The sequence below is a fragment of the Rhopalosiphum padi genome, chromosome 2 (assembly GCF_020882245.1).
Source record: "Rhopalosiphum padi isolate XX-2018 chromosome 2, ASM2088224v1, whole genome shotgun sequence".
Lineage (NCBI taxonomy): Eukaryota > Metazoa > Arthropoda > Insecta > Hemiptera > Aphididae > Rhopalosiphum > Rhopalosiphum padi.
Window position 1 is genome coordinate 58,009,310 of NC_083598.1, and position 114,929 is coordinate 58,124,238.

At 28.1% G+C, this 114,929-nt stretch overlaps 3 protein-coding genes across 6 annotated transcripts; all 3 read left to right on the plus strand.

Annotated features, from left to right (window-relative positions):
* The first annotated feature begins 965 nt into the window (after positions 1–965).
* On the plus strand, positions 966–6,656 carry LOC132922537 (TATA box-binding protein-associated factor RNA polymerase I subunit B). The gene is made up of 10 exons (XM_060986105.1): positions 966–1,220; positions 1,606–1,910; positions 2,580–2,742; positions 2,800–2,915; positions 2,977–3,204; positions 3,400–3,620; positions 3,699–3,882; positions 4,168–4,355; positions 4,661–4,892; positions 5,774–6,656. Exons 1-10 carry the CDS (start codon positions 1,128–1,130, stop codon positions 6,261–6,263), a joined length of 2,220 nt encoding a protein of 739 aa, XP_060842088.1. The 5' UTR covers positions 966–1,127; the 3' UTR covers positions 6,264–6,656.
* A 3,157-nt stretch (positions 6,657–9,813) lies between these two features.
* LOC132920878 (biorientation of chromosomes in cell division protein 1-like 1) lies at positions 9,814–19,581 on the plus strand. 3 transcript variants are annotated; one of them, XM_060983600.1, is made up of 8 exons: positions 9,814–9,998; positions 10,280–10,451; positions 10,823–10,950; positions 11,588–11,739; positions 14,464–14,538; positions 14,645–17,632; positions 17,708–17,819; positions 18,460–19,581. In XM_060983600.1, the coding sequence occupies exons 2-7, from the start codon at positions 10,329–10,331 to the stop codon at positions 17,761–17,763; spliced, it is 3,522 nt and encodes a 1,173-aa protein (XP_060839583.1). In that variant the 5' UTR covers positions 9,814–9,998; positions 10,280–10,328; the 3' UTR covers positions 17,764–17,819; positions 18,460–19,581. The 3 variants fall into 3 exon arrangements, with proteins under 3 accessions (XP_060839583.1, XP_060839585.1, XP_060839584.1); XM_060983602.1 differs by having other exon boundaries at positions 14,657–17,632; XM_060983601.1 differs by having other exon boundaries at positions 9,815–9,994.
* Positions 19,582–49,120: 29,539 nt separating this feature from the next.
* Positions 49,121–114,502, plus strand: LOC132922336 (LIM domain transcription factor LMO4.2-like). 2 transcript variants are annotated; one of them, XM_060985807.1, is made up of 6 exons: positions 49,121–49,280; positions 97,493–97,627; positions 97,799–97,936; positions 97,990–98,124; positions 112,792–112,939; positions 113,499–114,502. In XM_060985807.1, the coding sequence occupies exons 2-6, from the start codon at positions 97,500–97,502 to the stop codon at positions 113,709–113,711; spliced, it is 762 nt and encodes a 253-aa protein (XP_060841790.1). In that variant the 5' UTR covers positions 49,121–49,280; positions 97,493–97,499; the 3' UTR covers positions 113,712–114,502. The 2 variants fall into 2 exon arrangements, with proteins under 2 accessions (XP_060841790.1, XP_060841791.1); XM_060985808.1 differs by having other exon boundaries at positions 49,122–49,280; positions 97,999–98,124.
* Positions 114,503–114,929: the final 427 nt, after the last annotated feature.

Below are 114,929 nucleotides of genomic sequence, written 5' to 3' on the forward strand. Positions count from 1 at the left end.
AGAAACGTACTTCAGTGTGAAAAAGAAGTAATTTGTAAGAACTTCCCATTCTCTTAACATAACTTTTCAAACAAGCGTGATTGCAATGGCATTGTCTTAATGAAGTTGACAATTTTTACAGTAGTGTTCAAAACGTTTTTCAAGTTATCCATTATAATATGTTATTTTTATTCTAAAATTTCCCTGTGAATTTTTTAGTGAGCTCATGATGTATTTTCAGACCAACTTCAAGTATTCGAATCACAACTCTACGATTTTTACTGCACATAGATCTAGCACCATCTATGCATAACCCACATATCGGTACATATCACCCACTCAAGACCTTTTCTACTGGAATTAGAATCGAGGGTCTAAAAAAATTTCCTCGCTAGTTCCACATTTAAATGTTATAGTTATCATTTAATTTGTTTTTTTTTATTTTTATTTAGGATTTTTAATTTGAACAATCAATGATTATATTTTTATCACTAAAATTAGTCTCCTATTGAACTATTTGTTGGGAAACAGACAGTTGCTGTTTTATCAGCATGGTATAAACCCGATATTCGATATTCTACATAGCCAAGTTTTCAAATATTTCTGATTTCTCCCTTAGCATTTCGTTTAATAAAGTATCTACTTACCTACATCTATTTTAAAAATAAATATCAGTGCTGATTTTATTAAATGAAAATATTTAATAAATGTAATAAAACGTCATTAGAACTTTATGTCTTGATTTTTTAAATTATAGTTAGGAATTGTATTTATCCTTTACGCTTTTAATTTTGTTTTTAAGTCTAGAGACCACGATTAAAGAGGACAGGTACCTACTTAATATTATCTACAACTGCGATTCCTATTTAACACAGTAATATATAATATATATGTATATATTGTATATGATTGTTATCAACAAACCCGCCTTTTTTAAATATGATAATTGATAAATGATAATGTACCATGAGGGCTATAGAGATATGAAATGTATAGTCAATATTTTTGTTATTTTGTTGTAACTGTTATAAGTTATTACTTGTCTTAATAATCTGAATTAAGAATGATAAAATACCGAAATAATGGAAGACAAATTTTCAAGTATTTTTTTAGAATTGTTTATTTTTAATAAGTAGGTCCTAGGCAAAATGCAAACAAATGAATGTTTTGTTTGTGGCTATAACAATTTCACCGTTACTGATGGTGCATTTGTGTGCAATGAGTGTGGAATACAATCTCAAGTAAGCATGCATAATTTAATGATTTTTATTTTAAGGAAAATTAAATTATTTTATTGAATAATATAAAAGTAACAGTTTATTTAAAATGATTATTAATATTTAAAATTAAAATTATTATCTTTGTTGACATAAATCTAAATCATTGTTTTCTGTGTTTAAAATTGGGTTTATTAAATCTGTTAGGTAGAGATACCTACTTGAATTATATTTATATTTAATTATATTTTAAAACTCTAATCAAAAATGTATGTTCAATCAAAAACAGTAGGTATATAATTACACTTATTTTTCATTAAATATGTTCTTACAAAGATAATGAAATCATTTTTTTTTTTTATTGTAATATGTTATTTTAAATTACTTTATTTTCTTTTTAATTTTGCAGACTATTAGAGAAGAACACGTAGACTATCATGAAAATGTTAATCTTAACTATGAAGATCCAGCAAATATAGATCATGAAATAACTACAGGATCTCAACTAGAAAAAGCAAAAAAACTGTTATCTTGGGAATGTTATAATTTTATTCTTTTGGGACTTACAAATGAGATTATCGAACTTGGAGCTAAACCTAGCTTAAAAATTATAGTGTTACAATTATGGGTTCAATATTTGCAATGCATCGAAGTTGCATTTACGTCAAAGAAATTTAAGAAACTTCCAAAATTAAATACATCAATAATTGATATGTAAGATAAAATAATTTTGATAAAAAATGTTGTAACTATTTGAATTCTATAAATATTATTGTAACATCAAGAGTCTATTAATATTCAGATTACAACCATTATAGTATAAAATGCAGCAATAGGCTAGGTCATAATTAGAGCAGGGCAAGAGATGCCAGGGCGCAAATTTCAATAATACTTTTGCAATAATTTTGTCATGTAATATTTAAAAAATTTAAATTTATTTTAACAACCTACTACAGTAAAGTTTTTCCCTATTTTTATTATATAAAAGTTAAGGCTGTTGGAGCATACAATTTGAAATATCGGCAATTCATTATAAATGAAATATCGATATATTATATCTAGGTAATATTCTCATAAAATAGGTTGGTATATGTATGTGTTTATTGTTTATCTTTATAGCATAATTTTACATAAATATAATAATGTAATGGCCTGTCAAATGAAAATTTCCCATTTGTGAGGGGAGGGGGGTGCAAATGCATTGATTCGCCAGAGGTGCCACCAAACTTCAAAACGACCCTGGCAATATAATGTAAGTTTATTGATAGACAATTGGTTACAAAAAATCTTAAAATTACTATATCAGTTAACATCAGTTTATAAGTGGTAATTATCTGAATATTATTAAAATAATCATATAACAAATATTAAAAATATTTTCAGTGACTGTGAAATTTTATATGGAGTTGAAAATCTCAAAAAAAAAATTCTAAATGCAAAAATTGGAATAGCAAAAGAGAATAAAAAAAGGAGATGTTCCAATAAAAGAAAATCACTGACATCTAGTATTAATTCTAGTACAACAGATATTAATAAACGAAATAGAGTAAATTATTAATTAAATATTAATTATTATGACCTAATTTGAAAAATTGAATTACAGTTTAGCCGGAAATTAAAAAAATTAGACCACTCTACAAGAGATTCAAATAACGACTCTGTAGGATTATCAGATGATATTAGTTTATTGCAAAGAAGTAATAAGTCAAGGAAAGTCAAGTAAGATATAGTATTATTATTTATAATATTGATGTACATTTGTTTAAAAATATTATTTCAGAATTAAATTGACAAAAAATATAAAAAAATCTCTAACTTCAATGCCATCAAAGACTAAAGATCTTACTAATGAAGAATCATTAAAGCTTTTTAAAGCTGGCAGAAAACATTGGAATAGTTTAAAGAAAAAAGAAAAAAAAAATGTTTTATCTATTAAAAAGCTAATATCTATATTACAATTAGCTCTTATGATCAACGATGATGATATCTACCTATCTGACATACTTAGGTAAACTAATTTATATTATAAAACTTAGAAATTATAAAAAGTGTAGCAGGTTGCAAACTAAATACAGTAAAACCTCGATAAGACAGAATCGCTTGGGACCATGCAATTTTTCCGTGTTAACAGTTTTTCCTTTTTACCGAAGTTCCATCTTATCGAGGTTTTACTGTATTTTAATTTTAATTTTATTGTTTTTAGATGGATTCATGAAGGACATTTGCATGTAAATCGTGTTAACTTATTTTTACCAGAAAATTCAAAGCACGGTATTAACTTAAGTAGAATGGTACCTTGTTCATCAAGGAATTTTATAAATGAAGAATTCCATATGCTATTGAAGCATTTTAAAGCTGATAAACTACCTAATATTGATTTAAAAAAATTACTGTTGCGTTTTTGTGATGAACTTCAACTCCCAAGTGATTATTAATTTTTTAGAAATTATTTTTTTATCTATTATTTTTTATTATTGTATGTATATTTTTTTTAAAAATTAGATGATTTTACACATTTTGTTTGCAAACTTGTATCAATATCTCCTCCGAATGTTAAATGTAATCAAAAATTACCAGACATAGAAGTTAAAATAATGGCTTACATACTTTTTGCTGCCAAATTTTTATTTTGTCTTGATGGTAATGCAGAAAATTTATCCTCAGACTTTGCTGAAAAAATTAACCAGTATGTTATTTATTTATTTTTAAAACCAAAGCTCTTTGATTCAGGACCTATATACTTGTATTTTCTGATATACCGTTAAAAATTAATAAAATTAATGTTATATATTAAGCTTCTTCAAATTCCAATCAAAAAAATAAAATAAAATTTTAATTGATAAAAAAAATGTGTTACAATATAAAAGACTTAAATGTATCAACAGATTTAAAATAAAATATTGTTACATCCATCATTTAAATACCTAAAGATTATTTACATGCAAATATTTATTATGTTGTTATCTTTTAGATCAAATATAATTGACAAAAAATTGTTCAGCTGGAATGATTATGTGCAATACATAGAATTTAGAAATTGTATTGTATCTAAGTATAACTATGTTCTACATGAAAAATTGTATAAAAGCAATATACGCAACACTCAATTATTTATAAACGATTGGAATATTATGAAACCAACTTTACCTATATTAGAAGGTAATAGTTATGATTCATGTTCACTAAGTCAGTAGTTCTCAAACTGTATATGTGGAGCTGTAGGGTTCCGCTAAAGTAATTTAAGACTCCGTGGATACTTCAAATTCAATATTTTTAATTGCATATATTAATGTTTATCATGAATTATTATAATTTTTTAGGTTTTTTTTTTTTTTGGTTTAAAATAAACATTCATTTTTTTGACAACTTAGTTGCTCTATGAACAAAAAGAAATTTTTGAAAACCACTGACTTAAATATTATATCATTTAAATATATTTTTAATTAATTTTTATTATTGAATAGGAAACAAAATATGTAAAAGTTTTAGAGAAAACACTGAATGTTTACTTCAATCATTACCTGATTTTGGAAGAAAAGAAAATTATAGAGAAATTCCTGCCTCAACTAAACCATTGTCTTCAACTATAAAATGGATAGTTGAATATCATTCAATAGAATTAAGTAATGAAGCAAAAAGAATTCTAGAGAAAAATTTTACTCAAACTGATATTTTATATCTAACTAATGAAAAAAGGTATATATATATATATTATAAAATACCACATCAATTAAATAGTATAATAATATGCTATGAACTAGACATAAAATTGTAAAATGCTTAATTTTTTATGCTTGTCTAGAAATTAAAATACTTAAAATGTTCAATTATCATTTTTTGATAAAATATACTAATGCTAAATTACATAAACAATCACTAAACATTTAATGAATCAATAGTGAACTAATGGTCTCTTAAACATTAATTAGTAATTTATCCATATAAATTCATTAAAAGTATATATAATTCACACAAATATTATCAATGGTAAAATTTTCATACTTATATAAGTGGCATCATCTTAAATAAATAATAAATATATTCTACATGTTTTGAAATTCTACAAAATGGATATGTCTAGTTACGAGAAGAGGCAATTCAGACGCAGTGGCTAAAGTAATTAATGAAAGGAAATAAAAGGATAGGAAGGTCAAAAACAATGGGGTTAGATAGAATAGAGAATGATATAAAAATAGTTAATAGTTTATGTATATAAAGCAGAGGTGGAGGCAGGGTACTATATTTAGGACAATGGTGACCAACTCCAAAGAAGTAGATAGAGGAGATATATTCTTCCCTACCAAAAAAGAAAGTGCCCCTGATTATAGCCTAATAATGATTTTAAATTTCTGCAAAAAAGTTTGGAACCAAACAATAAAAAAACTCAAATGACACCCCTGAATAAATGTACACTTTCTTAATTTTTTTGATTTTGAGCATATTAAATTATCTTATAAGACAATTATATTTTTTAAATATCAAAATCATTATTTTAAAACTTGATGGGTAGAATTTATTTTAACCTACATTTCACATTTATAATAATTGTAATAAGTTATTAATTTTATTTATTACAGGATCTATGATTTAGCTGATGAGTGTAATATACCTATAGAAGTCAACTTCAGTAATCCATTACATTATACAAAACAAAAAGGTAGAGATTCCGATACTGTAGGAACTCTTCCATATGCTTCTCAAATTAATGTCTACTTAATAAATCAAGATGTATTTAAAAATAAACAGAATGAAACTACAAATAGTTCATATGAAGAAAAACCAAATACAATATTTTTAGGAACTGGTTCAAATTATTGGTTCATCTATATTAATAAAAATTTTTTAAATAAAGCAAACATTTCTAAAATAAATACAGTATTTAAAAAAAAATTACCTCACTCATTTTTATGGTTTATGCATCAGTGTTGTAGGATTTTAGATTGTCATATGTCTGATTTATATTTGCAACTTATGGATTTGGAGACAAAATTATCTACATTTATTCAATCAAATGAAACATCTAATCAAACAGAATGTGAAGAAATGATTTCCAATATTACTTTATAGATGTAGTTTGATAAGCTAAACAAATTATAAAGTAATTATATTCATCAATATTATTTCTAACTCAATGTTTTGTGAATAAAAATATGTTTACATAGTGATTTCTATTTAATTTTAATACCTAATTGATATAATAAAAACACAGTTTTAATTAATAGTAAAAAAAATTTGTTTCTTCTGTAAAGTTCCTAGTTAAGCTATTTGTTATACATATAATTAACACATTTAAACATCTATTAACAATATTAACATTTAATATACAATATATTTGTCTTAAAATAATATTTTATAGTAATATTATCAATTTAATTCTTTAAGCTGTAAGAATGATTATTTTTATTGAAAATAATTTAACAAATGTGTAAAATATGATAATATAATATATACTATATTGTAGTTATTCTTTTTTTTTTTTCACTTGGCATTTTTAAAAAAAAATTGCTAATATTTAATAAATATATATACTGCTAGGCCACATACACACTATGTATATTGATTTTTTTTTTATAATATTGTATAATTGTAAAAAATGTACTTACCTACAATGCAATTTAAAATATTGAGTCTAATCTACTGATTATGTATAATAAATAAAGATTACAGATTTTAAATTTTTCTTCTTACCTACTGGCAGGGATGGGCAAGATACTCAAAAATCAGTATCGCAATACTAGATACTTGGATTTGGAGTATCGAGATACTAGATACTCGATACTTACATTTTAAATATTTAGATACTTGATACTCGATACATTTGAAAAAATTAGTCATAGTGTTTGACGCATAGGATTTTTTTTAAATTTTATTTATACACAAATAGGTAGGTTGTGAATCTAGACAAATGCATTTAACTTTAAAATTCCAAAAATTAGTATAAATATATTATAATAAGTCAATCATTAAATTAAATAAATAATAATAAAAATAAATTATAGATATTATATCATATTCTTATTTCCTTTTAAAAATAATAATTTTTCAAAATTAATGTCTGATAATTTATTCCTGGTAGAATTATGAATAAATCCTTATAACTTAATATGAAATATGGGTAATAGGTTGAAAAATAATTTCGTACAAGTTGTACTGCAATTAAATTATGGTTTCATAAATTTAAATTTGCCGTGCATTTTACACATATTAGTATAGTATTAATGTATTACCTATACCTACTAAAACATAGTCAAACAGTCACGGTTGGTATATAGGTAGGCGAGTAAAAATAATCCTAAAAAATTAATTTTTCAACGTATCGCATTAAAGTATCGAGTATTTTTCGATAAAATTATTTTATGAAATACTCGATACATTGACTAAAAATGTATCGCGATACAAGATACTCAATACTTCATGTAATTGTATCGAGATACAAGATATAAGATACTGCCCAACCGTGCCTACAGGCTATAATAATGGTAAACAATTTTAAATAATAATTACTCGATTATGTAATTACATCACAATTATGTCATTATATTATTAAGCTCAAACAATTATTATCTAAGATCTAATAATATCTTATTATATTTTTTGAGTAAGACTGTCAAAGACCTCTATCTTAGTCTATCTTAGTCCGTGCTATAGTTAGTAAGTTTCTTTATAGTTATATTGTTATATAGTTATTACTTATTAGTTTATTACTGTAGAGCTAGGAGTCGGAAGTTGATGCATTTTGCATTTTTTTTGGAACTTTTTAGACGATGCTCTCCTGGCCATTATATTAGCATAATAGCATGAACAACTAATTTTTATTTTGCATTTTTCGGTGTTTATTACTTTTTAAGTCATTTTCCCACATTTTTACTGATTTTATATTAGTTCACTTTTAAGTTGTTTCTTATGATTGCCATTATGCCGATAACTTACTTAAAACTTTGAAATTACCACGGACTTAGATTAGTACCTATCCGATTTTATCTCACCGATTATAGTCGTCGTTATCGTTTTGTAGTGAATATTATTGTACCTAAATTTTATTATTTTTTCGTAATATTTTCGAGATGCCGAAATTTAAAACGTCGGTTAGTGCTTGTTTAATTTCTATATTTGTAATTTTTTAATTTAATTTTTTGTCATTTTTATGTAATATTTTGACTAATTTGTAAGCTTTGATAAATGTATATATAATTGTATAGTAAAATAGAGTACAATTTAAAAAAAAATTAATTTTTATTAATTTAAAACAAATATTTGTAATTTTTTTAGGTCTTTTTTAAGGACATTTGTTGTCATTTTTATGTCATATTTGCATTTTTTTTAATGTTTTAAGGTCATCAATTTCCGAGCCCTATTTATTAGGTATACCTATTACTGCTGTATAGGCATGCCACTGACGAATCGCGGACGAAAAGCCCGGGGACGGCGGGGACAAAAAGTCCGGATTCATTTTTTATAGACTTATAGTCGGACAAAAAGTCCGAAAATACAAAATATTTTATATACATAATTAATATTTATTTAAAAAATTTAAAAATGCTCTACACATATTATTATATTTTCGTATAACTAACAAAAATATAACGGAAATCCACTAGGTACCTATAATAGTAGTATAGTTAGGTACCTATAATAATAACAAATTTATATTTTTTTATTATAATTATGATTACTAGTTTTTTTTTTAGTTCTGTTTGTAGATTGACGTGTTTATAAATAAAATAAAATTCATTGTTTGTTATAATGTATTTAGTTACAACTAAATGTTGATATTGTTGTTATAATATGTTGTATTAAATTATATAATTATAAATGAAAATAAGAAAATAGAAATAAATATAATAATACAGTATGTATAATATATACTGTCTATACATAAACATTTTTAAATTTTTAAGTTTTTAAAATAAATATTAATTATATAAAATATTTTGTATTTTCGGATTTTTTGTCCTACCATAAAAACTGAATCCGGACTTTTACCAATATATATAAAGTTTTTATTATAAGGTATACATATTCCGATAAATATTCCAAATATAAATTTATGAATGTCAAGTAATCGGGACGATATAACAAATCAATGGCATAAGCCTTATTACAGTAACGAACCGTCAAAGACCCTATTACGATCAGCGTATCATCAAAAATTCAAAAACTGCAAACCATAATTAATAAATCGAATCATAGTATCAAGTATATTAAATCTATTCTGTAGTAGAATCATCGAGGTTAATACATTTTATATACTATAACATAATAGTTAGTACCTTGACGGATATAAATGTATTATTATTATTATTCAGTCTTATAACAGAATTAACAGATATAAAATAAATATTAAACTGAAATTATTATCTCTATCTGTACTGTGTGTTTATTTTTGTACTCGACACCGCTCTATCACAGAAAATATTATGCACAATAAATCATAATATAATATTATTTAATTACTATAACATTTATTACAATAATTATAACACAATGATTATGTTTTATTGAGATGATAAAGAATAGGTATTATACTTTACGGATAAAAAGTACAATATTTTATCTCGACGGCGATAGTTATCTTTCCATGATAATATTTACCTATGAGTTATCTTACCAACATTTGTTCAATATCATAATATATAATAGAAAAATAATAATTATTAGTCTTAGACTGTGTTATGTGTACTATTTTAAATTTTAATATTTATTATTATTTTCATTAATAAATCACACAATCATTTACTTTTAAGAAATGTTTCAAATTAGTGGTAGCCGGTAGGACGTAGAATGTCCATCAACTTAGTGTATGTATGTTCGTGTTTTTGTGTTCAAAAAAATTATTATAGTTATAATATTATTTTAGTAATTAAGTTCTGTTAACTGAATGTTTTATAAAATTTCTTTTTCTTTAGTTACTATGTTTACATAGTGACGTTAAACGGTTTTTGACTCGTATTCATATGTTATTCCTACGTGCTGGATACCTGTAAAAATATAGGAATCTATGAATCTTAAACTAATTTAAATAATTCATGAGTAATATTTTATCTTGTATTTGTTTTTTACCTTAATTTGTTCAATGATTATAGTGTTAGTTGAACATCAATAAAACAACGTTCATAAGTTTATGGTTCTACGATGGAGCAGAAAAATGATATGTTAGGTGTCGAAGATATTGTGTTTATGCTACTTGAAACATTGAAGTCTAATGGCACATTCGATGAAATCCGTAGGCATTGTGTTACTGATATTGATGCTAAGGTATAATATATAAACAATTAAAATATTTTATATTCGCTTTTTAACTTAGAATTTATTACCTTACTATACTACTACTATAATTTATTAATATCGTAAAAACTATTTTTCTAATTATTTTTAAATTATAAAATAGTATAATTATTAATTAAGATAAAGTATACTTATATATTGATATTAGAATCACATAAATCCACTTGAGTACATTGTATTTTAATAAAATTAAACATTTGATTTGCTTTTATTTTTGAAATGTCTAATGGTTTATTACAATTGTCCTATTTTGTATACTTATATGGTTTATTAACTATTTTTTATTTTATAAAATGATTGTATGGCATTGATAATTATCTGTTCTTTGTTTGTTCATATAGCCGACTTACCAAAATTGGAAACAGCGAATAGAATCAAATGTCAACAAATTTTTAAGCAAAGTAAAATATACTCCCGAATTAAATAAAAACACTGTTCGAGAACGACTTCGAAAACATTTACTTGATGGGTATGTATTTATAATTTGAAACTGATATTTTTCACTTGCCAGTTGTCTCTGAAACAAATCTTTTTATTAATTATTTTAAAAATTTAAGTTTTTAAATTGATTATTAGTCTTGAAATGTTAAAAATGAAAAAACCATTCTCTTTTTAAATCAAAGTTACAATAAATAAAATCATTAAAATAGTCTTATCAGGTCTTCATTAGTTAATCGTTTGCTTTGCATAATTAGCAGTAGCATATGACTGTGAGAAATTTTAAAAGCACATAAAATTAACAAGTGTATACCCTACCTCTCACTCCTTTTTGTAAAATATTGTCTTGCTGTGTTCAACAATTATACTTATAAAACAATTATTTAATAGCAAAATATATATCAAATACATATTGTCTAAGTGATTAATTGTTCAAATAAATCAGCATATCACTTATTGTTCACAAAATCAAATTATTATAGTGTTTAAATAAGCTTTCATGTAGCCCTAGTAATTTACAGCCATTCCCCTAAAGAGCACAATAGAATTTGGTAATTAGTCTGAGCGCCACATTAATGTTATATATTTACATATTTACGTATTCTTCATTAATTTAAATTCCTATCAAAGAAACAATATATCTATTATAAATAAATATGTAATTTTAGACGTGAGACTCAAGATATTGAAGAAGGAGCTGATAGAATACTTACTCAAGTACTTGCGCCTCGTACACTAAGTATTTTTGAACCTAAAATAGCAATTGCTGTTGATGAATACTTGGGAATCAAAAATGAGGCGCCTCCAATTGAAATTAATGGTATGTTTATCATTATATTTTATAATTTTTATATTAAATATAATTTATGGCTTAGTATGTAGACAATAGACATGTCATTCAAAAGACATATTGTCTTTCAGACATAACCTTAAATTTAGCCATGACAAAATATATAAATATTATCACAAATAATATAGTATGATTAAATACATCTTCTCCACACTCAATCATTAGCTAATGTCTTAATACTTTTAATAAATTGAATTTTTTCCCTGTGGAATAAAAATAAAATAATGTCAATCAATAAAAATTGAAGAACTACGACATACCTATATCAAGTTGTGGTATCTATTTACTGTTTAATAATGGACAATACTTTATACATGCTCATATACAAAAGTAGTATTATGATTGTAATGGCAACTTGATGATGACGTGCTATAAATTATAATATACTTTTTTAACTTATTTTGTAACAATTTAAAAATTACTGAATGTGTTGAAGACGACCGGGTTTCTTATTAACATTTAACTTTAACTCTAGCTAATAATTTATTATGTTATAAATTCTAAGATGATGTCATACCCATACTATATATTGTATTTATCAGACACTAAATCTTATAAATTTAAGTAGAGCGAAATAAAATTATCTATTCTATATACCCACTCTATATCATTATTTTATAAAGTACTGTATTCTAAAATAAATAAACTTTTATACACACCATAAGACTTAAATACATATTATTATATTATATTTTTTATACTTTATGAAATTTTCATACCCTACAATATATGTGACTCTAGTCTAAGCAAAGACTTATGTCACAGATATATGGCCGTAAAAAAATTAATAATTTTTTTTATGATTATTATCAGAATGTATAATTATCATAATATGATCTTATAAAGCAATAAAAAAATATTGAAAATATTGATAATGCAAGATCACAATATTTTTTTTTTAAAAGCGTTTGAAGTTTATTTTATACAAAATATACATTTGTTCTAACAATTATATTTATATTAACGGTTTCTATAATGTGTATAATTTTGATTAGGGATTGCTGAATTGAGTTAACTTGTCTTGTTCATGTCAAGTGTAAGAAATATAGTTTATAGTAATTACTAGCTTTATAATATTTACCCTCAATATTTTATAAAAAACAGCCCATCCACCCATATTTTACCTCTAATAAAAAGAAATAAATCAATTGCTCCACTTGGCATATTATGGCGCCAATCGAGTCTGTCTTACAAATGTACAACATAGTGAATTTGCATTCAGTAGAACTAATTTTATGTTATTTGTTTTAATATTATAATGAATTGATCTATTTTATTTATGAAACTTAAAAATAAGAATATAGTCCATGTTTGTACACTGGGTTATTACAATATTTCAATTTTTAAATTGTTATATTTACATGGCTACTCATATAATTTGATTATAAATTAAAATATTAAGAAACCCGACATACAAACATAGATAATATTTTTACTTTTAATTGTTATAATTAGGGTACAGATTTTAAATGTTCTAAAAATAAGAAAAATGCCTTAAAAATATTAGGTCCCGCAAACACCAGTTGAGAAACATTGCATTATACTTTTACCTTCTGTTTCATAATAGCACTGTATTTTGTATAATCAGGTGCTGCTTAATTTTTATCAAATTTTATCAATTCCTATATAGAAATGACTTACAAACATAAGAAGTGTCAAAAAATGCTCTAAAAAGCAAAAAAATCTTAAAAATATAGAAAAATGCAAAATAAAAGTTACATTTTTTTAATTCCTTGATATATAAAATTAACTTTGTGCTTGAAAAGCTATGTTTTCGGACATTCAGAAAAAAATGCAATTTGCATTTAAATCCGTTCCCTAGTTATAATACATCAATTAATTATAATATTAAAGCTAATACCACAAAATTAGTCCTATTAAACATAAATTGTCTATAAGATGGAGACAATATATGTGGGTAAAATATCCTCTTAAAAGTTATTATTAATCATAATAAATGTAATACAGTGAAACCTCCTTTAATGGACACCTCTAAATAACGACGGATACCTCTTAATAGTGGACATTTTTTGGTTAACAGGGATATTTTTACTACTTTTCTATAGGAAAACCTCTAAATAATGGACACTTTTATGGCATTTTAACATTTGGTTTTAATAATTTTTATTGCAATTTTCTGGGATTAGAAAATGCACTAACATACAAAACGACTTTGCATCAAAATACGAAACAATCTAAATTCTAAATATATGCTAGTTTTAATTTTTATACTATCATTTTTTTTTATCTTTTTACCTTTTTAGTTTTAAAAATACATAAAAATAATTAAAATAAAAATAAATTAAATTTATTACCTATGTACCTATATATAGATAACTTTAAATAAATAAATAATTTTTTTAGATATAATTTCAATTTTTTATTTCTCTAATATTATATTTTCCTTCTAAATACCGCACATCTCCAAATAGCAGACAAAATTTCAGCAACTGAGTGTGTCAGGTATTTAGAGGTTTCACTGTATTATTTTATTTTTATTTTTTATTATTTTAATTCTTTAACATTAAGATTTAAAAAATCTAATTTAATTATTTTAGTTTTAATAATTACATAACAAACAGTTATAAATTAAATACTATTTTGGTTTTCAAGCATTATTTTTAACAATAATAAATTGTTATAATAAAATTAAAGAAATAATACAACTATATTAATTAAATGTATTGTTTTTAGGTTTAAAAGAATCTAGTATGAATTCAATAAATGTATCTAACATTGAAAATAGTAATGTTTTCAATCCCAAAATAGGCAAGTTAATTATATATTACCATTACCTATTAATTCTACTGTTATTAAATTCATTTTTACTAATATATGTAGTTATAATTATAATAAAATTCATAACTTTATTTAGATTTTATCCCAGGTGCTGATAACATACCTTGTGATAAAACACAAAAAGATGACAGAAAGGACTTAAGATCAGACAAAAAAGAAAAATCTTCTAGTCTTTGTAAAGAGCCTAAATCATTGAATGGTAATCGAACTGATGATGAAAATGATACCGGTGGATCTTTAAAACAAAAAAGTAGTCAACACAAGAATAAAACTTCTTTATCTGAAAAGTCTAAGTCTTCATCTACTAATCATAAAAGTAATAAAAAAGATAATAGTTGTAAAGAAGTTGTAGATAAATCTAAAGATATAGTTGATAAGTCTAAAGATATAGTTGACAAATCTAAAGATGTCATTAATAAACCTAATGATATTGTTAATAAGCCTAAAGATATTATAGACAAATCTAAAGAGGTAGTTAATAAATCTAAAGATGTTAGTAAGCTTAAAGATATTGTTGAGAAATCTAAAGATGTTAGTAAGCCTAAAGATATTGTTGATAAAACTAAAGATGTTAGTAAGCCTAAAGATATTGTTGACAAATCTAAAGATATTATTAATAAGTCCAAAGATGTTAATGACAAATCTAAAGATATTGTTTGTAAGGCTAAAGACATGGTTGATAAGTCTAAGGACAAATTTTTGTCAAAGAATTCTAATTCTAATAGTTCAAGTCATAAAAGTAACCGAACAGATTCAAAAAGAACTAAACGTTCTCTTGAAGAGAAAAAAAAATCGTCTAGTCTTTGTAAAGAGCCTAAATTATTGAATGGTAACCGAAGTGATGATGAAAGTAATGCAGGAGGATCTTCAAAACAAAAAAGTACTGTACACAAAAATAAAAGTTCTTCATCTGACAAGAGTAAATCATCATCCAGTAATCATAAAAGTAGTAGAAAAGATAATACTAGTACCGATGTTGTTGATAAGTCTAAAGATAAATCTTTGTCAAAGAATTCTACTTGTACTGATGTTGACAAGTCTAAAAACAGATCTTTGTCAAAGAATTCTAATAAAACTGTTGATAAATTTAAAGATAAATCTTTGTCAAAGAATTCTAGTAGTACTGATATTGATAAATCTAAAGACAAGTCTTTGTCAAAGAATTCTAATAAAACTGTTGATAAATTTAAAGACAAATCTTTGTCAAAGAATTCTAGTAGTTCTACCATTAATAAATCTAAAGACAAATCGTCATCAAAGATTTCTTATAGAACTGTGGATAAATCTAAAGACAAATCTTTGTCAAAAAATTCTAGTAGTACTGACATTGATAAGTCTAAAAATAAATCTTTGGTAAAGAATTCTACTTGCTCAAGTCATAAAAGTAACCGTGATGACTCTAAAAGGCTTAAACTTTCTCAACCGGAAAAAAATAAATTACCTATCAATAATGAAAGTGTTGAAGAAAATAAATCCGAAAAACCAGAAGAACCTGAATGGAATGATTTTCGAAGTGCTAATATAACAAATGACGAACAAGATGCAGCAAATGTTTTATTATCAATGAGTGCAATTTCTTATGAAAGTTCTCATAGTGAAATTATAACAGAAAATATAATTTTTATAGAAAATTCTTCTCCTATTTCTGAAACCTTAAAAACACCTAAAATAGAAAATGAATTAGATGTTAAAGAAAATGAATTAGATGTCAAAGAAAATGAATTAGATGTTAAAGAAAATGAATTAGATGTCAAAGAAAATGAATTAGTTATTAAAGAAAATGAATTAGATGTTAAAGAAAATGTTGATCAAAAGACAATTTTACTATCTAGTGATAATGATGATATTAAAGAAAATTCTCAATTAAAATCAAATAATTTAGAAACATCACAATTACTAAATACTGTAAAAAGTGTATCAAGCATTGTTGGCCATTTGTTTGAGAAAGTGTGTTCTGTTGATATTGAAAGGTTACCATGTAAAGATATAAAATTACAATGTAAGTCTGTAAATAATGTTGAAATACCCGAAGAACACCAAAAACCAGCTGAAATAAAAGTAAATGAAAAAGAATTAAAAATATTAAATGTTGAAAACAATTTGGATCCAAGTGAAAATGAAAAAATTAATGAATTTAATTCTAATGATATTTTAAAAGTACCAAAACTAAAATTAAAACTATTACCAAATCAAATTGATTCTTTAAATAAATGTAAGAGAAAAAAACATCATAAAGATAAAGAACATAAAAAATTGAAACTTTCAAAATCATTTGATATTCCTAATGAAGTTAATGTACCTGTTATTGATAATGTATCATCATCAAATATAATGTGTGAAAAATTAGAACAAAAATCTAACAATGATACGGACGTCAAAATTAATGATTCGGCAAGTACCTTATCCAAACAACTATTATATGAGGAAATAGAAAATAATAGTGTAGAAGTATTGGATGATGACAAATCACATTACTCCTTCAAAGGATTTTCTGAAGCAGAAGCTATTCCATGTAAAAACTATGAACTACTAAAAAATGTGATTAAAACCTTACAAGCAAAGATTAATAATCATGATGTAATTAATGATGGATTCAAAGGTTTTACCAGTGCAGAAACTCATCCGTGTAAACATCGAGATAAAGTTTATGCAGAGCTTATCAAGTTGAAAGATAGTAAATCTAGTTCAGACTTTATTGGATTCTCTGAAGAAGATGCTCAAATGAGTATTGGACATAAATATGCTATAAAACAGCTCGAACTTGCCAAAAAACAAAGCAATGTAGATAATAATCAACAAAATGTTACGTGTGGTGGAAATGGAATCCAGAATGGAAAATCTTTTAATGAAGTTATGGCAGCATATTTGTATAAAAGTAACAGTGATAATGTTACAACACCAAAAGAGATCTACAGTAAACCAATTACTGATACTAAAAAAGATTGTCCTACTGTAAATAATAATAATCACAATCATAACAATTGGGTTGTTGAACAAGAAATGAAATATAAACTTTTACCCGTAAAAGTAAAACTTGAAAGATTAATGGAGTATGGATGTAATAGTGAGTATATATACTGTTTAATAGAATTTGTATTATCTAGATTTACTTTTTTCAATTGTAATGTATTTTTTTCAGATGCTAAGCGTGTGTCTGACTTCACAGGTACCCATATAATTAACAATAAAAAATAATATTTATAACAAGAATCATGTCTTCAATTTTTTCTTCAAAAATATTTGAAAATAAGGTACGAAATATCTTTAAAATTATTTATTAATTTTTATAAAACATAAATAACTTAAATTAGTTGAAGAAAATTAAAAATTATATTTCTATAATATTTTCGTGTTCAATATCATAGACCTTTTAAATCATCTATGTAAATATTTCCCATAATCAGAAATATCAGTTTATTTTTCTGAATATGGGTTTTTTCACTTTGAAATCATTCATAGATGATTTAAACGTCACTTTCACTGGATTGTCTTATTTCTCCCTACTATTTAAAATTGTTTATAATTTCTAGATCTATTTTTATATGTCTCTAATCTCGAAACTATTAATTCAAAAGGGTTAATAAATATCTTGGTGGATTTGGTTTTGTCCTACAAACTGTGGTAGTATTGTAAAACCAATGCTTATATAAGAATTAGCTGATCAGTTAAAAAAATTCTGTAAAATGGAAAAAAATTCATTTCAATTCTCTGCAGTAGTTTTTCCATACAACAGTCTTTAAATAGCTCTTTATATAGAACAGGAGCAAACACACGTATGGCTTAAGTTATGAAATAGAACTTCTAGAAATACATGGTCTATAGATAATGGATCAAGTTTAAAAATATTATTTTAATATGTAAATTATTTTCTCTCTTTTTTTTTTTACTTAGGGTCAGAAAGAAGTATACTTATTTAATAGATATGGTCAACAAACAGAACCCTGAACCTATTTAACATATGATTGTGTGATTGTTCCTTACCTTTTTACTACAATCAATAAGAGTAATAAACAATTTGTTGAAAATGTTATAAGTATAAATCTAAATTTTAATGAAATAGTATATTTAATAATTAAATTAAAACATGATGAATATATGAAATATTTTATGCCTTCTCACTCTTTGTTTACTTATTTAATTTGATTTGTTGTACAATTTAATATACTGCAAACATTGTATATCATTACATAATAAAATATTTCTTTAATTTTTGTTAACTTATTTAATAATTTTTTTTTTAAATTTTATTATATTGTAAAAATGTTTAATTGTATTTATTATTATATTGAATTTTACACTATCTGATTACATCTAATTAAATTAAATCATAATAAAATAAAATGATTATTACATCAAATGAAAATTAATTGTGTATACTGTTCTCTTTAATCTTTTTCTTTATGTTAATATTACACTAGATAAATAAGTATATTATGAACAACTTTAATTTTTTTGAATTATTTAATAATTCCTTAATGATAAATTACATTAAATATAAGTCAACAATTAACTATTAAATGCAAATATTCAGTAAATATCAAGTACTTTAAAATAAATATGTACACTGCCTTTTAATAATAGCTATTGTTTTGTAATATAATTGGATTCTCTACAATAATTTTATTGTTCTAATCATTTTGATTATATAATTTATCGTAGTAAATTATGCTAATTAGTAATTTTTACTCATTTTTTTATACTCACCTATGTATATATGTAACATGTAATATATAATATTATGTAAATATTTATAAATTGTCAATTTATTTATTTATTTTGAAATAAAATGTATGGTTAAATGGTGTTTGTACATATTATATAATATGTATTTACTATCGCTTTAATATTTATACATTTTGTTAAATTTGTATCGTTACAATATAGTTTACTTTTTTTTTACTCTTAATATTTTGTTATTTAAGTTAATTTTTTCTTATCATATTATTTATTAAACTATATTGTTATGGAATTAATTTTCTTTTCTCTTTAAAATATAAAATAACAATACCATTATATTGGTTGACTATTTATTATCCATTGACTATTGTTAATACTTAAAGATTTTTGATAATACAAGAACAGATAGATCTCATTCAAAAAACATTAAGAAAATTCTCTATAAGGTCTGAGCTTGAATGTAAAATACAATTATCAATTATTTTTATATTTATTTTGGTGATTGATGTATGTATTTGCTTATAAATACCTAGTTATGATAATATTTTATGTTTATTATTATTACTATCATTTAATAATAATATGATACTCATATGTTTTAACATTGAATATAACAATTAAAACTAAGTAAATATGTATGAGATAAAAATAAATTATATTATACTTATATATTATAATTTCAGTACCTAATATCTAAGTATTTTGCAGGTGAATTGTGAATATATCTAGTCATCTAGAATACCAAAACATTTTTTGCTGATAAACTATAGGTAATTTATTTCATTTTATTTTATTCTGCTTATAAAAATCACATTAGGTAGGTAGGTACTATTAAATATTTAACTATTATAGCTCAAAACTAATTAATTTAGGAGTGTTAAAATTCTGCCGTCTAATGTTGGTAATATATAAAAATGAACGGTGATCAGTAGGTAATCAGTTTTTTATTTAGAACCCGAATCATTTTCTTTTTATTACTCATACTGTTTTTTTTTCGATAATAGGCACCTACTGCTTATTATGAAAAATTTATTTTTATAACAGTAGGTACAGATGTTTTTAGTTTTTTACGGTAATTATTAACATACATTTAAAAAAAATATTATATCATAATTTAATAGGTTTATTTAATAAATATATATTTATGTATAAAACACGATAAATAAATATCCATGATGTATTCAATAATTTAAGGATTTTTAAATTTATATACTTGTGATCAAAAAACACGTGATCACGACATCACATGAATCTTAATTCACCTTAAAATCTCAGAGCTCTAGACCAATGATTCTCAACTGCCGGTCTACGATTAAAATGGTACCGTATTATACCCTAAATGGACTTAATCGCTCTGCGACCGCAAACAGTTTGAGAACCACTGCTCTAGAATTCTAAACTACCTACCTATTTCAATAATATTTGAAATTATCAAGAATTAATGATAAAATTTAAGTTCAAAAATAGGACACCGTCAGTCATTACCTGAAATGTATTATTATTTATTTGTACGAGAAATCATTTTATCGTGGGCGTGTCATATTTCGGTGTTCATTGTGTCACTGTAAAGACGGCGGCCAATCGGAACGTAATTTTAATTTACCAACGAAATTACATTTGTCCAATTCTTCGCTGTGTAGGTACACATGAACACTACCAATTAGCAGGCGTGAACGCAGGAAAAATTTCAGGGGTGGGGAGGGTTGATAAAATGTTCTTAAATATCATACTATTCACTTGTAGGTTAGGTAATTTATTTTTTGTTTCTAATATTTCGAGGGGGGTTTAAACATCTTAACCCCCTTGCGTTCGTACCAATTAGTGATAGACACTATTGAATAGGTATGTTTGTTGGTCCGGTACATTCGAATTATTCGAATAGTTCCTGATGTTACAATAGAAAATTTGAAAATCTATTAATATCTATATTTCGAATTTTTATAACCTAACCAAAATTTTGAAATTTCCAATTTGCTATACCAGACGGCAGACACCGCCCCAAAGTAGAAGCATTTTTACTGTCCCAAAATATGATGACAGAAAAAAACACTCATTGTAAGATCAATACATTTATACTGCTCCTCTTAGAATCTAGATTCTAGAACAATGATAAAATATTTCATAATAGATTAAATTATAAAAAAACAGTAACATAAAAACATCATAATAATTATTATCTACACTCTACAAGCGCGGTTACAGGACTATATTTCCATATGGTAACATTAGATTTATATTTAGGTTTTAACTGCGAATATTATTCCTCATTTCCTCACCTCCTGGCTCCTTCCCATAACATATTTTTTAATAAAATATTTATATGCTTATAGAGTTATAGCCTCTACAAATACCTTAAATATTAGCAGTAGGTAATACATTATATAGTATGTAGCTTAAAATCTTTATATTAATTAATAATTATAATAGGTAGGTAGGTAATAAAAGGTAATAAAGATTTTAAATATAAAAAAATAGAATAATCCTTAGTTTTTAAGTAATTAAGTATAATCATATACTCATTAAAATATATTTAAATTTAACTGTCAAAAAAAGTAATTAGGACTAATTTTTTAAAAAAAATAGTAAAAGCTTAATTTGAAATTGGATTCTTCTGTTTTTCATGTTTAAAAATACTTCAAGGGCAATAACAGTTGAATCTCTTAATAATTTGTCTGCGTTTTCTGTATCAATTGATAATAGTATAAGGATGCTTAATCGTGAAGTTATTTTTCATACCTAGTAGATCTTAAATATGTCTCAACACGGCAACCTATTTATGATGGAAAAACTGCGTTAGGTTAGGTCAAATGATAAAATATCTTATTTTTGTATAAAAATTACATTTCTAAAATAAGTGGTATCAGAAATTTTGGTATGGGCAGCTGCAGCTGCCCTTTATTATTATAATAAATAATTGAAAATATAAATGATTTAAAATAATACAACAAGTCCTTTCTGTTGTAAAAATAAAATAATTAAGCATTCAAACTTAAAATCATAAACATTTAAAATATAGTAGGTATACAAATAAAAACTAAATTAATTTCTAAATTTTTATTTAAAAATATTAAAATATCAATATTTTTTGGACAGGCTTGACGACTTAAAATTTGCCCACCTTTTTTAAAAAAAATGCACAGAAGTGGTGGGAATACATGTATATTTTAATGTAATTTCTGTTAATAAGTGAACTAATACTGAATTATGTTTTTTCCAGAATTGAATTAAATTTTCATTCAGATTCAAGTATATCCATGTATACTGCCTGATTGACGTTACTGCCGTATTCGTGTTGTCGTGTCATAGACTATAGTTGTTATTAATGTTTTTGACCTGATCGTTGCACACGAATTGCATCCCAACATACATTATTATTATCCTTCCATTTTACACAGACTTGGGACTGTCAATAGCTAGCAAATTATGACTATTGGTTAATTAAAAATATTGATTTTTGTCGTTATTATGCAGTTAGAAATAAGTAAAATGAAAATGTGTAAGTTTAAATTATAGAAGTGTGCAATATAATAATTAAAATAAAAAATAATAAATAAGTTATAAATATAAAATTAAAAAATTGTTAAAAATTTAAATGAAAAACCTTATCTTTATTTCTTTTGTATTCTTGACTCAAACCAACCGTTTTAATTTTCCTCCACCAACTTTGACCTAAATGAAACCTGCATCCTTTCATTTAAACTGACGGCCACACGATTAATATGAATTGCTTTTTCAAAACCTGAAAATATTATCTTGAGCGAAAAATTTATATTATTGTGTAGCCGTGGTCGGCATCTTTTTACTGGACTCTCGGGCCACATTCATAAATTAATAAGTTCGCGGGCCAGACAAAAATTAAAATTTTATATTCTTAAATTCTTTACTACGAAAAAAATACTGTCTTAAACTTTAAAATAATAAAATGTATAAAAAAAAATCGTTCTAGAATTTAAAGCAGGCCGTATACATAGCAACCTACTAGATTCTAGTAGGTTTTCGTTTTCTGTATAACTATAGAGTCTGGGATAAATGTATGTGCAGTCGGTAAGTAGTGACTCCGCCTTCTATCACCGCTGGAAAATTAAAACCTGATATTTTACTGCACTGCATATATTTTAATGATTTGTCCATACTCCATACACTATTTTAATTATAGAAACATATTTTAGTTTATAAATTATAGATAAACTATTAAAAATTGTAGATTAACTGTTATAGATTAAAATTAAATTTTAACCTGTTTTTTTATGAACACTTGTTTTTTGGTTAACACCCGTTTTTTGCCAAAACACTTTTTGTCAACACCTGTTTTTTTGTAAACACTATTTTAAATTTTTAAAGAGTATGATTTTTAAGAATTTTAAATGATTTTTTATGGTATTATAAGAAAAATAAAGGATTTTTAAAGAATTTTAACGATTTTTATGGCTTCTTTATGGAAACATAGAGGAAAATTAAGAAAATTATGGATTTTTAAACAGTTCTAACGATTTTTAGGGCTTTCTTATGGTAATATAAAAGAATTTTAGGGATTGGTTATGAAACTATAAAAAATTTAAAGGATTTTTTCGGCTTTATCATGGAAATATAAGGAATATTAAAGATTTTTAAGAAATTTTACTGTTTTATTATAAGGAATTAATCCTTAAAACTCCTCTATATTTTCATAAGAAGCCGTGTAAATCGTTGAAACTCTTTAAAAATCCTCAGAATTTCATATAATTCCTTTAAAAAGCAGTAAAAATCAATAAAATTCGTTAGAATTCTGGGAAATATAGAGGAATTTTAAGGATTTTTTTTACGTTATTAAAGCATTATTATAACGTTAATAAAACCCGTAAAAATCTCCTTTAAAAAGTAGTTAAAATCATTAAAATTCTATATAAATCATTAAAAATCCTTTTTAGTTCCATAGAAAGGCATAAAAATCGTTAGAACTCTTGGAAATATATAGGAACTTTGAGGATTTTTAAGAAATGTTATGTTTTTTTAAAGAAATTTATAGATGTTTACTGCTTTTTTAAAGAATTATATAGAAATTTTGAGGATTATTAAAGAGTATTAACGGTTTTTATAGCTTTTTATGGAAGTAAGCAGGATTTTTAAGGAAATTTCAGGATTATTTAGGATTTATACTGCTTCATCATGGAAATATGAAGGAAATTTATGGATTTTTACGGCTTTTTATGGAAATATAGAGGATTTTTAATGAAATTTCAGGATTATTTAAGATTTTTACTGTTTATCATGGAAATATGGAGGAATTTTAAGGATTTTAAAGCGTTTTTTACGGCTTTTTCAAGGTTTTTTTTGATTTTTGTATTTGTATGCATTGATTATTTAAACGTTATTAAAACATTATTAAAATATTACTAAAACATCATTCCAATATTATTAAAACGTTATCAAAACATTATTATAACATTATTAAAACATTATAATATTGCTATTAAAATATTATTTAAATATTACTAAAACGTTATTAAAATATTATTAATGATGAATTTGAATCCTTTTCAAAATATTTATTGCTTCTTTAAACCAAATTCATATTTATTTAGGGGGGGGGGGGTTAGATGGTTATTTTTGGAATAGTGCTTCGGCCAATCTAAAGTACACTTGATATCGAATTGAAGTCCTTTTTCATAGTTATCCTTGCGTTAATAGATTGTTCTGCATGTTGGATAAAACTTCGTTGAACATGGAAAATTTGTCAAATTTTAAAATCTTCAAACCAAATCCATACGAATTTAGATGGTCATATAATAAATTTGGGAAAGGTGCTTCGGTCTATAACAATTTCTATTATAATATAATATTATTATTAGTTATTACTCTTTAGTTGAGTTTAGTCATTAATCACTATAGTCCATAGCGCATAGCCTGTACTCTATTGTCATATTCGTAACACGAAATTCCAAATTCTGGCAATATATGTGGGTAATTAAAATTAATTTAATTATTTCAGGTCGAAACGTGGAAAGTCCAAACTCCCTAGAAATTATAAATACTAAAAAATAACTATTTCATTGAATATAAATCCCTTGATTACGTACAGCCTATAATTTTTAAGTTAATAGCTTTAATTTAAAGCAAAAATAAATACATTTGATTTTCAAAATGTACCTGTTTTTTTTTATACTAAAAAAAGAAACATTTTTAAATTATAGAAGCAACATTAAGATTGAAACACATTTCAAACACTTTAAATAACTCAAAATGTTGTGTACATTATAAACCTAATACATCTTTTTGATCTAATACAATTTTAATTTTAAATATTGTTTTTTAAAAATATATTTGTTTTTTATCCGAGTATCTTCTATCGAATAAATAGATAATTTTAGTTGACATTATTTATATCTTTATCTAAATAGATTTTTGGTTTATTATCTTTATCTTTATATATACATTTAATTTTTATTATTCAGCAGAGTGAGTTCCTCGATTTTTTACAATAAAAATGTTCTATGATTTTTAACGCATTACAACCTCAACTGAAAAAAAGATACTACTTACTTGTTATGCAAAATATTTGGATTCCTATAATGTACTTATGGTGTATATATATTATCCCATTATTTTAATGCGTTTGCAAGATCCCGTCAATCTGTAAACTTTTAAATCCTTTAATCTTGTGCTTCATAATTGTAACTGAACCTATTAATAAGATGAAGTCTCATCGATGCCATCAACTTGGTAAGAAAAAAAAGTTTCTAGATGTTGTTAAAATCTTATACAACAGCTTTCCAATTTATATTTTTCAACCCGTCAGTGGAGTTTTAATATTCAAACCAAAAACTTCATTAACGGTAATGGCCTATCGAGGTAATTATATATATCGAGGGGGTGGTTATATGGCTCTTAGAACTTAGCTAAAGTCGTTAGCTAAGGTTTTATTGTCGATTGGAAGATTTGAAAGAGGGAAAAAATACGATCAATAAATTTACGTCGGACACATCTTTGATAATATTATGTTTTGATTTAATTTTGTTAACATTTTAAGTATAAAATAAACACGTGTGTGGTAGAATAATTATTAATAAAATACCTGTGAATAAATAAATTGTATTATATTTAAATAGGTTAGTTTTATAATTGATTTATAGTATTTAATATTTATACTTTTGTATGATTATTATAATAAGCGTCATTGGAAGGTATTAAAAATGATCAGCATTTACTTAATATGACGCCGTTAAATAGTTAAAATAATTATAATAGGATCGTTAGTGTAACTATATAGGTACGTTACATCGAAACTATTCACGAAATATAAGCATACACAACTATTATGACTTCGATATTTTATTCAGTTCACACATAAGTATGATATAATAATACTTTTATTAAATTCTTATCAGACAGCGTTTTAGATACCCTAGGCAAATCATGTAAACATTTTTTTGTAACCATAATAAATTGTATTATTAATTATTACATAAATTATGACATTTTTTTAAGTCGCATCGTACAAGAACGATACTCTTTGCCATTTATTTCTGTACAGTTTGTTGTATTAACAATAGTTTTTGAAATATAGTCAACATTCAACAAATTTCAAAGCTACCCTTATTATGACCGAACTTCAACCCTCTTGACTCTTGAGACACTAGAGGATAGAGGTAATAGAATAATCAAGTACATAATATATCTAATAATAAATTAAATAACACGGAAAAATTATTATTTCACATACCATTACACAAAAATAAACGGGATATCCTTTATATATTTATAATATGCTTAATTTTATGTTTGCGCGGAATTTAATTAAAATCATTGCGTGGAAATATACATATTTATATTATTATATATTATATTATAATTTGCAGTTGTACAACAATGCCATTTTCATTCGTAATGAACCACGATACTCACAAACCATAAATAAATACGATATGATTTAGTGAACGCTCATTTTTTTAGTTATTATTATATACCTCTATTGGCTATTTATGTTTAAAAATGAATTTTTAAAAAAAATAGAATATCGATAGGTATTATACTATTATGTCATTATGTGTCTAATCATCCATGGTCTATAATAATGCAATAAAACAATTTTTCTTTTTGTTTATAAACAATTCATAAAATCTTGGTTAAATACAAAATATTATTTATTATAAATTATAATTTGGTACCTATTTCCCAGATAACTTTTAATTTAGTATTTTATGATATTTATTATATGTTATTATTTTTGCAAAAACTTTAAAGACTTTTGCTAAGAAGTTAATTATTTTTAGTTTTTTTTTTTATCATTTTTAAAATAAACGTTACGATACCATCTATAGAATATACTACTATGAAACTACCCCCAAACTATTCGGGACCTGATGTATAACATTATTAACATTTTGATGAACTCTTATTTGGTGTATTCGATGATAATACATTGAAAAAATAGAAAATAAATTAAACGTGTCATATTTTCCGCCAGATGCACTGTAGTACTATTATAGTACAATAACATAATAAAAAAAAATTATTAAATAGTAAATGTTATATTATATTATTAATAAATCAGCTTAAAACGGTACGGTAATATAAATCGTTTCTTTTATCACGTATACCGTTATAGGATTTATGTTATTACATGTACAAGACATTTTTATCAATTTCCTAATAAGAACAATACGTGATACGTTTTACCATCGTGTAATACGGCCATAATAATTGCGTCACTCTTCATCATTATGTTGACGGAAATGAAATTGAACAATACGGGTATCATGATTCGCAACACAACGTGTGTTTATATATGATAAAAACGAAGATTTTGCGTACAGTTAAGAAAAACGTAGACTTTGCCGTATACTGTTAAGAAAACAATGGTTTTACACCGATGGTCTGTGGGTTATATCCGGGTAGCGGCGTCGAAGCCATTCTCTGGAGCGTATAACTATACGCGCGTGGGTGATTAGTCGCGAAATAAACGTCCGACGATTAAGCGAAACTTTTTTTCGACCTCTCGCCGTCATGTATAACTCGCGGGTTTGCGTGGGTAGTAGAGAGGGGGTGTGTGACCGGTCGCCGTCGTCGATGCGAGGAGAGTAGTGGTATAATCTCGAAAACGTGTATGCGCGGGGTGGTCGCGTCCGCTTAACGACCGTATCGCGAGGGATGTGTTTAAGCAGCACGCGGGACGACGAGTGGGTACGGCGAGCGGGTGAGATGCTTCGTAGGGGAAGTAGGTATATAATGACTGGTGACTGTCGGAGAGAAGGGGTATTCGATAAATCTACGGAAACTGCAATGATCCCCTCCACCGAGCCCCATCGCACCCACCGCGAGCGGTGCTAGGGTCCCCGACAAACTGTTCCGGCTGCAGTCTAATTCCGGAACGATGCGGCAGCGGTGGACGTCGGCCTATAATTAGTGGCTAAATATCCACCGCCCCTCGTCGAACTCTTTGCACCGAGGCAAGTCCACGTCGCTCTCCATATATAATTATTGCCGATTAATTACAACACACACACACACACCCGCGCCAAACACATAAACATAACGTGTGTTTATCCTCGCCGCCTAACGACCGTTTAAATTGCGTTGTTTTTAACCCGGCAAGAGCAGCAGCTGCTGCAGCCCACGGTAATATATAGGTGCAGAGGAGTAAGTCATCAATTTCTGACTTAACCCCGGAGGCGGAGCTCGGTGCGTATATTCGCGCGATAATCTGTTAACGCGACTGTTCTTTTTTTTTTTTTTTGATATTTTGAAAATATGAAAGTATAAAAAACGTCAAAACCGCATAAATTATGTATATTATGACACACAGCGGAATTACACATACACTTATTGGTCCCGAGTGGCGTTTATATGATACGCATTAGTTAGTAACTAGTTGCTTTTTTTCAGCGTAATAGACCGCGAAATATTATACGTATGTTGCATGTATATTTTATATACATATACACATGTTACCTGCAATCTGCATACCTACATTAAAAACATTAGTTTCCTTCTAATGAACAATTGTCTATAACTATTATAGCAAAGGTTTGAGCTACAGCAATATTGCAAAAAACATCATACTTTTTTTCGAAACCATTTTCGTAACCTAAATATTATAAACTAGTCGGTATTTTAATCGTTTTACGAATCAAGTGATTGTACTACGATTGCGTTTTACGATTACTGCAGTTTAAAATAAAGAACGTATGGTTATTAAAATAGGCTTTTATTAGACAAAATAATAATTATTTGATTAATAAGCTTAATTCCAAACTCTGGTTATTGTTAGAGATTTGAAGTCATGGCTCAAAGATCATATAAAGTTTGGTGAAAGAATTATCTGGCTATATAAGAGGAATGATAATAATTTTGAACTTGATTATTCGATCTGTAAGACCAATATCATATATTCACGTTATACTGAAATGTATAAAACATTTAGAACTAAAAAACCTAAATAATTGTATACGTACGATATATTATTTATTTTAATGATATGCTAATAGCATATCTGTAAGGGTGTAACAAGAGATCAAAAATTAGCTACGAAAATTCTAGTAAGAATATTTGTGAATATGACGTGTATCCCGTGACAAACGATTTTTAATTTAAACGTATTATATAATATGATATAATGATGTATAAATAAGCAAGTAATCGTATTAACTGTGTGATCCGACCAAAATATGATTTTAGTTGAAGCAGCGACCGAGGCACGAATCCTTTCATACAACAAATTTAAAACTAATCAAATGTACAACGGGTTCATTTATTATTTCTCAAATCAGCAATCACTATTTTCGTAATATTTATACCTGTAACTATAATATATATATCTAAATACTAAATAACGCTGCCGTGTGAAAAGCATGTAAATCTTGATGTTTCAGAGAAAAACTCGCGGTATTAGTTTAAGCATTATAATTTATAATTAGTGTACGACTATAGTGCCTATATTATTATTATATTATCTTATGAATTTATGTAAAGTGTACGGTATAATAGTATTATATGTGACGAGGAATGGATCAGAAAAAAAGTTTATTAATAGCTTATAAATAAATAAATAATAATACCTAAGTTCTTATAACAAAATCAAACTGAAAAAGTCTGATTGAAAAGATATTCGAATAAAATTTAATTGTATCCATATTACACATCAGATATATACATATCAAATAATATAGCTTTGGCTGCATATTAATATGTAACAAGCTAGCTAATACGTTCACATGTATTCAAAAACCTAACACCGGCACACCGCTTTATTATACTATTATACTAGTTATATATCATAGAACACTATAGAAGCGACACTCTCGGGCGGCCAATGTTAATGTGTTTAGAATTCTTAACGGCCTTGAAATGGTGAAATGATACGATATTGAATTTATGATGGCTAATATATTTTTAAGATATTTATTCAATAAATTTGTAAGTAGTTTGTTTTTCGGATATGATTTTATTAATGCATTATTATTTAACATCATTGATAAACAATGTTAATATATACAATGAATATGAATTATTTACCTTCTTTAAGACAATTTAACAAAATATATACATAACAATATCTATACAAAATATACAAACTAGATTATAAGACAATTTAACAACAAAATATATACATAACAATATTTATAAATTACATAAAATTTTCAATTTTCTATTTTTCATGCGAGGTATTTGCAAATTGGTTTTTCTTCTGGTGTATACCTTCTACCTTTTGCTTTGACTGTACATAATCGAGCTTGATTTTTTATAAAACTACACATTGTTGGCTTACCAGCAAATAATGTGTCACATATATTGTTAAAGTCTGTGTACGTCACTGGTCCATCTAATCGGTCTTGTAAATTTGAACTAATGGTTTTGAGATTTGCACATTCTTTTAAAGCTGATTTCAATTGAATTTCAGTGTACTGTAATGTTTTTTTCAGTTTCATTTTTCTTGGTGTGTTTTGAGATAAAACTAGTTCTGTCTGAGTTTCAGAATCTGTAATAAAATATTTTTTGTTGGTTACAATTTTAATTTAAATGTGTAGTTTATAGGTACCTAATACATATTTGTTTAATATAGGAGATGTATATCGTATATGTGATATAAACTACTTGAACAAGGTGTAGAACAACTTGATGAAGGCCTTGATGAAATATCTGATGTTGAACAATTCTTTGAACACTCAGCCACTCAGGTAATGATTCTGGTGTTCTAGGAAATAATTTTACCGGACTTAAAAATGAATCTAAAATCAAAAACTTAATTAAACACATGTTTTGAAAATTGTTATGTTTTAATATTTACTCTTACTGTTTGTAACATCAATATGTTCTAAAGGGTGAGGAGTAGATCATTGTGGTAGATCTACATTCTCACTGTTCATTTCAACAGAAGTGATAATTTTTGGAGCTGCATTTAATTTTAATCGGTTTGTGTTAAATAAATAACAAGCAGGATCAAAATGGTCAGAGTAGATTCTTTTTTGAGAAAGTCTAAATTTATCCTTTAAACCAATATTATGAATCCAAGTATTACAACTATAATTTAAATAAACATTTCAATTAGAAATAAAGCAAAATAATAATATGGTATAATAGTATAAACTAGAGCTAATGGCATGCTCGCATGCTCGTTTTTTTTCTTTGTGTGTTTAAAACAGAATTGGGAAAAATATTATCTAGATAATTATTCGAATAAAAATTTATTAATATTTATTAATATTCTTATATTAATAGTGGTTTTATTTTTTAAGTGAATACAAACATATACAAACATACGTGTACACGGATATCGTGAACACGCGAATGTAATATAATAAAACACGTATGATTAATATACGTCAATTTAATAAATGCTAAATGCTAAAACACGTGAACCTTTATCGGAGTCGTAATCACGTGAATAATTTTAATTGGTATTATTTACAGTAACACGAATAAATTATTCGATAACAAACCCGTTTTTTTAAAACGAAATCGAAACATTTTACGAAAAAAGTACAGTTAATAAAAAATAATAAACAAACGAAACTCACCAATTATTTCTCGATAATAAATTAAATAGATACCTAAATATAATAAATATTTAATTTATTTTTTTTAATAAATTATATAGAATATGAAATATGTAATTATGTAAAAAAAAATATGTAATTCTATTAAACGAATTCCTCTATATTACGATTTTGTTTATCTCTTTCTGTGACTTTGTTATTGTTATATTATGGAAGTTTCGTTGTATTTATTATTTACATCATAATAAATTAATATTAATTTTACAAAAAGAAATAATTGTCAACTAACGATCTTTCTCCTACAAATAAAAATATAGCACTAAGTAATTTAAGGTGTAAATACGTCAATATATAAATTCAAGGAAAATTTTAAGAATTGGGTCTTATAAATCAAACCTTAATATGAAGCACTCAGATTTTCAAAAATCAATCGTAAAAAAGCCAATTAAAAAAAAAAACAGTTAGGTATTTTTACTAAGGGTTCCTCGATTTATAATTACTATATGATAATAGTATTCATTTTAATTCAGTACCTTAGGACACATCTTTAAAAAATAAACGAGCACTGGAGTTAACCTGCATTTGTAACGAATAATGGTTCAACTAATTTAAATATACTTAAAGGTTTTCATCTTTAGGAAAACGATGAAATGTTACTTTGTGTTGACCTTCCTTGAGTTCCTTATTTTTGCAAATAACACAAATGTTCGGCATTTTGTAAAATTACAAAAAACAAGATAAAAAATAATTGCAAAAAACACGTGTAAATAATCAAAAGGCGTAAAAAACAACCGTTCAGACCAGAGTACAAGACATGTGTCATCGAAATCGAATACCGTAGTTCGCAATGTTGACAAAACAAACAATTAAATTTTTTAGTTAACAGTGTGACCCATAAACATAAAAAGACGGGGCGTATTGGTGGCGCTCCTGGCAAAAAATTTTGAGTGCGCCCTCCTAGAAAAAAAATTTCAAGGAAGAGGGGTTATACAAATCTTAGTAAGTGGTAATAGGCACTGACCTTTTTTTTTTAAAAATTGGCGGGCTGATCTCGAGCAATGCATTTCGATGATAAAAGTATTCGTAACATCATGCCTTACCGCCAAGCTAACAACATAATTCTTGTCGCTCCGAAATGAAGAGAATAAAAGTGGAGGGGCGAGTGTCGCTTTTAATATAGTGTTCTATGGTTATATTAGACGCAGTATTAGGTATAATTAGAGAGCCTAGATCTAGATCTAGGCTCTCTAGGTATAATATTATGATATCGTATATGTAATGGTGCAACGAGAAATACGCCATGACCGCGATGATTCAAGAATGTTTTATATTATTAAATAATAAAGTTCTTACTATAAAATCACACGGAATACGAAACCAGAGAATTCTGCCCTAAGTGAATTATGCGTTTGATGTGTTCGAGTAAGATGTAATTTTGTTCACTAGACAATAAATCATATGATATCTATCATACCGAGTGATCCATTTAACGTAAGACATTTAAAAAAAAAAAAACTATTAACGTTTAATTGATACAATTTTTTTTTAACTATTTCAATAATTATTTTATAATGACACCATCATGCATAACATCCTTATTCTAAATCAGAATAGTTTTTGGATTAGGTACATCGAAGTCATAAGAATGCGCACAGGGGAGGCAGGGGGCCTCCCCTGCGAGATTTTCCGCTTCCTCAAGATCTTTTATTATAAACATTAATACTTACCAATTTTTGATAATATTTAAATAATAATTTGTCCAAATGTTCAATATTGATATACTGGTACCTATGCTATTTGAAAATAGTAAATATTAATATCAAAATCCACAATTTGTGTGACGTCACATACGTTAGCAATCCTTATCAAAATTTTATTTTAGATCCAAATAAAACAAAACACTCATAAATATATGAAAAATTAATAGAAATTTTAAAACAGACCCTACCGCTAAACGATGTTTATGACACTTTAATAAAACATATTAGCTATTTTAAAAGTAGTTCAAATTATGTTTTTTTTTTTATGTACTCTTAATTATTTTTTATTATATTTTTTTGATCGTTAAAGATATTATTATTAAAAATGACTTATTGAATACTCTTTTGGTAATTTTATGTTTAACCTAACTCTTAACCGTATAGAACAATACCATGGTTTAATAGAACTCTATACTTGATTTTGTGTGAGGATTTAATTATCGTTGCGTCAAATCAAAGTCTTAGCTGGGAAAAATCGAGGGGGGAGGGGTTTGGAGTCTGGACCTCCTTAGCTAAGGTATTGCCTCCCCTTCCAAAAAGACCTGTGCATGCTTATGATCGATGTATGATAATTTAATTTTTAAAGAGTAGTTTATGAAATATGTAAATATTTACAAAAAATATGGTACAGAGGTATTCTATAAAATTTTGGTCCACTACTTCGCTCATAAAAACTATAAATACTTATAAAGTTATAATTAATAAGCCATTTTTCCGAAATTAAACTTTTATAAATCGAAATGCTTCGAATAATATTCTGATTCCAAATATGAAATTAAAAATATGTACAATGCTAGTCAAAAGAGTAAAGGCTTATAAAGTTATTACGATAATTTTTTTTCCAATAATATTATAAAAAAATATGTAAAAGAAATATTTTAAAAAACTTTAATGTTTTCTGAAATAACAATTGTTTTAAGTTAAATGGATCAGTCTATATACATAGTAATATTATATTGTATGTAAATAACTGCATAATAATATAAACAAGTTAGCCGTGACGTCGGTGCGGCACCGTTTCAAAGACCCATAGCGTATGCTGACCATATAATAGTTATAATAGGTATGCCGAAGTCGTATAATATTATGGTGATGCAGCGTGAAAGGAGACTTAGATCGCGACAATGCACGTGACTGTAATGCTATGACGCGTGTATAAAAGGTCCTGTGAACCGGAGGGGGTATCGGTCTGAATATAACTTGTAATTTTGTTGACGAGGAGTAATAATTACTATATACGCGTAAACGGAAACTTGCGCATTTACTACCTAGCTAGTGAATTATTATATATTATTAAAGAGGTCTCACAGTTTATAATTAACCCGCCGAGGTCAGAACAAAAATTTGACACGACAAAGGACTCAAAAACGGACGGCCGGGAGGGGAGGGGTAGGCGTGTGTAGAAAGGAAAAAAATGAATCAACGACATTTTCCGAGGCCGTTTAAAAGGCCTTTACCAAAGTATAAAATACGTCTGCAGATACCTATACCTATGTAGTATACCCGTTATGCCATCTGCAGTACATACGCATATTATTATATAATGTGTTCCTGTGTATAATAAATGTTACCGTTAAAGTATGAAATCTGTTTTTATTTTATAATTTAATAAGCTCCTTTAGTAAAAATATGTATATTAAAACAAATGGGTATAATATCTATACATTTTAAGTTATTCTATACGATCACCGATTGAGAATATGCATCATTAACTAGTTAAAGAGTAAGTTTAAATTATTATTTTGATATTAAAAAATATTAATTACATTTAAGTTTCAGGTATAATAATATATTTTATACTTGAAATATTTTTACATACATTAAGGACAAAATTGAAATCTAAACAAAAAAGATACTTACACAATTTTCTGGTTTAAATATATAAAAATATAAACAATATAAAAAATGCCTACCAAAATGTCCTTATAATACATTTTGTTTACAATATTTTAAAAATGCAGTCAATCTATTAACTACAAACTACCTATAATTTAAATGTGGAACAATAGAATGCCTATAAAAGATTGACTTTTATGGTATTTTGAATTACACAATAATTCATTCTTAATTAATAAAATATAAATATTATTATGTTATTGTTGACGCGAGATGTTAATACGTTAGTTATGATTAGGGGACGGATTTAAATCCTAAATTTCTGAAAACATTGATTTTCAAACACAAAGTTAATTTAATATATCAAGAAATTATAAAAATATAATTTTTATTTTGCATTTGTTTGTATTTTTATTTAATTTTTAAGACTATTACTTTTTAGAGCATTTTTATGTTCATCAGACATTTTTTGTATAAGAATGGATCATATTTTATAAAAAAAAAGTTAAATTCATTCTAAAAGAAAATAATATAAAATATTATTTATTTTGCCTTGTCGTACTTCTATTTTTATTATTTATTATGTTTTTACCGATCAGACAAATATGACACCTTCGCCACCTATAGGCTATATATACCAATTATACGGTTTGTTAAACGACATTATTGTTGAAACTTAAGTATATACTATAATTGTGTGCAATTAGATAAATATAAGCTATTTATCTAAATCATGATTTCATATTATACTGTTAAGAGAAAAAGATTTACCTTTTTCAATGTTAACAATAATTTTAAGAGCATTTTTAAAAAAAATTCTTTTATGAATACATTAAATTGTATTTTTTCAAGACATTTTTCTTATTTTTTAGAGCATTTAAATCTGTTCCTTAGTTATGATATTGATATTATTTATTTAATTATCGATTGACTAGTTGATATTAAAAACTCGGTACTATTTGGCTAAATGTGTTATTACTATTATTTATTATTATTAAATATTGAACACAATAATCAATTTAATCATAATCGTACTTATTATCGATAACGAAAACGACACCAATCAATATACTATACATAGTAATTAGTATATACTATATCCTAACTATATATAATATATTAAATGCAATATAATACTAAATAATAACGAGGAATTTATAAAATATACATTTAAATTATAAATTATATGGTTTATCGTATTTATTTGGTTAGTGTATAAAGTATTAAGTATCTAGATATTCCAAAAATGTAATTTTGTATCGATTTAAATATGTAATTTTAATATTTTCCAAGACATTAGTGTTTTGTGGAATAATGAGTGTCTTACGTTAAATCCATCACTCCATAAATGTAGGTAAATGCTTTCATACTGCCACTAAGTTTTACGCAAATCCTTTAACAGCGTCCGTCCTATAATCTTTTGTTCGAACTGCTCGCTGCCAATTTCTAATCAACGAACCCTTAGAGAAATATATGGTATACTATGTGGCTATACACCTCTATAATTCCTAATATACTATATATAGTATATAGTATATAGTATAAACTTATAATAAAATATACTTATACATATATGCCACCGGTCCGATAAGTTATTATGTGTTTTCCATACTATACAATTGTAATTTTTGTGATGCAAACTTGTACTTATACTACTTAGTGTTTTAATTTATAAATGTATAACATATGTCACATACTTATGTATTTTTAATAAATCTGAAACCGTCGTTTAAGAAGAATACAAAAATTTTAAACGAGTATAAAATTATTGTAATAACACGGACTTTGTTAGGAATTTTTTGATTAAATGTCTACCATCATGTTTTAATATAAATCATCCTGTTAACTAAGTAAGTATTTTTAAAATAAATTGTTTTCAATATGATATATCCAATTGGTTGTCATAATTTCATAATAAATACTGCGCTCTAAACCTTGGTTTTTGATATGTAAATTGTATTAAATTGAGTATTGGATAAACCATTTTCACAAATATAGTGAAACATTAAATTAATATTATACAATCGGACAATTTATTCATAATAACATTTTAAAGGAATTTTAAATTAAATAGTATATTATACAATAAATTTCTATGTTTGAACATAAACAATAGTTTAAGGTATTGAAATGTATGCATTTAATATAAATATATATTACTGTATGTATATAGTATATACACAAAAACCGTTTATTTTACGCATTACATAATTTAGCAATGTATTTTTGTTTTAATTAATATCCACGAATAAGATTATTCATTTTTAATTTTATTGCAATAATTAGTATGTCAGGTATTTTTATTAAATTTTATGTGAAACGATTCAAAATATTTTGGTGCATCCGATGATATTGTAAGTACTATAAAGGGTACAAATTTAATATGAGTAGAAGGACTCAAATAATACACATTCCAATCATTTATATGTTTTGTGTTAATTCGAGATGTAATTCAAGCAAATTAATTAACTTTAAATAAATATGTAACAAAATTCGTAAAATAATATTATAATCAAATAAGAATACTTATTATTTTTTTTACCATTTATCCCGCATTAATACTAATACTATAAAAATATTAAATACTCATTAAATATTTCAATCTCTCCAACTTCTACTCTGTAGTGTGAGATTAATACAATATTTCATGGTACAAAAAAAAATTAAACACATGTATATACGAATATAATCGTATAATAATATCAATGTAGTTTTTTTTATTAGACGGTGAACCAGAAAACATATTTACGATAAGTGTGTAACTAATAGCTAAATAGCCTACTCAGGACTAAGCGTTATCATGTTTTTTTCTGAAATGTAAATGTTCTTCTTAATTACATATAAAGAAAAGTGTCAGTATTTTTTTTCACTAATGATCCACTAAAGTATTAATTTGATTCGCCTGATTTTCAGAAAATGTATTGTAGTGCATTTTTTACTGCACCAAAAGTTGATAATAAACATACCAAAAAATCACATTTCGTTTTAAAGTGAATACGTGCATTGTTACGTATATTGTTCTTTTCAGAATTTGATATACACAACACACTTGTAAAATCAATAGGAATATTTTTTGCTTCTTTATGAATCTATAATGCAAAATATTATTTTCTAGTAGACTCTGGTTGTTGATAAAAGAATAATTTTCAAAGAACGATACACCAGGTTTATATGATGTTGTTATATAATTATGATATAGGTATACTTGAACTATGCACCTGAGCACTGAAATTACGCCATAAACCGTCACTGCACTTTTATAATCTGACAGTTCTCTTCGTCTTATGGTACCTAATTTTAGCGAGTGTGGCGTTGTAGTTTTCAGGTGATAAACGTTTTTGTCCTATTACGCTCGACATGATGATCGTGAAAAATGTAAAGGAAAAACAAAAAAAAATCTTTCATCCGGCTTACCACCAATTTCGGGTATGACAAAAAGTTTAAATTAATCGTAATTTATACGATCGTTCCGGATCAACATGCAGCGAAAGCCGAAAGATGCCGTTGTAGTGGGCTTTATAATCCGAAAGAATGACAGCCTCATGTAAACACATTATATACCGTTATACGAGCAGAGGGAAAAACTTCCGCAAACTCTTCATATACTCTTACGTATTGGTCCTTCATGATTCGAGTGTACACTTTTCGGTTGAGAGTTTGCACCGTTCTTGTTACTGTCAACGCAATTTGAATATATTAACAATATAGGACGAGGCACATAAGTAGCAAAAATAACAACTTAACCGAGGAAATTTAAAAACTGTTCCATTTGTGAAAAACATATATTTAAAAACTAATATAAAATTAAAAAAAAAAACACTATCTGATACTTATACAATATAATATGATAACACACGGCGTTATACCGGTTTGGGCATTTTATATATTTTAAATATAGGTACAGCAAAGAAACTTTGTTAAGAAATTTTCAAAATTATTATTTGTTCTGTGGGTTAAACTATGTTTTGGCACTATTACCATGTTACTGATAAAAACATTTTTAGCCTTATATTTTATATACTTCGTTTTTATAAACTATACCTAATACCATAAATTTAGAAATCAACCATTGTTATGAAAAATTAATAAATTAAATTAAATATTCATATAATCATATAGATTGATGAGTTGATTCATAAAAGGTGGGTAACTTAATTTATTATAAATTTATAACATTTCAATGACTGTGTTATACGCGTACATGTAGAAAAGTTGCATATACAACGCGCCGTCGTTAAAAAATTGTATCTTTTAAGTATTATTTATTTATTTATTTATTTTTACCTTATAGTAGGTATGTATGTTATTATGTTTTTGTTTACATTTAGATAATGAACAATTTCCTAGAAAATGTTGCAGGATTAATAATTTTGTTATAAAAATGTATGTAAAGGAGAATGGTTAGAATACATATTATTTATTTTAATTAAATCTTTATATTAATTTAAACTATGCATTGTAATTTGTAACATAATATGTTAAGTCATTGACATAATATATATGCCTATGTGTTAAGCTATTATTATGTAAACGGATTTGTTATTTTGCTTTAAGGGGGCGTATTTTTTCTATTTTATACTTTTTGATACATATTTGAATTTATCAATATTTTTCCATCGACGTTTTTATTTCATTCAATGTACATAAAAAATTGTTGAATTAAAATTAAATTAAAATTTTTTATCATATTATGGTTGTTGACCGGTGCAATTTTGTGCATTTTTCCTAGAAGCACTTGAATGTTTCCAATCAGATTGATTTTCCGTTTATTAATTTTATTTATAGATAGATTACTGCATAAAATATTATAGATAGTCGTTACTTGGCTGTTGTTAAGTTGTGAGTTATGGTAAAATAAAATAATTACAATAATCAAAAAAAAAAAAAATATTTATTTTAATTTTGAGTGTTAATGTGTATGTTTGGTGACTTTTTAGAACTACAAATTTTCAAGTTGTTATAAATATTATTCGTTTCAATAGTAAAACTAGACAGCATTAATTATAAAAATATAATATGATATTTTATACAAGGTGTTGTTATAAATTAAAAAAATATTTATTTTAAAAAGGTATGACGTATGGTCTCTACCTAAAAGTTTACATATTTACAGTAGTTACATAATATATAAGTATATGGTTATTTCATAGTTTTGTGTGACAAATATTGAAATATTTAATATTTTTTATAAATTACACTGTAACTTATAATAATTTAACACTTAAAATTATTTTGAACACAAAAAAAAAATTGAAATCTTTTATAACCATTTAAATATTAAAAATTATTTGAAAGTATTTGCAAAGTTTACGTTATAGATATTATTAAAAAAATTGTTTCTAAATTCAAATTCATGTAAAAATCTGAATAAAATATTTTTTGTAATTTTTAAATACAAATATCACAATCGTAATAATATGTTTATAGTGTTATTTATTTTATAATAATGTAGGTATAATGTATAAAGACGATTAAAAATAGTTTGTGATTTTTTTTTATCCTGTGTAAAGATAAAACTATGTAAAATAACAGTAACATTATATATACAGTCGAACCTATATTTACAAAACTGTATATACCTAACGAAATATTTTACGGAACCATGAAATTTTCATTCGAAAACATGTTTCTTTTTAACCAATTCATTTTGTGTTACTTTTCTTCAGAAAATATAAAAACTATTATTATTAGATGGGAATAACATAGGAAATGAAGAAGATGATATAGATTATAGATGAACCTCTTGATTTCTCTTATTCAAAAACAAATGAATTTATGGCTGCGTTTGAGATTATTCGTTGTGAATTTCAGTAAATAAAAATGTTCCCGATGACATATTTAAATCGCTATAAAGATGTGCAATCATTTTTATGGTCAGTGTGGTACCAAAGTAGTACAACAGAATATCATAAATTTCTTCAACTAAGAATAAAAAACTGTTATTAAGTATGTGTATAAGTAAACATGCTGTCATTTTTGTATTTTTTTTATTTTAGTTAATTCATTATTACTTATTATACATACATATTATTAAATACATACATACATATTTGCATACATTTCGTACAGTAAAAATTAGTTTTTAATTAAAGAAAATCATTATTTCTTTTTAACAAAATTTCTGTTCACACATTTTTTTCAAAGAATTATCAAGTTCGTTAAATATAAGTTCAACTGTAATTAATATATTATATTGATGAAAATAATAAAAATCGTCAAAAACAATTATTTTACAACGTTGCTTTCATTATAATCGTTAATGCATTAAATGGCATACGTACAGACAGAGTGATCTGAATTGTGGAGTTTTCCTGCAGTTTAACCTGCAGAAATATAACTTAAGTAAACGGTTATTTCACTGTTTCACCTCATATAGTATATTGATTATTAGAATATTTTATCATTTTATTAACCTCTAATAGCCTTCAATATACTTCGTTGGGTACATATTAGTTTGTATATCGTGTAACCTTTGTACGTTTGTAGAAGATATATGCTATTTTTTTGTATAGTGAATACTAATATTAGTAAATTCTATATATTATATAATATACTAGAATCAGTTAAATCGATAACTACACATACTAAATTCCGTAAAGTTATGTAGTGTACTATAATAGCGGTGATGTTATACATTTATTTTCAAATCGATTAAGCATTATATATCCATTACACAACCATAATAACTGTATAAACAATAACGTAGCTAACGTAAATATATATATAAGTGTAATATTTTTTCTAACGACTCACATATCTAAAAAAATGTATTTTATTGTTTTTAATTGCAATTATATTTGCGTTATAATTACTTATATTTGTTTTTTTTTTAAAAAGATTTCTATGATACAATAGATAACTGTCGTGGGTTCAGGCAATGCGCCGAGGCATAAAATTTATGAATCGAAAGCCTTTGAATGTATACAAAAAATATATATAATATAAAACATACAAATATTTAGCTAAGATATTTTAGATATAGACAGTTTAATTCAAAAATGATACATAATAGTACCCAATATCTTGTCCTAATGATCCTAAGATCTTGTCATAATCATACAAATTTGTTTTTATTAAATAAAGGTAATATTGTAATAATGTTTATGTAGACGCGTATATCCGCACATGTGTACGGCGGTTTTATACGTTGTCTAATTGAAGATAATACGTGCAGACCAGGTACGGCACGACAAAACAACCACGATATAATATTTTAATAATAATGGACTGTATTACGTATGCACATTGCACATATATAAAATAATAATAATAATACAATAATAGTCCTTACCGGGTCGACCCACTCTAATGTAATATAATATATTAATGTTTAATATTAAGTCATATTTGGTGATTTAATAACATAATAAATATATACATAACAAAAAATATAGAATTAAGCATGACCTGATCAGCGACAGAAAAGTACACCCGAAAACGTATCAAAACCGGATCACCGTTGAGCCATATTGTCATACCATGAGCTATATTATAATAATGTAAGTTTTAACGCGATAATTTACACCAGGCGTGTAATAATATAATAACCAAACCGGCGAATAAGAATATCGAACCAAATAATATAAAATATTCGCCGAACCGCGTTGACGTACTATATAATGATAATTGTATGGTACACACCGAGTGTACTGTGTAAAAAATACGAACAGCGAATAATAATATTAATGTACTATGTACACCGCGTACAACACGAATAATAATAATAATTAAATAGCGTCGGAACGACAACAACGACGGCGACGCATCGATGCCACTGATGATCGGTCCTGTGCGCTGTCATCGTATTGCTCAGGCGGCCGGTGGTAGCACCATCAAATCATCGATGTCATTGATACCAAACAGTTTAATTATGACGTTTTAGAAAAATACAAGATGGATGTTTCAAATTTAAACAACTCCTAATAATTTCTGTTGCATTATTATTAAATATTTAAATATTATGCTATATGTATTATATATAGGTACTTATTGTACGAAAGTATAAAAGAAAACCGGATGCATAATTATTATAATAACATTTAATTTTCAGCGTAAATGTAAGTGTTTAACTGTATAAAAAAAAAGTGGAATACATAAAAGTATAGTTAAAAAAAGTGTATCAGAGTACCTAGTAGATGGGGGGAGGTAAATGTTGAATGCTACACACAACATAAAATGCAAATCTATAATGGTCTCGAATTGCTGCGGTATCTAATATAGCGCGGGCGTATGATAATAATAAACGAGACGGCGCGCGTGTGTAGGGGAGTTTTGCCGAGTCCGGAACCAGAAGTATAATAATTAACAATTAAAAAATTAGCACCGACTTAGCGCTATTTTCGCGTAGTTGATTAATGGGAACGCGTGTCACCGTGTATAATTACACGCGAGCGCGCGTATTTATGTTATAAACGAAGAGCCGCGTTATTATTACGCGTCGTTAACGCATACCTACACCCACGTACACACTCAAGTACACATATATACGTAAAAACTTATTCGAGATGCGATGATTATTCAGTAGTTCAAAGGTGTGCGCGCAACTCTCCTCCTCGGCAATCCTTGTGAATATAACAATAATAATTGTAATAATTAGTATTATAATAACGATGACGATGATATTCACCGTCGTAATTTCCGTCGAGCGAGTTTGGCTCTCGCACATCCCTCATCGCGGCCGCCCGACTTTATGGCCCAAGTTTGACCGGCTGGCGCACCAAAGTGTCCGCGAACGGCAATTAATTCGATGAATAACGACCGGCTCGTACGTTATAATATCGTATATATGCGTACCGCAGCGGCCCGCCATCCGTTACATCCGGTACGCGACGATAATAATATACAGTATACACCAGCCCCACCTACCCCCCTCCCCCTTCCGCGTGCTTACTGTGACTGGTCTGTGCGTTTTCACGACGAGAGTTCGGATTTGTTGGAAAACTTGACGTAAAATCCGTTGTTAAAAATTAAATGCTTGAAATCTGATGGTAACCTCGTGTGGTGCAGTCGACTCGAGGAAATCGGCGCGAGCACTCTCCAGGCAATAATTGTATATATACTATCAATATTTTACGGTTTAAATGTATGTAAAGATTATGTCAAAGTGACTTACAAGAGGTCCCATTATTAATGATGTTTTTATCTATTATTGGTTGTTGCGTTTATTCCCAAACCATTTAGAAATCGGAAAAAAAAACATATTTGCTCACTGATTCGTCAAGTATAAGTCCGAAATGATTTTCTGTAGTAAATAGAAAATTGTAAATAAAAATATTGACTATAATTGTTTGAAATATCAATAATTACTTTCTAAGATATTTATTAACTTTAAAAAAAATTGATATTTTGCAAAAATATTGTTTCAAACTCTATAGGTTATAGATATTTGTAATGGATCATTTTATTTCAAATCATATTAATTTGCAATTAAAACGGTTCTTCGATATGTCCAAGAATACAATATATTATTAATGTTAAGTATATAATTCTGATTTGAAATATACCTACTGATCGATTTATTGTTGAAAATATAATAACTGCGTAGATACAAAAATTATGTAAAATGTATTAAAAATTAATATAAATGCCGATCCAAAAATATATAACGTAACTCGAGTTATTACAGTAGCCAAGCCTGCAAAAATAAAAAATAATTTTTAAAATTAAGTATACCTACCTAATTAATATATTATAATTTATATGGTAATATAAATTTGTGTAAGTGCATAGTATATATAATAGTAGTACCTATAGATAACTAATGTAGTACATGATAATCTTCAATAATATTTTTTTTTTTTGTAAGCGAATGTATAATATTGTAATTATATATGTATAAGAGTATAAAGTAAAAGAAAACCTATTGTATTATTCGTATTTTTACCGTAACATAGATTTTATACACCTGTCAGAAAATTTAGCTAAAAAAAGGTTTATTCTAAGAAAGTATAATATGCGTGATACCACTAATTATTGATTAATTTTTATTTATAGTAAAATATTGTATACAATTATGACAGACGACTTAGTATTGAATAACAAAAATGGTGAGTTTTACAAAATATTTTTAAATCAAAAACTTCTAATAATATTATTGTATGTTGTCATTAAACAAATATATTGAATCGGTTATACATTATAAATGGCTCGAAGAATTCATTATAAATTAGGCCAATTCGACGAATGTATTATAATAACTGCAGGTACCTATTTCATTATGATGTCGATGTAATAATATATTGGATAGGTACGTATAAGATGTTTCATTTATTATAATATCATATATTATTTATTTACTATTTAGTAATTAAATATGAATAGGTTTAAATTTTAAAATAATTAGAAGTAAATAAAGATCCGTTGATGTTTTTTGATATCAATTAAATAACCATTAGAAAGAAAATAAAAAAAGAAGTGAAAAATAGGAAATTGTTTGTTTAAAAAAATATAAAATATACTAGGTATTGATTCAAAAAAATAATGATTGTTCTATCGACGTTAGACGAATTAAATTTAAAAAAATGCAACATTTTTCGCTAGTAAAAAACAATAATTTACAGTAGAAACGCGTTATATTTTGGTTGAGACATTTTCATTGGAATGATTTAATGAGGTCATGAGGACCGTATAATATAGTACACCCAAGTTACATATCGAAAAAAATATGCCCAAATATTCTGCATAATACCTGCTATTATTATATCTTAAAAGGGACTATTTGATTTGAATACCGTCGACGCCATTGCTTTTAAAATATTCATATTTATTATAAAGATCTATTTATTTTGTTTAATATTATATCAATTATAATAAATTCTTTACAGATCTGAGATTAAAAGGAAGATTATATACTTTCATTTTATAATAATTTATAGTTAATAAAATATTTTCTTTATTATATTTAGTAACTATTTTTTATCTTTCTCATACTACAGTTTAATAAAAAAAAAACAGTGTAAGAATATTCGTTTTGATTGTTAGAAAAATTAAATTTACAAATTCTATATTTTAACATCTTTAATTAACGTTTTTTAATATTTTTTTATACACAAAATAAATAACATTAGGTTTTACCAATAAAATTTTATATTTATAATAGTATATATTATAAGTTCTATAGCCCTATTTCACCCAGAAAACTATATAATAAAACTAAAAAATATAAAATACGCCATTACTGTAGCAGATGTATCTCAGTCTTTAGTGTACATTCATGGACAAATCGTTATGAATGTAGCTCGAGCTCGCTTTGTAAACAAATTCGACCGAGATGAGAGACTGCCTGTGGCGGAGTAGAACTTGGTATTATTTCAATCGTAGTTAAAACTACTTTCTGTACATTCATGATGTATCTAAGAACAATCTTTTAAATTATTGTCAAATTGTATCGAGTAGTTTTTAAGTATAATATAAACAGAAATATACATTCAATTATAAATATATTTATAGATTATTATATAAAAGACTCTTTTATCTCTGTAACCAATTACTTTCACATATGACACAATTATAATATAATCCAGAAATATTCGATTTTGGTAATCCAAAACAAAATTCTTGTGTGGCCGTATATAGGTCACCTCAACCTATATAAATTAAAAAAAGAAAAAACTAAGTTATAAACATTCTTCGAGTTTCAAGGAATATGTATGCAAAATTTGATGCCAATCAGTTCAGTAGTTTTCGAGATTACTGAGTATTAAAAAACGAACAATCATTTTTTATGTATAAAAACTAATTGCAGTATTATTGAGCGATGTCAGGAGATAAATTTAATAAAACTAAAATAAACAATCCATTTTCCATTCATATTAATAAGCAATTTGTTTTCTTTACGTGTAATCAGTTGTAAGTAGAAATAAATGAATATGTAGTTATGATGATTTTAATAATTTACTGACTGGTAAGCCACTCATAAATAAGTGGTTTAATTTATTATATAAGTCAACTAAACCTTTCTTGAATCGATAAAATCGGTCGAGTATTTTTTAATTTTATAATCTTTAGCTATAGATTTTATCTTTCATACATTATAGGATTTATAACTATTACCATCGTTTTCTATTTTAAATTCTAATATTCTTATGACCCATCTGAGATCCCAAATATTATGTGTACACATTTTGGTTTCAATTAGTCAAAAACTGTGAATTAATTTATGAGTCAGTTAGATAAATTAACTTGATTGATAATATCTGAAACTTATCGTTTCCGTTTTGTTTCAGTTGAAATATTCTCAATTAGTTTTGTCAAAATCGATTCAGGGTGTTTTTAATATATAAACCTCAACCACACGCTTTGCCTCGTAAATACATTAGCTGATATTCTATTTTAAATTTATACAAATTAACTTTATTAGCCCAAATACAACACAATACAGCAACAACGAAGCTATAGGCACTTCTCGAGTTTTAAAGGAATCTATTGATATAACTTTTATTGAAAACAGTTCAGTAGTTTTCGTGTCTATAGAGGACAATGAAAAAACATTCATTTTTAAATATTATATATATACAGATAGATTATAAATATTATACTATTATCTGGCCTCCGCGGTACTCACATGCTATTTGGTCAAATTATTTTAGTAAATTGCATACAAATCAGCTGAGGTTGTATTTTTTTCACACAATGCGTACGCAGTCAAAACTCACAATGAACTGTATCCCAAGATATAAGTAAAAGAATAGAAATAGCTGTTATACAGAAGAAATTGTAATGGGAAAAATTCGTCGAAAAAAAAATGTCAAGAACTGGTCATTTGTAAAGCACAATAATAATAGACTATCGAATGGTATAGAAACGTAATACGCAATGGTCGCCGAAACGAAAAATAATAATAATACAAAAAGATTTAGCGATATAATGGACGTCTTATAAGTATTATAAATTATTATGAAGTTCGTCATAAAATAACACAAATAAGTCAGTGAATGAAAAAAAAAAAAGCTGTAGGCGGTTAGGCGAGCGCGTGTGAGTATACGCCTGTGCGTGCGTGTGTAGTGGGGAGTGCGCGCATCCCCCACGACTGGCGTTGGGGGGGATTGTGAACAGGCTGGGTGGGGGTGGAAGTAAGCTAATGGGGAGTTTGGGCGGAAGAAAAGGAGGCGCCCCGTAACTCGGGTACTGGGTGAAAACTCGCCCACGGGAACCGCCGGATGTGGGTCACCCGGCGCTAGACGGTCCGCGGCGCCGCGGTGCACGTGGGCCAGCCGGGCGGAGCGTGAGCGTGTCAAGGCGCCCGCGCTCGCCGTCTCGGGGTTACGCCCATCGTGTGGGCCTCGACAAAAGTGCGCGACGACGGCGCGTCGGTCCGGCGACCGTAGTAACCGCCGGCACGCTGTTTGGACGGCACGCGGCCTGCACCTTCACGACACACAGCTGACGGCCAAAATCGCGCGTTCGGAGAGCCATAGACTCGCAAGACTATAATACAAATATTATACTATTAACACTATAACAAAACCAGGTGAGCTTTACTTATTTCTATAAATTATTATTGGTTTTTATAAATTGTGTGGCAATTTTTGAAGTCTCGATTTTTAGATGTCTGACCACCATACGAGTACGAGCATGTTATGGGCGTACTGTACCGATTCCTTTTTGCAACGTAAATTACGCGTGTGTTTTATTCTATTGGTATATACAAATTACGCTATGAATAACCAAAATCTAACATTCTTGAGTTTCAAACATACACGATCATCATTTTTATGATTAGTTAACCAATAATTTATTATTACAATATTTAATTATTTATTAAATATACTTATTATTTTACTTGAAAAAAATATTTTATTAAATATAATTTAATACCTAACCTATATTTTTTAATAAATAAATTCTTTACAATTTCTCTGCATCAAAATTCTATGCATTGTTGAAATTAGGTACAGTACTGAGTAATTACATTTAGTCGACGGATAGTTTTGAGCATCGTTATCAAAATAGTAGTATAAAACTTTGTATTCTCAGTACTAGAGTTGGTGGTATTTTTAGTATATTCAAATACCGGTTTAATTCAAACTTCTTATTTTATTTTTGCACTAGCCACTATAGGTATGTTTGAAATGTGAATTATGAATAATCTTTGAAATTGGATGCAGTTTCATGACGTTTATTTATAATATTCTTTAATCCGTTTGTTTTTTATCTTTTGTCTTTGAATAACCGATATTATTAAACTTTTATTGTTATAAATTGTAAATTTATATTTTGTGCCATTAATTCAACAAATTTATTATAACTGATTTAGAATTGTTAGTATTGTATGGTTCTCGTGTTGTTTTATGACAATGGAAAGTATTATGTTAGTGGCTACAATGTTTATGGTTTAATGGTAAAAATTAAATTATCAAAAACTTATAAAACTATATACGTGATTTTTTTTTAATTTGCCTTAATTCATTTCTACATAGATATATTGTATAGCGTATACATTAATTTCGTTTTTAAAAGTAAGATGTGTTACTAAAATCAGAAAAATGTATGCTTATTTTTTCATCAAATCCAAAAAAATTAGTATTCTGTATAAAATAACCGATTTTTAAATATCGAGTACATCAAAACCAATAGTAGAACTAACAACAATTTTACCTTAAAATCGGTCTTTGAAAATATTGTACAATCCGTAGACGCACTATGTTGTTTTACTCTGAAATATTCAAACAGCAATTTTAAAATAAAATATAATATATTATTTTATAAAAATTAAAAATAGTAGAAACAGATAAAAAAATGTATAATACATTTAATGGTTTTAATAATATTAAAAACTACAGTTTGCTGTACACGCCTTAAAACTGTATATTAAACTTTATTTTGCATACTACAAAAGTGATAACATTTAGTTACAAAGTTAAGACATAAATATGTTCATTTATAATCTATAAGTGCCTATTCAATTAATACTAATGGATGATAGTAGTTCAAATCAAGTCAAAATATTACTTTGTCTGTTAAAAATTAAGAAAATATCGTATTGAAATAAAATTCTTCATAGTGGTTTTGTTTCTGATATACTCCGCTAACATAACCATGATGTTTACTTTTCAATAATGTCCTAGGCAAAACTAAAATCAAACGTTAGTTTTTAAATAACCTAACTTAAGTATTAATGTATTACCCAGGATTCTCACTATGTTAATCTAGTCCGCAAAATTCTTAACAAACTGTTATCGCTATGATAAGAATGTATAAAATGGTGTTATTATTATAATTACACAGATCATTGCATTTTTAAAAAATGTTAGACATCGGTTTTATTGTTTCGAGAACGCTAATATAATTATATCATACAGATAATTCAATTTAAATTAATTTATAGGATACACTCATTAAAAACAAGTTGAATAACATTTTGAATTTTCAACAATTATTATTTTAAACATACATATATTATCAGAAAATCAAACAAGAAACGATTTTTTTCTAGATTGTCTTGGCTTTTGTAGAAAATTGTATAATACAACAATAAACTAAATTAAATAATGAATAATGATTGATATTTATCTAAAGCTATGAATTGTATTACCTGACTTAACACAGAAATAAAAAATAATTATAATATACGGCATTCAATAGATCTTGATTTTAGTGATCTAGCTTTGTAGGCAAAATTGAGGTAGTTAATTCACTTGCATCAGATTAGATTTAATGCTTGATGAATTTTTGAGTTTCTGGTGTACCCTCTCAATAACTAACAATTTTAAAATACGGTTCTTATTGTTATTATCGATAATAGGTACATAATGTACATATATTAAATTATGTAATCAACATAAAAAAAAATGTTTGTTCAGCATCAAATATTGGACGTGATTTAAATTCTATCTAAACCTTTCTGGTATCGCTAAAAACAAACAGAAATTTTAGTCGAAAACGGTGAAATAGCTTTTTGGTCTATAAAACACAACTCACACATTGCCTTTTTTATACAAAAATATGACAATAACAATTATAATTCTAAATAATCTGATGATTCTTGAATAGACTATCAATTTTAAATAAAAGTTAACTAGGTAGCTAAATACATATCATTGTTTTTAGTAGAAATTTCACTATTTAGCATTCATATAAAATGTATGCAATGTTTGGTCTCTGAGGGTTTCTGTATTAAAAATAAATACTTAGATAATTTTTAAAAATTTATTTATGGGTTTTTGTGATTTCATCTATGAATGTTAACTTTAAACGTTAACATTTTTTAATTAGTAAGTTAAATATTTCAAATATTTTAAATTTTGATTTTTGAATACCAAAACAATTTTTTTCTAAAGCTTAACACTCAATACACATCGACACTATAGGCTATGGTAATATATAATATATAAAAGTGTTTACGTTCTCTACTTAATTATCCTATAGATTGCCATATTATTTAGAATAAAGTTTAATATAAATTAAAAATATTACTAATAAGCAACAATAAAACATATTTATACGAATCATGCCTGCCGATTTGGAGTTTTTTTTCTTGATTGTCTAAGACACCGCACTTTTACTTTTATATGGTTTAATCTGCATATGGTACAATAATGTTACAACTATAGTTGTCGGTAAAGGTGTTTGCCTGTTAGGAAAAAGAATAACCAATGTCAACAAATTACAGTCACGTTAAAATCGGTTAGGATGAAAAAAACAGCACTGTACAAAATTAATATGCGTATTTAAACGGTTTGTGAATGCGAAGTAGAAACAGCATTTCCAAATACTTTTCAACGTTTGCTGTAATAATAAATATGCTCTGCTTTTTTCTTTTAAAAACAAATTCCTTCACTTTTGCGTAAAAATAATTGTGAGGGTTAATAACACACGACAGAAATACGCTCGATATCCACGTGACCGATTGTCGGTCTCAATAGGTCGGTCAAAAAATATCCTTTTATCCTTTTATATACCTATATATATATTAAAGCTAAATATAATGATCCCATTTCGTCTCTTAACTTCGCAAACCGTAAAATCCGGAAAAAGGAAGTATAAATCCCATGTTGTTTTATGTGAACGTCATTTTCCCGTGATTAGTATTATCCTTACAGGGTTTAGTCGTAATATTTTTAAGAACGCCTCATAAATCAAGATTAATTGTTCTAAACAGTTTAATGCGTTGTTCAATATTCTGGGAATGTTTACTACATTTCTGAACTATCGTGATGCTTGTTTACGACGTGAAAATGTTCACGACTACAATTATTGAAAGATTGCATTAAAATGTTATGGCAGTTTATTGAATGACTTTTAGTTGGATAGGATACTATATAATAATTAAAAAGATAGTCTCAAGACAGTTTGTTTCGGAATTAAATCGCTAGTTATTTTTGACAATTACTATTTATATTAATGATGTGATTATATTAATGGCGCACAGCGTTGATACAGCTGTAAAAAAATAGGCCATTTGAAAAAAAAATAAAAAAAAAAAAATAAAAAAGCTTTTTTTTTTTTTTTTTTTTTTTTTTTATTTTTACAAAAAAAAAAAAACAAAAACTAAAAAAAAAAAAAAAAAAAAAAAAAAAAAGCCTTACTATTCTCTATCAAAAAAAAAAAAAAAAAAAAAAAAAAAAAAAAAAAAAAAAAAAAAAAAAAAAAAAAAAACGTGTAAAAAAAAAGGTAGATATGTTTAGAAAATTTAATGACATTTAAAAAAAAATTATGGATTGTAATTTCCAACACAAAGTCGTGTATTTGGAATGTTTTTATAAAATTGGAAACTATTACTTCACTTTACAGCTTATTATTTATAAACAAATTGTTTTTGACAGGTTGACATATTTTATTTACTAACAAATAAAATAAATATTATAATATTTAAATTTAACATAATACTATTATGATTTTTAACTGTTGAACTGATTGGACAAACCTATATTTTTTTTACGTACAAAATTAAACTATAATATATAGTTATTTGCAAATATTTGCAATTTTTATACTTGAACAGCATTATAGACCGGTAAATTGTTTTGTAATTTTTTTTACCACATAATCAATAATTTATATATAATCGGTATATATTTTATTTAATTTTCTTTAGAACTAAATTAAATCAAACACGCATAAAATGTATATTAATATTTACATTATGTTTTAAAAAACATTTTCATTTTTCAAAAGCATTATTCCCTATAATGTAAATGACATAGGCAAACTAATATATTTAAATAAACAGAAAGAAAGTCTCCAATTAAGAATTTAAAAATATCAATGAGTAGAAAGAATCGAATAGGAAATAACAGTAAAAAATAAAAATATATGCAGTTTGCAATGTATAATATTATATTAATTAATCAAAGTGTTTCATACGAACCTTATTATATGGGAGACCACTTAAATATATTTACAGAAAATACCGATCCTCTCCCCTTAGATACGTTTTCAAAGATTTCTTTCTTTTTTTCTTAGTTAATTTATAAAAAAAAATGTACATTACTTTATAGTCTCTTATCATCGTTACACCAGCATACGATATTATACACACTATATAATATTTAATGGATTTATAGTCTATCATTAAAATATTTTTACATTTAAAATGTTTAATTTGTATTTCTATATGGCTTATTATAGGTCTAGACTTTAGAACCCTACCCGATTTTCTTATTCATAGATTCGCCCTAGCATAGTGTGTATTAAAAATACGACTACGTAGCGCAAAGTCAAAAATATTCTTTTATGCCCTCTATTCAAATAATTCGATCGCATGTCTCCCGTGGGATTAGTATATGCAGTGATAACGAAGACGCATAAGTCCAATACTCGACTGTTATTATATACATATATATTACGGTGGTGTACATATATGTATATAGCGTGTTCCGGAGTCTTAATGAAGGCGCTTTAATTGCTGATTTTTATCGGCGGGACAATCGCATAAACGGGCAAACGCCAACCCTTTCGCGTTTAATAAAACGCATCGCGGGCCAAAGGGAAGAACGGGTGAAAATGAAAAAAAAAACAAAATAAAGTCAACCCTTTTACCCGTACAACAACTACGACTGTATCGGTCGCGATGGTCTGTACCTACACAAACGCACGCACATATACATTGCTGCAGCGACGTTATTGCACTGCTGTGTAAATAATATACATATAGAAACACCACATAACGCAGGCATTTCCAGACCATTTAACATGCGCGATATTCTAATTTTCACACGATACCGCCATTGTGGTTACAATTGTGCGGTAACAACAGTTAAAAACCGAGCAGCTGACAAAAGGCACCGCGGCACTTTCGGCGCAACGATTCCCCCGTCCATCACGCGACTAACACATCGTATTTATTATATACATACCTAATCGTATAATAACATTTTTTTTTTTTTTTATTTAAGTAATCTACAATCTATACAGTTTTATACAATGAGTAGGTTGGATAAGTGACAATAAATAATAAATAACAACGAATCTTAAGATTAGGGAAGTTACCCAGTGATAACACTCAGCCAATATAATATGATATTACGACAGATATGACACTTTTGTACAGATAATAAGTATTTGTGCATTTACTACAATAGTGCAGTTGCATCGTGAACTAAGAAATATCTTCAAAATATAAAATATTACAAAGAACTATTTTCAATTTTTAAATATACAATGATGCATTTACTGGTTTACGATAAGAGTATAACAGTGAAAAAATATTTAAACCAGGGGTTGTCAGCTCCGCCTTATCTTCATCCTTAATTGTTCAATACATATTTTTATTATAAGTGCGACCCGTGAGATTTTTAAAAAACAAAATAATACGTGCCTCGCTATTTGATTTAGACGTAATAATACACGTAGGTACATGCATTTCTGATTCGTGGTTCTGACCAATGGAATGGCGAAGAATGTTCTTTTGGAGCGTGGCGTGAAGTTCCACCACCCTTGAAGGATAAAATAATCTCAGTCGTTGCAGCAGCGCTTATATTCGAATAGTTATGAGGTACTATATATCATCACAGACAACAATATAATTACATATTTTGAGGAGTGAGGATCATCTAAAACATGCACTGCCATACGTAGTGTTCTTAACAATGTAATTTTGAAACCTCACGGTAATATTATGGTAATAAACTGATACCTAATTTTTTAAATAAAGATCCATTCGTTTAATTCGCTTGTCTTTACATCATTATTTATATAACATAAAGTTCGAATATTTGCAGATGACCTAAAAAAAATACTAGTAAACATATATATTTTATGTTAAATAAATAACATTTTTATAAAATTAAAATATTAGTTAAATATTTAGTTATTTTTAAGATTGATACTTAAATGTACATTGTATGACTATAGGAGATTGGTGTAAAAATTATGGTCTAAAATAAATTCATAACATAAGCACTGAAATCAATGATATGTTTACCGGATCTTCCCTTCTACGCCACTTTGACCAACTAAAATGGCTCTGTCTAATTAAAAGGTCTACAGTTTTATTAAATTCTAATCATTTTGGATTCAATAACGTCATATCTTACCGTCCATTATAATATTATATATATTGTTATGCAAACGAAATGGATATATATCAAAATACTCGCAGGTAATGGTATGTATTATCGTAATAATATGAGTACCTAACCGGTAAATTAATGTCGATATTTACGGGCAGTGCATAAGTACCTATACCGAGTAATGTAAAGCATTGTTATAACATATTACTGGTACGGCTGTGTCGATATAATCGCCCGGGCCGTCGGCGAAATAAAAACAATAATGCACATAAACATTATAATATTAAATACATTCCTACCATTTTCGAGTATCAAAAATCGAGCGCATAACCGAACGGACGGGTGCGAGGATTATGGATTATTAATACTCCAATATACAATATAATATATACATTAAACACGCTGATAATGACTTGAAAACGTGACCCCTTCGACGCCAGCTCTCGAATACATCATAATAATAATAATATTTCAGGTACTACGGCAAGAGATTTAACAATGAAATGATAATAATAATATTTGATGCTGCAGGATTATACCGTATTTTGTGTTGCTTTTTCGTCCCACTCGGCCGACAACAGCTGCCAATATAATATATAATATATATAATACGCACCTACACCACTACCGTCTACCGCCATTCGTATAAAAACTAGAATTATTGTGAGTATATATATATATATATATATATACACACACGATCGTGTACATCAATTCTCGATATAAACCCGAGCGTATCCGATATAAATGACCCACAGCTAGCACCCCTACGGTAATAAAGTATACGTATATTAATATGAAAACGAACAGCGCGCGCGTGTGAATGTATAATATCATATGATTTCTACTATTTTAATATTATATGGTTCGATGTGCGTAATGTTATTATCATCAGTGGCGCATGATATGACGTATATACAATATGTTATGGAGTGTCGAAAAATGATTTTTAAATACATAATTCACCTTTGTTTGTATTATATATTATATTTAATATTAAGTAGTAGAACGTACACGAATTTCACAGGATGTAACTGAAAACCAATATTGTATAATGTCTTATTTGTTCATCGTCATATTACATAATAATAGTTATTCTCCATTCTTGCTGTAGTTGAAATGGTTCATATTTGGTCGAATTGATTCCAATTTGAAAAAATTATTTTATTAAGGTGATTTGGATTGGTTTCTATTTAAATTTGTGATGAAGTTCCTGTTTTCAGCAATAAAATTACCAATTTCTCAAGAACGCTCATTTACCTTCCTATTTTTCACATATTTAGGACTGTCAACTTTAAAGTAATAATAATAATTAATTAACTGAATTTAAAGTTTATAAGGTTGTTGAAGTGATAATTTGAAACAAACTTTTTCCAAATATTTTAATTGTGCGAGTGTCTCAAATTAACGTAGTCCGTCATATAGTTAACAATTGTTATATTTTATTTATTATATTTATTTTTAATATTAGTTTGGTAACAGTACTTAACAAAAATAGGAACCAATTAAGCTCACCTAACCTTTTTAAATGAGAAACAATTCGGCCAGTGGTTTAGATTGTAGAAACCAAGAAATCAATTCAGTACAAGCCTTAATTCTAATTTACTAACCTCTTCAACTAACAAACCTAATAATATCACATGATACATACGCCGTGAGGTAGCCACTGAACATTTTTATTATCACGTAATGTATTTTAGTAGTTTTTCTGCTCACATACGTCAAAGGGCACATTTTTTATCGGAACGATATATGAAATATAATTTAGTTTCAAAAACATGACCACGAAAAATATGAGATTAAAGCACGTTTGATTCATTGGCTTTGATTCATACTCCATATACGCGTTTCTTCCATGTGTCGACACCCGCCGTTTAATGTTTTCGTGCGCGATTCATTTGTATAGACTGCTCCCTTGGCGAAGAAACCATACTCGACGTCGTTTCAATTGTGGTATTTTATTATTTTTGGTAGGGCTGGATTAAAAGGGACGAAAAATAGCATATAACCTATATGGCCAAAAGTAAAAAAATTCACACGAATACGTTAAAAAGTTGTATAAACATTCTAATATTATTTTATAAGGTCTGATAGGACACTACTGTATACATCTTTAGTACAGAGATCTTCTATTCACAGCTCGCCTTGTCTTTGTTTGCAGTCCGTGGACACATTTTCAGTAAAGTATATATTTTTAATACGTTTTTAATTTTTAATAAATACTAAATGTTTTTAGTAGGAATGTGACCCGTGACATTTTTTAAAAATAATAGGTGGCCCGCAGTCTAAAAAGGCTAAAGACCACTGCTTTAGTATGAAACGCTTGTAGTTCTGATAATCTTAATATTGGACTCTATTCATCGTCATACTCACATACACATCATAATCATATAATCATAATGTTATGTGTATTTACAATCTACACAAAATAAAACGGAAATGTTCCTATATGATGTCTTCGCGGAATCTGAATATAGTCTGAATGTCGTGTTATCTACTATAAATTGGCAGTGACCAAATGTATAAGAACCCCCTATGATATAATATAATTTCCACCGGTCTTTGACGCGAAATTTGAATGACTCTGTAAAATAATATGTTTAACGGGGACTGGTGAGTGTAACACATCTGAAACGCGTAGTTAGGGTGCAGACTGCAACGGCACCCCAGACGAGTCGTATAAATCATTACTCACAATATGGAAATCGGACGGCCGCGTGCTTTCGAATGATATCATGTTTTGTAATAATAATATTATATTTACTGACGGCGTCGGTGGGTTATATTATATTAACCAGAGGATCGTCCGTTTTGTGCATGTACAGTGTACACTGTACAGTATTCTATTCGACGAGGGACCATATTATTATGTTATAATTTATATAGTACTATGTCTATGTATAGTTGACCGCAACTCACGTGTGTAAATTGTAAGTTACTAGTCGACCGATTATATTTTACTTTATGTCATACCGGTGTTTTTTTCTCAGGAGCCTATCTAAGACTGCGCTCAAAAAACCTACAGGACAAAAATAATTTGCGTACATATTAATCTAATACTTATTTTTATTACCTATTACAATTTATAACTATTCGACTCTAATTCGACTATGGGTCGAATCATTGTTGTAGAGCCGAGCCCATTATGAAGTTATGTGAATATAACAGGAACTCGCGTGAAAATAATATAGTCTCCGTCAAAATCACGAAAATCGAGGAGACGCTATATTATATATATATATATATATGTTATTATTATTATTGTTATTATATACGACGTATATATGAAGTGACATAGTATGTATGTGAGAGGGTGGAGGAGAATCTATATACTGGCATAATACGTGTCCGGTATGTGACCCTGTTGTATACATATACATATTACAATATACGAGCAAGGGCGACTGACTCGCGGGGCAGTCACAGGTGCTGTAAACTACGGCAACGCGGCGTACATTATTATTACTATCGTGACGCTTCCAACACCACCCCTCCACCGTGGGTAGTTATTCATTATATATTGTTTGTCGATAGATATTGTAATTCAAATCTCGTACCGTGGAGGTGGGGTCGGTGAAGAGATCGTATATTATATTGCAGTATAATACGCGTTACTGCTATGCGTCTTGTCACAGAGCGCTATATAAATATACGCATCGATTGTATATACATATATATTTTGGTAAGTTGGCCGTCGGGTGGTGGCGTTACAGGGGGAGGGGGCTGACATTTGTAGAACACGCGTGTGACCATTATAATAATACACTATCTACGTGTTTTTATATATTATATTGTACTGCGTCCGATGCACATACACAATATAAAAACGCTGAATGAAAAACGACGCATATCATCGCGCGTATATATATATATTTTATAATATACGATGCGATGTTCTAGTCTCTCCCCAATATTCAGCTCCATGTCGTAGGGCGAATATCGTCTTGACACGTCTGCGGCAGTGCTTCAGCTGTATTATATCGTTGTTATTATTTTATGCACGGCCGGCCGTGAGTATTGTTATTGCTATCAATATATATTTATATAGGTATATAGGTATAAAATACACGAATTACAAAAAGAATACATATTATATGCAGTTAGGTATAATAATAATATTTTTACACATATGTTACACGCATCGTATTATGTGCATCAATATAAAAAAATTTACTGCAGGAAACGAAATCGAATAGCATTACATTTACATAATATTATGTAGATTTTATACAAACGTAATTCTTAGTTATTATGTGTACATGTTATACAACACACATAACAAGTATGATTCGATAATTTTAGGGCTTTAAATTTTTATTATAAATGTGAAAAATCATATCAAATATATTATAATTAGTATTATTTTGATGATTAAATATTATGTGACAATTCCTGAAAAAAAAAACAATAATGCATCAAAAGTAAATTAAAGGAAGCTTTATCTCTCTGTTTACAGTGTGCATGCTCTCTTTTGCAGCTATCATTATTTTTTTTTATATAATTTTCAATTTTCCAGTTAAACAACGAGAGAAAGGGTGAAATACTGAAATTGAACTTATCTGCATATTATATTATATTTTAATTTAAAAATGAATACAAAAAAATGAAAGGAAAAAATGCATTTTTATTCAACCTATACAAATTCTATCCCGATAAAACCGTAGTTACACAGCAGCCGTGGGGTGGACGAGAAGTAGGACGGGGTACCGGGTTGTATCTAATTTGAAAATGAAAACGTAGCGCATAATCCTTGGTGACCGATACGGGCGAGTTTAATTTGTATTTAGGCTCTCGATGGAGGGTGTTAATAGAGAGGTCGTTATCTGTTGTACGGTCCTTTTCCTCCCTTCTTGTGTCCTGCAGCCCTATCCATCCGTATACCGCTCCTCTCCATCCCAGTTTGTTGACAATGCCACGGACTTCTCGCTGTAACCGTTAGATAACGCAGGGAATGTAAAAGCCAGACTGCGCTAATTACGCAGCCTCCCCCGCCCGGCCACTGTATCCAGGCTCCGGACCGTATCCCAATATCCTCGGCCGTTTAGTGGCGGTGATGGTAGTCCTTCTCCTCTCCCCCTTTCTTACGCCAATGCTTCGAGATCCGATTACAATATATTATTATTATGCGTACGATTATATAATATGTATAATATTATTAGTTATCATATATATATATACGCGCTATATTGGGCACCACCGCATTTTCCCCATTTCTCCTAAAACTATTATTAAATCGCTTCGCTAACTGTAAGAAGTTTAGATTGGACCAAAGATTGTGTATAAGAACGTGTTTATGACATTAAAGACTGTGAGTGTGTCGAGATATGATTTTATATTATATTATTCATGCGCGCGTATTTCATTTACAATCAACGGGTGTACATACTACATAGAAATACTAATAAAATTGCGTATAATATGAACGTGTCAGTACGTGTATGCTATTATTGTAAAACCTGCTAAAAAGTTATTATTACTATATTGTACAAGTAAATTCGCCTGCTTCCGTACAAATATTTTATATTAATATTGAAGTCCGCTTTTTAAAGACCTTTTTTCTCGTACGCCACATTGAAACTGTTTAAATGTATAATAAATGTATTATTTGTTTTCACAATAATTTCATGTTAAATGAAAATCTTATAAATAAATAAGCTTTTAAGGAGTATTATATCTACTGTTATTGAATATTATCTCTGTAATTTGAAATAATAAAATAATTTACTTGTGAGGATTCTAATATAAATCATGTTATATCATTTAAATATTGGAATATTTTAAATATTCAAAATAATACATAATTTGAAGAGAAAATATATTTAAATATTTCAGTATATATTAACAAAATTAGTTAACAGCTAAGCCAAGTATAATATAAATATGTTATAGGTAATAGATTCTATATAATTTAATTTGTGCACAAAGGCGGCTTGCTATAAGAATACTAAGAGCGACTGCTCCTGCTCCGAAAATGGGGAAAAAAGTTGTTTTAAGTTAAACAGGTTTAATCATAATTCATAACAGAAGATTGATCATTTAAGTAAAAATTAAGTGTATCTATATCATAAACTGTAAAAGTTAATAAAAAATTTAACTTAAGAAGAACCTAAAAATATTACATTGGTCCTAGTGAATTTAGTTGTGGGTGGGTTGTTTTGAAACTTGCTCCTTGAATTTTGAAGACTCAACCGCCACTGTTTGTATAAACAATTTTCTTTTACTTAAACATGTATTACAGACTGCTTAATTTAGTAATGTTTCTCATTCTTCAATGACTTTTTTTACTCTAAAATTTTTTTTGATTCAATTATATTTTAAAAATTCTGTACCGGTTATTATATTGTTGTAAATCTTGGTCATTTATTAAAGGAATGCATATTTAACTAACATTCGCAATATGATTATGCTCGTACATTTATTTCGAAAAATTAATTCACCTATAAATCTTCGAAATATAATAATGCGTTGGTCCAACAAGTTTGGAATTCTAATGAATGTGATGTATAATATACGTAGTTAAGTCTAAGGAATAGCGGACGAGAAAGTGTGCGGGTCATGCCCAGGGAATTATAAAATTTAGTTTATCGGCAAGTTTGCGGCCGTCAGGTTCGAATTCCCACAAAGTGAAGGACCCTCCTCGTCTTATGGTATTATTATAGAGGACATTGAACGAGGCACTTCAATTAAGGACGTCGTATCGCACCCTCTTGAACTTACCTAGGGCTAGGGCGTTCGTGATGAGTGGAGGGCGGGCGGGTATGTGCATTGACTAAATACTGTCTTGGGAAGCTCAGTGAGAGTAGTGTGAAGTTTTCGTCGGGTTTAGGGATTATTCAAAGTACAGAGTCGTGTCTGGCCATCCAACTTCTTGGCAAGTTTTATCTCCCCCCAACCCCCTTACACCGAATACTCCTTACCACTATAATATAAGAAGATTTTCTTATAACTTGTGTATATACGCACCGTTATTAACATCAAATAAATAATTAAAACATTACATTTGAAAATATGATAGCAAAAATAAATCACAATAGATAAATAATGTATGTATATTATGTAAAATCTTAGAAGTATTATAAATACAGTAAAATCCCGTTACAACGAATTCCAGGGGACCGTATTTTTTTTCGTTATATCGGAAATTTCGTTGTAACGAAAATTCGAATAAGCTCTTTATAAGCACGCTGCTTATCGGCACGGGATTTCTATGACTTTCGTTATAACGGGATTTTTCGTTGTATTGGTATTCGTTGTAACGGGAATTTACTGTATTACTTTCCGCACGTGTTTATAACACTACCTACTAACCTACTTATATATTTACACTATATAGGTACCACACGCGTCATGTTAACAGATATTATTACAATTATTTTAAAGTTTATTTGAAAATTAAAACTATACAATTAATACAATATTTGAAATAATAATAATTTTGTAATAGTGTATTATCTACCGTAGTTTTGTTTTAAAATATTGTTTGGTCAACAATGGTCATTGCGTATTAAATTTATTGTGTTTTATAATGTTATTTTAACATTTTTGAGCGTTTATGTAGTACATCCAAATGTTGCATAATTACACAATATAACTTATAGTTATTTCTATATTAAAAAAATAGTGAGCCTAAGAGTTTAAAACTTTTGATTTAAAATATTGTTTTATGAATAATTGATGAAAACGTACCTATGTCAACTTTAATCAACATTTTCCATCAAAATGTTTGGTCCTATATTATATGTAACTTACAAAATAATAATTATTATTGCTGAACTTTTTTTTTTTTACTAAAGGTATGAAAAAACCCTGGAGTTTTATTTAAATAAAAAAATGAAATATTTTAAGCTAACTATCTAGAAAATGTTTTCACTTTAAACCATTTACTGTCGGAACATGCCAATGTTTTCCCCCCGTAGCCGACGGTTGTTTGCCAGGTCGTGAATCCACATGAGATGCGAGCATTAAAGGGACGCCAGGGGTTTTGCCCAAGGATGAGTAATTAAGCTGAGCGTTTAGCGGATGAGGGTAGGGGTATGAGAGGATACACACGTATTCCATGTATCAGAAAGGGTTATGGGATATAAGCGTAGACGTGAGGGAGAGAGCAAGAGAAAAAAAATGTGAAAAAAAAATAACACACATATATAACAATATTAAAAGCTTCAATTACACATTATGGGAAAAAAACATTTGGGTTGGATTCCTCGCCGTGACTTGAATATGAATCTTTTCATGGTTGATTTATTCCGGCGAGGTGCAATGTCATTCAAGATATAGTTTTATGTAAATCCCGGTTAAACGGGAAAAAATAAAATAATACCGAAACTGAATAATACCCACCCATTTTATTTTTGCATCCCCGGTAACATTTTTTTTTTTTTTTTAACTACCGATTGTTGTTTAAAGTGTAGGGTTTAGTTTTAGGGCACGCAACTGGCCGTTCTCAGTTTTTGGGGTTTTAATATCAACGAAACCTCGTGGATTATAATATAGAAGTATATTTTTTTTTTACTTTTTGAACGCGTAAAGGTTATTCTTGCAGGCCAAACCGTATTGTTCATATGTGCTTTGTTATATTCCTTCCATTCAATAATAAATGTTTTTTTTAATATTTTTATTTTATTACTCGAAAAAATAAGTTACAAAACACCATAACTACTATAATATTATTATTTGAACCGACGATAAAATGTTTTACAGTGACACGCGCCCATTACGTACCTATATTATAAATTATAATACTGCAGACACGTATTAAATTATTTTTAATACATAAAGTTTATGAAGAATGTGATAAATTAAAAAAAAAAAAAAATAGAAAATATTGTTTAATAGTATTACACATTATTGTATCATTTGTTTTATTATTTTTTATTGAAAGTATTTTATTTTTACAGTTTAGACTGTAATTTTTGGATTTGTTTAATTTCTAAATCTCGCCGACTGTAATACATGCACCGTAAAAAAAAATCGTTTTTTTTTCATTCGTTTGGTGGATGTTTAATAGTCATTAATTCGGTTGTTTTTATTCGTACACCGACGACCGTCCTGCGATAAATTATGTTATATTCGTCATTGTATTACTCACGTAACGTGCGCGTTTGGCGTCGAACTACCCTACCACTTCACCCATTATATAACAACTAAATATGAACAATCTCGTGTTTGCCGCCTCCCCGAGATAATCAGAACGCCAAAATCTTTATTTACGGAAGTTTGAAAACCCGCTCGTACACAATTGCAGTCGAATTACGCGGTTTGTTTTCACACACATACACACACACACACATACATTTATATATTCTCAGTCGCATCCTAAGTCCCCGAGCATTCATCACAAGCAGCCGCGCCGCGACCGCGATAATCGTTTCTATGAATAAATTAAAACGTACCGTCACCATGTATTATTGTACCGCAGGATAAGTGTTGGTGGTATAAGGATGACGGGAACGCTTCTGTGGGGATGATGACACGATGGGGATGGCAAACCGAGATAGACATTCTGACATTCTGTTTATATACACCCAATCGTTTTCTATATACGCACGGTTTCTTGGGTAATATAGAAAACTACCCTCAGCCTCTACGGTGGCAGCAGATCATGTATTATTAATGGGTGTTGGCGCTACAAGGTGCAGTGTGTGGGAGGAAAAACGGACAAGAGTGGCGGTGGAGTATAAGTCACCGTCGCCACAGACCCGTGGATTACACGCATAAATATATATATATGTATACATGCGTAGTTTTGCGCGAGTCCAACTATATACCGTTTTTATGAAAAATGCATTCGACCCCTGCTAGAAATGATATAATATAAATAAACGTATTATTTACGGAACCCCATAACCGACGGAAGAAAAAAACGTGATAAACAGGATAATATAGAAAAATCACAGGAATATAAATGGGGATTAGCCCGGAAGGGGCGAGTTCTTAACATTTTTTATGGTACCTAAACAACTTTTTTCTCCGAATCATATATAGTATATACATATCATTTTTCTCGTTATAGAATAAAATAATAAATTCAATATTTTTTTATAGAATTTATTATCAACGATATAATACCCTTTGGATATAATCAATTAAAACAATAAACTAAAATCAGCTATTTATTATTAAACTTTTAAATATTTAAAATATTATATTTTTTGAATAAATTTAAGAAAAATTTACTTCAGTTTAATACGTTCATTATAATGAACTTCATATAGTTTTAATATAATATTATCAAGTAAATAAGTTTTTTTTGTTTATCATCCAATTACTATTCTAATCATTATACAATTAGTGCGAATGAAAAATAAGTATGGAATTGAAATTTGCTAGTCAAAAATAGTCAGTCTCAAATATTTTTATTTAAACTTTTTTTTTGTTGATAATTTTGACTACTGACATAATTTTTACTAAAAGCTTTCATTTTCTAATTCGAAAAAGACGCAAGTCTGATTATATTTTTATAAAACAGTCAATAGTCAACAATTATTAATTTAACACATCATAACCTATAGTATTATATAGATAAACATTATATACGGTACAAGAGATATTATTGTAGAACGAAAAGAAAACGCCGTGATTTACATCGCATCCGGTTTCCGGTTCGGCCGGACGCGCGAGTCCGTGACTTTTATGTGTACTTCTACCAGGGGTATATCGCCACCTGAATCGCGTGGGCTCGTAAATCAGCGGTTGGAACAAAGCTCGATTATTGTCACTGGAGAAATCCCCGGACAACCAGGAAGGGTCATGCAAATTTGGCAATAGTAACCAACTGCACAGCACTTCCGCGTGCACAGATAACGTGTTCACATTCGCGGATACCGCTATAAACCCATGAAAATTAATACATTTAAACTCGCAGTGAGGGTGAGACGGGCTATCATAAAAAAAATACACAAAACAAAAACAAAATACCCCATTTGGTCAGTCAGGCAACCACAAATCTTGGCGTGTCTATCTAAACAAGTTATCTTGGTCATATATTTTCTTAGGGTCTGACAAAAAGACGTCCGGTAAAATCGAATTATTTATGATTTATTCACGTTTACTGGACCTTGGTGTTGTAAAAATAAAAAGGGGGAAATAGTGATTTTATTCCAAAAATTCGATAATAAAAATATCGGTCGTAGTAAGGTTCTAAAAAAATCTTTGACAATGTAACTAATCGTTACACCACGCGAACCTAGACTAAATTATTAAATTACAAATAACCGTGTATAAAATAATTAAAAAAGTCTTACTTATATTTAGTTTTCTATTGACCATCAAGCTTGACGTTGAGAGTTACTCAAATATCATAGTCATAATATAATATTAAAAAATTGTTTTGAAAACACTGAATACCTTTGCAACAAAATTAATGTTTAATAATTAATAGTAAAAATGATTGTAAAAAGGAGGTATTTTAGTATTTTATTTCATCTACATTTATGTAAAACTTCTAATGTAGTGAAATATGACGAAAATATTATTCAATATTAAATTAATTCATATAATATAATTACGTAATTCAATGTTATCTATACAGCCTTACATAAATACCTAGGTCCAAAAATACTTGATATGCTACTAGAAATATAAAATTATATTTATATACCTTAAAAATAAATCTTTAAATTGGTTATTAAAAAACAAAGTATAAACATTTAACAAAGTATAGGTAATAGGTATATAAACATTATTTGTACAAAATAAATAGTTTAATTTATTAACTATATTAGTGGTTTTTATGTTTAACGATATTATACATTATTCAACTATAGGTCCCTATTACAATTTCATATTTTGTGTACATTTTATTGACGCGCATTATATGTTATGCTTGATACAAATTAAATACTTAAATATTTTACTTATTTGACAAACCTTATAAAATGTCTAATGGGGCCCATTATTTTTTTGAAAAAATAAAAAATAAAATAATGATATACTGGTTATACTAAATAATATAGAGCAAGTTGTAGCTCTTGATTAACTCATCGGAGTTAATCAGACGTACGTAATTTAGACTTGACGGTATATTATTATATATAACATTATAATAACTCAATATTATCCTACACAAAACAATGTATGGCCGTCGACAGACAGAGCTGCCTAAGCCGAATATGTCACAAAAACCACGACCGCCTGCGAGACGAAGACGTTATTCGACTCAATACCGCAGCCGACACGTGGTTTTCCGCTCACGAACTCACTATTTAATATATATATATTATATACATATATAGTAATATATTATTATAATACTTAATTCAAACCGATTCATCGGGTGCCTGAGTGCAATAATTTAATTTTCCCGTACGATATCGGTCGGTTTACTCTCTCGCACACACGCGTTTATATCATATATGTATTATTATGTTACATTACGTATATGCTCATACAGTGCGTCACGTAGGTACTTGTGTGGTGTATGTGTGTGAGTGTATGTTTGTGTACGTTATTGTAGATTTTAGATTTGAACGATGGTGGCGCGCGGTGTGTTGCGGCGTGTCCCAGGCTAAATATAACATTAATTAAACGAATTTACGCAATAATTCAAGTGCGACTGACAGTTCACTAATAGTGCCGGGGACTCGATATATATGCGCGCGTAATGTATATATAATATATGTGTATATATACGACACATATATATATATTACTCTGGGACAACGACGACGACGCCATCGGCTGCGTTTTCTCTCTCCTCTGAACACCTAAAATTCACCCCCCACCCAGCACCATCGCAACCCCTGCATCCTCGAGTCAAAACTTACTGGGACAAAAATATACGTATATACATATATATGTTCTTATTACTTATACTTATACGCGTATACTGTATATAATATACTTCGTACACAATATCCCTCGCTTGTACACACCGTTTCTACCGTCGCGGCGTGTATATATAATTAATAATGTAAAGGTTTCTCCGTTCGATGGGGTTCGTGCTTGGAGTAATGTGTGTTGTATATGTCTTGGGTCGACAGACGGACGAACGAAAAGGGAACGGGCTTCTCTAATTAACCGATAGGAGATTAAAAGTATAAACTCCAAGACTAAATCGTACGGTATTTTTCTGCTAGTCACAGCTACGCGGTGGATATTCAGTACTACGTATAATATATAACCAACAGAGACATTCAAACTCGATAAAAATATTAAGTTTTTAGTCTTTGGTTTACGTATTAATATGCATTTGGTAGTATACAAATGTACTTTGAATAAATATAATGATTAGTTGTTTTTATAAACAATATATAAAATAATGTAAATATAGATGTTTGTGTTTACGCGTGTTTATGTGAATGTGTGTGTGTGTGTGTGTGTGTGTGTGTGTGTGTGTGTGTGTGTGTGTGTGTGTGTGTGTGTATGTGTATTTGTCGAATTTGCATTAACACTATAGTATTTAAATAAACAAAAACGGGGATTTTTTTGTATATAAAAACTATATTTAAATTGTATTTTTTATTATTATTTTGCAGGTGAGTGCTTCCAATTTTATGAATATGACTGTCAGTCTTAAACTGTGAGTACCTTATATAATATTATCCGTAATCTGATGTTGATTTATCTTCCTTGATAGCGGATATCAACTTTAGAGTGCTTTCTCATAAACTGATTCATAAACACACTCCCTTTATCATACCTCTCTTTACCGCACTAACTATCTATATAATTCTCTTCTACACTATTTAATGCGTTTGGCCAACGAGGACTAAGGTCCTCGAATCAGAACTTTGACTACGCAGCATTTTATTTTAAAATAAATACGTTAACCATATAAACTTGCAATTTAAGATAATTAAATTTTTATTATTGTTTTTGATTTTACATCGTATATGAATAGAATAAAATAAGTTTATATTATTATAAATTCATTAGACCTATAAAATTCGATGTATACGATACAACTCTAAATATTTAGATAGGACTGTATCTATAATAATAATTATTAAATTTTCTCGATGAATCATACTTTTTCAAATATTTATGAAAAATATTGTTCAGTGTTTCATAAGAAAATGGCAAATAAAATATGTTGATAATATTACACGCAGTTAACAGATATATAAATATAAAAACTAAAACATGTATTTCTTATAGAATACGCGAGTTATCTAACCTACATGTTTTTTTTTATCTGAAGGTAGATTTACTTCTATCGTTTAGTACCTATGTAAAATTGGAAGTGGTGGTGGTGGTTGATGGAAATCGATAACGGTGGTTTTATCCTCCTGGGGAGTATTCAGTTATTCGCAGTAAACGACGGACACACATACACATAGAGATTCCGTATCATTTATACGCGTTATTTACAGGGTCAAACAAACGTACCGTAAACAAGAGGTTTCCGGCGTGTAAAACTATAGGGAGACAGAAAAGATTTATATAAATGTATGTACATATACACACGTGGAATAAAAAGGGGATAAGGTGTACATCGATTGTAGTCTAAAAGTCTCTCACTCGACGTTTGGTTCATTTGCGTTCACTATGGTCCAAACGTCCGGTCTATGCAGCCGTTCGGAAACAACTATAATTTTTCACTTTAAGCTCAACCCCCTCTATTTAGAAAAAAAATCGCGATAATGTATGTCTACATATATACATATAGCGCTCTGTCGTTATCTCTTGACACTTTTGGTATGTCTGTTATCGCTAACCCTTCGAATTACGATCATTTTTTTTGTTTAAGTTCTATTTTCCACTGGGAATTTTATTCTACCCATTGGTCAACCCGAATCAATCTCCTGTCTTCCGATTGGAGAGCGTGAACAATTCGTTAAGAAAAGCATAATAATGCTATCTGATAATAACCTACTACGTAGTAACCGTGAAGTTATGATATACACTTAAAGTGAACATGTGTTGAGTTTTCAAGTGTTAAAATATTATAACTGTTAATTAATATTAGAAGCTTCCTGTAAATTGGAAGTGTAGTTACTAGGTAAACTAATTTATAATTAATTAATTTAATTTCTCATATTCAATTGTTTCGAATCTTGAATGCTTGACTTTATACGACCGTGTTTAACTTGTATTATTGAAGTTTAAATGTTGTTCAAACGCTCAACTTTATATGTAGATACTTGAAGATTTCCTTTAGAATAAGTATGAGAAATTAATATACAGATTGTTTGATGTTCTGTGTTTGTGCAAGCAAACCCCTTTGTTAAAGTGGTCTTTACTATTGCCATTAATGAGAATTTTGCCAGTCAGAAGTGGGGAGAAAACTAAATAAATATCCTCAGTTATCAGATAATAGATAATTGTAAAATACAATTTTAAAACAAACATAGTAATATTCTATCATACAAATATTAACTATGATAAATACAAGTGTACAGTATGCATAAGACAACGTGTTAACAATTATAAAAAATTTAGACATCAAACTTTGACAAACTGTACTTGTATAGTCGTATGTATTATATTTGACTACCTACTATGAAGACATAATAAATTAAAGGCATAATATAATATAATATTATAATATTGAATTCTATATTATTCAATAGTAGACACGTATCTAGTATAAATTAAAAGGCGCAAAATAAGAATTTCTTTGATACTTAGGTAGACAAGTTTCTTTAAACCCGAACAAAACTATATTCAATTATAACATTTCGAATAAAACAGGTCTAAAAATATTTATAATAATACTGCGATTACTGTCAATAACTGTAGGTATAGCAAACATTATTTGATTATTTTTTAGATACATACCTATTATATATTCATGTCAAACGAGCATAATATTTCAAACATATTATATTAAAACATTTTATAAGATAGAAGGATTTGAATATTTCTAACCTGTTGTTGAAAAGATCTGAAAGTGAGTTGTTTATACAATAAGAGATGTGCGATGAAGTGCATACAATAGACCAATTTATTTTTGTCAATCAATGTGTCAAATACACCAGTTTACAATTTCTAGTGAAATTAGACATATTGCCGATTAAGGAGTTTTTTTTTAATATAATAAAAATCTTCAGTAAATTTGTGTAAATTATGTAATATTATAATAATAATAATACTGCTGTATAAATAAAATCCAAAGATAAAATTTAGGTATTAATAAAACTAATAATAATTTATATTATCGTATTAATTCAGTGAAAATATATAATGCAATATATTGTAATAAAAAAGATACATTTTCTTTTTTAACTACAGCAAATAAATTATGTTGCCTTTTAATTCTTCGTTTGAATTGATTAAATAATAAACATAATTACCATTAATTTATTTAACAGAACTAAAAACATCAATGATATTAAATTATATTACTATACTCATGCAATATAATTAATGTTTGATATTAAAATAAAACTTTTAATACCATCGTTCATCTCTATAGCCTTTTGTTAAATAAATTTTAACTATTTATAATCTGACACTCATCTATTTTATTAGGTAGACTTTTAAGACAGATACCTATTTATTATGTACAACGCTTTGTACTAACTAAACGATTCAACTGTCCGGCATTATGCAAACGAGGAAAACTCGGAATTATCGATTAATTGTATAATTATACAGATAACTAAGCAGTAATTCGTGATGGTATACATGGACTTACGTTTTAATCGAACCACAGTTTTTAATGGGCACATAAATTACGAGTTTAAACCTTCATTAACCCCCGGTGCATGGTTAACGCCAATCTGCGTTTTTTTTTTTAGTTTTTAGGGTTTGTAAATAATCTTTTTTTTTCAACAGTCAAAAAGCGAATTATATTTTATACCGTTACATTTTTCAAACATTCTTTTGCGTCTCACTTGACCAATTATTTTATGAAGCTAAATAAATATAAATGATGCATATGTAAGCATGTTTCATGAGGTTTAAAATCACATAATTGTGTATTTATGTTACCTTAGGATTGGTTTATTAAGAGACTAAATATTTAATAGCAGTTTCCTGTTTTGGATCGCCACATTTAATATTTAGTATTTACTGCTATAAACATATAATTGGTATAATTGAGTATAATTATATCATTGGTATAAATTTCCTTTATTTTGGCTCATTCATTTTTTTTTTTTTACAACTAATTGATGCAAATACAGATTTTTATAAATAATTTAATGAATTTACTCTCTGTAACTACAGTGACTATTTTACTAAATAAAGAAAGGATACGATTATAAAACAATTAATTTACATTTACGTTGCTAATGCAATTTAAATGGGAACAGGAAATGGTCTTGGTAGATAATTGATTATACTTGAATTATTCTATGCTGCAGCGAACTTTCAAATTATACACTTACCAAAATATACTTTTAGCTTGAATAGTTTATGCATATTCAATTTGCCAATAATGGTTTTTTTAATTATTTCGAAATTTATATTATAATTGTTCCTTGTCTAAGTAAATATCAATATGAATGATTTAAATAATGTTATAATAATTTAATATCATTGAACAATGTGATTCAATAAATGTAAAATTTTAACAGTATAGTTTGTATTGTTTTTTTCACAGTATTACATATTTTATATATTATTATAAACATTGAACATTATACAGTCGACTTTGCACGAATCCTATACATACTGGTTAATATTAATAAACTAATATTAATTTACCTTTTATAACAATGTGCTCGAAATCTGTCGAGTGTATGAGGTCTTATGAGGATTTGTTTAATTACTTCGCAAGAACACGAGGTCCAAATAACCGCCGCTGGCATGAAAAGGTTGGGGCGATTTCGTGTTGCGGCCTGTGATATCCGATATGAGCAAAGCTGGTCCAAAATTCCTGTCTCCGTTTACATTGGAAGTTAATTAATCATATGCTCCCCTTTAACGTGCCATGATGTTATTACCCGGTGAATCATCCAACGTCAACTAGTAGCAGTTAAAAAAATTAAAATAGTAAAATTAGACCCTGTTTTAATAAAAGGTACCTGCAGTGATTTCATATTACTAACTACGAGTAAATTGAAGGTAATTCTTTATGAAATTATGAAAGAAATTATATTGTTTTTTATTGCATATTTACATTAATATATACATTTTAACTATTCGACTTGAACATATTTTATAAATCCTCTTCTCATTTCGTTCATATAGTCAACACTCTTGTAGGAATTTTAATTAAATAATAATAAGTGCTTTACAAATATACCTACATATTATTTTTTAGTAAACTAACAAAGTGGTTTTGATTAAAATATAATTTAAAAAAATCTTTTTTGTGTTCATATATTCATACATAAAAAATATAGAATATGAAAGAATATAATATTATTATATTTTTAGAGAACTAATTCATAATTTATTATTAAACATTTTAAAAATTGATTAAATTTAAATTAGCATCTGTAACTAATCAATAGTTATAGTTATTTATTTATGAAAGAAAAAGATAAAAATTAATTATTATTAATAAACCTACGTTTAAAATATTATATAATATTTGATATTATTATGAATAATATAATAATATTTTCTACTGCAGAATGCATACAATATTACTTCTTATAATATATGCATACTCGCCTATACAAAACAAAGTGAAATTATTTTCATAAAGTTCGGTATATACCTAATATATTGGTTCTGATATTTATCAAAAATACTATACAAAACAATGTCCAGACAAACGACATAGGATTTGCTAGACGGGATATGTTTAGGGATTTGGAATAACGGATTTACGTCAGAAGGATCAAGAGTCTAACCAAGAATAATAGCAGTACTGTGACCATCGGACAATCTATGTTATTATTTTTCATTATTTGTACGTGCGTAAATTGTATTGTCTCAGAGGGAAAAAAATGCCATATTGTAAAATGAAAGTAAAATGCACATAATAGGAATAGCTTCGGATATTGAGCTGAGGGCCAAATAAAATTGTCACTGTACTTATTTATTATTTTTGCTTTTTAAAATCGAAAAAGTTAATTTAAAGTAAAAATGGAATTAGGTTTAACAAGTAATTACGTATCTTAAAAGCCATTTAAAATGAATAATACATATACATTCTCAAAAATTGTATATTATTTTGTGTTAATAACATAACTAAAGCAAATCCAAAACTAATACAAAATAAAAATATTAAATAATTACATGTTAAAATACTAATACCAGGTATTTATTATATCTTTCTTTTTAACCTAAGCTAAATAGTACAGTGATATTATGATATTGCAATATTTATATTAAAATGTATTTCACTACTTGATTTATAAACATTTTTATAGAAATAAATCTTTCAATATGTACTTAATTGTCTTTCATATTAACTGTGAAATATAATTCATCTTCATTAATAATATTTGTTCTCTCAATTTTTCCATGATAATCAATCACCAAATCAGGGATTTAATTTTCAACTGTGTGTGTATATATTTAGCAGCTGGGAGACAAACGAACCCATAAATTAAAGTACATCGAGTTCTCCATCAAAAACGACAACAATGTTAACCACGTTTGATTATAGGAACATATTATTATATGTTTATAAATTATAATATACAACAACGTGAACAATGACAGTCGTCCAAGATATCCTTCACACAATTTCGAATGGCTCCTGCAAATATAATGAATGTGGGGTAATATTATATTCGTTTAACTTTTATTCATTTGATTTAGCTAACTGTAAAAAATTTAGATTTTAACAAAGATTATTATTATAGTATTGTATTATTGATGATAAAATACAATTTTTAAGTTTTACTTTGAACTTTGAAGAATGAACAATTTAATACAAATAGTTAATCGTATGATTTACTGGCAAGTAGCAATATAATAGTTAAATTAACCAAAGATAGTTTACTTAATACTATACATTTTTATAATTTATTATTTATTAAATTATATTTAGTATAATATCAAAAATCAAATCAGATCTCATACATTTTCTTTGGGACAGCTATTTAAATTGAAAAAATCCTACTTCAATCAATTTAATAATATTTTTAATAAACCGTTGTACAACATTCCTTTTGAATAGCGATGATTATTTAATATTTGTCTGAAATTTCAAATGACTATTATATAACAATGACTCAAACCTGGAGACCTATCTATACTTTTTTAAATTTTTAATGTCAGTAAACTTTGAATCTGAATGACGATCCAATTAAGACGAGAAAGCCACACAATAAACACGTCTATTCACGTAGCGTTGACATAGCTGACATGTGGCATGTGTTGTAGTAGCCATTGTAAACACCGTTTCTCGTAAACAATTCATCAGACGTCGTGTAAGAAAATATTGTTTTTTGCGTTTTCAAAACATCGATAAACTGACTATATAAACAATACAATATAGATACAGACAGTGCCTATACATACTTAGCAGAGAGACCCATTATTCGTTTTAATGTGTAATACACATACATAAATGATACTCACACACACATACATGCTATATTTTATATGATATTTTGTAGTAGGTATACAAGTACTTACTAGCTACCTTTATTTTAATCAATCGTTACAAACTGCGAATGTGCAAAAACATTTATAGAAAAAATATAAGCAGAAAATACGTTAAATGAAATATGGCTGCCTAGCTATACATAGTTATTATAAGTAATAGGTATTCAATAAACAAGTACTTAAAACTGTCAGCCGATAATGAATAAAAAATCGCTTATTTTTAGCACGTATTATTTTTAAATCGTTATGAGTTATGAGTGTAATGTACCTATATAATTATTTATTTATTTTCTGAGTATCTTTATATTTTACCAAAATACATGAGCATAAAATTATTATTTTTAAACATTTTTTTTTTTATTATTACACATCAATAAATGGCTAAAACTAATTAATTTATTTAAAATATTGTAATTTTAATATAGACATTTTATTGGTAAGAATATTATAGGTAAATTAAATATTGGTCATATATACCTTCTATAATAAAATGTACAATTTGTCGATTTTGAAAAACTAGTAATAAAATAGTATATCATTATATGATTATATTATAATTACATATCTCATTATTATCTAACTACCAATTGCCATCCTAAATATTATAATAATATGATAATATAATATTACCTATATCAATATTTGATTAACCTTTATTACCCATAATCCGATTTGTTTGATAGCAATGATAATATAAAACAACTAAATTATAGAAATGATACTGCAGTATACGTATAACGAGGTAGGTATTCCAGCATTCCGCTTTAAAATTTATGACTTTTGGCGGATTTTTTATTCTGTTTTATTTTAACCGCACGCTATAATATGTACGTATAATATTATCTCACGGTGATTCATGCACTGCTGTTATACTCTGAATATATATGTAGACGAAACACAGCATATATCGTATATGAGATATTGTAACCAACTACGTTTTCCACCCCTAGATCCAAATCGAACGCAAAGGGAATAACGTGACTTTTCGAAAGAAAACGCATTATGGAAATGCCGAAAACATAAAAGAGTTTTTCTTTCGTGTTCTAAATGGTTATTACATCTACGAGATAAACGTTAAGAGGACGTATATTTACCGGGGTAAAATAAAAATAGAAAAACGATCCGGCCGGGGGATGGCTTGTATGGAGTGAGGAGGGGTACGGGGGCGAGATGAGAAAAAAATAGTCACATACTGGATGAACTGACGTGGGCTGAGAAGGCGGGGGTGTCGATAAATCACCCAAAGTTTGTTTTGTTCGTGACCGCCGACGCGGCCGCACCGCGATCGGTTTTTCTATTATCATAATCGAGTTAAACTCCCGGAAACCCGGGAACCTACCCCCGCGTCACACCACCTCATCTTTATAATACTATGTACCATAATATAACCACGCGTGGTCGATCCATATGAATGAACCCAAGTGCGCGGGGAACGGTCATTTGATATTACGGTCGTATTATCTATATAGACAACTTACTGTAGGGATGGCGCCCTAAAAGAGATAGCGGCTACATATATTATACACATATATAGCTGATTGTCATTGTGATGTATATATGAAGAGCATGGTTAAAGACCTGAGAGAGTAATGATGTGTCCGACATAAAGATATGACGCATTGAATAATTTAATAATGTAACACCATGGTCGATAACAATAAAGCAACAATCAATTTTTAGAAAAAAAATATGAATTTAAATCGTTAATGTTCACGTAAATTTAAACTGAGCAACGTATATAATAAACAGTCGTCTTATATATATATATATATGTATAATATATAATATAGTATTATACATAATATAAAAATATAATTTCACGTTCCGTTGAAATAAAATCACATCGTATATGTATTCTTTAATATTTACTAACATTTAATTATATAATATACTTTTAGAACACTCGAGTTGTTCTTAATAAGTACTTAAAAGAACAAATCTTTATAAATTCTATAGAATTAACGAAGCCACAAACAAAATAAAAATATGACATAATTTTCATTTGTCGAAAACATTGTTTTCAAATAATACATAATTGGTTAAGTCTACGTTATTCAGACCGTTGGCGTTTTAATTAACTAGAGTTAATTGCACAACAGTCACTTGTAAAAAAATAAATATAATTTTTTAAACATTCCGAATGGAATGTAATGGCACGTGCCCTATATAGTAATAAAAACTGCTAATTATTTCTTCAGTGACCGTATAAACAATATTAAAGACGGTTATGTAGTAATTATTTCGTTCCGACCGAAATACACGTAGTGACGATAATATTAAAATAAATGTATTATTATACTAAATTGTTATAATGATATATATTTATATATATATTATATATACATTATAAATAAAAAATGTTTTATTTAATATAATATATTCTGTGATATAATATCCAATATAGGTATAATAGTTAGTCATGACGCATGGTCGAGATTTATTTTTAGATGCCACTCTAGATTTGAATAACGTATTGATCGGATATAGATGAGCTGTTCATGCCTAAATGTGTACAGGTATAAGCCATGAGTTTCATGAATTTGATACACAGATCACAGGAATGTGTTGAAAAATCTGGGAGCGAGACAGGTCAACAATGTATTACGTTTGGATTAGGAATGAAAAATAATCTACATCGCGTGTGTAAGAAATCAGTGCTGCCACAAGCCACTACACCCCAATGCTAAATTGGATAGATTTTTGTTAATGAAGTATTTTTAACATTGCACAATACGTCTTAAGTATTTTTTTCACTGTTCTCTAAAGTTTACGAGGTCTTAGACTATCAGTCACAGTCCTCTCCCCGCGGTCACTACCAAAATCACAAAACCATGCAAAATTATTCATTTAACTAAACGGCATTGGCCATTGCGACGTGAAATCAGAATCGGAAGTGACCAGACTTCCGGGGGTGAAAACTGTTATCTTTTTTTCGTGGTGTCATTTCACCCCTCCCCTAAAATATACAGCTGTGGTAGTAAAAATAACCGCAAAGTCATAAACCGAAAGCGAGACGATTAATTTTGTCGACACGACACTGTTATACATATAAAGACATGACGACAACAATACGACACACACGCACACACAGCACGTCTCACCGTGAGAGTATACACATATATTATGTGTAAAATATACTTATATAGATTATTATTATTATCATTATTATTACGACGTAACACTACCAGTGGTGCGCACAATGACGACAAAGTGCGTTTCGGCTAGCTTATCTAAACGCATTCCGCTACATTGGGCACGACACGCGCCCAGCAACGTCAAACCACCCCTTCACGTGCACGTCGCTGCGGTACGCCACTGCCGCCGTTTTCTTCATTCGCAACTCATGTCCCCCGGTCTATATAGTGACACGAATGAAAAATTCGACTCGATTACCCTTTTACACACACACACACTCATATAGAAGGTATTTAATTAAAAGCCCCTCGAGTTAAACGCGCTTTCTCTCTCTCTCTCTCTATCGTACACGCGACTGATATTATTATATTATTATTATTATTATTATATACAAAAACGACGTAATAAATTTTAATAATTACCACGACGTGGGATGACGGAGGTGGCGCGCGGTGTTGCCTCCGTAATAATTACCGCTTGCCGGATTTTCGCGGTCTATAGGGCTGTTGTTTTTGTTGTCATTATTATGATTATTATTTTGCTTTATTTTTTTTTTCGTTTCTGTTTGTGAGAGGAGACGCATCGTGTAGTATGATGGTGGGAGATTCCGCCACGCGGCTTTACAGTTTACGCTCAAAAAATTCATCAGAGATAACGATGACATATACATACCGTTTATACACATAATATCACCATCGTTGTATATAGTACTAAATAATAATTCAAATACACGTGTGCTATACAGTTAACTTTAACCACGATAATGGTTTATTCAATAATATTGTTATAGCGACCCGTTAAGTCAATCAGATTAGCTTTTATACGCCAATCCGAAACAATGTGCTGGAGGGTATATATCATATTCATATAATATTATATTATATATTATGTATATATGTGTGTATATGTATATAATGCGTATAGTTGTATATTATGTAGAGGGGTGCCCGATAACGTTCATCTGACGAGTCAAATTTCAAAAATTTGATAAATATCTTATCGTGACCTCATTATAAACATATATATATATATATATTATTTGTATAGACGTAGTAAACCTGCCTGATAAAATGTATACTTTTGTAATGTTTTTAATCCCGTTTAACATAGGTACGCAGTTAACGGGACTAAGCTTGTTGAATTGTCTATACAAATTAGTATGTAAACTTTAAAACTTATGTACATAGTATTGCCTTCTTATTAAACGTCATAAAACTAATAAATATTTATTTATATTTTGGTAAAAAAACATAAGGACACTTTTCCCCAAAACTAATTATTTCATTAACTAAAAAGACATTAAATTACCCATACACATTGCAATTAGTAAAGGGTATTTCTTAAAAAATAAATAAAGGTATTAAGAAAAGTATATGTAAGTACTTGTTAATATTTAAAACAAAATAAAAACATTTTGAGACCAAAAATATAAATTTTTTGTTTCAACTCAACCTGTAACATTCAATTTAAAAATTATGTAATACCTTATTTGAAATACCATAATATAGTGATTTATTTTTAACTATTATAAACTAATTTTATATAAAAGAAAAATTGATTTCAATTTCCTAGTATTAAAATTTTAATCATTATTTACAGTGGTAATTTAATTTTAATCAAAATGTTTAAATATTCTATGTAAACCCATTCCCAGTTTAAATTACCGTAGGTAAATTTGTTATCAGTGTATATTCACATTTATCTGAAAGAGACTCGAAAACTATATACAAAACAGTAATAATTATTGATGAAATGAATACTATTATGTGCTTTATAATCTTGTTAATTTCCTTTTTGAAACGCCTTCCTAACAGATGCGAAAGAGATAACTTTGCATTAAACATAAAACAAAACAGTATTATCTCAGAAACTATTTAAGTTATTTTAGGGACTTAATAATTTTTGATTTTTAAGCATAACAATTTTCGTATGAAAATAAAAATAAAATTGAATTCTTCGAAAAAGCGGCATAAAAATAAACATTTTAATAACATTTTTAAACAATTATATTAAAAAAGGTGTATTTAAAGAAAAATCAAATACAAAAATGAATAGTTTATTAATTTGATGAGAAATTATATCGGTATTGTGTATTGAATTTTAATTAAGTAATTTATACAAATATATAAAAAAAAAACAAATATTAATTTTGTTTAAAAACTATGTTTAACTATATATGCATAACTAATACAAAATGTAAACAGTGATTTACCAAGCATTCTTAGCTCATTTTTCATTTAATAATTAATTTATTTAAATTCTTATTTATGGAAACCATTTTTTTCGAAGTCTGGTTACTTAATGTAACCACTTTTATGAAGTATTCCACAATAATACAAACTTTTATCTTTTTCAAATAAGAACCCCTCTTTTAGGGATACGTAATCGATATTTTTTTTTAATAAGTTAATATAAAATTCAAAATTTGAATGAGTAATTTTCAAGTTATTAAAATGTTTATTTTAAAGATTCTATAGATTAGGTATTATTAAATATATTGATATATTAATATGTATTATTAAAAATTTCAATATCACCATAGCTCCTGCAATGTCATCCAAGCCCAATATCATAGACCTATAATTACCTAGCTATTAATTTTTTTTTTTTTTTGATGCATCAACATTTTCAAAAAAAATATACAGAAGTTTGTAGCTTCGCAATACATTCCTTAAATAATACAAACATTTTCAAAAAATTTAAAATATATTTCAAAAATTCAAATTTTGAATAACTGTATTAACGAAGAAAAATAAGGTAAGCACTAAGTATATTTGGTGAATAGACCTGTATAATACTTTAATTTATAATATAATATGTAGTGTATTAAACGTCGGTATCTTGTTAATCTTACAACTTTTAAAGAGTAGTTCCTGCTCATACGGTGCATAACTTCTATTGCAACGAATAAATACTAAAATATACGAATTATAAAATCCTACTCCTGCTGCAAAATGGTACATATGTAAACTTTAACAATTAACGTGGTCAACAATAATATATCCAACTCATGGTGAACGTTTACGGCCGAAAAGTATAATTTAAACATTTGGAATCGCCAATCGGACAGTTATCACTACTTGTCTTTATCAGTGATCAATTACAAAAGTGTAAAACAAGCTTTATATTTCATAGGCGTATTTTTATTAAAATAAATCCATTTTTAATATTATATCATTTTTTTCTAAGTTTTACCAAATATTTTGATAATTGTATTTCACGTGGTTTCTTATGGACGTTTATATTCTAGTTGATTAAGTTATTCAAGCGCTTTAGACATTTTATTTAATCAACTCCAAGTTTTAACAATCGCGCGGTTTCGGCGATAATATTTTGAATGATTTTATACGATAAAAACTTGATTTTGAACAGAACCCTCAGGTTACTGCTCAACACACTAGGTCTATAACATATATGTTTAATATAACGCCAGCCATTTACTCACAAACATAATATAATACATTTTATATTTTATTAAACAATTCTCAGTAGAATCTAACAAGTCTTTGTCCTCTCTTCACCACCGTCCATCTTTATCATCTCCATCACACGCTGTAATATAAATATATTATACTTGTATTAATTAAAAGGTATATTATTATGTCATGGCTAAAATACGTATCATTCCGTTGCTCGAAAATGTATATGGTCCGTGGTGGAACCGGATCCTTCACCCGACCCGTCAGCTACCGCTCTAACAGCCAACCTCTGCTGGCCCTTCTCCTCTTCTATACAGCTTTACCGATCTCCAAGTAACGTTTTAATTATTCACAACGGCGACGTAATAAATCGCGTGCGGCTGTTGCTTAATCGGTTGTTGCGGTGTCCCAAAAACGGACGACGGCCGTTTGCGACGGACAGTTCACTAACTCATCCCGGCTGCGCTTACTCAATTATATTGTCGCTGACCGTTGCCCGACTATCCACTTCCTCTCAACCCCTTAACCCAGAACTGACTTTGGACTAATGCTATATATATATTATATATCGTGGTTTAGAATACAAGTAACAGCAGCAGATGTGGGCGGAGGTGTTAGATGGTCGAAACTCGTCGTGCGGGGTAAGCCGATGAGTGTATCGTGTAATAATATGTAGGTATATTTATCTGACCTATGCAATATGCAATATTAACACATAAACACGAACATCACATGTGCACATATTATTACGATAACAGACAAGCTGTTTAAATTATTATGATTTGATGATGCGGTAGTTGTGATGTATGACTATAATATGACAGTCGTCTGGTCGGTATGATAGTAAATGTTTAATTGAGCTTATATTGAGACACATAATAATATATATTTTCATAGGTAAATTGTATTTAAAAAAAATTTAGTATGCATTTTGATTTTTTTTTAGTACACGAATGGTTTATTTAAAAAAAGATATTATTACATTTATATACAATTAATATAATTAATACCTATGTCAGTGTATTACCTATACATATTGTATATTTATTTATGTACCTATATTAAACTAACAAAAAACAACGTCTAGCCGTTTTAATATTTGTATTTCAATTTTTCCGAATAAAATATAATTTAAAATCCTTTGTGAAACCATTTAATTATACTTTTTTTCCGAATGAATAGACTGAATAAAACAATAATTATAATTGCCGTTATAGACTTTAATTAATCGGATATGTCACAACCAACCGTTGATGTACTATATATATTCAAAATAATATTGTAGAATATGTCAATGCAACCGACAGTTCAAAAATTAATTATTAATATTGTACAAAAATTACCAACGACGATGCTACAATAAAATAATACGGTTTAATAAATGGTTATCAAAGCCCTCCCGAATGTTTTAATTACATCACGAGTGGATGATATTATGATATTATTTCCAATGCAAATTGAAAACACTGTTAACGTCTCTATGAACAAATTTAATTATAATATATCCATAGTTGACATTTTGTGATGAATAGGGAGAATTTAACACATACATCGATAACATAATATTGTAGTTACCTACATTAGTTACAAACATATTTATAATATTATACCTAAATTATAATATTCTTTTTTCCATCTGAGAAAAATAATAAATATCTAAGAATACCTTTGTGTATACAATTATACAAGAGAAAAAACAATTTGATATATGTCTAGAAAATAATTTAGCTTGATACATTTGTATTCTATAATTACAATATATAATATAAATTGTAATACAATTGACAATACCAATGTTAATTATTAAACGCTAGAAACGCAATGTAAACTATTATATTAAGAAAAATTTTTAAAAAACTGACCGTTTTCAATGGTGACTTTATGAAATATGACTAATACAATTTCCTAGAAAGGAGTTTACCAAACTATATTGTATTATTATATATTACCAATACGTCTTCTGATAATAATTAATATTATTGTGACCACAAAACACAGATTATAAAGGTACTACCATCGAGCCATGTTTTCGAATTTCTGATGTATAATATCATACGATTCATACGACAACATCTGTAAAACTTGATCATAGTTTGAATTCAATAGCAACGGCCTACGGTTTACAACAACTACAATAATATACAGCTGAAAATAAACTCGATGATATTATAATAATAGCAAGAGATTACAATCACAGAACTACAAACATTTCCTTAGACTATGGTATAGATATTTATGGAACCAATGTCCATCCTAATCACAATTGGACAATTATGCAATAATTATACAAAAAATAGAAAATGCAAATATTGGTTTTAAAAAAATGCAAAAAATTATACAATAATGGAGACAGAAAAGGAATTTACTCACTCTGCTTTGTATTTTATCCATAAAAAATTCCATCGAAATTCCCAATCGCCTACACTTTTGATTCAAGAAAACGTTCTAGATTCGAGTAATTTAAAATATATATTTAATTGGGTAGAGTTTACATTTAAATTCATTAATAAATTATAAATATTAAAAATTATTATAAATTAATATGAATCTATCTATATTCTCTAAGACCGATTTTCTTTTCAATATTCCTTTAATTTATCAATGAAATATTATCCTATCATCTTAAAAAAAGATAACTATAGTATTTTCTATTAGTTTTGTATTTTAGATTTTGAGCGGAGCGATGAAAATATTGATTTTGAAATGTATATGTTATTTTTTGTATACGTTACGTATACATAATAATTAGTTGAAAAATGTCAACTTTAAGGATGATATTGAATAAATAATTTAATGTAATTTGCACTTTAAAATAAAAATGTTAATTTTTTATAAAAATAACCAGAAGAAAAAACAAAAAATAATTTTGGAAAAACAAGAAATTTTACACAAATCCAGTTTTTGATAAAATCAGTTTTGTTTTTTGCTGTTATTTAAAAACAAATAACTGTAAATACTAAAAATGTTCTCCAAGTTTAAAAAATTTTTTGATTCTTTTTAAGCTGCTACAAATTTTAACACTTGTATAGACTATTATAGACATTTGAATTTTAACAATTTTTTTTATAAATGTTGGTAAAAGATTATTTTCTTTGTTAAAATACTTGAACATTTAATACAATATCTGTCATAAGTTTTTCTTAAAGATATATGCAAATATTTAAAATACAAAGAATCAATTTATTTTAATAACCATATTATGAAGTTACTGACAACATTTGTCAAAATCTCAAAAAATTGCAAATTGTTTTTTAGTTGAAAATGTATAAAATATGCAATTTTTATAAGTAAAGCTTGAACATTTAATACAAAGTTTCTCATTAGTAATTCATACTAAAACCAATATATCTAAAAAATATATAAGCATTATGTATTTAAAGCAAAGCATGAATGCATAATATCTACATATCATTGCGTACAAATTATATTTTTTAATCTATTAATTAATTATATTTATATTGTTTATACTTATTAAATTTCGTTGTAAAATCAGTAAATAAAATGAAATAGTTGTTTTACATAAAGTATATTATCTACATTAACATTTGAAAGTATATGTAATTATTACATTTAGTTACATTAATATGTTATTACATATTGGCCAATTTGCGTTTAAATTTTTAAAATACAGAATTTTCTTATGATGAATAAATTGAGTTTTTTTTTAATTTCAAATGTTGTTAGCTTATGTAACTTTTAGAACTAAAACACGATATTATATTGAAGAAAAATGTTTGATGGGAGAGATTAAAATATCGAAATGTATTAAAATAACTTCCACCAATATAACCAGTAAATAAATAATAAGACTCTGTTATCCAATTTTGTTGTACTGTTTATTGTATAAACAACGCATAACCACGTTTATTGTAGTATATCTACGGTTGAGGGTGATGAGACACGAGAGATTTTTGTCGATGGTAACGACGAGGTATATATTATTTATTACAATCGTCTGCCGCGGTGCTTGCGATCCAGCTTGATCGTTCCCCAGGGCGCGTTTACCGGCGCGGCGGCCATATACCTACGCAGAACTGCGTAACGGTCTAATGACAGAAGACGGTCGCGCGCGTATACTATAACCTATATGTACCTACGGCTACGACGGAAATGGCGAAGTAACAATAGCCCCTGAAGGCAATAGCAGAAGACCGGATTTCCGGTGCGTAGTTTTTAAAAACTTTACTCGATTATACTAAGGAAAAACCATCGCATTATACCTATGTCCCTTTTAGTATAACGTCGTGCACTACGCAACTTTATTTAGCAACACATAGAATTGTATATATACATAATGACTAAACCAACTCGCTGCTTTCGGAAATAATAGCTATTTCATTCAATAATTACGATGTTATCTCTCTATCTGTAGATACTAGATATTACTTATTGTATAATGTATGGAACATTTCTGACACCACTGTAAAAGGAAATGTAAGGCAGAAGAAAAAAGGCTAGGAAAAATGATGGTCTAACGCTGTTTTCCTCACGTTGGTTACCTCATATATATAAACAAGTCTCAACCACAACAAAAGGTTTCGGTTTCCATCTTTTTTTCACTTTTTTTTTTTAACGTTCTTTACTTAGCGACGTGACCAACCGTTCAAGACAAACGACCGTTTTTTCACCCTACACCACCTTCACACAAGTAGTTTTCAGTATTTTTTGGGGGGTTAAATTCCCGCAATCTTGGCTCGTTGAGTTAATTCACCAAAGAAATCTAATTACCTGTTAAAGTCGCAGTCTATGTTTTTCCCCTCCAAAGCGCCGTTTCGTTTATTATAATATAATTTTGTATTTTTTTAACGAGTAAACAACGGCATATTTTTCTTTTTTATTATTTATTTTACCAAATAATTACGTAATAACTTGGAAAAGAGCATTATTACAGAAACAAAAAAGTGTATGTATATAATAATATAGTTCACAAATAAAGTAAACATTTTTTTTTTTTTTTATAGTATTGTTTTAACAACAGATTGTAAAAATAAACGAACAACTTTTTTTAATTAATCTTTCAGGCTTAATAATAACCACTCTACACTGAAGTTAAATTAGAAATATTTTTCTCAAAACACTTTTTTTAACCCTCTGAATGTATATCATACAATTTATTTTCAGGTTTTTTTTATACATTTTATAAAAGTTCTGATAAATTATTGTGGCACCGTTTAAAACTATTTATGAAGACATCTTTGAAATTGTGTTGCCTTTAGACAATACGATTTTTTTAATATTTTTTTTTTTTAAATAGCTAAATATAATACTTATATTATACTATCGCATATTGCTGCTTCATTCAAATGAAGTAGATTCATATAAATTCATAATAATATATTTGCATGCGTTACGGACAAAAATCGTATACCAACCTATAGTCTAAGGCGTGGGTTACAGACATTATTTGTGTCCTACATAATGCCAAGAATTCTGAATTCAAACTCTACCGTGACTTGGCCTCGGTGGCAACAGGGGTTGGTTGGCTGTCACTCGCCTGCCTTCGTTGCAGAGACACGCGGTGTGCCGCTCGATTATATAGGGGATGAAGTGAAGGGTTCTGTTGCTGCATGATTCTGAACGATGAATTTCGGAATTTATACTCTCTGATGTAATAATGCTTTTGAACACGGTCAAGTAAATCCCGAGCACATAACTTTGTTGTTTAGCAATCTCTCCGTGGGAGAAACCCCGGGGGACACGGCGCAAAACTTCATACACATACACACACGCTCACACACATAATTAAACTAACGTAAATACACGTGATAAGGATTGTTGCTATTAGTGGTAGTCGCCGGCGACAATGTCTTTAGAGAAACTCGCATTTCTAACCCCCTCAGGGTGTTCGTCGTTCGGATTAATTTTCTCGGACCGGCAGCAAACGATGGCTCGCGGCCGAGGTAATGTTTGAACTCAAAATACGTTTATATCGCCGTATTGCTGTATTGAGAAAATGAATGAGTGAAGAGTTATTAATAATATAACCATAGAGAGTATTACTTGTTAATTGTTACGTATGATATCGCACGGAATTTATTCTGACGTATGAAACGAAGACCAATTATAATATAATATTATTTACACAACGTTTAGACGATGAGTAACGGATTTTTATATTCCTGGACGAGAATAATTATGATACGGACCCTCTTAGTAATAATAAAATAAATCGAATTATCGTATACCTATTATAATTATGTTATAGTGTTATACTTAATAATGTATGAATGGTGATAGTGTGATACAATTTTCCAAGGTCACACTTGGATTTTACAAATCTACATAACATAATAAACACATTCTATACAATATTATGTGAATACAAAAATTACTGAATAATGATAAAAAATGTGGTATATGAAACTGCCTATTCCTACAATAAGTCCACAAATAATTAAAATGTCTGATTTGCATCTTACTTTAACAATCAGCGTGGAGCGTATACCCCCTTGAAAAACGGGAAACACGTCATGCAATTGTACACAATTTATCGAAACGGAGGTGATGACGATGTTCTGTTAAGTAGACGTCATAAAACCGTAACGCCGGAATTTCATCACACTGCACTCCAAGAGTTAATATTTATTAATATTTTAAATAATAATAAAAATATTGAATGGCGGCGAAGAAAAGTACATGTGGATGTCATTTTGCTTAGACTGAACGACGTAAAATACTGAAAATAGTGTGTTTGCCTAATTCACATGTACGTGGTAACTGGTATTCTAGTACCTATATAATATTATAATATAATACAGATGGCCAACTGCGAGCTTAGAACTTCACTGGAATTCTTTATAAAATGCGTTCATAAAGTTGCCACCAAAACTGGTATAGTCCATTAGGCGACAATGTTTTTTTTTGTGTGTGCAATTGGTACAAATTATTAATAGATAATTAATTTACTAAAATGTGTTCACTTACCAACAAATTGCAGATCTATAGGATTGCCTCTACTGCTATAGCCCTATAGGTATTAGGTAGTGTGTGTATACTGTATATGCGTAAAATTGACTGACGGAAAATTCTTCGGTTATCAGTTCACAATATTGTAGACTGTTGCGCACAATAAAGAGAATAGACGGCCGACTATATATATATTAGAAAATATAAATGTATTGAAATCTTCCAATGCGCGTGTCAGAAAAGTTCACAACATAACGGACATACTTATTATTTCAATATGATTCTATTTCACTGTTTTTTTGTGAGACGATATAATATTTTATTACAATAAATGCAGAATGTGTAGACTCAGTTCACCTTCTCTAACTAATTATACTAACGTATGTGGATTATTGTGAATGGTATTAAAAAAGTATAATATTCACTATAAATAAGCGATTATTTTATAACGAGTTATAACGAGTTGTTATTTTATAACAATGAAAATGCATTATACAATGACTAATAATAAACATTGAGTGTGTTATTTAAGACTTTAAGAGGTTATATATATATTATATATATACAGCTATGTAAAGTTGATATGTTGGAAATATCATCTAAATACCAAATCAGAAAACCAATAATATTATTCATCCACACGTGTGACGCGTTACGCTAAATGTTGGCATTAGGCCAATCAAATTTAATACGGATGCGTTCTGTGCGGTCAACAAATTTCACGGGGGTAGTTAGTATAATATATATATATAATGTTATTGTGATTACGATAATTTTTTATTCGTTTATAATCAAAAACCTAACGAAAAGTTGATGAAAACGTACACCTCCATCGAGCAGGACGCGATTACCCGCTCTACATATTATATTCATGCGTGTATCTGCACCCTCGACGGTTGTTATATTACGAGACCGTTGTAGCAGTAGCAAATAGTTATCAGGGATGGGACCGGCGTCATCCTCGCCGTCGACATCGTTTACAACGCTAATTAAAACATTTTTGAACCTTTAACAACACATCACCGGCGGCGAAACGTGTATTTTCTTTGTGAGCGTACGGTATACGCAATATACTCATAAACACACGCACACACACATATAATATTGCAGTACTCAGAGCGCACTTACCTTCATCGTGCCACCACTCTACCAACACTGGCTCCATACCCGGCTCCCTGTATCGAGAGAGAGAGAGAGATAGAGAGAGAGAGACGATGGATAACACACACTCTGTTTTGTTATTATTATTTTCCACTGGCTAAAATTCATCCCAAACGCCGCTTTATCTAATAAACTAATAATTTGCTCTTGAATAATGTTATAAATTATAATATCATAATAATATAACATATACATCTCCGACGTCGACGAACCCCTTCTACGAGTCGTGTCGTACAAAGTCTCGTCACTTTTAACGAACAAGAAATAAAAACAAGATTAACCGCGACGAAAGCGGTGGTAGCGTACAAATATATAATATACACAATACTCATATTCATATACAATATATATATATATATATAATATATTATTATACACTTTCAAAACTACCTACCTGCATCTATATATAATTTTAATTAATTATATTCTATACGCCAACGCTAACGGCCGGATGCTCGTGTGTATAAATGTTCCTGAGTATATAATACTGATAAATAAATATAATATCACGTGTATTAACACGTAAAGATGACGGAGTGAGGGTGTGTGCTAATGAAGTGTTTTTGTTACCGTTCCAAAAACGGTGGGTGTAATTTAATTTACGTTTTTGAACTTAAGATATAGAGTGAGAGAGAGAGAGAGAGGAAGAGAGTTCTCAAACTAGTATATATATATATATACCGCATGTACCTATACCTATGATTATATTACGATGTTGTTCGAATGTCGTGCGCCGTCGCTCACTTTTGTATACTTACACATTTACACCCCTTTGGCTCTGTCGAGTGCGACAATCAACCGGGGGCAATGGCTTATCTACAGTACGCTGTTCACTTTACCGTATAATCTTTTGTAAATTATGTATTATCCTTTTTGTTCAAAACCACCGTCAGTGGCTTACGTTCGAGTGCGAAAATTATACTATAAAATATCAACGTAACAACAACACTCGATTATCTGATATTGATACATACTGAATATATTATTATATCATAGTATATGTGTTTTACACCGAACTTACCTATCCACCGTGTTGGTATGTATTATGTATGTATATGATATACCTGTCGCCGCTGTATCATTACATTTAAAATTTTGCTTAATACTATTAAACATAACTCACATTTATAAATATCTTTATATAAACCTATAATAGATACGATTATTTTTTTTGATCTCTGAACAGTCGACTGTTCACTACCTATTATATATATTAAAGAAACTAGCTGAGTACCATCCGAATTCGTATGGTGGACAATCATATACGCATCTTTCAAATATAGGTGTTTCAAATTTTCAATGTTCTATCATCCAATGATAACAACTGAAAACCCAAACTTTTAGATTTAATTTTAAATATTGTAATCGACAAAGAAGTTTCCGATTTTGTGAAATCAACAATGCCATGTTTTTCGTACATTAATACTTAACATCTTGAATCTTTTCACACCATTCTACGGTACGTTGATATTAACTTATAATAAGTTATAAGTTAAAAGTTAATAACAATAATGTATATTTAATATATTAATTATTATCCACCATCCACATTATTTTATCCCTGTGAATCCATGGTATATTTTATGTAACGCCATGCATATGTTAGTTATACTGTCATATAAATTTTACATATTTGATAACGGCGTCACTGATTTCATAACATACATTTTTTCGTTTATTTCTATCGCGATTTCATTATTTCAGCAATTTCGCGAATTCAGTGTAAAATATAATAAACATCGTGATCTAGTGCTGTAAAGAATAAAAGTAGGTACTTTCAAAAATGTGTTTCAAATACCTATCTATAAAACTTTTGCCAACACATTTAAGTAATATTTATGTATTTATATATATATATATATATATATATAATATAAAATAGTAATAATATAGTGAATATATATAGTGTACAAATTAAATTTCAATGATATTTTAATTTAGTATCAGTTACAAGTTTACAACAATGACAGCATTTGTACCTATAATCTTATTACATCTTATTATTTTTAATTATAAATTTAAAAAATGTGTTTCATTCATTTAATCATAGCATATGTATATTAGTTATATTTTTTTTTTACAACTTTTTTGACATCTATGTTTTTAAAAGGTTTTTTATAAAACATATGCTATATATAAATATATTAAATTGAACAAAAAAATATTTACTCGTATAGTGTATACTGACATATTATATATAAAGACATTGCTTAAAAGAAATAATAAATTAAAACAAATTAAAATTTTTCTATGAGTTTATTTTAACCGACTTCCGCTGTATACTATATTATTTATTCTAAATAAGTCGTTATTACTTGTGAGAGGCCGTGCTTATGGGGGTACTTGAAGGTAGCATCATTTTTTACCTTTGCACTTTTTTAATTTTTTTTCAGTTATTAATGCATTTTTCATTCAAAAAACATGTTAATTATCGTATAAATAAAAATTACAACACCGTTTGTACAAATAATTATTAACAATCGTGTATGATAGCCGATGGTGTTTATTATATTAAAATTGTATCTTTTAGAGTTTAGATACTTCATTAAATCGCGAAGAGACTATAATCAACCACAAAGCGTTTTTAAATTTATACTCGATTGATGTTTTTAACATTTTTTTGTTTTTCGAATACCGTGTTATTGTATTATTATAATTTTACTACTATTTTACTATTTAGTATTTATAGTGAATTGTATACTTTTAATACTGTCTAAATTATTAGACTGTTTAATCTGTTCTTTTAAATAAAATATTATAAGTTAATAATATAATTATTTTTTTCAATGTTAATAACTTTATCTAAAAGTAAAATTAATAATTATTTCTATACAAATCAAAAATAATCAAATAATAATAATTATCATAATACAAAAGTTAATCTAGTGATATATTTTACTTACAAACATAGTTAAATATACATACCAATAAATAAAGTACCTACATTATTTTTATTTTTATTCATGTGTGATTAACATTAATAAAATAAAATATTTTTGTATGCTTCCATAGGAGAAGTTGAACAAGCCAGTACACCTATCTGTTTCTTATTAGTTGTTATATTGTCCATAACTTTAACATTATTTAATATTTATTCCAAATGTTTATCAATAATTGTCATTCATACTTATTATACTCTCAATATAACTAATAATTCTTAATTCTATAAGATCACAAATTTTCATTTGGATAATACTGATAATAGTATACACAACACGTTTATTTTAAATTAAATTGAAAATTTAAATCAATTTAATCATTATAATCAATATTATTACCAAAAAAATTAAATAAATAACCCCCATCCGTCACCACCGATCCACAAAAAATATGTATTAAAATTTATTATTAAATTAGCATTTAAAAATACTTGAAGTACTTGATATTTATCTCGTACTGAAATAATTTAATTTTTAAGCACAATTTTCTGCGTATTTGTTTTTGATACACTGATACCTATTTAAAACTTATCCTGCCGATTTGATTTACACAAACGGACAGTAGGTTTTAGAATTTTAGATGATATTCAAACAAATTATACGCTACGACTACGATATTATTATATTTATGATACAAACACAATATTAGATGTTTAAATATGTTCAGTAATTGTCAACCTCGTCATTAATTTTAAACTATTATACAATAACTGTACATTTTTCAGTACGAAATCGGGGTTTTTTAAATCACAGCATTACGACGAGTTTAAATTCTTATTGGTATATAGTGCTTTTGGAGTACGCCGTACATTTAACACAGTCGAGAACTGCAGTATTGATCGGTTAAACAAGTTAAGTACATGCGATTATTTTAAGCTAATTAAAAACGTCTCCGTAGTATTACGACTGCTATCATCTTTACGACCGAGGCCGTCAGATTAACAATTTCACCTCCCCCCACTCCACTACAAACCATCACCACTTTACCACAATCGCCACCCCCACAAACAACGACGATATTATTATTATTATTATTATTATTATTATTATTATACATTTATATTATGTAGTAGTCGGCGGCGGCGCACATACCTCTCATCGCTCCGCAGTAGTATATATATATACTATTATCGGCTTGATAAATTGGTCCATAAACGCCGCTGCAGTGGCTGTAGGGATAAAACAAAAACATATACATTTCGATTTTTGTTCACGCTCGTCGTCCCCGCTATTGCAATATGTACACTTTCTGGTTACTGTCGCTTTTTCGTAACACAATATACCAAAACACTACGGCTAGCCGTTTAAATGTAATTAATCAAACCACGTGAATAATATATTAATATATTATACAATAATATTTTGAGGCGATAAAATCATGCAGACAGCCGCACACGTTCTTCACCGGCGTTTGATTGATTCGCTGCGACCGGAAACGCCTGACAACTATATGTGTGTGTGGATTCGTATATGGAAAAAAATAAACAAAATATTATAAAAGTTCACTCAATAACACGCGTCGTGGGTTAAGTGAAAAATGACCATCGGATTTCACCACATGACAACCGGCTGGTGTGCATAAATCAACGACACGCCGTATCATGCTTCGCAACGGTCCGAGAGGGGCTGTTGCAAAATACACCTGTGCACGGCAAGCTTTGCAGTCGTTACCGCTCTCATGAGAGAGACCATCAGAGTTCAAAACGTCCGCTGCAACTCTTGCCTTTGCGGCAACTGCGGGAGAAAGCAAATCGATCCCTTCGATGAAAAAAAAAATAGTTTTACAATTTATGCAACGCTTAGTTATTACAATATACAAATTAATCCAGAATCCAGCTGTAGATAAACGTTTTTAGTTTAAAACCACAGGCAATAACCATATGCATATATATGCGGAATATTATTTTATAATAAAACCGCATACCAAAAATAATTTCATCAATGTAAAATTTGAAAATTTGAAAATAATATCATTACTATCGATTAGATAATTATATTGGATAAATAACTAAAGTCATCACGGCGATAGCCGCTATAGAAATATTGATGATGTGATTATGTTCATTATTCTATACCCTCAAAGACTGAATAGTATAATATAGTATATTCGTGTAAAAAATTACGATGAATATGTTATAATACTTTATTTTAAAACAACACCAATCACATTAATAAAATAAATAATTTCTACGGGAAATTTACATACATAATGTATAAGTGCAATATATTAAGGCGAACCAAGCTCAAATATATCAAACCTTCTTCAGTCGTCATTTTAAAACCATATTCCATATTTTGCGTCTATTTATTTTTAAATCTTTATCGTATTATTTATGCCAACACACCTAACCTGCACGTTTTGAGGGACTTTTGTTGTTTGTATACATTATTATGAATTTAACATTCGTAAGATGGCTTGACACAAATCGCATCTATTTAAAAAATAAAAATACAACCCCCTAATTTGTCACAGTTATCGCACATCGTACTTTTCGTAATAAGAAAAATAATATGATTCCCCTCCTCCATTACTACAAAGTTTTTTACATCCCCTTACAATATTTGTGCTTTGATATTCCGAACAGAGCTTTTATCTTGCCGGCAACAACAGGTCTTCCGGCTGAATACTAAATAAGGACACTTAAACGCATTAAAGTTGTCTTTCGAAAGAAATTCCATATTTTTGTCTCCCTTCCCTTCGGAAAAAAAACGTTATTTGATATTGTTCTTAATGTTTCACGTCAAACTCGGCATACCAAATGTCTTTCGGTCTTTAAGCAAAAAAAAAAAAACAAAAAAAAGGGACGTTGGGTTTTTTTGATCCGATCGTAAAATAAAAAGAAAAGTAAAAACCACCATGCCCCACGATATATACATATCATAAAGCCTATAAAAAAAACTCTTTACGTCTAGGTTCTAAAGAATAAGAAAAAAAACTATGTGGTGTCTGCAGGATAAACTTTATAGCGGCCACAGCCAACTGGATATATAATATTTGTTACTGCATTTTAAGCCCCGAAAACTCATAAACTGAGCCATTCGAACACGATCTTTTGTCGTATTGTCGAATATTGCGAAATTATTCATAAAACTAACCGGAATATCTTGTATATTTGCGTAGCAGTATGTACCTGTATATTGACAGTATCGTCAAAACTATATATACTTAAGACGAAAATAATGTAGCCATAAGGCTTGAACTATTCTTCTGAGTAATATATTATGTTGTGGTTTCTATTTTTTAATTGTGTTTTTGTATTTATTTATTTTCAGGAGGAAGATGACAATGGACGTCAAAGCCAGTCAAGTAGCAGCCAGCACAGCTACCAAGTCAAGTGCCAATGTTGGTGCTTCGGCATCGACGGGAGGTCAAGAGTGTGCCGGATGTGGCAAACACATAACCGATAGGTATGTCATACTACGTAAACTGTAAAAAGATACAGTCATAATGTATTTTATTTATTTAGACAAAAAGAGAATATCTACTCTTATCAGCGTATATTGACTATATAATATATGATGCGATACAAAACGTCCAGTGCTCAAATATTATAAATATTATATTTTTTTTTTCGATAGATTTCTGTTGAAGGCACTGGATTTGTTTTGGCATGAAGACTGCTTGATGTGTGGATGCTGCGGGTGTAGGCTGGGCGAAGTAGGATCGACGCTGTACACTAAGGCGAACATGATATTGTGCAAAAAGGATTATTTCAGGTATTTATTGGCGGACACGTCGCACACCGTATGATGCTATTACTTATTGACAGGTTTTACAGGATGTTTGGCAATAAGGGCATGTGCGCGGCTTGCTTCAAGGACATACCTGCGTTCGAAATGGTTATGAGGGCCCGCAGCAACGTATATCACTTGGAGTGTTTTGCGTGCCAACAGTGCAATCACAGGTAATAAACCACAATAATACCGTTTTGTTCTGTCGTGAAATTATATTACTATTAGTACCTGTCATATTATTATTGTTGCGTGTTGTACTGTCACCGTAATTTGTCGCGGTTGCGGAAGTCCCACGAAGCGAAAAGTTTAGAATTGACCAGCCAAAGTATCCCTTGCTGCAGAATTAACAGCAGTGTGTATATTCACTGGTACGGGGTCGATCACCCTCAGGCCTCACATCTAATCCTCTGCAATTACTTATCCAAACAGCCCTAGGATACAACCTGATGGTGATCCGTGATTAAACGTTCTAACCCGGCCGCAAACGAATTATTCGTATTAAGCGGGCCGGACAGTATTAATGTTGAAGAATTACCGTATGTTCGATGGAATCCAAGAACAAGTAGTTAATACTCGGAGTTCGGAATAAATATCCCTAAAATAACATTCCACATATTATAATTCGTTCATTTGTACCTAAATAGATGTGATAATATAATGCTCGACGTTTAATGATTGTATAATTCCTGGTGGTTTTGTGAATAACTTAAATTTTCGGCCATATCGATGTTTCGATATCCATATTATTATTATCATCGCAGTAGGTACGAGTATATTATGTATGCCGTATATACTACAATATATTATGTATTATTGTACACATCGCAGTTGAAACCTAAGAGAGATAAATGAGTATATTATATTATATATATTCATGTATGTATTATAGTTTAAGCACAAACAATTTTGGTGTTTTCAAACTTTCGACGAGGACCGCGTGTCATGGAAAAGTTTACTTTCGAATGATTTACAACAAAGGAGAAAAAATCGCTCTCTAAACGAAAAATAAAACAACAACAATTTTTAACTTCGGGAATCGCAAAATATAATATGTATAATATATATATATATCATATATTTCGTATAAAAACTCTAAACTATGTTATATGTATATATGAACCTATATTTATGTGTACGCGATAATAGTATTAAATTGTTTGGCGTTTAAATATATTGTGCAATAGTATCATATACCATAAAAGATTGTTAAAAATTTAAATTAATTTAATTGTTTTTTTTTTTTTAATTCACAACGTATTATAAGTTAATAATTGTTGCTTAAACAATATATAAAACTTTCTTATTAGAAAAATAATAAATTTGGACAAAACTAAAAATTAATATAGCAACTTAAACGTTCCAAATTATATTGTATTCTATACGACGAGTGCAATAATAATAGGGTTATCGGAATTAGCAATTAAATATAACGTCCATGATGATACGAGCGCAGCACATGTACACATATTATTACATCGATGGTAGATATATGGCAACATGTGCGTGGCTAATTGACATGTGACACATACATAATATACAATATATATATATATATATACATATTATATATATTATACTTTACGTCCAATATGTGAGCGCGCGTATAACAATCGAATATAACTGCGGCGACAGTGACGGCGGCAGTGGAAGTGGCAATTATGAGAAAACAATAACTCATATATATATATATATATATATATATATGTATATACATCACTCGCAACGATATTCCACCCCGTAACGCCTAAAGGGGTAGCTGCGCAACAATATTGTAATATTCGCATTGCCCGGCATTGTCACGGCGGAGGCGGCGGCTCTTTATTCCCTTTCACTCCAATTAATTAATACACACACACACACACACACACACTCACCAGATGTACGTGCGGGGGTGGTTGGTCATACTACTGTGCAGTGCTCGTCGTACACACACGCACGCACGCACACTGCCAGCAGATTAATTAAATTTCATCCCCAGATTCGGTAAACCCTGTGTAAACGATTCCTTTTATTCCGCCACGCGGGCATTCCATCACCGCTTCGTCCGTCTGTCCGTCCGTCCGTATATATACATCCGTCCGTACCCTCTCGCCGCCACTTCGACTGTTTGCCTCTCTCGCACTACTATACACATACATTTATACACCACCTTGTCACGGCGGATATTATATTTCAAAACGACGATGCACTGCCGTAGTCGCTCCCGACCCATACCACTCGAGACTCGAACGTTGTTCTATATTATATTATATCATATATAAAACTCCTTCCGGTGATAAAAATCCACCGCCAAACCAGTGAACGCTAACAGATCCTGCTACTGCACCGATACATTTGTAAATAAGCGTCGGTTTAAACAACAATCATAATTATTAACTACACGCGTACCTACAATATATTTAATACACTTGGCTTGGTGCTTAGATGAAAAAAAAAAGGTTTTAGCATAAAGTAGTTATATATATATATATATATACTACAGTCCGTTTTTGTCCGCCTACCGTCTTGGTCTATACAAAGGGTACACAATATTATATGATAAAATGTATAAGACTGTTATAATGATTGCGCAGTCTGTCATTTCGTATATTATCACAATGCAAGATGATTCTTTAAAATATTTCTCGAATAATTTTTTTCATTTTTTGGAAATACATTTTTTTAAACGATTTGAAGTCATACAATACCAATTTTTTATGGTTTAATTTTTAAAGTTTCTAATTATTTTGAATAATAGCATACATTTTTAATTTGTTATTCTTAAGCAGAATATTCTTTTGAAAATTTTTATTTAATAGATTAGTTAATTATTTAAGATTATTAACTGTATTTATTATTTAAAGTATAGATGATCAGAGATACAAAATATTGTCCACTCTTTCGCTTGTAGAAACGTATAAATACTTACAAATAATTTGCTTGTTGCCTTATCAATATTGATGAACAACGACTCTTAGTACGAAGAGCTCCCATCGAAGCCCAAATTTATAAACTATACTTGAATGTTTCTTTAAAAGTTACATTAATTTTGTATTGTTTATTTAACGATTTTATCTTTATATAGATACGATTATAAATATACTTAAAATAATCAAGACCAACTCCTAAGAAACGATTATCTTAAATATGCTACTAGACGTTATCTTCAAATAGCTGGTATACTCGTCGCATAGTTGACTTGATATCGTCCGTATAATAAAATAAGAGGAATTGTCTAATATTTTAACTAAAACGAAACTTTATCCCAGCTATTATCATAAATAACACCTACTCTGAACAAAACGTCATAACGGAAATTAGAAACTCCTATAACTACCTAACTTTTTATCGCTTTAGCTATATCAATAAGGGGACTATACGTGGACGAACATCGTACCGGGTACAATAAAATATATTAAAACGTGATATAAAAATCGAATGATATTTCCCCAAGGCTATTAGTTTACCCGTTTAATATCAACAGTACAAACACTCTTTGTCAATCGTCCGTCCTTTAGTCTCAGTGTAGTCATCACTAGGTGGGGGGAGGGTGTACGGTTGTTAACAAATGTTTAAATGCCCGAGAACGATTGAGTGCTAGTTTCAATATAATTTCACATTATCGTCATCAAGTCAATATTGTGAAAATAGTATTAATCGTAAAGATTGGAGTTTTCTTTTCCTTTTATAGTACGTGTTCTATATTATTGTATAAAAATAACATCAGGTTAATTATTTGACCCTAAAAAAAAAAAAAATGACAATATATTTACTAAATACTAGTGATACTAAAATACCTAAGTATGTTGTGTATATTCATAGTACAATATTAACAGTACCAATAATTGCAAATTTTATTTTATTTATTTTTTTTTTTTTTTGGCTCAAAGATGTTTATTTGTCATGCTTGTAAATTATAAATTATAATAAAACAATTTAAAATTTAAATATAATCGTAATATTACTATTATTAAGATATTAAGCAATAATTTTCATTAATTAATTATTTTTGTGTAAGTACGATAATAATATTATCATAGTGTACCTTTTTGACAATATTATAATTTTTTTTTTTTATAAACAGCCTGCTTAAAAATAATATTTTGTAGAAGTCCCTAAATACTAAAATATGATGAAAATACTATGATGGTTGCCGGTGGGTTTAATTGTATGCAAAAATGTAAAATACCATCATTCTCGAACATTAAATTTTAATATTATGGCTGGTTTAAAAATAACCTACTAATGTTATTCAAAGAAAACTGTTTACAAAATCTTCTTTTGTTATAAAAATATTTTTAAATACTATTAATTAATGTAAATAACGGTGGTTTTTTAACAAAAAAAATTCAAGTTTCACGATGGTGTCATTAATCAAGAACTTATCTTTTTCCTCCCCTACACTTAAGCACACATAGTCATCATTTTACCGTCTTCAACCCTCCCTTTTATTTTGACGATAATGTCATTATTATCATTATCATTATGAGTCATTCAGTAGAGATCTAATGGATTTTTCCCACAAAAAATATTAATATATTAATTTACATTTTTAGCAAAATAAATATGTATATGTAATTTACAAAAAAAAGCTTTATCTAGAAAATACGAACCTTTATTTTGTCTTTCACTCCTTATAAGCTATAAATACATTGAATACATTGCTTATTAATTAATAATGTTATTAATATTATAACCGCCAACTGACGTAACATTGACCAATCTATAATAAATTAGAAATATGAACTTTCAAAACAAAAATAAGTTCCTTCGATTGAATGAGAAATTTTAACGAGATAATTTTTTTCTAAGTTGTTATTTAATCAAATATTATATTATTACGCAAAGAATGATATTGAATTTTCCTACATTTTTAAAATACCTAATAACTGTTAAAAATGAATAGGAAACTTATTAAACTTAAAGATCATTTTTTTTGTTTTTTTATATCCCAGGAAAAGTCTACTTTATTTTATCTAAACGGGGAAAAAACTATTTACGACTGACAAACAACGCAATGAGACATATTTATACTGCGCCTATTAAATTTAGAGTTTGGCGTGCTCGTGAGTCGTGTGAATGCCGTTAATAGAATATTTACGGAGGCTGTGGTGACGACCGTAGAGATGTTGCGGTCGGATAACGTAAACTGCCTGGCGGGTGCGGTGTGGTGTTCCGCGTGCGTCCATCCGTCCGGGGCCAGACACGAAAAGGACCCTCGCCGGAGCTCGTGCGAACGTCGTCGTCGGCGGGCACGCTCGTCGCGTGTGCGTTGTGTGTGCGATAATCGGTTCAGACAGGTGGAAAAAACGAGCCCACCGACCGACAAGAGTGATAATCGAGGGGCGGCAGCAGCGGCAGGGTGGATGGTTTATATGTAATTGAATTGTCACTGGCAACTCGTGAGAGCTAATTTTACGGCATTTCCCTGCACCGCCGATATGAAACGATTGTCAAATCGGGCAAATGCAATGTTACTGTTTTCCATGCAATGAAACGGTGAAAAAAAATTACATAACCTTTTCCATCACTCGCATAATAGCACGACCGAGAAGATTTCTCATTTTATTATTATTATTTTTTTTTTTTGCTATATTTCCATGTATGTTTGTATACGACAAAAAAATAAATAATAACTCACCCTTTGCGCCACCCTCAGCAATACACTGACGAATGTTTTATAAATACTCGGCGTTCGTTATTCACAATTCGTTTTCCGCATGACTTTCCCGTTTTCCATTTTTTGTTTTAAATCTGAAACCCGCTTCCCAGGAAGACTATAATATTATAGCAATCAGTGGCGTACGTTGAACAAAAAAATAATAATAATATAACAGGCAATGAGAGGGAAACTTAAATTCGTTACCTCTCTTTCCTTTGTATATAGGCAAATTGATACCAATATAAGAGACAGGACCAATAAACCACACCACCGCACGCTGACCAAATTCCCGTCGATCGTGTCGCAAGCGTAATATTATTATATTATGTAGTTATCGAAAGAAAAAAAAATTAAAAATGTTCTGCCAACATTTCACGCTATTGGATCTGCAAAAAATCACGTGTGCAAGTTGGAACTAAAATTGTGAAAAGTAATATGAGAGTACAATAAACTTTGTTTAGTAATAAAAATGTTGATTTTGAAAATCAAAAAGTGTGTAATAAATAAGTATGAAGTTTGATACATGTAATTTGTATAACTAGATATTATTGATTAAGCACATATTATATAAAGTTTTGATTTTATTTTAAATATTTGTATAACTATATATTGAAATAATATTTACTGCCCTCTATATTATATTTCAAATTAAATAATGTTTTTTTCACCTTAATCATATAATTGATATTTTTCAATGTCAACGAAGTTGATGATAACAGTTTTGTACTTTTATAATGACAATAACAGTTGTATTATGAAGGAATAAATGTCTCATTTAAAGTATGCAATATGAATATTTAGATATTTTAGCCTCTGTATATACAGACAGGTTCAATTAAAAACAAATTACGTCCGCCAACTGGTAATTAAAAAAATAAATAAATAATAACTCACAATAAACAACAGTATAGGTTATTAAATCATTAGTATAACAAAAAAATGCATGAATGGAAATAATAACATTCATTAGACTAAAACAATTTTACAAACAAAATAATTTAATAAAATTTCTACGTAATTATTCATAAAATTAATTATTTAATCGTAAAATCGTAACGCGTATGCGATGCTCTCTTATGATAATAATAATAATAATAAAATAATATTATATAGACTGTATTATTATTATACCGCTTTGTTGTTTTATACCAGCGTTTATTAATATTGTATAACATGTATAGTTTATGAAACATTACAAAAATAATAAAAACAGTAATGATTCTGATACGAGTAAAAAACGTATTATTCATTAGTAGTGAAATCAGAAATTCGAGCTCGTTTTTTTAGGCGATTAACATTATTAAAACATGAAATTAAAAATCACATTTTTTGAGCTATCGTTATTTGATTCTTAATTATTTGCAGAAGTCGAGTGTGATCGAATATTAACAATACAAGCGATAGGTACCTGTTTGCATATACATTTACCCTTTTTTTGCAACTCGATTGCGTACGCGAATTTTTAATTATTAAAAAGGTATTATACCTGCGTTTAAATGGCACACATGTATAAGTCGTTTGCGTACATATACCATAGCAAAAATCTACCAAAACTCAAAAAAATTTTACAAAGAGCTTGTAACTCGTGTGAATCGTGTCTTTTTAACATCATACGTTCAACTAAAATAAGCATGTAGAAATTAAGATTACAGGTAATTCAAAACGAAGTCAAATATTCACCGGCAAAAATTGTAACTTGATCACACCCAATTAATTAATACGTGTATCTTAACTTAATGTGTAACATAAATCGTATCGTTATTTTGTATTAGGTAATGAGAGTTGTTAGTTTACAGGTAAAAAAGTATGTATTGTGCGCAAACGAATAACAATGATTCATATAACAATGTTCTCCGACTGACAATAATAATATACTTTTACCTAAACGCATACTTAATACTGGGCAATTGTAAGCTTCACCAGAATACTGGTTTGAAAAAAAGGTAATGAAATTGTCTAATAATTTAATCCGATAGCTTTATTTTCTTACCTTCAATGAACATATGAAAACTAAGACAGTGTGGTTAGTGTAACAGTGGATGTTTATCGTATAACAGTGTTTTTTTTAATCCTCGTAATAATCAAAATACCCACCCCTGTGTATAAAACCATAATTCGTAAAATTAACTTTTATGTACCTAATTATGAATGTTAAAAATAAATAAATACGGAGGACTTAAACAACTTTATTTGATGCAACCGAATGTAACCTATGCCAAAATTCAATAACGATTTTTCACAAAATCATATTCTGTGACGATAAAAGAAACTTATAAGTTACATGAATATCTTACCAATGTAAATCAGGTTTATGCATATATTTATAATAGTAACGGGAAAACAGATAATATAATCCTATCTATACTTACAGCTTATTTACGAATGGGCGACAAAAGAGGGACGATATAAACGATATAATATGTATATAAACATTACAGACACTATAACACATAAAAGGGGAAATCTTTAAGGCCGCGTGGGCGCCACGTTTTTGAAAAGTAGTGAATTAAATCTGTTTCGGTCAGCACTATGCATACACAAGCTATGCTCATTTTGCAACATATTTAACCGTCGTCGTGTTTACGTTTATCAAGAATAACATTTATTTTAATTTTATAAAATTCAAATAGACGAACAGCAACAATTTCGCAATATTAAAAATTACCATAATTCCATACTTTTATTATAATTTAAAATTAAAAACTTAATATACATAATATATATTATTTATTATATTAAAGTCACGCTGTAAACTTAATCGACAAATAACAAAAACTATATTTATAATAAAATAACTTTGATTTTTAAATGTCTGTAAATTATGAGAAAACACTATAATATTTATACGTATAGGTATGCAGTATTTAAATTAATACTATTTTTAAATACCAACTGTTTTTCTAGAAAGTAAACAATTTATAAACTCAAAATTAAAATTCCGATTTGTTACGATGTTCAATTAAAGTACTTTAAATTCTTTTAATTACTATGTTTCTATTACAAATTACAATAAATGTGTAATGTAGAAAATTAGAATTTACTATATTTGTTAATATAATTAACTGGTTTTAGGTCTTTATAAATTGATGTTCATATGAAACATTAAAATATCTACTAAAAAATATTTAAAATTACCAAACATAATTTTATATGAATGTACGAAGTACTTTCTGAGGCTAAATGTTTTACAATTTTAGTAACTTTAAATTTAATTGTTTTGTTTTGTTTTTCAAGATTTTAAACGTGAACAAATAAAAATCGAATTTTTCAATGGTACATCTTTATAATGTCATCAATGCATATTCTATTTAATTAAAACTATATTAAAAATGTTATTAAAAATTACTTATTAATGTATCTCTAATGATTTGTTCTTATTTATATTTAAAATTACATTGCAATCTTAAAATGAATGATTACTAAATACTACTCGCTGAAAATGTAGATAAACAATATCCAATCTATAATGCTTAATACAATAGTAACAAAATATTATAATAAACAATTTAACAAAAATTTATTTGCAATGTAGTTAAAAATAATTAAATATATTATTTTAAAATAGAAATAAATTGTATATTATTATTTTACAAAATATGAAATTTTAATTAATATTATGCACGTCATATAACGAGTTCCAGGATAAAGAAAGGAAAAAATCAAACAGTTTTTATCAGAAAAACTTAAAATAAACGCGCGTGAGACCTATTGCAGTGTACGAGGTATATAATCAGGGCGGAGGGTGGGCAAATTCGGCTACACAACTGCCGTCATAATCCGGAAGGGTCTTATACTGCAGCGTAGTCGCTCTCCTTTCCCTTCCCTCGGAACGTTCTTCCTATAAATATACGTATATATAATATATATATATATACACACGAAGGATTAAAGACTTAAATTACAAACTCCGGCAGCATAATAAAGGTTCTAATTCGTCGTCGTCTCTTCCAAATCTGTGTACTTTATCACGTGTCGTCTTCTTAATTCGATGTCTGCTTGGCTTATCGCCCGCTGTACCCACTGGGCCTGTACACCATACAGACGCACATATAATCCGAGCGACGGCAACAAACGCAGGTGAAGACGAAAAATCGGTGTAAAGCGATTACCAAACTCTCGATAAGCGACTTTTCATAGCTAACACCATTTGTATATATGTATAATATACCGGCTACCTCCCTGAATTTTGGGTTTTCTCCATTTCACCCACTTGATGACACTTTAACGCGTGCAGTGACGACGTTGATCTCTTCAAACATTTATAAAACCTTTTATGACTTTACAATTACTACGGCAGTACCCAGTACTGATAAATACAGCTACTGCAACATAACAGTACTCGATCACTGTTTTCCAACTTGTGGAAATTTTGTACAGTAAGCGTATAAAAATCTAATGTAATACAGAATATATAAATGAGTAACAATTATTTAAATAAAACATTTTTCAATATAAAGTGCTAGTTATTTTAAATGACATGCAAAACAAATTTGATAAATTTAATTAAAGTGAACTATTGAAAATGCTATTTATTATTACAGATACGTTTAAAAACAATGATATTCGTTTCGAAGTTTGATGTCACATATTATATATATTTACAATTGACAATATATGTATATATATATATATATATTTGCGTGAGTGATTGTTTTCAATGTACTTTTTACTACACTAAAAAGGCGGAGTTTGTAAGAATTGCTTTCGATTTAAAAGAATCGAAAAAAAAACACGACCGAGATGAAATTCGGAAATTGCACCCACACTAATGACAACAGCGTGTTTAGATAAGGGTAATAATTCTTGTGCATGACGGAGAAGACGGAAAACGTGAGAGACTCATAAAAAGAATTCGGAAAAAAAGTCTTTAACTGATAACATTTCTCTTTTTTTATTTTCCCTCCTCTATGATGTTCGTCGTTTCGTTTTATCACTGTTGCAGGGGTTGAAATCTTCCCAATGTACACGCCTATATATATATAGTATACGCTGATGAACCACAAAACAACAACACTTCATGTGGTGGATTAATATTATATATAAATATTTTTTTTTCGAATCACATAAAAAGTAATGGCTAAAAATTGTTTTTTTTTATGTGCGTAATTATTTTTATGATTGAACATTTTATTCTCCATGAATTTCAATTACACTAACACTAAATATGTTAAATAATCTAAATCAAAATCTAAAAAAAAAAAATATTTCTATTGATCAAGATATCCCATAATATCGATTCCTGATATTTTTGGCATCAATATAGATATCATTGTATTATACGACATACTATTATTATTTTATATAATGCATTTTGAAAAGACCAAGAAGAGCCAGACTTTTTAAAATAAGACCTAGGCTTGGCTGGACCCAGATTTTATTTAATTAAACTTGGTCTAGATGTCTAAAATATAACTCATCGTATTATTAGAAGTACTAGATTTTTCACTATAAAATGTATTATCAAATTGGTATTCTTATATTATCGTACATAAAAGTAATAAATTTACTATCAAGTATTAGTTTGCAATTTTATTATATGTGAAATAATTATTTAAAATAATAACCGTCTAATAAAAAATGAAAAAAAGATAAAACTTATATTATTATAAAAAATTATATACAAATTACTATAAAACAACTAATAAAACATATGGTGTACCAAAATCAACTTAAAATTAATTATTTTCTAAATTTACTGAAAAAATCATTTAAGTAGGTATAACCACATTAATATACAAAGTCATTGAGTAACCAAAAATAAATAGTCTAAAATATGCATAAGTACTTCTGAGCCATATTTCATAATTTATTAAAAACTAAAGACACACTTTAAGTTTAAACACTAACATGAATTAATTTTGTTTTCACTCAAACCCTTCGAGGCAACTTTACTCAATCTGACTCTGACACAAGGGAATATACTAATTTAAAATAATAACTTTTTTCTACGGTACATTGTGTATGTATATACATATAGGTAGTATTTTCTGTATACTATAGTATGTGAACAAAACCAGCATCAATAAACACCAGAGAATAGTTAATTAAAGAACGTCAGTACATTGGTGGCCCTTCACACGATCGAACCATAATGATTTTAATTTTCTTTAAGCAAACTTTGTTATAACACTTTAATAATACAATTGAAAAGTCACTAGAACATAGATGTACAATTTATTGAAAGTTAATAATATAAATTCTATGAATGAAACAAACAAATAATTTTTATAACAGTTTTTAGTCATCCCAACCTATTTATATTATAGTCTGTCGTATTATCGGTTATTTCACATTTTCATAATATATATATATATATGCATCATGAATACGTGCCATTAAAAATAATGTTTTTATTTATATAAAATATTAACATTTAATTTAGTTTGACAGTCATTCCAAAATATAATAGATACCTATAAGAAATACGAATAGTCTACTAATATAAAATTAAATATTCAATAATTCATAGGTACCTCAAAAACGGTTTACGATGCAAAATATTTATGTGAACCAAATATTAAAATTAATTCCTACACGAATATTAAATGTACCTTTATAGTCGTTTGATCAAATTAAAATGCAATAATAATATATATATACAACGACACTTGGGTATAATCATGATTAAAGATATACCTTAAATCATGGGTATAATCACTTCTCGGAAACATTTTTATCAACACAAACTTACACGACGTGTACGATTTATTATATTATATACAGGTGTAAGTCATAATAATTTCCAAGTCGATATATTATATTATCATAATACTATTATATAATAAATACCGAATAGTATGGGACTAATTTATTTCGACGGAATCGCTGGTGCCGCGTGATAAAGACGAAATTGAGCGCAGAATGACACATTTGACGGTGCAGAGATTTACCGTTTTTGAGCGTTATGCGTGTACACTGGGAATTCGTTAAAACACGCGTCTCTGGATAATGTATTCTCCGTTTAGCCAAAACGTCATCTGTTGTTACCTAATGATTATTCACCGTAAAGTGCCTTAGACGTAACAGCTATAGTAGTAGAAGCAGCAGGAGCAGTTCCGTTAAATATAATATAGGGAAAGAGCGACGATCTGTGAGCGGTGTTGGCGGAGCGGGGGACGAATGTGTTAAAAGTTATTCATGCAACTTTAAATGCGAACGAAACTTGATTTTATGCAGTGGTGGGTGGAGGGAGTATAATATGGTACATATACGTATATTCGGTATATATAATATTATATATACAGGGGCGGGCGGACGCGAAAACGCGCGTATATATTATGTATATATAATATACTGATTAATTATTCGACGGGTGCAGACGCGCATCAAGCCGGGAAACTGGAAGAGAGGTTTTTGTTTTTAAATCGTCGCCATCCGCGTGAAAGGATTTCCGTGTGAGAGAAGTCGAACGATAAGGTGCGGTGAGAGGGAAAACTCGCTTTTACGAGGGACAAACGCGTATCCTGTGACGACGAACAGCAGGAGTGATGGGAAGATGGCAGGAGAGTCCAGCAGGTGGATAGTGTGAGTTAGTCTGAGTCGAGTCGAGTGTACGGATTTTAATCATTTTTCGCAAGTAGAGCTCATCAGAGCTTATATGTCATAAATAACGGTCAAGGTTATTTTTAAGATTTCATACAAGAACTTATATTCTTCGCAGTTGAACTAGTTTATTTTCAAAATTGCAAATATATTGTTCAAATTTAAATTAAAAATAAATAAGATGTGAAATTTAATTATATAGTACGTAGTTTACTTTTCTTAATTCATATATTTTTTTTTTTTACAGTTAATAGGTATTACATTTTTACAATACATTTTTTATCCTAATCAAGTATTATCAGTATACAAAGTAATCAGTAATCACAACACATAAACTATTATAAAATAAATTTTATAGTCACTATAAGTTATGTATAAGTATTATGTGTCTTTTATAAAATTTCCTTTTGGCCGTATCCTTGAAGTTATTGAGAATATATTATACTTTCCGTTATAAAAACTTTCATTTACATATCACTGTCTCGGTTATCAAGGTTTATGTAAAATAAAGAATATGACTGCTATTTCGGTGAAAAAATCAAGAGACGAATGTCTGGACGTTAGTATAATAACAATCTTTTAAAACTTTTATAAATCAGTTATTAATCTCAAGGTTTTTTTCCATCGAAAACAATGCTATTAAGTAGAAAAAAGTGGGAGCCAAAGTTTCTTTAATTTATCGACACAATAAAGACATAATCCAGGGCGCCTTCGGACCGTGACATAACTGCCCTGGGCACGACCTTTAAATGACTTATAAATCTAATCGAGCTACACTCATAAACTGTTTCCTCATAAACTTGATTTAAAGATTTTCAAAAGCTATGGTAAAACAAATAACTTCAAATAAACAATCCGCCGGAAATGTACACCCTTAGTAATGATGTATATGAAGGACGTTAGAAGACGAACTCCCCAAAAATGATTTATTAAAAAAATGTTATTTTTCTCGTATTATACACCCTATATTTAAGATTTCTACTGGACTCGATTTTATTTACTTGTAACACATTAATTTAAAAACAAAACTTTATTATTAGGGTTTGGATTGTCCCTGCAGACTGAAATAATTTATAGTTATATCATTTTATTTTTTTTTTTTTTTTGTCAATTATTTCAAGTGTTATAACTTATAATAATATTGTTTGGATTAAATATAACTTAAACAAAACGATGAAAATACTCATAAATTACTGTATATGTACATTAAACATATACACAATACACATATTATAATATTATTATATAAGTATCTTTACATAATATACGTTTACTGTGTCCGAAAATATCAATAGTAATTCAATACAGTATTAATCAAAATCATAACCCTTAATTTACATTATTATAATAATCCTTTTAGCTCAATCAATTTCAAATCATTTCCAACATCGATTCCTTTACTAATTAATGTATTGTAGGTAGGTACCTCAAATAAACGGATTATTGTCGTACCACATATTACATTTCAAGATTATCTCTTCTGTCTAAGCCCTATCCCATTATTATTTTTAGCTTTTCATGTTTACCATCAACATTTTAAAGTTGATATATTTAATGCTTTATTTTAATCAAACTATGCGCATTTACACGTGATGCGATTTATTTGTGAAACGGTTGGCGATTGTTTAATATTGTATTTTATGTTGATTTTCAGATTTTGTGTCGGAGACCGCTTTTACTTGTGTGAAAACAAAATATTATGTGAATACGATTTCGAAGAAAGAATGGTGTTTGCAAACATGGCTTATAACCCAGCTACTTTGGCTCAGTTGAAACGTCACGCCACACACATACCACCCGCGGTATGTACCTACAAAAACATAAAATTTAAGAAGCAAATAATATTATACCCAAACAAAATAAAATTTATTTACTAAAAGCTAAAAATAGTTATAATGCAAATTTAAAAACTTAAAAACCATATAACTTACATACTAACCTTACTAAAATATGTATAATAGTAATATACTTCATGTATATTATTGCTAAATTATGATGGATTAATTTAACAGAATAATAAACAATATTATTAGAAAGATTTGTTCTTATAATATTGCTTATTACACCAATATACTGACTAAAATATGCAGTCTTATTCCTACGGATCTTAATAATTTAAAATGATTACTGTGGATAGAAATTTATTCAATTATAGAGTTAAACAACAATGGTCAATATTATACTTATTAGTTAAACACAATATACATTTTATTTGGATGTTTTAGTTGTTATTAATTGTATTGGTAGTTCCCTAAGTATGTTTTGTAGTTCAACTTAATTCATTATAATTTATACGTTTTCTTTTATTTTCAATGAAATGTGTAAACAATCTCTTACTGTCGTTACCTACCTATGTTTTAGGTTGGTGGAGGAGGTAGATCAGATCTCCCAATGACGGCAGGGAGCAATGGAACTGGAGATCGTAGAGCCACGCCAACTGATTCACACCACCATGGACATCACCATCACGGGCATCATCACGGAGCACCCACCACTAATGGACATCAGTACGGTGGATCAGGCGCCACTACGAACGGCGATCAGTCTCAGCTTCAGTTATATGACGTAAAATGATAATATAAAAATGTGCTATTTCTCAAAAAGACGCTCTCTTTTTAATCTTAATTTTAGAACTATTTCGTTATTAATTGCCCACAATTATTTTGATTTAACTAAGTATAATATTATTAGATTTTTTAACGAATAAAAATCGTTATTACAGATCTTTTCTGTTTGGCTAGTCACAACGATAAGAGATTATTCATAGTATGTATAAAATTATAATTTTTTTCAAATTTGTTCACAAACTTGAAGTGCAAAAATCAACTTTAAGTTTGTGCAATTAGAAAAAAAAAGGTGTTAACCTAATTACCCATTAATGTTTTTATTATTATTATTTTGTTGCTTAAATGACACCAATTAAATAGTGTCTATTTACTGTCTTTAATATTTATATGAAAATAATTATGTTAAACATTTGAACATTAGTAAATTATGATTTAAAATTATTCCTCTTGTCCAAATATCGAAATATATGAAAACAAAATAATCTTTACCAAACTATACATTATATTATAATACGATAATATAGTATTATACTAGTTTAGTGTTAAGTACTTGTAAGTATGTATATGTATTATTAATTTAACCCTTATATAAAGGATCTCTCGTTGTTTTGAATAATGTTCTAAGTTACCTTTGTATTGTTTTCAATTTTATTATATTTTACCGTAAGATAAAACACTGGTAGTAGCTGGTACCTATATAATGTAATATGTACATGTGTATTATAATAATAATGTGCGTGATTATAAACAAATAAAAAATTATTTCGTTGGTACCATTATATGTGTATACCGTATAGACATTTAGTTTATTTATTTCATTTTTGATTACCTATACATACTCCTCTATTTTAAATAGAATAAAATCTATATTTACTGACTTAAACAATTTATTTGAACGTCGCCGTTTTTGAAGGAACAGCATAAAGGGTGTTCTACGCGTTTATCTTGTTACTAGTATAATGTGTAAAGCAAGTTTACAAAGCGTGTAGCAAGCTTATATACTCTTCAAAAACACCTTTAGCAATATATCGTAATCTCTAAATATACGGTTTATGAACAAAAGCTCTGTTTTTCTTAACTTAATATACGGAATCTAAAATTTTAATTTTATGTCGTACATAGTATATGTTAAACATATATTTAATTTATTCATTGGTTGTTTAAGAAGTTTAGCAGGATGTGCCTATCATATATATATATTTAGTATATACGGCCTGACTCACAG

Bases quoted from the DNA above. Each gene is read 5' to 3' on its own strand.
- LOC132922537 (XM_060986105.1), top strand. From the start codon at position 1,128: ATGCAAACAAATGAATGTTTTGTTTGTGGCTATAACAATTTCACCGTT. The intron at 3,621-3,698 runs GTGATTATTAAT...TTTAAAAATTAG, and splicing joins TGATGAACTTCAACTCCCAA to ATGATTTTACACATTTTGTT. The intron at 4,893-5,773 runs GTATATATATAT...TATTTATTACAG, and splicing joins TATCTAACTAATGAAAAAAG to GATCTATGATTTAGCTGATG.
- LOC132920878 (XM_060983600.1), top strand. From the start codon at position 10,329: ATGGAGCAGAAAAATGATATGTTAGGTGTCGAAGATATTGTGTTTATG. The intron at 10,951-11,587 runs GTATGTATTTAT...ATGTAATTTTAG, and splicing joins CGAAAACATTTACTTGATGG to ACGTGAGACTCAAGATATTG. The intron at 11,740-14,463 runs GTATGTTTATCA...TATTGTTTTTAG, and splicing joins GCCTCCAATTGAAATTAATG to GTTTAAAAGAATCTAGTATG.
- LOC132922336 (XM_060985807.1), top strand. From the start codon at position 97,500: ATGACAATGGACGTCAAAGCCAGTCAAGTAGCAGCCAGCACAGCTACC. The intron at 97,628-97,798 runs GTATGTCATACT...TTTTTTCGATAG, and splicing joins GGCAAACACATAACCGATAG to ATTTCTGTTGAAGGCACTGG. The intron at 98,125-112,791 runs GTAATAAACCAC...GTTGATTTTCAG, and splicing joins TGCCAACAGTGCAATCACAG to ATTTTGTGTCGGAGACCGCT.